At 46.0% G+C, this 104,629-nt stretch overlaps 8 protein-coding genes and 1 non-coding gene across 17 annotated transcripts; 5 read left to right on the top strand and 4 right to left on the bottom strand.

Annotated features, from left to right (window-relative positions):
* The first annotated feature begins 4,051 nt into the window (after positions 1-4,051).
* Positions 4,052-15,914, top strand: TRIM31 (tripartite motif containing 31). Its single transcript, XM_061147273.1, has 10 exons — positions 4,052-4,096; positions 4,257-4,735; positions 5,377-5,472; positions 6,268-6,498; positions 7,565-7,587; positions 8,116-8,231; positions 11,081-11,155; positions 12,313-12,378; positions 12,977-13,150; positions 14,419-15,914. Exons 2-10 carry the CDS (start codon positions 4,319-4,321, stop codon positions 14,943-14,945), a joined length of 1,725 nt encoding a protein of 574 aa, XP_061003256.1. The 5' UTR covers positions 4,052-4,096; positions 4,257-4,318; the 3' UTR covers positions 14,946-15,914.
* An 846-nt stretch (positions 15,915-16,760) lies between these two features.
* Positions 16,761-16,842, top strand: TRNAS-GGA (transfer RNA serine (anticodon GGA)). Its single transcript has one exon. It is a non-coding gene; the product is annotated as a tRNA-Ser (tRNA).
* Positions 16,843-37,135: 20,293 nt separating this feature from the next.
* Positions 37,136-42,574, top strand: RNF39 (ring finger protein 39). 2 transcript variants are annotated; one of them, XM_061147279.1, is made up of 5 exons: positions 37,136-37,693; positions 39,354-39,376; positions 39,592-39,683; positions 41,119-41,393; positions 41,610-42,574. In XM_061147279.1, exons 1-5 carry the CDS (start codon positions 37,328-37,330, stop codon positions 41,697-41,699), a joined length of 846 nt encoding a protein of 281 aa, XP_061003262.1. In that variant the 5' UTR covers positions 37,136-37,327; the 3' UTR covers positions 41,700-42,574. The 2 variants fall into 2 exon arrangements, with proteins under 2 accessions (XP_061003262.1, XP_061003260.1); XM_061147277.1 differs by having other exon boundaries at positions 41,119-42,574.
* PPP1R11 (protein phosphatase 1 regulatory inhibitor subunit 11) lies at positions 42,521-45,648 on the bottom strand. 2 transcript variants are annotated; one of them, XM_061147280.1, is made up of 3 exons: positions 45,376-45,648; positions 44,210-44,318; positions 42,521-43,772 (listed from the first exon to the last, which is right to left on the bottom strand). In XM_061147280.1, the coding sequence occupies exons 1-3, from the start codon at positions 45,442-45,444 to the stop codon at positions 43,570-43,572; spliced, it is 381 nt and encodes a 126-aa protein (XP_061003263.1). In that variant the 5' UTR covers positions 45,445-45,648; the 3' UTR covers positions 42,521-43,569. The 2 variants fall into 2 exon arrangements, with proteins under 2 accessions (XP_061003263.1, XP_061003264.1); XM_061147281.1 differs by lacking the exon at positions 45,376-45,648 and adding an exon at positions 45,141-45,312.
* A 3,002-nt stretch (positions 45,649-48,650) lies between these two features.
* On the bottom strand, positions 48,651-52,387 carry POLR1H (RNA polymerase I subunit H). The gene is made up of 5 exons (XM_061147292.1): positions 52,260-52,387; positions 51,926-52,080; positions 51,585-51,685; positions 51,084-51,193; positions 48,651-49,237 (listed from the first exon to the last, which is right to left on the bottom strand). The coding sequence occupies exons 2-5, from the start codon at positions 52,059-52,061 to the stop codon at positions 49,213-49,215; spliced, it is 372 nt and encodes a 123-aa protein (XP_061003275.1). The 5' UTR covers positions 52,062-52,080; positions 52,260-52,387; the 3' UTR covers positions 48,651-49,212.
* Positions 52,388-52,553: 166 nt separating this feature from the next.
* ZFP57 (ZFP57 zinc finger protein) lies at positions 52,554-74,635 on the top strand. Of its 6 annotated transcripts, XM_061147284.1 has the most exons (6): positions 52,554-53,106; positions 56,673-56,748; positions 70,102-70,592; positions 71,038-71,164; positions 71,827-71,931; positions 72,766-74,635. In XM_061147284.1, the coding sequence occupies exons 3-6, from the start codon at positions 70,407-70,409 to the stop codon at positions 74,046-74,048; spliced, it is 1,701 nt and encodes a 566-aa protein (XP_061003267.1). In that variant the 5' UTR covers positions 52,554-53,106; positions 56,673-56,748; positions 70,102-70,406; the 3' UTR covers positions 74,049-74,635. The 6 variants fall into 6 exon arrangements, with proteins under 6 accessions (XP_061003267.1, XP_061003268.1, XP_061003266.1 ...); XM_061147285.1 differs by lacking the exon at positions 56,673-56,748; XM_061147283.1 differs by lacking the exons at positions 52,554-53,106; positions 56,673-56,748 and adding an exon at positions 67,758-67,998.
* Positions 60,508-60,836, top strand: LOC133059099 (small ribosomal subunit protein eS27-like). The gene has a single exon (XM_061146133.1). It carries the CDS (start codon positions 60,538-60,540, stop codon positions 60,790-60,792), a length of 255 nt encoding a protein of 84 aa, XP_061002116.1. The 5' UTR covers positions 60,508-60,537; the 3' UTR covers positions 60,793-60,836.
* LOC133059742 (poly(rC)-binding protein 2-like) lies at positions 61,517-62,834 on the bottom strand. Its single transcript, XM_061147282.1, has one exon. The coding sequence runs from the start codon at positions 62,706-62,708 to the stop codon at positions 61,689-61,691; it is 1,020 nt and encodes a 339-aa protein (XP_061003265.1). The 5' UTR covers positions 62,709-62,834; the 3' UTR covers positions 61,517-61,688.
* Position 74,636: 1 nt separating the features above from the next.
* MOG (myelin oligodendrocyte glycoprotein) lies at positions 74,637-86,785 on the bottom strand. 2 transcript variants are annotated; one of them, XM_061147290.1, is made up of 8 exons: positions 84,869-86,785; positions 83,394-83,741; positions 79,112-79,225; positions 77,858-77,878; positions 77,510-77,530; positions 75,733-75,849; positions 75,414-75,434; positions 74,637-75,033 (listed from the first exon to the last, which is right to left on the bottom strand). In XM_061147290.1, exons 1-8 carry the CDS (start codon positions 84,951-84,953, stop codon positions 75,020-75,022), a joined length of 741 nt encoding a protein of 246 aa, XP_061003273.1. In that variant the 5' UTR covers positions 84,954-86,785; the 3' UTR covers positions 74,637-75,019. The 2 variants fall into 2 exon arrangements, with proteins under 2 accessions (XP_061003273.1, XP_061003272.1); XM_061147289.1 differs by lacking the exon at positions 74,637-75,033 and having other exon boundaries at positions 75,158-75,434; positions 84,869-86,782.
* Between the last annotated feature and the right edge of the window lie 17,844 nt (positions 86,786-104,629).

The raw sequence follows: 104,629 nt of genomic DNA on the forward strand, positions 1-104,629 counted from the left end.
GGTTTCTGCCGCTTAGTGATTCTCTGTGCTGTGTGTCAGTAAACTTCTCAGAGGGTGCCAACCCACCACTATCTTATATTCATGAATTCTCTCATTGACTGGTTGTAGTTTTTTACTTTTAAAAAATATTTTGTCTGTTATTAGTATGTCTTTGAAAGAGGGGAGAGTAGTGGTGGCCGCGTGAATTTACATCCTCATCTTGACGCCAAATCATTTTTCTATATTACTGCTATTAACCCTTGACATGTCATATTAATGCTAGTAAATCCTCTTTTGCTATCATTTGCCCTTTGATTTTTTATGGCATTATTTTCCATGTTGAAATTTTTGTTTTGTTTTTGGTGATCTGTCAATATTTTAATTTTATGTCTTCTGTTTTTTTTTTTTTTTTTAGTCATTCAAAACAGCTCTCTCACATTAAGGATAAATGTTATTCTAAATTTTAATATTTTCGTATTTGATCTTTAAATTACCTAGAATTTTTGTTTATGGTATACAGCACAAGTCTAACTTTGTTTCTTTCTAGATAGTCAATTATGGCAACAAGTGGGACTATATCAAGCTAAAAAGCTTCTGCATAGCAAAAGAAACAATGAACAAAATGGAAAAGCAACCTATGGGATGAGAGAAAATGTTTGCAAGTCATATATCGAATAAGAGGTTAATATCCAACGTGTTTAAGAAACTCCTACAGCTCAAAAGTAAAATCCCACAAATAATACAATTAAACAGTCTATTGAAGAGACTGGGGCTTCCCTGGTGGCTCAGGCAGTAAAGTGTCCACCTGCAACGCTGGTGACCCAGGTTCGATCCCTGGGTCGGGAAGATCCCTGGAGAAGGGAATGGCAGCCCACTCCAGTGGAGAATGGAATGGCAACCCACCCCTGTTCTTGCCTGGAGAATCCCACGGACAGAGGACCCCAGCAAGCTGCAGTCCATGGGGTTGCGGAGAGTCAAACACAACTGAGTGACTAACACTATAAGGGACTGGATAGACATTTATCCAAAGGAGACATACATATGGCCAAAAGGTACATGAAAAGGTGCTCAACATCACTAGTCATCAGGGAAATGCAAATCAAAATCACAATGACATATCACCTCACACCTGTCAGAATGGCTATCATCGAAAAGACAACAAATGCTGCCAAGAATGTGGAGAAAAGGGAACCTTGGTGCCTATTGGTGAATGTAAATTGGTGCAGCTACTATGGAAAACAGTATGGAAGATCCTCAAAAAAATTAAAACTAGAACTACCATAGCATCCAGCAATCCCACTTCTGGCTATATGTCTGAAGGAAATAAAATCCAGAATTCAGAGAGATATCTGCATTCCCATGTTAACTGCCCTTTGTTCCCAAAAGCCATCACTTGGAAACAACCTTAAGTATTCATCAACAGACGAATGGAGAAAGCAAATATTACTGTGTGCGTGTATTTTATTTATTTAAAATATTTATTCGGCTGTGTCAGGTCTTAGTTGTGGATAAAGCAAATACTGTATATAGTCAGGTCTTGAAGTGAAGTCACTCAGTTGAGTCTGACTCTTTGCGACCGTATGGACTGTAGCCCACCAGGATCCTCAGTCCATGGGATTTTCCAGGCAAGAATACTGGAGTGGGTTGCCATTTCCTTCTCCAGGGGATCTTCCTGACCCAGGGATTGAACCCGGGTCTCCCGCATTGTAGGCAGACACTTTACCATCTGAGCTACCAGGGAAGCCCTACAGTCAGGTCTTAGTTGTGGATAAAGTAAATACTGTATATAGCCAGGTCTTAGTTGTGGCCTGAAGAATCTTCATTGTGTCACATGGAATCTTTTCTTGTTGCACAGGTTCCCGAGTGCGCACGCTTTCGTAGCTGCAGCACATGGGCTTATTTCCTTTGTGGCATGTGGGATTTAGCTCCCCAGTGGATTCTTAACTACTGGATCACCAGCAAAGTCTCTCAAATGTATTTAAAGTCAGCCATAAAAAGATGGAAATCCTGACATTTGTGACAATAAGAATGGACATGGGGGCATTGGGCTAAGTAAAATGTCAGACAGTGAAAGTCATGTCTGACTCTTCGCTACAGTCCATGGAATTCTCCAGGCCAGAATACTGGAGTGGGTAGCCTTTCCCTTCTCCAGGGGGTCTTCCCAACCCAGGGATTGAAGCCAGGTCTCCCGCATTATGGGCAGATTCTTTACCAGCTGAACCATAAGGGAAGCCCAAGAATACTGGAGTGGATAGCCTATCCCTTCACCAGGGAATCTTCCCAACCCAGGAACTTAACCAGGGTCTCCTGAATTGCAGGGGAATTCTTTACCAACTGAGCTGCCAAGGAAGCCTGATATGTCAGACAAATGGCAGACAAGAGAAAGACAAATACTGTAGGATTTCACTTGTATATGGAAACTAAAAGCACCGCACTCATAGACACAGATAGAATGCTGGTTGCCAGGGTCTGAGGGGTGAGAAAAATTTGAAGGTGTGGATCAAGGGGTATAATACAAAATTTCAGTTAATAAATTTCAGGGGTGTCATGTACAGTGTGTGACTATAGTTTAATATATACTCAAAAGTTGCTACAAGAATAGATCTTTAATGCTCTCACCATAACAATGACAACAACAAAAAAGTTATTTATGTGAGGTGAAGGATGTGTTAACTAACCTTATTGTGGTAAACATCTCATAATATGTACATGTGCCAAATCATCACATCACATCACATCACATTAAGCCTTCACAATGCTGTATGTCAATTATATCAATAAAGCTGGGGAGGGGGGGGAAGGTGAGATGTCTTCAGGAGCTAGGTAGACAAGAGGCAGTAGGAAGTGGTAGGAAAAATAAAACATCCATCCTCTCTAATTATTATGTCTAAAATCACTATGTCAAGTGAAACCTACCTATAAGTTAAATTCTGCCTCCAGCAGCCAGCAGTTTAGGATGAGAATAAACTATAAAATATTATACAAATGTTAAGATGCTTTAATTTCACCTCAAAGCAAACAGAGGAAGGCCTTTTCATAACATTTCTGAAATGGAGGTATAACACTTCTGAAAGCCTTGGCTTCCAACAGTTTCTATAATTAAGGTAACCATATAACTCATCATCCAACCTGGATACTTTTGAGAATGGAAGGATGTTCTATTCATTACAGCAGGTCAAAGGTGAAACCCAGCACTCTCCCAAGGTAGACCAAAATATACAATCACTCTGATTATAATAATAAAATTACCCACAACACCTGTCTGACATAAATATTAAGACCAGATAAAAATGAAAGATGTGTTTCTCGAGGGAGACAGATGGCAGATGCTGGAGAGAGAGGAGGTAAAGGTGGCAGCTGGGATCCAGATGAAATGGGAAGAGAGAAAGGACCCTTCCCTTATCCAAGAGGGAAGGAGCAAAGGTTGCAATGCAAATGTGTTGAGCTACAGAAGGGAGTGTAGGTGATGGTGGTTGGGGGAAGGCAATCCAGAGATCAAGTAAGCACCAAGAAGCAGGAAGAAACGGAAAAAATGAAGAATGAGCATGGACGCACCAGAGTATTGAAGACGTTTGAAAAAAAAAAAAAAATCCAGAAGAGGACAGACTGATCCAGGTGCTGCAGGGAAGTAAAAAAATCAACTAGGATGGAGAACAGAGGACGACCTTTCAGCAAGGAAGTTCCTTGCTGGTCCCACTGTACTAGGCATCTCCCCAGGGGAGGAATGGTTGCCTCTCCTTTTAACTGGAAACTCCCTGAGCGGGTGATTATATTTTCTATATTTGCACAAAATACTTAAAAAGTGTGGAGCCAAATTATAAGAGGTAGAGAATTACCTGCTTCTTTTTCATATGTTCTTCCAAGGTTTGGGCTCTGCATGAAAGAGATGCTCAAATCATTACTGGTGAACTGGCTGTGACCTTTCGGGAAGTATTTTCCAGTCCCTCCACTCCTTCCCTGAACCTCTGAGGCTGGACTTTGGTGCCCTGGTCCTTCTAATCTCAGTTAACTGCCTCATAAACACCCTTAATTAGTCCAAGGTTCAGGAATACTTACCCCATTTTATAAGCACTGTATATTCATTTGCTGAATCCATTCATTCTCAAGAGGCAGTGAGGTAGCATTGCTCATCTGTTTCCCTCTTTATAATATTTCCTACCTTCTAATTTTGACTCTTTGCTACTATTGTTTTTTTCCTCTCTCCTTTTCCTCTCTCTCTGATTCTCTAATTAATAGACTCTGACTTCCATCGTCTCTGTTATTTTCTCTTTTCCTAGAACCAGTGTCCACCGCTGACTTCTAGACTTCCAACAGACTTGAAGAAGCCCTTGGCCCCATCATGGCCCATCAACAGTTTTCCGGTAAGCTTCAAGAAGAAGTGATTTGCCCCATTTGCATGGATATTCTGCAGTACCCTGCTACCATCGACTGCGGGCACAACTTCTGCCTCAGTTGCATCACTCAGAGCGGGGAAGCAGCAGACAGCATCATTAAATGTCCCCTCTGCAACAAAATTGTGAGGAGGGACACGATCACGCCCAACTGGCTCTTGGTAAATCTGGTGGAGAAAATCCAAGCTATGGATCCCTCGGAGATGCAGCCAGAAAAGGAAGAGCTGAGATGTCTAAGGCACGGAGAGAAATGTCATTACTTCTGTGATGTCGATGGCAAGTTCCTCTGCGTGGTGTGTTGTCAGTCCAAGGACCACAAAACCCACAACGCAACTCTGATAGAAGAAGCTGCCCAGAGTTATCAGGTAGATATTTGGGGGTCCCTTCTCTGTTCCCCCATCAGTCCAGGAGTTCAGTGAGGACCTGGAAACTATCATCTCCTCCCTCTGGGTTTGTACCCATTGCCCCCATCTGAGTAGAAAATTTGCAGTCAGGCCCAGTAGTTTCAAAAGTCTAAGACTGGAGAACTGATGCTTGTTGTGACCAAGGTATAATGGAGAATGGAAAGAACACGGAATTTCAAGTCAGTGGTGTAAGTTCAGGTTCAGACTCCTGAACTTTCTATAGATCCTTCAAGGAGTCACTTTACCTCTCTGAGCTTTAGGTGCCTCCTCTTTAAATGGGGCAAATAAATTGTACTTCTTAAGAGTCGTAGGTATGACAAATGAAAGAAGGTTTGTGGAAGTCCTTTGATAACCCCCAAAGCACATCCAAATATTAGTCATAATTTATTAGTTGTAACTTATTACCACATTCCTTTCTTGTAGGTCACTTAGGCTCCAGAGTTCTTCCTCCCCCATCACACCCCAGCCCCCAGCTTGAACAGGAAAGGGGGATCTATTAATAATGACACAAGGACTCGCCCACCATCCCAAGAGATCAGGAGGGCATCACGAGGTCAGGAGGGCTCCAGGCACAACTTGCCAAGACAACTCTCTCCCAACAGGAGCAGATCCAATCACAAATTGAGGTCTTGCAGCAAAAGGAGAGGGAGATAATTCAGACAAAGTCACAAGGTGAACACAAGATCAATGTCTTCATGGTAAGAAAAAACTCAGGTGTGGGTCTCTCTGTCCATGAGCTCAAAAGCAGAAACACTATCTCTGCAAAACTAGAATTCCTTATTACACTGACCACTCAAAAAGACCTCATTGACAAAGAAACAGATACAGAATGGGATGGAGGGTAGGAGGGACAGAAAGAATTGTGGCATCAGGGGTAAGGGTGTGTTCCAGCCTTCTCCTCTTCTACAGCACTTGGATTGCCAGTGCTAGCACCTTCCACGTCCAGCCTCGTGTTGTTGGAGTAGGTTGGCTGCTTTGGTCTCCTCCACCTGGGGACAGGTAGTGTAAGGAAAGCTGGTGCTGGTCTTAGAATTGGAAATACCAGTTTTAAGACCCATCTCTGCCCCTCACAGTCCCTTACTTACCTAGAAACTGACTTCTCAAGTTAGAAAATGAAGACACTATGAACCCACTCAAATATTTGTACCTGTTTTGTGTGTGGGTGTGTGTAAAAAGGAAAAAAAAAAAATCTATGTGAAAGCAGATTATAAACTGAAAAGACTTCTGGAAATATGAGAACTTAATACTTAGGTATTAAGTATTAGCTACCTGTCCTTGAAGGCAAAAAATGTAAATAAATAACCTAAAATGAAAACAAGGCACATAGTAAGGGCTTTCAAAAGTTTGTTCTCCTTCCATTTCCTTTCCTCCATGTCTGCCACTGCACGTTGCTCAGAATAAACTTAATAAAATGATAACTTTGAATAAAATGAGATAGAAGGAACTTTGAGGCCATCCTCTCATCTTCTGAATGTCCACTTTCTTGCCCCCAGACCCAGGTGGAATTAGAGAAGCAGAAGGTCATCACAGCCTTCAACCAGCTGCATCAGGTGCTAAAGGAGGAGAAGAGCTTCCTCTTGTCCCGGATCAACTGGCTGGGTCAGGAGATCTCCAAGGGGGAGAAATTCTATGTCGTTTCTACCAAGACGCAGCTGAATAATCTCAGGAAGCTTAAGGATTCCCTGAAGTCCAGGCAGTGTCTGCCGCCAGGCCAGCTGCTCCAGGTGTGTCCCTTGGGGGCCAAGTTGTAAAAACATAGGAACCCCTCCCCAGTTACAGATCAGAGCACTGGTCACGTGGCAGGATACCAGAGTTGCCTCCATCTTCCTTCCCCCAGCTGAGTGCTGTCCAATAGAAACATTGTGTGAGCCATAATTTACAAATATATTTCACACTATGTATATAATTTAGAAGTACAATGTGAGCTATATGTGTAATTTAGAATTCTTTTGCAAGCCACAAATATGACTTAAACTTTTTTCTTGTAGCCACATTAAAAAGATAAAAAAACACAGGTAAAATTAAGTGAAATATTTTATTTTACCCAATATATCCAAAGTATTATAATTTCAATCATTAACCAATATTTTTAAAGTATTAATGAAATATTTTATGAACTTCTTCCTTTAAAAAATTGAGTCTTTAAAGTCTGGTATATGTTTGGCAGATCTCAGTTCAGACATCATATTTTGAATGGTTGAATTAAATGACTCTGACCAAATCAATATAGTTGTGGTCAATGGAAAAAGTATTTTACACTATTTCAGTTTTTTTTTTAATTTAAATTTGAATTGGTGACTCTAATAAAATTTAAAAATTTGGTTCCTTGTCATACTAGCCATGTTTCAAAGTGTTCAATAGCCACGTGTGACTGGTGGCTGTCATACTGGACAGTGCGGGTCTAGGTGATGCACAAGATAAGTTGAGCTCCCTCCTGAATCTGTCTCTCACTCCCACTAGTTCAGAAATCCATTTCTTTTTTTTTTAAGAAAGACCACACAAAGCCATTCCAGCCCTTTTCCTGTCTGTCTTCTCCCTTCTCCGGTTTAGTCTCAGAGACAAAACTTATTTTCAAACAACTCAGTTAGTTCCTCTTGAGGTCTGATCATTTTCCTGCCTACTGACATATTGGACACTTCCTGGAGGAACCTTTATGGAGATGTTCGTATGGGAAGAGAGATGTTCTCATTCCACCTGCTCTACCCCATGCCCTGCATGGTCGGTACTTCCTCCTTGGCTCCCATGAATCAGCCAAGTGCTAAGACTGTGCTGTTTTTCTTTCTCTTCTAGGACATCAAAATTGCCTTGTGCAGGTATGATGGGCCACCCCAAGTGCATTTTGCCCACTGATTCATTCATCTTACAATGCTCAACATACATTCAAATACTCAACATTCTTCCCTCCCAAGTTCCTGTCTACTCTGTCTAACTGCAGTCAGGTACTTAGGCTGCAGCTTAAGCTGAGTTGGTTACTAAAGAGAAGAGCTGTTTCTCTTTACTTTCCTATTTCTTCATCACAGATTCTCCTATTTGCTTGCACTTCCTGCATGACCCCTTGCTCAACTAGATGGCTCCTGGTTCTCCTACCCCGTCTCTCTGCCCCCTTCCTCTCTGTTTCTTTCTGGCTTATCTCCCATCTGCATTTCCATATCACACTAGGCCCCACCGCACCCTGTCCCCATATCCCTAGCCCTGGCCTGCTGACTCTCAGCTCACTATCCTCTGATTTCCTTCCCCACCCCCAAGGCTCCATCACCTCATCCCCACCTCTTTGTCACAGCTCTTCCTCCCCTGCACCCCATCCCTTGATCTCACCATCCAGTTCAGCCATATCTTCCTAGGAGTGAAGGATTTCGCTTTCTCAACCCAACCCCTGTTGCAATGGGCCTGGAGAAAAAACTCAGTGACATCAAATCACGGCATGATTCCCTCACAGAGAGCCTGAAGAGATTCAAAGGTAAGGAAGAGGCTGTCACTAACTCAGTTCACCTCCCTTTGGGGGATTCTTCCTCCATCACCCCGAGGAAATGGAACTGTAGCTCATCCATGCCGATAGTAATTATATAGGACATTTCCAATGCCAGGCTCTCTGCCGGGCACTTTCCAGGCATCTGGATCTTTCTTTTCAGGCATCTCTTGCACTCTGTCTTCATGTTTCACCTGTTTGCCTCCCTGACTCTTCTTGTGAAAGCTGTGAGAGGTTCCCATGCCTGGCACAGTGACTGGCAGGAAGGTGGTAGACCAGTTGTCTGGTGGGCCAGAACTGGGTTTCAATCTATTTCTGACTACAGAACACAAGAAAATAGATTCAAAGTCAATGACATTTTAGGGAAACCCTTCTTGCAGCCTTGCAGGGAAACAGAAGTCAGACAGAAGTAGATGACTTGGGCTTTAGATATTTGGTCAGATATTTTTCAAAAACATGTCTGGGATTACAACTAGGAAGACAGCTGTGTATTTATAAGGACTCCCTTCACAGCAAAGGTTGTGCTTGTCTAAACCAGGAGTAGAGAGAGCTGGATGGAGTTTTCTCCCAGGAAATATCACAAGAGTCTCCCAACCCCAGACCCTTTCCATATGCCTCTGGAAAAAGAGGACCAGGACAAAGCCCCCAAGAATACCACTCGTTCAGCTAAGAATCTCCACTCCCCAGACACAGAGTTTTTGTTCTTAATTTTGTTGTTTTGAACTTTTCTTCTCCCTAGTAACTGCTTTGCTTTGTCCAGTTCTCCCATCCCACGTGGTGTAATCTCATGTAATCCAACAATTTCATAGTCATTTCAGGTTTTCATAGTCATTCCAATTTGGTTCTGAAGTTCCCTGGTGGCCTAGTGGTTAGGATGCTGGCCTTTCACTGCCATGGCCTGGGTTCAATCTCACATAGAAGAACTACAATCTAAAAAATAAAATTAAATAGTTTTGCTTCAGTTTAGAATTTCAATAAAGGGATTTATTACCTTTTCACTTTGGCACAGGCTGGATTTGGGCATGGAGAAGGGGGCTACAAATACACTCTCTACCTTTTGGCACAGATGAAGGTGGTCTGCTGTATTTTCTCCCCCCTACCCCCACACACAGTCCCCTAACTCCCACCCGGCCCTCTTAAAGTCCACTGGATGGAGGGGTGCTGGGGGCCTACTTACAACACTGGTCTAATCTCCATAGCTGCCTAGTCTGAGGATGGTTGCCTCCTGTTGGGGAATGACTGGGTCTGGGAAACCAGAGGTGGAGGGGGTTGGTGGCTGGACCCTGAAGGCCTTTGAAGCATGGCATTCCTGGCCAGTGTTTGCTCTGGCTCCAGGTGTGTGGACCCCTCATAAGAGGGTCGCTGAGCATTCCCTATGGCTGGGCTGGTGGCCCTCAGATGAGATCCCCTGTGTCTCCCTCCACCTATACCCAGGGCTGGCTCTCTCCTGTCCTGGAGCTACAGGGCACTAGAAGGGTACAGAGGCCCAGAGGAAGCCCCTCATCTAGGAGTCCCACTCTGTAGCTCTTCCCTTAGTCCAGCACCCCTACAGCAAGTAGAGGCCGGACACAGGCCACCATCCCTGAGTTATGGGCTCATTCTCCAACCACACAGTCTTTTGTCCTCTGCCCCTATTTCCATGAGGGTACACAGACGTTGACAGCCCTCCATGTCTGGGAGACGGGGGCACAGAACTCCCTCCTGGGGGAGAACCAGGACAGAAGGGCACTGAGCGCCTTGGTCTGGGGCTCCCTTGCCTTTCCTCTCTCGAGTCTTCTCTTATCGGGAGGAGAGGGATTGCCACCCAGGCTTTAAGTAGGTGGGACCATCCTTTACCACAGCCTGTGCCTGAGTGGCGGGCACCACAGCAGACCTTCTTCTGAAGCCAAAGCGTGAGGCCAAACAGCACCTTTTGTCCCTCAGCCCTTTCTCCTCAGTTCTCCTCACTAGGAAGGGCCTAGATTTGTGCTGCCCGATATGTTGGTTACTAGCCACACAGGCACTTGGGCATTTGAAATGTGGCTGGTCCAAAGTCAGGTGTGCTGCTAGTGAAGGAAACATGTCAGATTTCACAAGACTTAGTGTGAAAATAGAGTGTAAAATATAGTAATAACTTTTTATAGGTTGAAAGGCAATATTTTTTAAATTATGGATTTTTTTTTAATTAAAAAAAATTTTTTTTATTCTTTAATTTTTTCATTTATTTTTATTAGTTGGAGGCTAATTACTTTACAATATTGTAGTGGTTTTTGCCATACATTGACATGAATCAGCCATGGATTTACATGTTAAATAATGGTTTAAATAGAAGATATAATTAAAAATTAATTTTATCAGTTTCTTTTTACTTTACTTTTTGTAATGTGACTACTAAGAAAGTAAGTAAATGTTAGTCACTCAGTCGTACCCAACTCTTTGCGACCCTGTGGACTGCAGCCCACCAGGCTCGTGTGTCCATGAGATTTTCCAGGCAAGGATACTGGAGTGGGTTGCCATTTCCTTTTCCAGGGGATCTTCCCGACCCAGGGATTGAACCCAGGTCTCCTGTACTGCAGGCAGATTCTTTACTGACTGAGCTACAAGGGAAGCCCTTCCCTGGTGACTACTAGAAAATTTAATATGTTATTTGCGACTTGAGGGTATTTCTATTGGACAGTGCTGGGCTAGAGAGCCACTCCAGGATAACAGAAAGAGCATCTCTCAGAGTTTTACACCTTGGTCCACTAGGAATATGAGAGTCAAGTTCAAGGCATTTGAAATTTGGTGCCCGCTGTGTGATCATGGGTTCCTGGTTCAAACTCTCTGAATTTACTCCATCTCATTCTTTTCTCTCTCCACAGACAATCTCCAGGCTGACAGCAAGAAAGATAAAAGCAAATTCCTCAGAGGCATGACTGAGGAAGACAGAAAGAGCTGTAAGTGATGACTGCTCCTGCCGTTTGGGGAAAGTGAAAAAAGCAAAGGGGAAGAATTCTCTCTCTGGTTACACGGAGGCCAAATATAGGTGAATCCCCATTCCTCATCAAGGCAGAAGCACAGGCATATGGATATATTTTATTATTTTAAACTCAGGTAACTCACAAAACAGAGACTAATCCCAAAATTTTGAAATATTTAAAAGTAACAGAAAATTCTGGGACTTCCCTGATTGTCCAGTGGGTAAGACTCCACGCTTCTAATTCAGGGGGCATGGGTTTGATCCCTGGTTGGGGAACTAAGATCCCACATGTTGCATGACATGCCTCCCCCTCCACCCGCCCCCGCAAAAAAGTAACAGAAAGTTGCAAATTTATTCCTCCATTCCTCAGAGTAAGGGAGGAAAAGATAAGACAAGGAGAAGACAAAAAGCAGCTCAGTCTCTGCAGTATAGTAGCTGCCATCAGCCATAGGCTGGGTCTCTGGTTGTAAGTCAGGTCATGACAGCCCAGGGGAGGGAGACCTCCTGTAACCGCAGCCTATGCCCAAGCCATCAGAGATGGCCCTGCTATCTGAGATGGTAACACCAGAAGTACCATTTCTTCAAGAGCCACCATGTGCTAAGCAGTCCACATCTAGAAGTTCAAAATCTCACTACCATCCTCCTAGACAGGTGTTATTATTGGCAATTTGCAATCAATAAGGCCCCTGCAACTTCAGAGAGGTGAAGTAAATTACCCAAGTCACATGACTATTAAGTGGAAAAGACAGCATTAGAAATCATTTTGCCAAAGCCAGAAACTACACAATGCCTTCCAAAGCCAAGAGCAGAACTTAAGATTCTGTTCCACCAATGTTTCTCCACCAGAGGAGCTATTGGTGTTTGCACATGGTAAGTCTCCACTGTGCTCTATGCCTTGCGGTCTGCTGAATCACATCCCAGGCCTCAGGAAACATTCTAGGCCAGTAGAGTACCCCCTCCTTTGCAGGCATTGGGACAACCTGAAAGGCTTCTATACTTCCTCATGACCTGGTGTGCAGCCCTTACTGAGAATCACCAATTCTTGAACTTATTGATGGTGGCAGGCTGTTTGGTTTTTAGTTAGCAGCTTCCAGTTATCGAGACCAACACTGGTTTTCTCTCACCAATTCCTAGGGTACCTGTCAGAGAAAAACTATCCTATAGTGAACAAAACCTCGGAGCCTGAGTCGACCCCTCCAGGTAAGAGTCCTGCCCCTGAATGCTGGTGGCTTCTAATGGTGAAGTCAAGGAACCTCCAAGTCTACAGGGGGTCAAATGCTGTCCCCACCCAAGCACCTGGAGGGTATGCAGTTAATGGTCAAGAATCTGCCTGCAATGCGGGAGATTGGGTTCTATCCCTGGGTCGAGAAGATCCCCTGGAGAAAGGAATGGCTACCCACTCCAGTATTCTTGCATGGAGAATTCCATGGACAGAGGAGCCTGGTGGGCTACAGTCCATGGAGTCACAAAGAGTCTGATATGACTGAGTGACTAGTGCACACACATACAATTAAAAGGAAAAATTACAATTAGAGGGAAAAAATAACTAAAGTAAGCTTAACCAGTGAAGACAGCTTACAATTAGAGGGGTTTTAATAAACTGTTCCCTTATCTATCATTCAGTAAGGCAAGCCCAAGAATTTCTGTTGATCCCCAGCTACTGGAACCACGTGGGCAGTTTCACTTTCCTGAGTCTACCCCTGATTCCTCCTGCTGTGTCTAGAGCCTGGTAGCACTTTCTGACATTGCTGCTTTGCCCCCACTGACCTCTCTTCTCTCCTCTCCTTCTCCCTCAAAGTTGACAGAACAACTAAATCAGTGCTGCCAAATCCCAAACTCTCAGTTTCACTCGGCCCACTCTTCCGGAGCCGAAACACGCCCTCTTTTGTTTCTTATTCATCAAACCTGGACAGCTCTGAGAACCTGGGGAGCCCTGGAGTTACGAATATTGAAGAGCTCAAGACGGTGATTGGTGAGTGGCTGAGAATAGTGAAAGGTCCCTGAGGGAGTGGAGATGGGGATGGAGGTGAGAACTTGGAGAAGGGAGCAGGTGTTCTCAAGCAAAAGGAGGAAGACGACCCAGAACTAGGCTTCTGTTTACTGCTTTGGCTGTGGTGCCCCCTGGTGGATAAAGGAAGTCACTATAGTTGGCTGCTCTGGTCCACTTTTTTTTTTCAACTACCAAGGCATCAGCTTAGCCAGGGTGGAATCTAGAGACCAGTAAGAACTACCTGGGCCCCAATCCACCTAACTCATCCTCATGATTCTGACCACTCTTCTTCCTTTTCCCCACATTCCCACATCCTCCATTTCTCCTACACGCCCCATCCAGTAAGTAAACATTAAATCATACTAGAGTAAGAGGAGGACTTCCCTGTAGCTCAAACGGTCAAGAATCTGCCTGCAATGCAGGACACCAGGGTTCAATCCCTGGGTTGGGAAGATCCTCTGGAGAAAGCAATGGCAAGCCACTCCAGTATTCTTGCCTGGAGAATCCCATAGACAGAGGAGCCTGTTGGGCTACAGTCTGTGGGGCTGCAAAGAGTCGGACACGACTGAGCAACTAAGACACAGACAGGAGTAAGAGGATGAGGCCCCCATTCCTAAGTCTTTGGCAAGGACTGGAACCACAGCTTCTCAAGCCATTGTAGAGGGAGGGTGGGGGCCTTCTACCTTTGACAAGCTATAACTTAATATCCAAATCCAGACTTCCCCAGTGGTTAAGACTCCATGCTTCCACTTCAGGGGCGGTGGGTTCCAACCCTGGTGGGGGAACCAAGATACTGCATGCTGCGCGCCCACCGCCCCGCCCCGCCCCCCAAAGTGTGCATATGTGGTGAGAAGGGGGCTGACAGTTCCTCCTTCTGCACTCCACCACTCCACTGAACCCTGTTTTTGAGGGGTTGTACTTTAGAAAATTACTCGAGCTCAGACCATCTGAACCTCGACATCTCTTATACAAGCCTCAAATCTTGTTCTAGATATGAGGACCACAGGAAACGGGGAAGGAAGAGGAGATAGTCTCAGTTCTGAGTGTTGAAATGACACCTCCCCACCACCAATGGAGACCACCCTCAGAGCTGCATATGGTGAAATTTAGGGATTAACGCCAAAGAGGGGGCGGGGGGCTAGGACGTCTCTGGGGGCAAAAGTGACTGTGACTATGTAGAGAAAGCCATCCTAAAGGGGGCCGGATGGCTTGACCTGGGATTGCCCCTCTTTCTCCTCATCTTTCCGCAGACCCACTGATCCTGGATGCGGCCTCGGCTCACCCAGATCTCATCATTTCCCAGGATCTGAAGACAGTGACGCTGACGCCGGTTCTTCAGAGCGTCTGCGCTGAGCCCACCGACCCCGAGCGCTTCTATCCGTTCCGCTGTGTCCTGGGCTTGCCAGGCCTCTGCTCCGGCTGCCAGACCTGGGAGGCGGAGCTCCAAGGGCCCGGGGGCGGGGGCTGCGTGGTGGGCGTGGCCTCTGAGCCAGTACCTAGGAAGGGCATGCTGCAGATAGAGCCCTTGAGTGGCTTTTGGGCACTGCGCATCGCGGGCTCCGAGTGCCAGGCGCTCACCGGGGCCGGCACCCGCGAGGATCTCTCGGTCTGTCCCAGGAAAGTGGGCGTCTGCGTGAATCACGAGTGCGGCGAGGTCGTGTTCTGCGACGCCACCACGAGCAACCACCTCTACACCTTCCACGCCTCGTTTCCAGGGCAGATCTTCCCCTTTTTCCAGCTCCTGTTTCCCGGCACCCAGATCACCCTGAGTCCCTAGAGTTGTTCCTTTGCTTTCCTCTGCGTCTCCTCTCCGTTACCCCCTCGCTTTGGGATGTGTGGGATGTGTGCGGTAGGGTTGAAGCTAGACTTCCAGGAACACTTTAGGAAAGTTACACTTTTTTGGCTTCTTGATGGAGGCCTGATATCTCTGAAATTCCCCCCACGGCCCCCACCCCACCCTTTACTTTTACCTTCTTTCTTTCAGTCCCCCTTTCTCCCCAGTGTACCTAGGTTGAAAAGGAAGCTTCAAATACACAAGGCTATTTATTGTCGCATTATAAATCAATAGGTAACAGTGAAGATTCTGCAATGAGAATGTTGGTTGAGATGCAGATTTCAGGGGACCACACACTGATTTGAGGCTGTGGCTTTTATCCTCGATGCCCCTGAGAGTGTGTGCAGGCTTGGCCCATCTAGACCTCTTGCTTTTGAGGGACCTGAAAAACATGACGCTGGATCGCTGGTGGTTGTCTCCCCAGAGACTCAGTCAGGTCTAGACCTTTTGCAAGTGAGGACTATCTGTCTATTATTTTAGGATGACCTCCAGGATATATTAAGTGAAAAAAAGCCAAGATGGAGAATAGTGCACACAGCATGTTACACGTTACCTAAGAAAAGGGGAAATGTAAATATACATTTTTTTAGCTTGTATTTATTTTTTAAGTGGAAGGATAAACCAAAACCTAACAAAAACACTTACCTTTGGGAGGAGGGAAAACCAAGTGGAAGACATGGAAATTAGGCTTTGGAATTATGTAAATGTTTTACATCATTATAAAACAAACCTAAATTAAAACAAGAGGAACCTAACTGTGTATGTAGTTGGTAGCTTAAATTCTCTGTAGTTGGTAACTTCTTAGGAGTTATTTTAGGTGACTTTAAAACACAGTAATTTAGCTGTATCTCCTTAGTGGAATATAGCCTAATGACAAAAAGAACTGAAAATAAAACTTAAAATTTTCAGTTATCATCTTGGTAATAATATTTTTGTTGTTATTCTGAATTTATTATGTATTATGTTGTTTAGTCCCTAAGTCATATCTGACTCTTTTGTGACTCTATGGCTTCTCTGTCCATGGGATTTTCCAGGCAAGAATACTGGAGTGGGTTGCCATTTCCTTCTCCAGAAGATATTCCTGATCCAGGGATTCAACCTATGTCTCCTGCGTTAGCAGGCAGATTCTTTACCGCTGAGCCACCTGGGTAGCCCATATATTATGTACATGTACATATATACACATATATAATAAGATAAAGAAAATAAGCAATTATGTTAACATTACCAGGAACCAAGATTTTCAACCTGAAAGATAAGTTTTCTCTTATGATTATGACATAAAAGAAGAGAAATAAAAGCATGGTGATCCCAAATTTGAATTGGAACATCATAATGTGATAAACTCATGATGCATTTTCCTTAAAAAAATAATAAAATGTATTTCTTAGCTTCCTTCACAAAGAAGCCCTATTATTAATAATAATAGCCTCACTGGATACACTGAGCAAGCCCTGCTTACACCCAGATGAAAATCTTATTATTTCCTGCCAAAATGGCTCCTTGAAGAACTGGCTAATTCTAGGTCTGGGAGAAGAAATACACAAGATGACCCTGGAGCATTTTGTCACATCAGATTGTGAGAAAGCTACTGGAGCCATATCTGGTTAAATATGGGACACTTTTAAGCATGAATGAGAATAATAATAACTACAATTAATTAATATATGTCAACTATGCAAAAGACAAAAAATTTCTACCAGTTCATCATGACAACTAAAAACTCACTGGTCACTTTTGGAAGATGCTAGAAACTGAGCTGTGATGGCGGAATGGTTAAGGCACTGGACTGGAAATCCAGTGGGGTTTGCCCAGGCACGTTCAAATCCTGCTCACAGCATTCTTATTTGGGCTTCCCTTGTGGCTCAGTTGGTAAAGAATCCACTTGCGGGAGACCTGGGTTCAATCCCTGGGCTGGGAAGATCCTCTGGAGAAGGGAAAGGCTTACCCACTCCAGTATTCTGGCCTGGGATTACCGAGAGTCAGACATCACTGTGCAACTTTCACTTTTCTTTCAGAAACCTTTACTTCTTCCTGAACACTGGTAAATAAAGACACAGTTTTTATGCCACCATTCTTGTAGAAATATATCTAAGATCACCAAATGGCTGAGGGATAGTTCTTTATTACAAACTCCAGCTTAAGAAATGAAGACAAGGTGGAAGACTATCATCCTTTTTAACACCTAATGAAATAAAGGACCGATGCAATAATTATCAACAGCTGCTAGAAACATAGGTGAAAAGCTTACAGGGAATCTTACAATGATGAATCATTCTGACAACACTTGAACCCACTGATCAATCCTAGCATCATAAAAAGAGAGACAATTCAACATTATGTGCCGTCCAATGTAATACAATAGGAAGTAATGACTTGATGTATACTTGCGAAAAATGTTGAACCTAAAACCCATCTATCAGAATCATTTTGACAATGCTAACAGAAATGCAGTCGGCAAATCCCAGTTTGGGAAAATTCACAGGACAGAGAATCGGTTATCTTCATCAGATAATTTCCAGAAGAAAAGGGTTTTGGGTGCAGGTGGGGGAGATAAGAGAAAGGGAACTTAACGATTGAAAGAGATATCAAGCAAACGCTGTGGTGGACTTGTTTGCATCCTGCTTTGAATGAATTAATTGTAATCTAATTTTATTTTTTTTTTGTAATCTAATTTTAAAACATAAGACAAAATTTAACAGACAGTACATTTATATTAAGGAATTGTGCACTTTTAAGGTGTGATAATTGTACTCTTTAAAGTGAGGTTTTGGTATATTGAAGTTTTATTAATAAAATATGCCTGGAATTTGCTTAAAAACAACACACTGGGGAAAGGGGGAGGATGAGTGGGAGGCAATTGATGAAACAAAATTGGTCATGAGGTGATCATTGTCCAAGGCGGTGATAGTTGCACAAGAGCCCATCATATTAATTTCTCCACTTCATGTGTGTTTTAATTTTTCCATAATGAAAAAGTTGACACACAAAAAATTTAAGACATCCTGTAAGTGTGGCCTCCCATGGTCAATATTTGGGAGTGAATCTAACTCAATCCAAAAATCCTTTCATAGGTGTGAAAAGATTTTAATTTTTAGAAAGACTAGTTTAAGCTGGAGTATGAGAGGATGTCGTTTCACTTTCAAGGCAAATCGTCTGCCTTTTTTTCTTCCTTAATTTCCTCCAAATTAATCTCAGGACCAGGTGCATCCTCCTAACTACCCACCTCCCCACACCACCACCACCACCAGCATCACGCGCAGCAAAGGCCTTCCTATAGTGTTGCCACGTGAGGGATCGAAGTTAAACTCAAAGAAGGACTGCCCCTGTTTCCAGGATGATCCCGTAAAAATAAGAGGTGAGAGGCTTGGAAACCTAAGCCAAGAGGATGACAAGATGACGGAGAGCAAGACTCAGGATTTGCGCCAGAGTTCCAGATTATTACAGGTTTCTTCCTCTTCGACTCCCTTCAACCGGGTGGAGAACGGGGTAGGCGGATGGGGCGGGCTTCCCGGGCATTTACAGCCATCCGGTTCCAGTTGGGAAACGGCTGGATTACAAAGGCGTGGGGAGCCGCCCGCGGATCTCCATGTGGCCGCGCGCGCGTCTCCGCAGGGGCAGGGCGCATCCAGGTGTCCGGCCCGGCAGAGGCAACTCCTCCAGCGCAGATTCCAGGAGCGCGCAGTCAGCCCCGGCCGGGCTCCCCCATCCTGTTTCCCGCGTCGCCCTCAAGGCACCGTCGATTACAGAAGCAGCCTTCCTCTGCCTGTTAGGCGACGACGGGGGGACAAGGTGACCAGGACCCACATCCCCGCCCCCGCCCTCCCCTCGCCCCCTGCATTCTTTCAGAAATCTTCCCGGGGCAGAGTTCACAGTCACTATATCCGGTATTAAAAGTCCGAGTGGTTGATGTCACTCTCTTTATCTCATAGTTTCCTTTTCTTGTATGCACGTTTAGCTTCCTTACAAGAACAGGAGAGCCTCCCGGACTGCAGATTTCATACTTTCTTCCTCCCCTGACGCTTAGCACAGATCCTGGAATGAGGTGGTTGCTAACATTCACTAGTGGAAACCATCTCCTAATTCCTCTTTCTCGGGAAGGACTGGTATCTTGGCAACCCCACTCAACTGTTTTGGAGCAGCTTCACCTCACCTCCTCCAGGACGTCCTCCAGGACGACTTCCCCAGTCGGGGTTCCTGGCTCTTCCTGTAGGAAGGTCCACACTCCCAAGCCATTGCACTCACCTCGGTAGACTGTGAAGTCCTTGCGGGCAGAAGCTGCCTCTTACTCATCTTGGCTTCCCTCTCCCACCCTTCTCGCGCAGTTCTTAGTGAATGAAGGGACATATTGTGACATGGTTTAAATCTGGGAAGGTCTTCCTTCCTTGCCAGGGGGGGAACCTGTAACCTGTCCCTCTTCTGTCCTGTACAGCGAGAAGCACTTTTGAATCTTTCAGAAGCTGAAAACTTGAAGAGGGTCCTGGCCACTCACACAGTGCTATGTTTGGAAAGTGAAGCAGTCACTGAGGCCAAGGCCTAGATTTCCCTTCTCTAGTTCAAGGTGTTTTCGACTCCTCCACACGCTGATAACAGTACTAACACCTTCTTTAGAGAGTTTAACAGTTTATCAAATAGTTTTATACACCGTATTCCATTTGTTCCTCACAGCCTCTTGAATTAGGTATTGGCATTGATGCTCAAACTCAGGTCTTTTAACTGAAAGCAAACACAAAAGCCATACTGAAAAGGTAAAATATGATAAAAATATGTGACAGTATGGTATAACAAATAATAATCTTTCCATGGTAGTGCCTTCTACCTTGACATCCTCAACTCCTGTATTAATTTCCTAAGTCTGCTCTAACCAATTGCCTCAAACTGGGTGGATTAAAACAAGAGAAACTATTCTGTCACTGTTCTGGAAGCTGAATGTCTGAAATCAAGGTATCAACAGGACCATACTTTCTCAGAAGTATCTAGGGAAGAACCTTCCTTGCCCCTTCAAATTCCTGTGTTTGCTGGTAACATTTGTCGTTTGTCCTTCCTTGGCTTGTAGATGCATCAGTCAAGTCTCCCTGCCTCTAGACTTCACCCTGCTCAATCCATCCTTCATGACAGAGGCCAACATAACCCCCTCTCCAAAGTTTATTACAAACATTTTCAAACAGAAGAGTTAGAATATTTTATATAATCTATATAAATCTAAGATTTATGTAATCTACCACTTAGATTATATCATTAGTAATTTACTACAATTGCTTTATCAAGTGCTTTTCCCATCTATCCTCCCCTTTATCCATCCATCAGTCCATCTTATAATTTTATGCCTTTTTAAGTAAATTGCTTAGGAGCTGCAGGTTCGATCCCTGGTTGAGGAAATAAGATCCCACATGCCGCTCGGTCAGAAAAAACCAAACCAAAACACACAAAACCCCCACAAAACCAGAGAAAATCAAGTAAGTTGCAGACTTTCAAATGATGTTTAAAAACATAATCTCTTCATGTCAGGACTTGCTGAACATTCAATGGACATTCCATGATGCCCTCTTTGGGGCAAGCATAAAGCCCAAACCTGTTTTTAAGTGCCTCCAGCCTAATCCCTCCCAGACACTGCTTCTTACTTTCCATTCTAGTGAGATCAATTGCAAGTAAAATTCCCCACTCATCATGCTATTTGTCACCTCCCTGACCTGCTCGTCTTGTCCCTTCTCATGAGATGGTCCTCAACCTCCAGGGCCTCAAGGATCCCCTTCCCCAGAAAGCCTTTCTTGGTACCCACCTGCCTCACCACATGAGGGTCGATGCACCTCTTCTTGAGCCGGCAGCAGCCCCCAGGGCATTCTTCCCTCGATTACTGCACTTAGCTCTATAGATCTTAATGATCTGTTTATGTGTCTTTCCCACCTTATGTGTGTGCTCAGTTGCTCAATTGAGTCCAACTCTTTTCAACCCCGTGGACTGTAGCCCACCAGGCTCCTCTGTCCTTGAGAGTATCCTGGCAAGAATACTGGAGTGGGTTACCATTTCCTTTTCCAGGAGATCTTCCCAACCCAGAGGTCGAACCTGTGTCTCCTGTGGCTCCCACATTGGCAGGCGGATTCTCTACCACTGAGCCAGCTGGGAAGCCTCTTTCCCACCTCTCAAGCCCCCAGATGAAAGCTTCCTGAAAAATCATGGATCCTGCTTTATTTGTCTATTGTCCTTCACACCTAGATCTCTGTGTGGCCTGTGTGGGTGCCCAGTAAATATTTGTCGAGTGAATACATGTCTTGTTTTGTCCCTTCTGACAGCACCTCCTGCCTTTGTACCATCTTCTCCCATACAGCCTGGCTCCGGATCCCTAAGGTAGAACTCAGAGGCTAAGAATGAAGAAAAGAAACACTGAATGTTATCAATGTCCTCCAACCATCAGCCCCCAGAAACACACCTATAGTTGAACACGTTGGGCTTATTACTCTTTGCATCAAAAGAGTAGGGAACTGTGGACATCTCAGAAAGAAAGTGTTAGAATAAAAACCTGTGACAGTATGTGGGCTTTGGTTAGGCGATTTGGGGGCAGGTCTAAAAAAATAGGGTCTTCCCAGGTGGCTCAGTAGAATCAGCCTGCCACTGCAGAAGACCTGCGTTCAATCCCTGGGTTGGGAAGATCCCATGGAGGAGGAAATGACAACCCACTCCAGTATTCCTGCCTGGGAAATCCCATGGACAGAGGAGCCTGGCGGATTATAGTCCATGAGGTCGCAAAGAGTCAGACATGACTGCACACACAAAGAAAGTAGGGATTTTTCTCAGATAGAATGCTGTCAGAAAGCAGGATAAATTTTATAACTATCTTAATCAGTTCTTTCTACAGTTCTTTCCCTGGTGGTCCAGTGGTTAAGAATCTGCCTTCCAATTCAGGGGATGTGGGTTCACATACTGCAACTAAGACCCCATACAGCCATAAATAAATAAATATTAAAAAAAAAATCCTCTCTACTGACAGAGGAGATTAGAATGAGGGTAAAGAAATAATAGCATTTTTTTTTTTTTGGCTATGGGAAGGAGTGTTTGATATTTTGTGTGTGGCACAGTGACTGTTTTTTTTGTTTGTGCTCAGAATTATGAGCTGGCCTTGCTTTGTCTCATGTGATTTCAGAGTGAACTCGTCTGAGGTCATTGTTTTGTAAGATAGTTTATGCCTAATAGGAGAGTAACGTGGTTTGCCTGTGAGTGTCAAGCCTGCTTCTGAAAGTTAGAGCCTCCTGTTTCGTCAGAGGCTTCTCCGTGTTTAGGTGGGGAACTGGCTGAAGCATGAATTAGTGGGGTTGGGGCACATATGTTTACCTGTGTAGAATCCAGTTCAATGCCAGAAACTTTCAAACAGAGTAAGTCTTGAGTTTATCTCCACTGTCCAACCCCCAGCTCAGCCATGTAATTCCAGGTCACCGGGCAGACACATTCACCCTCATGGTCATCACCCGCATGGCCATGGGAGGGGACTGGTGACCCGGGCACTGGTGAAGCTGAGTCATGAGGAGGGAGAGGCCAGCTGTCTTCGGTGGCCTTGGCTGCGACCTCTCCCAGACTCCTGCTCCCCAGACATCCCGCATTCTCTCAGGACAGAGACTCTGCAGCCTGACTCCTTGGTCTGGCTGTTTTTGTTTGTCCTCCTGCCTGGTATCACAGCCTCACAGTGACTCTCTTACCTACTCATGTGAGCCCTGAGGAAAACCTATTAGATATGAATTCTTTGTTGGTTTTATGACTGTGGCCTCTAACCAGACTGGTTGAGCTCCCTGGACCCCAAGGGCCTTGTTGTCTCTGCTCCCTGCCTTTTGATGATCTCACTCTAGCCATCAGTTTCTGGATTCCAGTGACTCACTGCAGATGCCTGGCTCCTGAGTTCTCCAGGGATGCTCTCTGAGGACAGGCAGGAGAGAGGCCATGACCTTGCCTCCTTCAGTCCAGGGTGTCTGTCTAACGATCTAGTGAGTCCCCTTCTTCCGTAGAGCCCTGAACGTCTCCTCCCAAACCGCAGCTCTCACGTGACTGCCTCCCAACTCCTGCCTTCGTGATCCTTTTCTGCCAAAGATGGCACCTCTCCTGTTAGAGTTCCTGGCTTTCAACTTGACGTCCTGTCCTGCCCCAGCACTGGTCCCTTCTCTTCCTTCAGGCACAAGTCTGGTTTTTACCAGTTCCACTTGCTTGCTGTAAGACTTTGAACAAATTAATTAAGTCTCTGGGCTTCAGTTTTTGCATCTGTAAACTGTGGATAGTGATAATTACCTTTTACTATTGCTGTGTGGATTAGTGTTTTTTTTTTTTTTACTACACACATAATAATTAACGTAAGGCTCCCCAGGTGACTCAGTGGTAAAGAATCCACCTGCTAATGCAGGAGCTGCTGGAAATGTGGATCGATCCGTGGGTTGGGAGGATCCCCTAGAGGAGGAAATGGCAACCCAGTATTCTTGCTTGGAGAATCCCTTGGAGAAAGGAGGCTGATGGGCTGCAGTTCATGGGTCGCAAAAAGTAGGACATGACTGAGCAACTAAACAACAACATGAGCCCCACATCCTGCCCAGTGAGCTCAGGAAGTTAATGATTCCTAGGACATGCTCTCTGCACACATAAAAAACAATAATTTGTGGAACAGCTGGACCATGAAGGGACAAGAAAACTCCTCTGCCTAACCTGGAGTAGGAGCTGATGATGGAAGTATGACATCTACTCAAGAAAGACAAAGAAGTTCTTCTCCCCCTCCCCACTTTTGTTTATAAAACCCTAGTCCATTAAGCACTCAGCATGGCATTTCTTGCCTGCCTGCTTGTAAGCCTCACAGGCATCCTATTCTAATAAGTCACTTCTTATCTATCCAAAAAAAAAAAAAAAAAAAATTTAAACCAGACAGGTAGAATGAAAGTCTCCTTTAGTGAGTGTCCCCCTGGATCCTAGTTTGATGTGGTCCTTCAGGACGTTTTTCTGTGCATTTATATACATATTTATGTACACATGGAAATATATATGTGAATTGTGTGTACATAGTTTAAAAACATCTATAAAGTGAAGATAGTGGGGATGATGAAGCTATCTGTTTGTGGACCAAGTAGGTTGGTGGTTTTTTTTTAAAGCTGTTTCTTTTGTGAAAACAAATCAATAAGATAATACCTAAAATGAAAAAGCATGCAGTAATAATATAATCCTGTTTACAGATATGGAGACAAATACCAAAAAGTAAATCAGCTAAAAGAGTTGAAAGTGGTGGAGATGGGTGGGGCTGCTGGTTTTTCTCATTAACTCATTATTTGCCTTTTCATGTGCAGTTATAACTCCGGTCACACTCCCCAAAATAATCTGTGCTTTGTGTTTCTTTTTATCCCTCATCAGCAGTGTGGAGATCTGCTGCCCACTCATGCCCTCAGACCAGTTTCACATACTTCCTTCCTCCTCCTCCTCTCCATTCCCACGGTCCAGCCTGTGCAGCCCTCTAGTCCATTCTCCACCTGCAGCCAGAACCCTGCCTCATCAAGTGTGTCTGATGCAACATGCTTCATCAGAGTGTGTTTCTCCCCACTTAAAAACTCTCTCAGGGGACTTCCCTGATGGTCCAGTGGTTAAGAATCCATCTTCCAAATCAGGGGGCACGGGTTCGGCCCCTGGTAGGGGAACTAAGACCCTACATGCCAAAGGGCAACTAAAACCACATGCTGTAAATAGAGAGGCCAACTGGAGAAGCCTGCACATCGCAAGGAAGACCCAGCACAGCCAAAAATCAAAGCAAAACTCTCTGAGAACGAACTAGTGGTTACTAGTGGGGAGACAATATAGGGGTAGGGAGTTAAGAGGTACAAACTATTACGCATAAAATAAGCTACAAGGATATATTGTACAGGGAATATAGCCAATATTTTATAACTATGTGCTGTGTGCTGCGCCAGGTTGCCTTGGTCCTGTCAACTCTTTGCAACCCTATAGACTTTAGCCCGCCAGGCTCCTCTGTCCATGGGATTCTCCAGGCAAGAATACTGGAGGCTTGCCATGCCCTCCTCCAGGGGATCTTCCCAACCCAGGGATGGAACCCAGATCTCCCACATTGCAGGTGGATTCTTTACCATCTTAAAAGTAAAGGATAAAGTCTCTGAGACTTACCTAGGAGAACAGGGTTAATATTAAGCCTTTTGCATGGCAAGCCCCGCATCTCTCTCAGCTCCAGCCCCAGGCATGAGCATCCTTACCAAACACGTCATCTTCACCAAGGTCAACCACCTGCCATTCTCCAGACACACCTTGTTCTCCTGGGCTTCCCCAGCTCTGTACTCCCTGTTCCCTCTGACCAAACCGTCCCTGTGTGTCTTTAATATGGATCACAACTCATAGGGCAAAATATCTTGCACTTTTATTTTTATTTTTTTATCTTGCACTTTTAAACCATGAGTATTAGAGGTCTTCACAAATAGATCCAAAGAAGTCGTCCTCATCCTTCCTAATGGCTCCATGAATTAAATGAGATAATGTACGTGAAAGTGCCTTGCCTGCTCTTTGGCACCTAGAAATTGTCAACGAATGTTTCTTTACTTCATTTAATTTCCTATTACTCCAACATAATGGAGAAGCACTCTCACTATCCCTTAAAAGTATAGTTGTAAGATGCCTCCTCAACCCTGACTAGAGCTAGGCAATGGTTTTAAATCCATCATGAATTAAATGTCACTGATCTCCATCTAGTTCCCTTCACATCCCTTGTTTATTCTCTTTGAACTCACTCAACTCTTGGGAGCTCTCCCAGACTGTGTTTGCTTGCTTATGCCTCAAAGGCCTTCTCCCACCACCACCCCCACCATCCACTAGGGAAATACTTCCCTTCTTCCAAGATCAGACTGTGTCACTTCCCCCTGAAAGCTGCCCTCCCCCAGAGAGGAGCCCCAGTCATCTGGGCTGCCATGCTGTCCCGTATGTACTGTTCACATCACTCCTCAATTAGCTCAGCCTCCTGAAGACAGACTGCCTTAGCATCTTCAGGGCCTAGCACATAGCCTGACACATAACAGTGGCCCCATAAATGTTTGCTGGATGAAAACCTCCAAGTACCTAAAAGTCTCATCTCCCTTTTCTATATAATATGACATATACAGAAGCAGCTGCACTTGTAGGATAAAGGATAAAGGAGAGTGTTTAGATTCTTACTAGCTGTGTGATTTGGGGCAAGTCACTTGACCTTTCTGAGCCTTGACCTACCTCACCAGGCTGAAGTAAATTAAAATATGTATAAGAGCTCTAAAAAAAAAAAAAAAAGAGCTCTAGAAAGCAACAATTGTCATTACTGCCCCCTCTCCGAACTCATTTGCAACTTAGTTTTGACAAATCTCCCTAAATCCAGTCACTTCTGTGAAACCGCCTCTCTCCTCTCCGTCTCTGTTCCCCGTTCATCCCTGGTCCTCTGGTTTCACCCTCCCGTCCCCTTCATCTGATCTGGTGGGCCCTGTTCTCCGCCAATTCCTCCTGTGACGTCTCTGCAGCCTTTGCCTTTCTCCGCTTACGTGTGGAAGAATCTTCACAGCTTCCGCGGAGCCACCCCAGGAGCCTTGGTGGGGGGCCTTTCCTCCACTTCCTTGAAGCCCCTCCCTGTCCTCCCGGCCACACACACCACCCCTGGGGGCGGGGGCGCCGGGCGTGGCCGGTTGATGCCTCCAGCAAGCACTGGTTTCGAGACGCTCGCAAAGGCGCACAGAGGTGGCGGATAAAAGGATGCGCGAGGCCACGCTCTGCGCCGGGAGGGGCTTGACCCCTGGAGGGAGCCGCAGAGACCGCAGGTCCCTCGAAGCCAGTTTGCCTCCCAAAGATGAAGGGCGGGGCAGGACTGGGCTGGAGGGGAGTGTTGGGGGTAGGGGAGGAAGTAGGCGCACATCTGAAGCTCTGGAGGAAGTCAAAGGGAGAGGCTCCTGAGCTAATTGGCAGGCCGGATGCCAGCAACATGCCAGTGATGTTTTGGCGACACGTCACCTGGGAAGGGGAAGGAAGGGAGGGAGGGAGAGTCTGTCATGTGGGCCAAGACCTGAGAGGCACGTGGGGCTCCTCTCAACTGCTCTCCAGCTCATTAGGCTTTTCTAGGTCATTCTCTGTATTACTGTCTCCCTCAAGGGTGCCCCTGCTCTGCCTCACGCTTGCTTTCATGTTTCTGACTTGGTCTCTCTGACTCACTGGCCATGTCTCTGACTCTCATTGTGTCTCCCTTGGTGTCTCTGCCCCTGGGAGTCAGGAGTCAGGTTGGGAGAAGAGACACTTGAACCCTAGCCCTCCCGGACTCTGCCTTCTGCAGCTTTGACCTTGGGCAAGCAAGCCTGGGCCTTGGTTTCTTCCCTGTGGCTGAATGTTACCAACTCCCCTGGAGCGGTTAGTGAAATTTTAAAAAGAAAAATAATATGAAACTTTGAAGATTATAAATTTCTATATAACCATGAACTATTCTTTTTGGTGCTGTCACGGCTCATAATGTCACATGCTTACCTGGGCCTTGTTGAGGTATGGGGAAGTCATTCTGACTTAATGTATGATTTGCTTGAGCTCATGTTAACTAGAATACCCTGTCTTACAGCCTATTGAGCATGCATCTGCTTTAACCATTAAAGAAAGAAATGTATTTAAAAAACAAAATGGAATAATTGTGGTTCAAGCATTCAAAATGGAACCAGGTGGCCGATATGGCTGTTGTTTCAAACAGGTTTCTGCATTATTGAGAACTTGAATTTTCTGAACTGTATCAAAGTCAAGGACATCAGCCATTTTCAAAATAGTATCTGCTAGCAGCTGTTGGGTATAACCTTGTGGTCTGAAGGTCTCCCCTTGCAACTATGCAACCATTTTGGACACCAACCAATCCTTCTTGTCAGTTTCAGTCCTAATTCTTGACAAATATCTTATGTGACCTTGGAGGTTTTGCCTTTATAAGCCTCTGCCATTTGTTATCCACGCTTTTGAGTCTGTGTTTCCCACACTGTAGTCCTCAATCTGGCGCAAATAAAAACTCTCTTCTATTTTTATGATAGATTGATTATTGATTATTTCTATGGACATTGTGCAGTTCACAAAGCAATTGGGGACTTCCCTAGTGGTCAAGTGGTTGAGAGTTCATCTGCCAATGCAGGGGACATGGGTTCCATCCCTGTTTTGGGAAGATTCCACATGCCACGGGGCAGCTGGGTCCATGAGACCCAACTACTGAAGCCTAGAGCCTGTGCTCTGCATTGAGAGAAGCCACTGCAATGAGAAGCCCGTGCACCACAATGAAGAGTAGCCCCCTCCCCACGCCCCCTCTCACCACTTACTACAACTAGAGAAAGCCCATGCAGCAACGAAGACCCAGTGCAGCCATAAATAAAAAATTAAAACAAAACAAAAAAACCTCTGAAGCAACTGAATATCTGACAGGCAGCTCAGCTTCACATGCCCACCATTTAACTCCTGACTTTGCACCCAAACTGGCCCCTCACGGTCTTCCCTACCTCTGTCCCAGGCAGTTCCATCCTCCCATGGTGCTTGAGCCAAATCTCTTGGAGATTCCTGACTCCTGTTTTGCTCTCATACCTCAAATGCAACTAAGCTGCAACCTTATCAGCTCTCCATCAGCTTATATCCAGAAGTCAGCCCCTTCTCATCACCTTCATTCCCTACCAGGCTCACCTCACTCAGTACCAAAGAAAGTCCTCACAGTGGCCTCAAGACCACATACAGTCAGCCCATCACCTCTCTACCTACCTACCACTCTCCCCACTGCTCTGCCTGCCCCAGCCACATGGCCTTCATGCTATGTCTCACATATCATAGGCTTTTGCACCTGACTCTCCCTGTCTGGACCACGTTCCCTCCAGATAAGCAATTGACTCATTCTTTCACCCATTTCAAATCCTCGCTTCAGTATTATTTATTACAGTTATAACCCTGCTCACTCTATCTAACACCTCTATCTTCCTTCCAAGCTTTATGTTGTTTTATGATACCTATCTACAATGCGGGAGACCCGGGTTCGATCGCTGGGTCAGGAAGATCCCCTGGAGAAGGAAATGGCAACCCATTCCAGTACTATTGCCTGGAAAAATCCCATGGATGGAGGAGCCTGGTAGGCTACAGTCCATGGGGTCACAAGAGTCGGACACAACCAAGTGACTTCACTAATCATGTTTTTCACTTATTTATTTGTTATGTATCTGTTTTCCTTATTAGAATGTAATTTCCATAGGGGCAGATTCCTGTCTGCTTTATTCTCTGCTGAGTCCCCACCTCCCACTGGTACCTGGCACATAGTAGGTGCTTAATAGCCTTTTGTTGAATACATGAATATAAATTATTTCCTTGGATCCTTAAAAGAATTTTTGAGATAAGTATGGTTGTTCCTGCTTTATAGTCACAAAAAGAACAAGACTTGAATCCAATCTTGAATACCCCACTGTTTCCAAATGGGGTGGGTGTGTTCCTTCAGTTTCTGCAGGTTCTTACCTAGTTTAGTCAGAAGAAGCAGAGGTCTCAGATTTCTCAGTTCAAAATGAGGGATTTAAGACTTCCCTAGCAGTCTAGTGGTTAAGAATCCATCTTCCAAGCAGGGGACATGAGTTTGATCCCTGGTTGGGGAACTAAGATCCTATGTGCCACACAGCACAGTTCCCCTCCCCCTCAAAAATGTACAAAATGAGAGGTTTAGACCAGTTAGTTTTCCATCTGCTAGAGAATGATGCCTCCTTAGCTGCTTCAGTCCAAGTTCTTCTCCCTCTTCCCAGCCTCACCCCTTCCTGGGCCCAGGGTAGTGAGGCTAAATGGTTTGCCAGGTCCACTGGGAAACTGTGGCCCACAGAGTCATGAGAAACCTTTTCATTTCTTGCTTCCTACACTCCACACATCTCACTGGTTGAGTCTCTGATTCTGTCCAGGAAATAGGATGACTACAAAGAAAAAAAGAGTGAGAGAGTAAGAAAGAGAAAATGATGGAGGCGAAGGCAGGGACTGAAGGAGATGGAGTAGGCAGGTAAGTGGATGTTAGGAAACAGTCTGCAGAGAGAGGCAGTGGTTGTGAACTGTTGTCCCACTGAAACAAGGTATTTCATCACTTGGTCATTCCTTCCTCCCCTGTGATCCCATCACAACTCCCACAGCTCCTGAAGAGCTTTTCCCGTTTCCCGAAATAGTTCTTGCATCAACCCAGTTGCCCATTGCAGGAACTAGAAGTTCACCCCTGATTTTCCTCTCCCTTACCCTCCAATGACCACTCCAACACTTTCTTCAGTTCTGTCTACAAAATATATTTCAAATTGGCCTGCTCATCTCCCAATCCACTAGCTACCATCTAACTGAAGCCATCATCACCTCTCACCTAAAATACTGGAATAGTTTTCTCTCTTCAAATGACCATCTCTCATAGCTCCAGGGGATGTCACTAGCATGTAGTGGCCTTGGGTCTCTCCCATTCCACTCTTGCCTTAATCCACTGCTCACAACTTAAGACTCTGCACAGCTCATCTTTGCCTAAGTTTTTATCTACCCTGTAACATCTTCACTCCCCTGCTCCCCAGGCACCAGGTTTGTTTTGTTTGCTTCTGTTTGTTTGTTTAGGATTTTTTTAAATTTTTATTTATTTTTTGGCTGAGCTGTGCAGCTTGCCAGATCTTAACTCCTGGACCAGAGATCAAACCTACATCCTAGACAGTAAAAGTGCTGAGCTCTAACCCCTGGTAAGCTTTGTTTAAATTAGCCTCAATTGCTCTTGTCTTAGAGTCTTTGCAAAATTGTTCCCTCTGCCTGGAAAACCCTTCCCTCTATTCTGTGCTTAATGAACTCTTATTCATCTCTCAGTTACCCTCTTAAATGTCACCTCCTCAGAGAGCGCTTCCTCAGCCCCTCATCTAAACTATAGCCCCCTGCTATCAGTCTCTGTGCTGGATCCTTAAAGAGTTGCCAGATTTAGCAAGTACAAATACAAGACACCTACTTGAAATCTGAATTCCAGATAAATAATGAATCAATTTTTTTTAGTATAAGTATGCCCCCAAACATATTTGGAAGATACTTAAATACTTTTTAAAAATTCATCATTTATCTGAAATTCAAATTTGCTTGTATTTTACTTGGCAACTCTAGATATGTGGATTGACTTTATTTCCATTCTGTTTGGTTGGGAAGTAAAAAACTTTCTCAGAAATTTTTGCAGCTGGGTTCTGAACCAGAATTAAGGTTGGCTAATTAGATGTATTTGTATGATATTTGAAAGGCAGAAGTGAGGGGGAAGCCACTTTCCTGTAACAGATGGTCAGGTGGACAAGCTCCAATAAACATGAGAAGTTCGTGGCAGTAGGACACTTGGGGGAGTGACTGCAGCATTTCTGATCTCTGGTGATTGGCCTTGAAGTCAACGGCCCAGTTAGGACCTCTTGATTCTTAATTCTCCAGGTTTTTCAACGATTTTCTTGTCAACTGGTTCCCTGAATTAAATCCCTTGCTTAAAATACCCAGAGAGGTTTCTTCTGCCTGAACAGAGGCCTTCCTGGTACAGTTCCCATCACCCTGTTCTTTCCCTTCATATCACAGTTTGTGTCCATTGTGTGATTGGTCAGTATTCCTCTCACCCACAGACTCTAAGCTGCCTAAAGATAGGCCCCTTTCCACTCTAAGGTCCTACAGATCTCTGTAGTAGAGGAAGCAATCAGAATCGAGTTAGCTACACTTGGTGCACTGCGCAGGTTAATACATTGTTAGTTTGGAACACTCATTCTTCAATGAGATGCTCAATTTTTTTTTGTTTTGTTTTGGTTGTGCCAAGCAGCAGGTGGCATCTTGTTTCCCCTACGAGGGATCAAACCCACGCCCACTGCAGTGAAAGCATGGAGTCCTAACCACTGGACATCCAGGGAAGTTCCAGGATGTTTATCTTGAATACGTTGAAGGAGGACAAGAGTTAAAAAAGGAAATGAAAAGAAAAGATGACTAGGCCAAAGGGAATGTCTAAATACATAAATTGGACCCTATAAACCCCCCCACTTAAAGCCCTTCAGTGGCACCGCACTTTGTAGAACCAAACCCAACTTCTAATCTGGTCCCTAAGGCCCTGCACGACTTGGTTCTTATCTCCAGTGTCTCTTTATACCATTCTTGTCACACCTCATAGCATGCCATCTTCATCAAGATCTTTCCTTCTGCAGGGCCTTTGCACCTACTGTGCCCGCTGCCTAGAAAGCTCTCCCCCAACTTTTTATTCTGGCTCCCTCTCATCAGTCAGAGTTCAGCTTAAATGTCACCTCCTCAGAGAAGCTTTTTCTAACAGCCTATTAAAAGCAGTGCACATCTCCTCCAGTTAATTCCTCTTATATTACCCACTATATTCTCCAAAGAACTTATGACATCTATAATTATCTTGTTAATTTATTTGTTTACTTGCTTATTATTGGTCTTTCCCAACAAGATCTAAATTGCCAGAGGATAAGGGACCATGGCTGACTTGTTCACCAGTGTATCCTCACTAGGATACACTAGGAGTGAGGAGTGAGGAGTGAGGATACACTCCTAGAACAGTGTTTGACATATAGAATGTTGTGTTAGTCACTCAGTCATGTACGATTGTTTGTGACCCCATGAACTGTAGCCCATCAGGCTCCTCTGTCCATGGGATTCTCTAGGCAAGAATACTGGAGTGGGTAGCCATTCCCTTCTCCAGGGGATCTTCCCGACTGCTTCGTAAATAGTTGCTGAATGATTAAATCAATGGGTGAATGAATGCTCAGCTCTTAAAGCCCAGCTGCTTAATGAAAGCAGCTCTTAAGGCCTAGGGGACACTAAGAGAAAAATGATTAGTGAATGTCTAAGGGGGAATTTAAAGGATGGATAAATAAATGTCAGTGATATTAACGGAGGGTTATCAGAAGGAAAGAGAATAAAAGGGCATCCCAAATGAACTTGAAGGAGAGGCAACATCTGGGAGAAACCGTTAGCCTTAAGCTTGGATTTAAAGGGAGAGGGACAAAGGAGGCTTCCAGGAGGAAAAACAAAGTCTCACAAGAGAGGAAGTAATGCTTAAGGGAAAGAGCTTAGAATTCGGAAGTGGGAAATCTGAATTTCAGTCCCACTTCTGCCTCTAACCTGCTGTTTGAACCCAGGCAAATCTCTTACCACGATGGAATCCAAGTTGTCACTGTAAAATATCTGGATTCTCAACCCTACAGCTGATAAATGGCTAAACAAGAGATCAGGCAATATGAATGACAGTCCTTTACAACCCTGGTCACATTTTTGAGCATCAAGATTTCTCATTTAATCTGACCTAATCTTTGTCCTTTATGTCAGTCTTAAATTCATACTTCCTGAGGCTGCCCTGAGCCTCAGAGGATGTTTTACCCAGAGTTCTTGGAGCCATTGAATAGGAAAGCCACCATGCTCTATTAGGATCTGTCATGTTAAAGCCCACTGTAAACAGCAGTCTTAAAAAAAAAAAAAGTGTTTCTGGAAGCAATCGAGGTTGAAGATACTCTTTGGGAAGGAGTATAGTGAGTGGGAATTGAGAAAGAGTAATGGTTTCCTTCATCAATGCTCCTTATCCCTGGCCCTCTTCTCCCACTTTCAGTTTTTTCCCCCAAGATGCTTCACATGCTTTGTTCAGGCTTTTTCATTTCTCTCCAACTCAACCCAACCCATCCTTCATTTACAAGCCACCTCCTCCAGGAAGCCTTCCTGAAATAGTTTTCACTCATTCTCTGACCTGTAAACAAAACCCTCCACTCACTCTTCTCTCTTTAGCACACCTTTACAATTTGGTAATGAAAGATCTTGGTCGATGATGGAGATACCTTATTTGTTTCATCACACTCCCTGATTCAGTAATGGCAGATTTCGGATGATGATGGATATACTTTACCCGCCTTATCATACTTCCTAAGGGCAAGGGCCATGGCTGGCTTGTCATCAGTCTCCCAAACACCTTTTCTTACCTGCCTTTCCCCCTCCAAGGCTCCTAAAGACTTGTAGGCTCTTTAAAAACATGGGGATGTTGGAGACACATAGTTTTTCAAGGCAGAAGCCTGGTGTATCTCCCTTTGCCTGGCAAAGCAATAAAGCTATTCTTAAAAAAAAAAAAAAAAGATGGGGATGTTACGGATATGGGGAAGAGATAGACTGAAAAATAAAAGAAGAAAAAAAGGAAGAGATGGAAAAGAAATGAGGGAATTATGCAAGGCCTTCCCACCTCTAGCATCTCCATTGCCACCCACGGATGTCTGACTACAACAGTCCACAGCATCACAAGCAGATATCCTGAATGGAGTTGGAAAGGGGTGGGGACAGTTATGTTGGAGACACCTGTATTAAGAAGATGTGGTGCTAATTGAGAGGCAGGATGCAGTCATGATCAACTAGAGCAAGCCAAGCCAAGCCAACACACCAAAAATCAGCTCTGCCCATCTGGTTCTCTGAAGATAGAATAAACCCAAGGGAGAATTAGAGAATCAAGTGTAGCATTGTTGGAGATTCTGGCAAGGAAGGGAGAAAGTCTTAAAAACTGAGACAGTGAAACTACTGAACCACTGAAACTCCTATGGTCTAGAGCCCATGCTCTGCAATAAGAGAGTAACCCCTGCTCACCAGCAACTAGAGAAAGCTAGTGTGCAGCAATGAAGACCTAGTGCAACCAAAAAATAAATTAATTTAATTAAATTAAAAAGACAAATTATCACGAACTTTTGTTTGAAATCTGTGAAACAACACACATTTGTTATCTTATAGTTTTGTAGCTCAGAAGCCTAAAATGGGTCTTTCAGGGTGTCAGTGTGCTGGACTCCATCTGGAATCCATCTCCTTGCCTTCTCCAGCTTCTGGTGGCCACCTACGTCCTTTGCTCATGGCTCCCCATCCTCAGTCTTCAAAGCCAGCAGTGTCAGGCTGAGTACTCTTGTGACTCTTTAATCCAAAGAGGAAGATTGTCTTCTTCTGCTTCTGTCCTCCACATTTTTGGGCCGCACCACAATGCATACCAATCAATTCTTAGTTCCCTGACCAGGTATCCAACCGGCACTCGCAGCAGTGGACGTGTGGAGTCTTAATCACTGGACTGCCAGGGAAGGCCCTGTCCTCCACTTTTAAAGACCCTTGGATAATCTAGAATAATTTCCTTACTTAAAACTCAACTGATTAGCAACCTTAATTCCATCTGCAAGCTTAATTCTGCCATGTAAGGTAACATGTTCACAGGATCCATGCCACAGGTAACATGTTCACAGGAATTAGAACAAGGGCGTCTCTAGGGATTCGTTATTCTTCCTATCATAACATGGAAGTCCATTTCACAACATAGATTTTGGTCATATCTGTAGCCATTTGCTTGGGTAGCTGTGCATTTTATGAGCAGGGAGCTGGGAGGTTTGTTTCAAGATGAGTGTACTTTGTTTATCAGAGTGTCATGTTTGAGTGTCTCCCTGAAGTAAAGGGGGAGAAGGATGCCTGGAGGGGTTGCCTAATAACCTGCTTCTGCTCCATAAAGATTTACTGCTGTTGTATTGTTGTTTTTGTTGACAATAAAACTAATGACAGAGTGTCTTTGCATGTTTTCTTCCAGTATGTCTATCTGTCTCTAAAAAATCCGGGTGTCCATCCCAGTGATACAGTGTGTATGAGACTACCTGTGGCATATGTGTGGTTTTGTATTATATGAGTGTATCTGCCCATTAGGTCTGCATTTGGGGGCATTTAGACATTGCTGTATGCACACGCATGTTTGTGCAACAGTGTGTGATTGCAGTTGTAGACATCTGAATGTTTACTTATTCACAACCCCCCAGGAGTACCCAGACAGAACGGCCTAGCATGAGAAAGGCAGAGGAACTAGGAAGAGGAGGAGAGAAGAGGAGGGCGGAGGAGGAAAGAGACAGAGACGGAGATAATGACACAGCATGAGGAAAAATCTGAAAAAAAAAAAAAAAAAAAATCAGAAAGTAGCTTTCCTGGTGGTCCAGTGATTAAGAATTCTGTCAATGCAGGGGACATAGGTGCGATCCCTGGCCTGGGAAGATTCCACATGCCAGGAGACAACTAAGCCTCTTGTGCCACAACTACTGAGACTGTGCTCTAGAGCCCAGAGACCACAGCTACTGAGGCCTGCGCGCCTAGAGCCTGGGCCCCACAACAAAAGAAGACACTGCAATGAGAAGCCTGCTCACTGAAGCTAGAGATGGACTGTGTGCAATAACGAAGACCCAGCGCAGTCAAAAATTAATAAATAAATGAAATTTTAAAATATATAGAAGGGAGTTCTAGGGATCTGAAATTAAAGAGGGGCAGGGTGGAGTCACAGCAAGGCCATAAATCAGAAGATCTGGGGATGGCTTCACTTCAGGTCATTGCCTGGCTGTGTGACCTTCACAATGCCAGCTGTCTGGGCCTCAGTTGACCAAAAGAGTGAAAATAGATAACCTTTGGGCACATGCCAAAGAAGGAGAGGAGAGAAAAGTAGAAATAAAAACATACACAGGGAAAAGAGAGAGAAACAACTAGAAACAGAGAAATAGGAAGAAACAAGAGAGGCGTGGGAGCCAGCCAAAGGTAGAGCGGAGAGAACCCGACCAGGACTCCTTGAGGCAGGAGTGTGGGCGCCTGCTCCCCACCCCTTACCCCCAAACTTCGGTGTCCTTAAGCCCTTAATAGGTAAGGCAGGAAGATGGAGAGAGGCGCCTGGAATGACAGCCACACGCCAGCGCTCAGAGGCCCGCCAAAGCCACACAAACCAGATCTGTCTTCAGTGCCCCCAGCCCCCCAGATGTAGGTGTGCCAGCCACCTGGAATGACTCATACCCTGGCGATGTGGGCACACATGCCAAAAGCGAGCCTGGGCACCCTGCCCACCTGCACACTGCAGGCCAAGGGGAAGGCGAGATTCCGGCTCTTAAGGGAGGTGGGGGCGGGGAGGGGGTGTTGGTGATACGGGCTACCCACACACACCTTGCTACTTTGCTACCTTGCCCCCAGAGCGCCTCCTAGCGACCACCTGCTCGGCTCGAGACCTAAGTGTCCCTTCCACCCTCCTCCCCCGAACCTTACTGGGAAGCGGGAGAACCAGATGGGGTGTTACGCAAGGCCTGATGTTTACCTCCCGCGGGGGCCTCCTCCCTCCCTATAAAGCCTGACGTGGTGGGGAGATTGGCGGAGACAGGCTGGTCGAAGACCGAGGCGATCCCAGGAGAGCGCCAGGAAAGCGTCAGAAAGTTAATGCGGGAGGCGGAGAGCGGGGCAGAGACGCAGCCAGCAGCCGAGGCGCACCGCCATCTGCGCAGCCGAAGGCGGTCGCGGTGGTCGCGGAGGGGACGGCGCCCGGGCGCTGGCTCCCCATGGAGGCGTCCGAGCTTCTGGGACCGGGGCTGGTGGAGCGTCTGGAGCAGCTGGCGACGTGCCCACTGTGCGGGGGCCCCTTCGAGGACCCGGTGCTCCTGGCGTGTGAGCACAGCTTCTGCCGCGCGTGTCTGGCCCGCCGCTGGGGGACCCCGCCGGCAACCGGCCCCGAGACGCCCCCCACCGCCTGTCCGTGCTGCGGCCTGCCGTGCCCCCGCCGCAGCCTGAGGTCTAACGTGCGGCTGGCGGTGGAGGTGCGCATCAGCCGCGGGCTGCGGGAGAAGCTGGCCGAGCCCGGGGCGCGCGCGGGGAAACGCCGAGGCGGGCGCATCCCTACCATGGGCTGCCTGGACCCGCAGGGAGAGGTGAGGCGGGGTGCGCTTCGCGAGTCCGCAGCTGTCCGCGGAAGGGGCGATCGGCTGGGGGGAACGGCAAGTCCCGATCCGAGGCCCTTCTAGAAGTTTAGGCAAAAGAAGGAGTTGGGAGGAGACCGGCTGAGGACGAGGGGGCGGCGGCTGTCAACTGAGAGGTGCCGGGACGCACGGCGGGGAGTTGACGCTGCGCCCAGAGCCAAGGGGGCTGGACGGATGCCTGGCTCTTGTTAGAGGGGCTGGAGGGAAGGGGCTGGGGCACTAGACCGAACGCAGGGAGACCCCCGAGGCCCTGCGAAGAGCGCGCGAACTGGGAAGCTGGGAAAGACGCCACTGGGCGCCCGTGAGGCGAAGGCCTGGCGGGGAGGAAAGGGGAGGAAGCAGACCGGGGCGGGAGCGAGCTGGGGGCCTGGGAGGTTGGTGAGGGAGGTCGGAACTCGCCCTAGGGAGGAGGAGCAGGAGGGAGGGCGGAGAAAAAGCGGGAGTGGAGGAGAGAAGGAGGGGGGCTGTCAAAAGGAGGGAAGAAGAGAGGCAGGTCCAAACTTTTCTGCAGCGTCCTGGGGTAGGTCCCCGCGCTCCGGTCTAGACCTTGCTGTATTGTTTGTTATTGTTGTTCTCAGCTCCTCCCAGGGCCCCAGGCAGAGGCGGTCACGGGTGGAGGCAAGGTCCGGGAGAACAGCCTGGGGACCCCTGGCTCCTCTCCACTTCCCACCCTGATCACCCACCCTCCCACTCTCCCTCCTGGGCCTCTGACTCCTTGGCGGTCAACCATCCTCGTTCCCTTGCCCGACCCCCAGGCGCCCCGGATTCCCTACTGGCTTCTTGCCAGCAGGCGAGCCGGTCTAGAGTCTTGTTTCCACCCTTTGAAGTCTACACATACCTAATTAGTCTAGGTGTAATTGGCATAACTAGACAAGTTGTCTTTCCTCTCTCCCCTTCACCATCCCTCTGGTCTGCCCCAGTCTTCCCCACTGGACAGAGAAATGGAAAGAGGGAATCCTAGACTTTGGAAAGGGAGCACCCCGCGCCCTCTCCTGGCTCCCAGGGTGCCCTGCAGGTCGGCGGGGCCTTCTGGGACACATCCAAGTGCAGCTGCCTCCTTGGTCAGGGTAGAGAGACACAGAACAAAAGGCCCAGTAAACGCCACTGGGCTTTTATGGCAAGAGGGGAAGCGGTTTTATTATAAGACTTCTGTAAACGAACTCTTAGCCTAAGGACTCGAGGTATGTGTTTGGTCTCTGTGATGGATAAAGCGGGATGTTTATCTGGGATACACCCTCAGGAAGGTGGATGAAGATAGGGGCCACTGACATAGAGAAGGGAGGTGGGGAGGAAGTAGGGAAAGGCGAGGACTCTGGGGGCAGGAAAAGGCCGGGATGAGACTAGGGAAGGGGAACTGAGTGGCTCTGCGGGGAGGGAGGCGGATGGTGGGGGGTGGGGTTCGGGGGATGAGAAAGTGGTGACCGACAGGAAAGAAAGGTCAGGCAAGAAGGGGAGTGAGAGGAATAAGGAGCACATGGGGCTAAAGACGTGAGATCACTCTGAGATGTGGAGAGGGCCTTCACCAGAACAGACCCAGCCACCTGAGGGCGGGGGAGCTTCCCTCAGGATGAAGCCCGGAGCTCACATCCATGTTTTTTTCTGTCCACTCCAGGATACGAAGATGACATGGAGAAGGTGAGTTCCATTTTTACTGTTTCTTCCTTTCCACTACCAGCGGCCACATCCATCACCTTGTCACGGGAACCACATCTTTGTCCCCACTCCCAGACAGGTTTCCTGGGTTGGCCTCACCCTTTTCTGCCCCAGAGATGTGAGTGGGGGAGGGGTGCAGGCATCAGAGGGCAGAGAGTGTCTACCAATTTCTTGACCCTTCTCCCTCATCCCTCCAGGTTTGATGCCCCAACATCTAAGGCATCTAATTCAGAGGACGAGCTCCCTGAAGATTACCCAGTAGTCAAAAACATGCTTCACAGGCTGACGGGTAAGGAGGGCAGAAGAGAGGCAACTAAATGAGAGGCTTTTCAGTTTGTTCCCTTTTCTCAAATATGATCCAGTCCTTTTTGATGTCTCTGTTAATTTCCTAGGGCTGCCGTAACCAAGCATCTCACACTAAGTGGCTTAACAGAAATTTAGTGTCTCATGATTCTGCAAATAGAAGTCAGGTGTCAACAGCATTGGTTCTTTCTGATCCCTGAAAGGGAGACTCTGTTCCAGGACTTCTCTCTTAGCTTCCCTCAGCCTCAGGTGTTCCTTGGCCTGTGGATGGCATTCTCCCTGTGTCTTCCCTCTAGACACACTTCCCTCTATACAAACTTTTTGGGTCCAAACTTTCCCTTTGTATAAGGACATGGGTTATATTGGATTAGGGTCCACCCTAATGACCTCATTTTGATTACCTTTATAAAGATTCTATTTCCAAATACAGTCAAATTCTGAGGTCTTGGGGGGACTTCTTATCTTTGGGGGCGGGAAGAACACGATTTAACCCATAACAAGGTCAATCCTTAACCCTCATGTTCCAGCCATTCTCCCCTCTTTCCTGTTAACTCACACAACAGACCCCTGGAGGTCAGGTGCTTCTGACCTGCTGTCACCACCTCTCATCACTCCCTTCCAGAAGTGTCCCAGAACTCGCGTGTCTCCTTGCCCCTGGGGCTCTGGGCCTTCTCTGCAGCTTCTGGGGAGTTCCTTCCATCACTCCCACGGCTGCCCTCTGCCCCTCTTTAAACTGCCTAGAGAAGTTGCTCCACCCTCCTGGACACCCACCATCCCACCGACCCAGATGGCTTCTAGTACCCCTAGTCCAGAAATCTTTTTTCAAAGCACCCCATACCCACAAGGCCAAGGACTACTTCTTTCTGGTCCCTTGGCTATCACCGCCTTCTCTTTCCTCTGCCCCACCCTCCCTCTAGAACTAGGCCTGTCTACTCCCACCTATTCCCGTGGGTGGTGGGCTGGTTTCTCAGGATACTTCGGATTCCTCCCTCTGCCCTCCCCCCCCCCCCCCCAACTTGGGGTGCTGGTTTCTGGTATCAGTCCTCCTCTTTAGCTCCACCTTTCCCATCCTGTTGACCCAGCTCCCACGCCCTGCCCCAGATGCTGCAGATTGAGGTATCGATCCTCCCGCTCCCAAGAAGTCAGTCCAGCTTCACTCTCCCCAAGTCCACAAACCAGGAAACCCCTCCCCTATGCTCCTGCCCTGGGCCGGCAAGGTCCTTCTCCAGGCCCAACTCTCCGGAAGGAAGTGGCCCATCAGCGCAGGCGGGGTCTCGCCCAGCCTCCTCTTCATTCGCCTTCACCCTCGGTGGTCCTATGGCCGCCTTCGTAGAGAGCTGTTGTGAGCCTCTGGCGTCCGACCCCGCCTCCGCCTGGAAAAGCCCTCTCACACGGTCTTCCTCGCGCCTTCCTCTCTCCAGCCGACCTGACCTTGGATCCTGGCACGGCACACCGCCGCCTGCTCGTCTCTGAGGACCGCCGCAGCGTCCGCCTGGCCCCACCGGGGACACCGGCGCCCCCCGACGGCCCGGCGCGCTTCGATCAGCTTCCGGCGGTGCTGGGCGCCCAAGGCTTCGCGGCTGGCCGCCACTGCTGGGAGGTGGAGACCGCGGACGCCGCCTCCCGCGGAGACTGTTCCGGAGAGGATGAGGACGACGGGGAGAGCCTCTACGCTCTGGGCGCGGCCGGGGAGTCGGTGCGACGCAAGGGCCGAGTAGGGCTATGCCCCGCGGGGTCCGTGTGGGCCGTGGAGGGTCGCGGCGGCCGGTTGTGGGCGCTCACCGCCCCGGAGCCCATCCCGCTGGGCGGCGCCAGGCCCCCGCCGCGGCGCATCCGCGTGGACTTGGACTGGGAGCGGGGCCGCGTGGCCTTCTACGACGGCCGCTCCCTCGACTTGCTCTTCGCCTTCCAGGCGCCGGGTCCCCTCGGGGAGCGCGTCTTCCCGCTGCTGTGCACCCGCGACGCCCGCGCCCAGCTCCGCATCGTGCCCGCGGAAGGCTGAGAAGCTCTCCCACAACCCTCGTTCTGGCCTGGCCCAAATGAGGCAGCTTCCTCTTGAGCACGGACATCCTTACTCATTACAGGGATCCTGTCCGCGCCCACCGGGCAAGTGTATTGATAAGCACCCCGGACCTCCCCCCCTCCATTTTCTCCAAATAGGACCTCCACTGGCCTCCAATTTCCACATCCATGCCCAAAGCTGAATTCCTGAACCCCCTTCCCCCGATCTTGGGATGCTCCTCCCCCTCGGTTATCTCAGTACTTCCCCCAGGGATCCCTCCCCTTCTATATTTCCCAGGCTGATTGGGGAAGAGGTCCTGCCCCACCAGTACTGGTAAATGGCCCATTTTAATACACAGAGGGCCAGCTGGTCAAATATTTACCTCCCACCCCTGCCGCTCCTCCTGGCAAAGAAGAGCACGGTGCCCTCTCCACAGCTCTGAGGTTTGGGCTTCCCTGCCTCGTCCACTCTGAGGTTTCTCTTCAAGACCCTCCTCCCCTAAAACAAGAGGCTTAACTGTGGCCTGGGCCTTAGGGCTCTCTGTTTTTGGGAGATGGGGGGCAGGACAGTTCTATTCCACCCTGACAACCTTCCATGTTTACAGCTATTTCTTGTTAAGAATCTTCTTAACCAATATCCCGTTTCCCCCGCTAGCCCCACAACCAGCTCCTTGTGAGTATGGCACATACTTGTAACATGGAACCAATGGTGCTACCTCTCCATTTCTCAACCTGGGAACGACCCAGACACCCCAAATTTGCCCTTGTATATATAGCCTCACTTCTTTCCCCATATGTATAAATGGGTCCATATTTAACACATTTTTATGTTGGGTTATTTATTTTGTGCATCTGTGGCAATAAATGAGATCTCAGTGGTGGTATGGATTTGACTGATCTCTGCAACCGTGCACTGCAAAAGGCCTGGAAAATGATATCCAGATCCCAGTAAGGAGTGGGGAGGGCTGGGAGGGCTGGGCATCTGGGCTGGGAGAGACATCAAGGCCTTGGAAGGAAGGGGTAAGATTGCATCTCTTGGCTCCCTCCCTTTTCCATCCCCTCCCAGGGACCCAGGCCCCTAGGGCCGGGTTGGATCTGTCTCCTAAGTTGGAAGACCAAAGGCTGAGGAGATAGTGGGCTCTAAGTGACTAGTCTTGGAGCCAGTTTTGTCAGAAACCCTAGTCACATGAGAACGGTGAGGAGAGAGGACATGCCTATTTTTTCCCCCCCATTTCTCATTAAAGGTGAGAATGGCAAAGACCTCCCTCTCTCCTAACTCCTCTTAAGGGCTTGAGGGAAGTGGGCAGGAGAGGAGGGAAAGGGCTAGGAGCCCTGAGGTCTCACAGAAGACCTCACATCCCACAGGCAAGGACTAAGAGTTAGGATGACATAAATACATTAGTGGAAGAGCTCTAAGCCAGGATTAACAAGCATAGCTGGAGCAAGATTGCCTGGAATCTGACTAGGACCCTGGCAGTGAAAGCTGGGGCTGCTGGAAACCCATATTAACTGTTTGGAACTCAAGTAGAGAGTGCAAGGGGCCAAGGTAACTGGATCCCAGGACAGGCAGTTTGGCAGTGAGAACAAAGGAAAAAGATTGGGATCAAGATGGCTGGATCCCTGGAGAGAGAAGGCTGGGTATTGTAAGGAGAAATGAGGGCTGGGGGAACCCAGAAGCCTGGGTTCTGGAATAGCAGCAAGTCAGAATTCCAGGATCTCTGTCCACCTTCCTCTCCCTCTTCCCTTTGTCAGGCAGAGGAGAGGGGAGGAGGGGGCTGGAGAAGGGATCAAATCATGGGTTTAGTCCCCGAGTAGCCACATGAATACATTCAGGGCCAGACAGACACAGGAATGGTGGGGGAGCGAGGAATTTAGTGCTGCATGGGCCCTGGAGGGGGCTGGGAGGGGTCAGGAGGCTGGGGAGGGGTGGTGGGGCTTGGTCCCGGGGTTGCATGACGCCGTCCTTTGCGGTGGCCCCGAACACAGTGTGTATGACCACAGCCCTCCTCTTCCTCGTCATCACTCTCCGTGGAGCTCTCGCCAAAGGCCCGAGGTTTCTCATAAATACAGCAGCCTGGATTTGGATGCAGGAGCCCAGTGAAAAAGGAGGAAGAGTTCAGATGTAGTGTCAGTTCCATTCCCATCGGATCTCAGTCAAAATTCCTACTTCCCACCATTTTCTCCTTCTACCTTCCAGATCCAGCTTCCCCAGGCCTACACCCTGGGACTCTGTCACCCACCCACCTTGCCTTGCCAGCCGGGAATCCAAAGCTCCTCTTCTCCCACCTCAAATACCTCTTGACTTTAGGCCTTGGCACATAGAAATTCAAGCCCCTCCCTACCTCTTTCCCTCTAATTTAACCTCCTCTCCCTGGTAACAGAGAACCACCAAGGCAGCCACAGGACTGTGAGCATCTGGGGGCTTCGCTAAGGCTAGTGAATGCCAGAAGGCAAAAGATATGCTGAGGGGAGCCAGGACTCCAGCGTTACTGTGGGGCAACAATTACTCACATTTTGATGAGCGGCGGCCCATGTGTTCATTGTCCACAGTATCACTCGTCCATTCCACCTTTTTCTCTGGCTTCCGTTTACGAAGTTTGATGGTTAGGCTCCGGTTTTCCTGGAAGGTTAGGAAGGATAGACATACCTAGCTAGTCCCCTCCTACTAACTCTTCCCGCTTCCTCCCTGGGGCCTCCTTTCTTCCCTTCCCCAGTTCAATCAGGATCACAAACACAGCAACAGAGGAGCTGATGCTGGGAGAAGATAGAACAGGTTTTTGACCTCAAGGAGTTCCTTGAGGAATTCTGTTCTTAGTAACTACTGGTATACAGAGAAGATACAATTCCTAACCTAGGGAGAGTCCCAGCAAATCTTCAAAGGAAAATATAATCCTTGCTGTTCCTCCGTCTTCCTCCCCAAAACATCCTTGGTGGTATTAATACATGGAAATTATTTTCTCAGTCACCAACACCTAAACTTTGATCTCCCTTTCTTTTCCCAGAACCCCTATTCTTTTTCCCATTAAAGAAATAACTCTGTTCTCACATCTCTCATCCTCAAGCCCAGCCCTCCCAACCTGTTTTCCACCTATTCTCCAGCATCCTGGCATCTCTAGTAACTATTACTCTAAACTCCCTTAATCCAAGGGTTATTAAGTCCGACAGGAACTTCTCCCTTTGAAAGAAATGTTTTTGCAAAAATGCTATTTTTCTCTACATGTCTGATTTTTCAAAATACTCTCATCATATCCCTTTTCTTGTACCCTCATTCCCTCTGCTTCCGTTTTCAATAATCCCTTCAAGAAATATTTATTGATAAGCATGCTTCGTGTTAAATTTCCCTACAATGAGTTTCCAACCATGCGTTCTTACACAACCCTTCATTTCCCCCAGCACATCCCTTGCTCATTAATCGCCAAGTTCGCGGTCTTTCAGTACTTACACACACCACCATCCCAAGCAGCATCACCTACATCTTAACTCTATTGCATGTCACTTGACCAGCCTTCTGCACCAACTCTGACACACCAAAAAATCCCGAATGCCCTGCGATTCTCCCAAACCCACTTTCTCCCATATCCCCAGGCCCAGCCCATCCAGCAACTCTCCAAAGCTCTATCCCTTCCCTCCCGGTATCTCCCAGACCCCTAAACAGCACCGCCCCCCGCCTTTCTCACGGGCTCGGTTGTCACGGTAACCGTTGTCTCAGTGACGGTCTCACTCAGCCCGGCCCCTGCCTCCGCCATGGCTAAGGCTGAGGAGAGAAGCGGAGGAAAGGGGATGGGGCACCCTTCTGTCTTTTCTGTGTCTCTGAGGTCTAAGAGAATCGGTATCGATTCAGATTAGCAGCCAGGATCCTCCACCTTCTTTTTTCCCCCTCCTCCTGGGCCTCCGCTGCCCCACCCCTGGGGATAACCTGTCCAACCCCACTTCCGGCTCCCTACTTCCGGGTGTGACGCGTTCTGTGGTCCCCCTTTTCCCTTCCTGGCACTAAATGCGTCAAAGCCCCGGGTCGCCAGATTAGTTCCGCCGTAATGTGACAGTGCGCAGGCGCCGCAAGGAGGTGACACAACTTTGTCGGAACAGGCGTCACTTCGGTACGGGAGCCGGAGGCGGGGCGAGCAATGACTGCCTGATCCTGCAAACGCAGAGCTTGAGCAGGAATCCGCGGTGGAGGTTAGAGCTGGGCCTGTTCCTGAAGACTGGGTACCGCACCCGGTTCAGACGTCCCGTAGCTGAGTCCATCCCATTGCCATCCCTTGTGTGTGTGTGTGTGTGTGTGTGTGTGTACTGAGTCCATCCCATTGCCATCCCTTGTGTGTGTGTGTGTGTGTGTGTACTGAGTCCATCCCATTGCCATCCCTTGTGTGTGTGTGTGTGTGTGTGTGTGTGTGTGTGTAGCTGAGTCCATCCCATTGCCATCCCGTGTGTGTGTGTGTGTGTGTGTGTATGTATGTATGTGTGTGTGTAAAAAACTACGGGGCAATAGCAATGATCCTACCACATTCTTCCTACCACATAACTTCATTTCCTTTGTCTGGGAATTAGGCAGTTGGGACCTGGGAGCAGCTGGAAACACACTTGATTCAGAGTTTGAATCCTCCTTCTGTGCCCGTAGGGGTTGGAGCAGGACATTTAATGCGCCTTCAACATGGATTCTTTCCTGTCACTGGTACATGAAACACTCTAGAGTCTGCATTTTAGCTCCAAGTCTACAACAGCTAATGGGGAAGACTGGCAAAAATACTAGCAAAAATATAAGACATTAGAATATTAACGTAGATGTTAAGACTCATCTGTGAAACTGAATTTAGTCACGTACTGCCTACACATGCTCTGGGGTGGAGATGAGAAAGCTTAAACACAGAAATGGTCATCAGTTCAGTTCAGTCACTCAGTCGTGTCCAACTCTTTGCAATCCCATGGACTGCAGCATGCCAGGCTTCCCTGTCCATCACCAACTCCCAGAGCTTACTCAAACTCATGTCCATTGAGGCAGTGATGCCATCCAACCATCTCATCCTCTGTCATCCCCTTCTCCTCTTGCCTTCAGTCTTTCCCAGCATCATGGTCTTTTCAAATGAGTCAGTTCCTCGCATCAGGTGGCCAAAGTATTGGAGTTTCAGCTTCAGCATCAGTCCTACCAATGAATATTCAGGACTGATTTTGTTTAGGATGGACTGGTTGGATCTTTTTGCTGTCCAAGGGACTCTCAAGAGTCTTCTCCAACACCACAGTTCAAAAGCATCAGTTCTTCAGTGCTCAGCTTTCTTTATAGTCCAACTCTCACATCCATACATGACTTGGATGTATGGAAAAGCCATAGCTTTGACTAGATGGACCTTTGTTGACAAAGTAATGTCTGTGCTTTTTAATAAGCTGTCTAGGTTGGTCATAACTTTTCTTCCAAGGAGCAAGCATCTTTTAATTTCATGGCTGCAATCACCATCTGCAGTGACTTTGGAGCCCCCCAAAATAAAGTCTGTCACTGTTCCCCTATCTATTTGCCATGAAGTGATGGGACCGGATCTTAGTTTTCTGAATGTTGAGCTTTAAGCCAACTTTTTCACTCTCGTCTTTCACTTTCATCAAGAAGCTCTTTAGTTCTTGTTCACTTTCTGCCATAAGGTTGGTGTCATCTGCATATCTGAGGTTATTGATATTTCGCCCAGCAATCTTGATTCCAGGTTGTGCTTCATCCAGTCCAGTATTTCTCATGATGTACTCTGCATATAAGTTTTAAGCAGGGTGACAATATACATACTCCTTTCCTGATTTGGAACCATGTGTTGTTCCATGTCCAGTTCTAACTGTTGCTTCTTAACCTGCATTGATTTCTCAGGAGGCAAGTCAGGTGGTCTGGTAGTCTCATGTCTTTAAGAATTTTCCACAGTTTGCTGTGATCCACACAGTCAAAGGCTTTGGCATAGCCAATAAAGCAGATGTTTTTCCTGGAACTCTATTGCTTTTTCGATGATCCAGTGGATGTTGGCTGTTTGATCTCTGGTTTCCCTGCCTTTTCTAAAACCAGCTTGAACATCTGGAAGTTCATAAATTACAATATAAGCCAGTTTGTAAGATAAAAATACGTGTGTGTTTCTCAAGGAGCAAAAGAGTAGTAAAGAACAGGCAAGCAGACGAATGACTTTTTTAGATAAAGAAAGCAGCTTATAAAGTACTTGTGTGTACTGAAGAAAATGGATTCCTGTATTGCAGGGATGTAAGGAGTTTCAGTTGACTGACAGGTAGACATGGTTATGAGGCCCTGTAAACTTTGCAAGAAACTTGGACTTTATCCAGTCAGTGAAAGGCTTAAAGTAGAGCAGAGACATGAACAGATTTTATTAGATATCAGGAGTGTGGCAATAAAGTCAATTATCAGAAATGTTCAAACATACAGTGGAGGAAACTGTCTTGCCCATGTGTCTAAGTTGCCATGGATAGCATATCAGTTCAGTTCAGTTGCTCAGTCGTATCCAACTCTTTGTGACCCATTGGACTGCAGCAAGTCAGGCTTCCATGTCCATCAACTCCTGGAGCTTGCTCAAACTCATGAGAACTCCCAAAATAGAAAGGGCCACACAACTGTAAGATAATCATGACTGCCATCTTCTAGTCACTAAACCAAAGAATGCAGGAATACTAATTCCCAGGCTGAAATTTGAATATGCTGATTGTGCCTGGTCTAAATATTTGTTTGCCTTTAAAGTTTTTGGCTCAAACTGAAAAAAATAAGCTATGACTCAGCATGTAGAGTAAAGCCCGTTAAAATAAAAAATCATTGTGGAGTGGGATTCCTGTTGATTTTTTTTCTACTTTTCTCTATATAAATCTGTTACAGTGTAAAAAAACGTGTGTGTGTGTATATATATATATATATATATATATATATATATATAATATATATAAAACATTGTCTCAAGAGCAATAAAAAAATTTCCAGAATGTCCACTTGTGTCTTTGAGTGTAGATTTTATTGTTCAAACTTACATATCAAATGAATGTGATTCAGAGCTTTCTGTTGAAGTTCACTATCCAAACTCCCACTTTTTGTTTCCCTAAACTCAGGAACCAAATAAGATTTAGCTAACGAGGGAATACTTATAATTGCCTTTTTATGTTATTAGCCTCATTCCTGGCTCCATTTTTTATCCTAGTTTTTTATTTTTTTTCCCCCTTTTTCTTTCTGCTGTACTAATTTATATTCCTTTTTTGTCACTGATACATTTGTTGAGAGAATGACTATATCTCTCTAAGCTAATATAAATTTCTTTTGGAACAAGATAGATTATAAATAACATACGTATATCTGGCTCTTATAGAAAAATATAACTTTAATAAGGACACTCAACTAGGGTAGGAGTACTCTGGGGACAATGCTAATCCACACATGACGATCTGCTTTTCCTCTGAGAGCAGAACACTGCAATCGGGAGATGGACAAAGGACCTAAGAACACAATATCCTTCAGCTTCCAAGTAAGAAAAGGATTGTTGAGTCGCTCAGGAAAAAAATCAAGAATCTTCCTTCTCTTGGAACCTATAGAGAAAGAAAGGACTTGTTATATTTGACCAAAGGAAGAGGTACTAGCAGTGTAAGATGAAAGAAATAATCAAGGAAGGACTTTCATTTATGACCATAGAGGACTAGCTCCCCTAAAAACCCTCCACAAATTCAAGACAATTAGAAATGCTGGGATTAAAAATGTATCTTGCAAATTATGAATTAAGTCAAGATTTCTTAGGAAAACAAAAAGCACTAGCCATAAAAGAAGAACAAATAAACTAGACCTCATAGAAATGAAAAACTGGTCACTTAAAAAAAATGTTAAGAAAATAAATAGGCCAGGCTGAGAAATACTCCCCAAAGGCATTTCTAACTATAAATATTTTTAATCCATTGATGAGAAGACAAGAAAGTAAAGGCAATCTTCACACTGAGTGAAACTATATAAAACCAGGAATCTAGACAGGTACATTAAAACTGAAGCCCCTGGTAAGCTGGTGCCCTTGCTGTTTTGATAGCCACATGAATGAACCAGAGACAAGCCTACAATATCTGATAGGAGATACTTTGAATAAGTTTGAAACCCCCAAAGGGCTACACCTGTGTATAAAAGTGAACAAGAAAAAAAAAAAAATCCAACTCTGCAGAAGAGGAATTTGACTGTCTCACTAGGTAGAGGGAGAAAAAATTAAAAATTTCCCTCTAGAATTTCTAATCAAAAGCTGGCCTTACATTGGATTTGCAGCCCAAACACATGAAGCTGAGAATTTATTTAAAGTCATTCCAGCTTGGTAGTGCTTCAAGGCACCTGAAGAGGAACACACATGCCAAGAATATAGTTTTCACTGCAGGCCTCAAAGAATTCCATAGTCCAAATTCTAAAAAATCTGAGCTTATATTAAAAAATACAAAACAAAAAAAGCACCATGAGAAAAGTCTGCAGGAATAATGGCAGCATCAGACCCGTAAAAACTATGGGTATGAGAATTAGGAGACACAGAATATAAATATCATGCTTTATATATTTAAATAAAATATATGTAAGAATTAAAAATAATTTTAGGATTAAAGAATCATGAATTATTAAAAGTGATTGAGGAGACTTGAAAAATAAGCAGAACTCAAAAAAAATTTTTTTTAAGTAACAATAACTCACATAAACTGAAGACAGAATTAGTGAAGTGGAAGAAAGACCAGAAGAATTTACCCAGAAGCAATATAAAGAGAAAATAGATGGAAAATTATGAAAGGGTGAGAGAAATGGAGTAGTGGGTAAAGTTTAATAAGCAATTAGTTAATTAGAACTCCAAAATGTGAGAACATAGGTAAAGGCAATATTCAATGAGATATGGCAGATAATTTTCCAAGGTTGATGGAAAAGAAAAAAAAAATCAATCTTTACTTTCAGAAAGCCCAACAAATCCTAAACATGATAAACAAAAGAAAGCCACATCCAGATATACTGTAGTGAAACCACAGAACACCAAAGACAAAGGGGAGTTCTCAAAACTATTCAGAAAATCATGTTCTTTAAATCACCCATGACTAATTCTCACCAAAGTAAAACTACCTTGAGTACAGTGGAAGATGCAACAGTAAGTAATACCCAGATCATCAAGCAACATTTGCCTTTTGTATTTTTTTTCTTTCTTTTTAAATATCTTAAAAGGTTTAATTCACTAAGTATAAAAAGGATAAGAAAAGTGTAATTTTCTAAAATAAAAAACGACTACAAGTTTCCCTATTATTTCAATTGTACAGAAGAGAGGGATGGGACCAAAGAACACAACTGTTTATTCAGTACAAAAAGCAAATCACTGGATTTATTTAGGTCGCAAACAGACCGAGAAAGGGCAGAGAGGAGAGAAAGGATACGCACTTGCAGTTGGTACAGGTGTAGAAGACGGTCTGCCCTTCATCCGCTGATCGCATCTGCCTAGTGTGGTACGCCATCCCCTCGTGCCCACATCGAGAGCAGCGCCTGTCAACCTGGGAAGCAACTGGTGGGATTAATAATTCCCCTTTCCGCTCACAGACATCGGGCTGTCACAGTCTCCAGACTCTGATGTTTTAAAGACCCCTCTTCCCTCTTAGAGGCGCCTGCCAATGCTGGAGACGCGGGTTCCATCCCTGGCTCGGGAAGATCCCCTGGAGGAGGAAATGGCAATCCGCTCCAGTATTCTTACCTGGAAAATTTCATGGATAGAGGAGCCTGGCAGGCTACAGTCCTCGGGGTCGCAAAGAGTCAGACACGACTCAGCATAGCACACACCCTTCCCTCTTGGAATTGGGTACAAAACTCTCCAGATTTGAGCAATCGCCCCTCCATTTCTTTCCCACCCTCCTTTGATGGGCCCAGTCCTCGATGCCATTCACTCACCACGGGTCCCTGGAACTCAGGTCCTTCCTCCATCGACAAAGGCATGGCTGTCCCCAGTTTGTTAAACACAACTGAGGTCTTCACAACCTTCCCCTCAAAGTCTGCGCAAGCAGTAAGAACTGGTTGTGGAGACAGTCAGGAGGGCTGACACCCATAACCCCCTCTCGGTTAGGACAGGGGGGCCTTATATTCTTCCCTTCAGGTTTCGACCCAAGGCCAAAAGTGCCTGATTCTCGGCTTCAGGGTCCCCCCTCTTCAATCCAACCGATATTAGGGTCCTCAAGCCACTGACTCTTTCACGCTGGGCCCCCGGCCGGGGTCGCTGCGTACAAGCCCCTTACCTCGCACGTTGATGGAGAAGCCACAGCGGATACAGGCGACCGCATCCTGAGCCCCGGGCAGAGGCAGGACCGAGCCGCAATCTGGGCAGAAATCCAAGTCCGACTGAAAGCTGGAGCAGATGCCGGCGAGGTCCATGACGGAGGGTGGTCGAGGGCTGGGAAGGAGAGATTGCTAACAAAAGAGAGTCGCTCCCTCTCCTCCCCTATTCTGTCCTTGGACCTACGCACACAGAACTCGAGTCCTTCTCCCACGTACGCCTGTGCCTCTAAGACCAAGAAGCCCATATATCCAGAATTTCAAGCCGGGGTCCGGTACTTCGACTTGGGGGCTTACCTAGGACAGGCGAGAAGAGGAAGCCAACTCCGCGAGCTAGAACGCCGGCTCTACGCTGCAGCGAAGTAGCGAGAGGAGGGCGAGCTAGAGCGTCCTGTCGTCCGGCCTGTCGATTGGCTGTTACGTCATAATTAATCGCAATCTTGGTCCCGGGAGGGAGAGGAACCTCTCTGAAGGAAGGTTGTAGCGCTACCTTCAGGCTGGTTTTGTGGCGTTGGATAAGACAACAGGTGATTGAAGCTGAGCCACCGGTTGTTTTCCCCCTCAGTACCCAGTTCTAGGAACTACAACTTCCTCTGTTCCTGAGTTGTTGTTGTTTAAAATAAAAAAAAAAAAAAAAAAAAACGAAACATTCTGGGAGTTACAGTTCTAGCGCTCCTCGGACCTCGCGATGCAAGCAAGGGCGCTCTGCAGAGCACCGCCTGGCTCGAGTGCTGGGCCCTTGGCGACGAAGAATTGATGCTTTTGAACCGTGGTGTTGGAGAAGACTCTTGAGAGTCCCTTGGACTGCAAGGAGATCAAACCAGTCAAGCCTAAAGGAAATCAGTCCTGAATATTCACTGGAAGTACTGATGCTAAAGCTGAAACTCCAATATTCTGGCCACCTGATGCGAAGAACTGACTTATTGGAAAAGAGCCTCATGCTGGGAAAGATTGAAGGCAGGAGGAGAAGGGGAGGACAGAGGATGAGGTGGTTAGATGGCATCACCGACTCGATGGACGTGAGTTTGAGCAAGCTCCGGGAGTTGGTGATGGACAGGGAAGCCTGGCGTGCTGCAGTCCATGGGGTCGCAAAAAGGAGTACGACACGACTGAGCGACTGAACTGAACTGGGCCTTTGGAAGGGGTGAGTCGACCTCTTACGGGGCATGAAGTAGAGAGAGTGAAGGCGGAGGAGGAATGCCTAGTCACTAGGAACGAAAGGAAGCAGGGATGAAGTAGGACATTTAGGAAGGGGCTCAAGACTTTGGAGGTAGTGAAGCAGAAGAGATTGGGACTCCTTCCTCTATATATGCCTGTCAGATGAGGGAGGTTAGCATTAGTCAAGGGAGCAGCCTTGCGATGACGACTATCAAGGTTTGCTTTCAGTTGCAGACCCCTTCCACCTTGTCCCCCGCCTCCCATCCGGCCAGCTCTACATCATCATTGCATTCATTAGATGGAGAGTTGACATATCCCTGATCTTTTATAAAACATGAGGACAAGTGTCTTAAAAGTCTTGCTATTTTAATTCATCTGGAACCTACAATCTAAAGTGTAGAATCTTGTCCTGAAGGGACAGCTTCTAGATGAGTTTCTTAGTTCTCTCCCAGTCCACCCACCCCCTCTCAACCTCATAGCTGTGCTAAGCTTCTTATGTGTGAAAGTTCTGGAGCCATTACTATTTTCTCCTGTTTGAAAGAGAACCAGCTGTTGTCACTCCTAGAGAGGTTTTGATCCGCTACTCTCTGCAATAATGGAAACACACAAACTAGTGAGAGGGTTAAAACTGATCAATCTACTAGAAAGTGACAAGCCCCATAATAATTTGTTGAGATCTGCTGAGCCCATGATGGTTGGCAAGTTTTTATTCTCTTTTCTCTGTGTGTCTGTCTCCTTTGAAAATAGAAATTGAAATTAGTCCAACTTTCCCTTTCAGTATCAGTTCAGCTGCTCAGTTGTGTCTGACTCTCTGCGACCCCATGAACCGCAGCACGCCAGGCCTCCCTGTCCATCACCAACTCCCGGAGTTTACCCAAACTCATGTCCATTGAGTCAGTGATGCCATCCAACCATCTCATCCTCTGTTGTCCCCTTCTCCTCCTGCCCCCAATCTTTCCCAGCATCAGGGTCTTTTCAAATGAGTCAGCTCTTCGCATCAGGTGGCCAAAATATTGGAGTCTCAGCTTCAACATCAGTCCTCCCTTCCAATGAACACCCAGGATTGATCTCCTTTAGGATGGTCTGGTTGGATCTCCTTGCAGTCCAAGGGACTCTCAAGAGTCTTCTCCAACACCACAGTTCAAAAGCATCAGTTCTTTGGTGTTCAGCTTTCTTTATAGTCCAACTCTCACATCCATACATGACTACTGGAAAAACCATAGCCTTGACTAGACAGACCTTTGTTGGCAAAGTAATGTCTCTGCTTTTATTATGCTGTCTAGGTTGGTCATAACTTTCCTTCCAAGGAGTAAGCGTCTTTTAATTTCATGGCTGCATTGACAAAACTCAGTGAAGATCCACAATGAGTTGAATACTGTCCTAATGCAGCAAAGTAACTAAGCATTATAAGGCATGACTCTTTCCCAACACAAGCTCAACAGTCTGTTCTGTTCGTATTTATTAAGCACATATGCCAGTCTTTGAGCTGAAGCTGTGGCTGTCAAGCTAAAAACTGTGTCTCTGACCTTAAGGAATACAAATGAATAATTAGAATGCAATGAAAGTACACTTACAGGACAAAATGAGAGCCCAGGAAAGGCATAAACAACAGATATGCCTGTATACTTCAAGGAGGACTATTTATTAAATGTTTCAATAAAAAATTGAAATGTAAGAGAAGATGCTCATTCTGTGGTGAGGATAATCACCAATCAACAAATCATTAATTTTGAGAACTTGGAATTACAGACTCTAATGTTAGGTACTGTGCTAGGTACTGTGTACACAGAAATAAAAGTAAGGTGGTCATATTTTTAAAATCTCAAAATAAGTATATGTAGTCAGGCAAGAGGTTAATGCCCAAGAGGTTAATGTGATCCAATATTTGATATCAGATCCTTTCTAATATGATAGATAGATTTCTGTATTTGTAGATAAAAAAAATTATAGCTCCTACTCTATGAGTCTGAATTTCAGCATCAAAATGTTAAAAGTGATATATGGGTACAGATATCACAGTGGAAACCAGGATTGATTTTCAAATGAGTTGAAGTAAAAAAATATTATGTTCATAGGGAGGCAAAAATTGCTGTTACATAGAGAAAACTGGGCAGATTTTATGGTCAAGTCTTGACCTGAGGAGGATGGATAACTGCCATTTATTGATAACTTACCATATATAAAGCATTGTGCCAGGATCTTTAATTCTCATTTGTTCTTTATAACTCCAAGAGGCAAATTTTTGTCTTATAGTTCCATTTTATAGATGAGGAAACTGATTTAGAGAGAGACTGAGTTACCTACCCTGAGTCACACACCTGGGAAATGGTGGAATTAGGATTCAGGCATAGCCCTATAAGGCTTCAAAGTCCATGCTGTGTAAACCATAAACAGTATAAATAAAGGCACAGAGAAGAGATGCCAGGCATCATTAGTGGCTTAAATATGACCTCACAGTAAACTCAGATTAGACCAGAGATGACACACAGAGAGTTGGTAGTCTTCACTTGTGTTGCCATCAGCTTGTCCTGTAAATAAACCCAGAGTGACCCTAGATTCTCATCCCTAGTGGATCAACAGGGAATAGTCTCAATGGATTTAGGTTGAAGAATGACTGGCAGAATAAGGCAGGCAAGCAGAGAGTGAACAAATAAGAATAGAATTTCAGAACAAAAGATTATAGGGCAGAGATGCTGTATGTGGTGATAGAGGCAGAGAGGGCCCGGCTCAAGAAACTGTACAAAGAGAATGAACCGATAACACCGAAGTCTAAACTTATCCCAGAAGACAAAGGAGGAAACCGGACTGAGCAGTATGTCGTAAATGTGCTTGGGCAACACTTCACCAAGGAGCCCGTCTCTTCCCATGCCCAGTCCCTGGTGCAAGATTCAGAATGGTTCATGTTGAGTCCACAGGAGAAGTATGCTTTTAAGTTTATATGAGAGGATTACACTTGGCCCTCTATATTGGAGGTTTCCCTACCCACAGATTCAATTGTGGATGGAAAATACTCAGGGAAAACAGAATTATGGAAAGTTCCCAAAAGCTAAACTTGAACTTGCCACTTAGTGGCAACTGTTACATAGTATTTACATTGTATTTACAACTATTTACATTGTAGTAGGTATTATAAGTAATTGAGAGATAATTTGAGGTATATGGGAGGATGTGCCAAGGTTATATGCAGATATGATATCATTTTATATAAGGGATTAGCACATGGATTTTGGTATCTGGAGGAAGCAGGTCCTGGAACCAAGGGACATTGGTGGGGAGAGTGGTCCACAAATACTGAGGGATGACTGTATGCTCTTATTTATATGTCCTTATTTTTAAAAGAGTTTTCATTATTTGTCACCATAGGAATGTCATGGTTTCTCATCAGAAAATGGCCCTGTTGTAGTCCTACCTATTCCCAGGTGTTTTCTTTCTGAGGGAAATATCCTTGGCCTTGGCCAAAATAATTGGATTCTTTTGATTCAGTTGATATGAGAGCAAATTTGTTCTGACATCTCCCACCTTATGTTTTACCTTTGCTTTTTTAACTTACAGATTGGCCTGGGCTAAAGTATCAAAAGACCCTAGGATTGCAGAAGGTCAACAGTCTCCACTGGAGAAAAAAATATTGGTAAATAAATCATCCTAACATCATACTGTTTGAAAAGACTAGAAGAAGGAAAGTTAGGTTTAAAATCCTACTGGCACCCAAGTGACACTTTGCGGTAATGTGTCCACACTGGCAAATATTTTCCAGCTAAATCTTTACTTGCAAAACAAAGTATTATTTTCAAAACTCCCAACACTATTTTAAAAAAACAAAACAACTAGGTATTGATTTTGGTGGTAAGAACACCAACTTTGAGAGCTTGCAGGCTCACCTAGGAGTGATGGAAGTAAAATCCCTGTTACTCCAAAGTTAATGACAGGTCCTTTCTTCCCCCACCTCCACCCCCACCATGGTCCTTTCTTGGTGTCAATAATGAGAATAGGCTCCTGTTTAAATATGTTCAAAGTAAAAAGATGGTCATATTACAAAATTCTGCACCTCACCTTGACAGAATCTAGGTGGCGTACATACATCAGAAGCAAAACAACTGATAATTCAAAAATATCAAGAGGAGTATGAAATACGCTGTAGGGAGCAAGGGCTTTCCCTTGACTACTGGCTTGCCAAAGCGGAGTCTTACTATAATAAAAGAATAATGGAAACGGTGAAAGAACAAGAGAAAGGCAGTGAAATCAAGAAGAGATTGGAGGGAAAAACAACCCAAAGCATAGAGAGACAAAAACGGTTTTATTTGCTACCCGAGAGAGAAATGAAACACATAGAAAGGCACATACATCGAGGTGGACAGATCAGAGAGTTTAACAGTAAAACATTTAAACAATCAACACCACACTCTAGTGAAATAAAATTTCCCAGAATTGTGCCGGAAGAGCATGGCATCCAGAACACACAGAGAAGAAAGCAGGTAAATGAGAGAGAAGAGATACAGATTAAAGATCACCGGGAACGCATGATTCGAGGGAGAGAACTTGTAGAGCAAAAACTCAAGGAAAGAATCTTGAGAAAAGACCAGAGCCAGCCTCCTGTTCGTAAGAAGTGTGAGAGCATAAAGAGCATAAAGAAAGAGATAAAAGAGTATGAAAGTGTTATTGCATACCCACTTTTCCAGCCATCCGGTAGCAGTCGGATTAAAGTGAATGTTCTGATGGAAAAGTCTCAGAATAGAGAAGAAAACAACACAATGATCAAGCCACTTCAAAGAAGATTCTTAACTATGCCACCCTTTTTGAGAAGTCAAATAGGAAAAATAAAAGATTCAGTGCTTTCATGATGAGATCATGTCTCTTAAATGAACCTTTATTTTTTAAATAGGAGAAATCAAACAAAAGTTTAATAACTTATATACATGAGAGAGACCCTGGAAAACTGAGTAACTCCCCCCACCACACACACTTTTTTTTTAATGCTGGTTCTGTTCCACAGGGTTCAGTGACGTGTCTCATTTATACAGAAGCGTCAGATAGTTCTGGAGTTTAAAACCAGCTTGGCTATTTTTCATTGCTTTGTGTTTGTTCAAGTTGCTTATCCTTTTGATGTTCATTACTAATATGTAAAGTTGGAAAATAATAGTTCCTAACATTTATAAGAGGACTTCATTTTTGTGAAACAGTAGCATATATCAGATATTTCATAAATATTGGGTTTTCCATTTGGAAAGACCTGGGTTGGGCAAAGATGGTGAATAAGGAATTGTTCTAATCTGCCTCTTCCATTCCTCCTACCCTCAGCCTCAAAGGTTATCTTGAGATTGCTGTAGGTCGCCATGCAGTTTTTTTGTTTTCTATTCATATCTTTATGAGGGAAGTACAAACCAGGCTATAAAAGTCTAACTTATAACATGTAATTTATTTGTATGAGAAACTTAATTTTGAGAACCTTCTATGTGCCAGGCATTGTTAGTTACTGAGATGAATTAAGAGAAATCCTTGCTCTTAGCCGGTTTACAGCTAACGGCATAGATCACTCTATGAACAGATAATAAAATAGGGTTATGACAGAGGTATGTCTAGGTGTGTACAGAGGAGGGACATCTAACCTAGGTGAGCAGAGTGAGGAAGAAGGTCAGAGTATAAAGTTGTAGTAATCTCTCATATTTCTGCCAGCTCCATATTTTGTCAGTTTCTATCACCCACTTAAACAAGACCTTCCCAATGTCTGGATTCAGGTGAGGTAACCCAACTCACCTTCTCTCAAATAGAGATCCTTCCAAAAGTTGATAAATTTGGGGTTCAGAATTGGTGAATAGAGAAGCCGAAAAATGGAAACTGGATGGCCTAAGGAATATTATACTTCAGTTGTGATTATCCTGATGCGCCTACCCTTTTGTATCAGCAGGACACCCTTTACAAAAATGCAGATGTTGCTAGATCAGTACTGTCAATAGATCTTTCTGTGCTGATGTAACTCTTCTATAGCTTTGCTCTTCAATACAGTAGTGGTTTCTCACATGTGGCTACTGAGCATTTGAAATGTGGCTAGTGCAACTGAGGGACTGAATTTTTCATTTTATTTCACTTGCATTGATTTAAAATTGCTACATGTGGCAAGTGACCACCATGTTGTACAGCATGGTGCTAGATAAATATAACTTGTGTTAGACCTCAATCCCACAGTCCGTTTCTTGCCTTTAACAATATTTGCAGGTATAATGGATCACTTACCTTAGTATCAGTTTAGTTTCCTTTATATTTGAGATGCTCCTTAATCCCACAAAGAGATTAAAAAATTACTGTAGGCAACTTCTATGTGGACATGAGGTGATTGAAGTTGCTTAAATTGGGTTCAGGAACTCGCCCTCCCCTTGTTCCTTTTGGAATGTGACCAGGACACCTACCAAAATCTTATTCCTACCCACCTGATTTGCCTTATGCAGACATTTTTTGTCCTGTTGTTCTCTAATCTTCCATCTTCATGTCACAGTTTTAGATTACATACCTTGCAAAAATGTGGATCATCAGTATGCAAGAAGCAAAAGACTTAGAAATCCAAATCACTAGGGTACTGATAAGCCATTTGAGTTGCGTGGGGTAGAAAAGTAACCTGATACATAGCTGCTGGTAATTGTTTACCAGGCAGATATTCACTGTTGGACCATCCTTTTGACCTGTAAATATACTCAAATCTCTCCCATCTAAATAAGCTTCTATGTGCAGAAATTCCCTGGCAGTTCAGTAGTTAAGACTCCGTGCTCTCACTGCTGAGGTCCTGGTCAGGGAACTAAAATCCCAAAAGCTGAGTGGCATGACCAAAAAAATTTTTTTAATTAAAAAATGTAAAAAAAGAATATATAAGCTACTTTGCTATTTATCTGCACTCCTTCATAGTAAAGTCTCTTTAGAAAGTCTATACCGGCTCCCTGCATTCTGGCTTCAGTGCCCATCCGTCCACCAAATCCCTTTCTGCTGAGTCATCAGCAAAGAGCTCCATGTGGCTATATCCAATGAACAGTTAAGGGTGGAATGAAGAGAAGAATGTGCCAACAACAGCAGAAGACCCAATAGGCATTTGGCAGCAAGAGGAGTCAAGAATTTAAGGGTAGGAATGCAGTATGTAGAAAATGAGAGGGCAGAGAAGAGCAGTCGTCCTGAGAAGCTGGAGATCAGGCAGGGCACAGTGGGACCTGTTTAAGAAACTGGAGTAAAGTACCAAAGGAACAAGATAAGCAAGCAGTCATAAGACTCAGGATAAAACACTGGAATATGAATAGAAGCACTGACACATCCAAACTATTGAATTGGTCTCCACTTAGGATCGAACAAGCTCTGAGTCTTAGGCTGAGCTGAGCTGACAATTGAGGGTTTAAGAAAGTCCAAACTACTTTTCCGGCGGTGACGACCTCCTCATGAGAACATGCCTCTCGCAAAGGATCTTCTTCATCCCTCTCCAGAAGAGGAGAAGAGGAAACACAAGAAGAAGCGCCTGGTGCAGAGCCCCAATTCCTATTTCATGGAGGTAAAATGCCCAGGATGCTATAAAATCACCACTGTCTTTAGCCATGCACAAACAGTAGTTTTGTGTGTTGGCTGCTCTACTGTCCTCTGCCAGCCTACAGGAGGAAAAGCAAGGCTTACAGAAGGATGCTCTTTCAGACGGAAGCAGCACTAAAAGCACCCTGTATCAAGATGAACAGGAAACCATCCCAATAAACAAGTTTTGGATAAAAAAAAAAAAAAGAAAGTCCAAACTAGGTACTTCCCTGGTGGTCCAGTGGCTAAGACTTCTTGCTCCCAGTGCAGGGGGCCTGAGTTCAATTCGTGGTCTGGGAACTAGATTCCACATGTTGCAACTAAAAGATCAAAGATCCTATATGCCACAACTAAGACCTGATGCAGATATATATATATATATATATATATATATATATATATTTTTTTTTAGAAAGTCCAAAATAGAAACAGTGATTATCAGGTCACAGAGCAGGAGACAAAGCAGATAATTACTATAACCCTCATACTGAGTCACTTAACATGAGATAAGATTTTAATTCATTAAAGCATGCCTGATATTATCTCTAACCATGAACGTCATAGTGGCTTGAAAAATGAGCCTCAGGATGTAAGATGTACAAGGCTGGTGTATTTTATTTTATTTATTTATTTTTTTTTTGTGGCATCCAGTTTCTATTCACAAAGAAAAAGCTCCAGTCCATCTTTTAATTTTTTTGAAAAATTCCTGACATTACAGAACTAAACTGAAATGTATTAATATTCCACTCTTACATTTCCATGACAAACAAAAAAAAAAATTCATGAGCCAAAAAAAAAAAAAAAAAACAGGGAGAAGCTTATAAAACTAAATATGGATCTCAGCATTAACAGCTGAACAGAGAAAGGAATTAAAACGCTTTAATTAAAAAATCACGAGTGGATGATAAAGTGTGTAGAAACTGAAAATTTACAAACTATTTAAAACCTGGAATCGCTGACTGTTCAGAAACTACACAGATGGATCATGGGTGGTGGTGAACAGCAGAAAGGGATTATGGATGAATCTGCATTGTTCTAGCTGCTCCCCATGCCACCCGTCTCCGAGGAAAGCCTGACATTGATTAGATATTGAGCCAGGCTAATGCTGGCAGCAGATCCAGTGATGGTAACCTGCCTATCAGTAGATCCTTCCACTGGGTTCGCAATTTTGATCTGCGCCCCAGACATCTGACGGATCTCATTGATTTTGGCGCCTTGACGCCCGATTATGCAGCCAATCAAATTGTTTGGAATGGTGAGTTCATGAGAAGTAGTCTGAGCAGATGCATCCAAACCTGCACTGAATCCGGTGTTGCCATGCGTCATGGGAAAATGAGACTGTTGCATTGCCAACTGGTGCAGCTTGGTCAACTCTAGAGGTGGTCCCTCCAGGTCAGGGTTGAGGCACATGGACGGGGTGGTGTGGGGAAAGCTTGCACTGTCGCTGCCTGTGCTGTACCTGTCCTGACCACCTGCAAAGATGACCGGAGAACTGGACGGCTTGGGCCGGTACGGGATGGTCACGCCCTTCGGGGGGGACTGGGAGAGAGTCTCCAACATAACCACGCAGATCTGTTTCACACACTCAATGATGGATTGCGGAATGCCAGCAATAGTGATGGCCCGCTCAGTTGAGTTGGGGAGCATATCCCCTGCCACTTGGACCTGAGCCCCTGTACTCTCTTGTATTTCCTTGATCTTGCAACCACCTTTCCCAATGAGAGAGCCACACTGACTAGCAGGGACCACCAGCCTCAGGGTGACTGGGGGTCTACTGGCAGCTGTGCTATTGGTCATAGAGCTGCTGATGTCCTCTTCCAGTTTGTCAATGATCATAGCAAAGGCTTTGAAGATGGCATTAGTGGGTCCAGCCAAAGTGATAATCCTTTCAGGACAATTCCCTTCTGAGATGTTTATACGTGCACCACTCTCCTCGCGCATCTTCTTAACTGATTCTCCTTTCTTTCCGATGATACTGCCAACTTCCTTTCCATGCATAAGTAGCCGGATGGTGAGAGTGACATTTAATCCACCTTCAATCACACCGGTGTCCATGTCGAGCAGTGTTCTGAGGAGCTGGACTTTGAGTGGTCAAGTCTTTGGTCACTGGTAGGGGTGAAAGCCAAAAACTGCAGGCGCGAGGCGACTGAGGGGAAAAGGGGAGCGGGCGGGAAGGGGAAGGGCGGGAGGCCGGGGGGCGGAACAATAGGGGCGGGCGGGAAGGCGAGGGGGGGCCCCGCGGGCGGGCGGAGGAGGAAGGGGGGGGTGGAGGAGGAGGAGGAGGAAGGGGGAAAGAGACCCCGGGGCGGGTGGAGGGCGGCGGGCGGGCGGGAGAGGGCGCAGGCTGCGGCTGCTCCGGCTGCTGCCTCTGCTGGTCTGGAAGGCTGGTGTATTTTAAATAGAGCTAAAGTCTTACAAACTAGAATAAGTCTGAATATGTGGCATTTTAAAATACTAATGTGGTAGGAAACATAAAAAATTGATTGATACCTTGACTATCATCCCATTGTCAAGTGGCTTTGCAATAAAAGGCACATCATGTTGTGTGAGGCCTTCCCAGGTGGCACAGTGGTAAAGAATCCACCTGCCAAAGCAAGATACACAAGAGTTGTGAGTTCAGTCACTGGGTCAGAAAGATACTGAGGAGTAGGAAATAGCAACCTGCTCCAGTATTCTTGTCTGGAAAATTCCATGGATGGAGGAGCCTGGTAGGCTACAGTTCAAGGAGTCACAAAGAGTTGGACACAACTGAGTACACACACACACACACACACACACACACACACATACATCTATCTACTTACGTGTATGAGAGAAATCAGAATCATACAGATCAAAGTTGTGTTTTCTGGAAAGCCAAAACCATGACACATTAGTTTCAATGGTATGGATGGAGGAGGGTGGACTAGAATAACAGCACTGTACCCTAAAGTGTGGGCTTCCCCAGTGTCTCTGTGGGTAAAAAAAAATCTGTCTGCAATGCTGGAGCCATAGGTGATGCAGATTTAATCCCTGGGTTTGGAAGATCCCCTGGATGAGGACATGGCAAGCCATTCCAGTATTTTTGCTTGGAGAGTCCCATGGACAGAGGAGCCTGGTAGGCTGTAGTCCATAGGGTCACATTGAGTCAAACATGACTGAAGCAACTTAGCACACACACACCCTAAAGTGTCAACACTCAGGAGACACCATTAATAGCCCTTGAGGGGCTCAAAGAGCCAATGAAGCCCATCTGCCAGGAGCAGGTGTGGACAATGCTCCATGCTGTGTGGCCTCACTTATGGTAAGACAAGTCAACCTTTGACAGTAGTCACAAGTCCAAATCAGAAACTGGGTCCTGGGACTTCCCTGGTAGTTCAGTGGCTAAGACTCCAGGCTCCCAATCTGGGGGTCCAGGGTTCAATCCCTGTCAGAGAACTAGAACCCACTTGGAGCAGCTAAGAGTTCACATGCTGCAACTAAAGATCCCGTGTGCCATGCAGCAACAAAGACCACAACTAAGACCCAGTGCAGCCAAATTAAGTAAATAAACGTTGAAAAAAAAAATCTGATTCCTTTACTTTGTGCCTAGTTGATGATGGTGAATATCTTGCCATGTCTGGTGTGATGATGGACTCAGGCAGCAGGGGAGACAGTTCACAAAACATGTTTCCATCTGCAGCTTGATTAGTCAACCCCATCAGAGACTAGACTCATTCTGTGCGGATTCACCTGAGTGACCCAGATGGTGGTAGCTTACGATGAACGATGTCGGAGTCGTGATCTCTGAAGAAGATTTAGCTTCAGGACCAGGGACCAGGCTTGATCACTCAAGAACTTTTGTGTAGCAGAGTTTTATTAAAATATAAAAAGGGACAGAGAAAGCTTCTGACATAGACATCAGAAGGGGGCGGAGAGTGCCTACGCTCACCAGTCTTTGCAAGGGAACTATATACCTTATTACAGTAAAGGTCTTACCAGAGGCATTCCCATAACATACATCTTGAGATAACAAGATTAGTCAAAAGGTTCTTGTTAAGGAGAAACTTGTCCTAGAGCAAGATACATTGTTATATTGACTAAGACAAAGCAATGTAGAAAAAAAGTTTGTCCTTTTCTCCTCCTTGAGAGCCTCAGACCCCTTTCTCCTTGAGGGCCCTGGATCCCTTCCTCCTCAAGGGCCCTGGATCCCTTCCTCCTCAAGGGCCCTGGGCTCCTTATCAACCTACCTAAGGATGAACTTTCTCAATGGTTAGATAAGCATTTATGATTTATTTCCACAGTTTCCAGCTCCAAAGAGAGATGCCTAACCAGTCTAGTTTTCAAGCGGCAGACCAAATAGGTTGGCAACAGCCCAAGGCAGTAAGACTACAGGAAGGTTGATCAAAGGGATTATTGGTGAGAGGTACGAAATGGCCTTGAGTTCTGCCCACCAAGAGGACTGACAACAGCCATTTTTGGCTCTGCATCACTGGCAATGAGACTGAATGGCTGAATCAGCCAGGGAGAGAGTTGAATTTCAGCTTAGCTGAACCACAGTGAACCAGGGCCAGACATTTAGGGAAATCTCTGTGAACTGAGAGCCACATGAACCAGCAGCTCTGCTGGCAGAGTAGGGGGTGAAGTTTTCCCCAGAGGGATATCTGCCACTTTTTCATGTAAAGTAGAGATGTTGAGGCCAGGTCAGCCACATCCTAAATATACCATTTCCAAGTGAGGATTATTAAATCCTTCCCACTTTGTCAGAAGTTGAGTCCAAGTTGTAGCATGTCTGACTCTTTGCAACCCCAGGGACAGAAGCTCGCCAGGCTGCTCTGCCCATGGGATTCTTCAGGCAAGAATACTGGAGTGGGTTGCCATATCCTACTCCAGGAGATCTTGAGTCCAAGTTGACCTACCCCCAAATGTGAATATTAAGTAAGAGTGTCCAAAGGCCTCCATGTGTTAGGTGTTTAGTTTCAATAGGAGCCCAGTAGCAAGCTGATGTGGCTTTTCAAAAAAAGAAAAGTGTAGCCAGTAACCATGTTAGGAAGGTGGCTGGTCCAAAACCCTAAGGGGTGCCACTGAACACAGGCTGCCTCCACCACCATCTCCACCAGCCTACTATATCCATCTGACTCTGTGGGTACCTCCTCAGCCTGCCCACATGCATCATCTGTCTGCAAAGGCAGATCACTGGTTCAGGTACCTTGGGAATACTCAGGTTTAAAACCTATATCTAGGGACTTCCCTGGTGGTCCAGTGGCTAAGACTCTGTGCTCTCAATGCAGGGGGACTTGGGTTCGATCCCTGATCTGGGAACTAGATCCCACATGCTACAACTATTAATGATAAAGATGATGAGTGCTGCAACTAAAAGACCTGGTACAGTCAAAACATAAATCAGTTCAGTTCAGTTCAGTTCAGTCCAATCGCTCAGTCGTGTCCAACTCTTTGCAACCCCACAAACCACAGCATGCCAGGCCTCCCTGTCCATCACCAACTCCCAGAGTCCACCCAAACCCATGTCCATCAAATTGGTGATGCCATCCAACCATCTCATCCTCTGTTGTCCCCTTCTTCTCCTGCCCTCAGTCTTTCCCAGCATCAGGGTCTATTCAAATGAGTCAGCTCTTCGCATCAGGTGGCCAAAGTATTGGAGTTTCAGCTTCAACATCAGTCCTACCAATGAATATTCAGGACTGATTTTGTTTAGGATGGACTGGTTGGATCTCCTTGCAGTCCAAGGGACTCTCAAGACTCTTCTCCAGCACTACAGTTCAAAAGCATCAATTCTTCGGCGCTCAGCTTTCTTTATACTACAACTCTCACATCCATACATGACCACTGGAAAAACCATAGCCTTGACTAGACGGATCTTTGTTGGCAAAGTAATGTCTCTGCTTTTTAATATGCTGTCTAGGTTGATCATAACTTTCCTTCCAAGGAGTAAGCGTCTTTTAATTTCATGGCTGCAATCAGCATCTGCAGTGATTTTGGAGTCCAGAAAAATAAAGTCTGACACTGTTTCCACTGTTTCCCCATCTATTTGCCATGAAGTGATGGGACCAGATGCCATGATCTTAGTTTTCTGAATGTTGAGGTTTAAACCAACTTTTTCACTCTCCTCTTTCACTTTCATCAAGAGGCTCTTTAGTTCTTCACTTTCTGCCATAAGGGTGGTGTCATCTGCACATCTGAGGTTATTGATATTTCTCCTGGCAATCTTGATTCCAGCTTGTGCTTCCTCCAGCCCTGCGTTTCTCATGATGTACTCTGCATATAAGTTAAATAAGCAGGGTGACAATATACAGCCTTGACATAGTCCTCTTCCTATTTGGAACCAGTCTGTTGTTCCATATCCAGTTCTAACTGTTGCTTCCTGACCTTCATACAGGTTTCTCAAGAGGCAGGTCAGGTGGTCCGGTATTCCCATCTTTTTCAGAATTTTCCACAGTTTATTGTGATCCACACAGTCAAAGGCTTTGGCATAGTCAATAAAGCAGAAATGGATGTTTTTCTGGAACGCTCTTGCTTTTTCGATGATTCATCCGGATGCTGGCAATTTGATCTCTGGTTCTTCTACCTTTTCTAAAACCAGTTTGAACATCTGGAAGTTTACGGTTCCTGTTAGACTCTTTAGTGACCCCATGGACTGTAGCCAGGCTCCTCCATTCATGAGATTTTCCAGGTAAGAATACTGGAGTCGGTTGCTATTTCCTTGTCTAGGGTATCTTCGCAACCCAGGGATCAAACCCAGGTCTCTTGCATTGCAGGCAGATTCTTTACCATCTCAGCTCAGTGGTAAAGAACCCACCTGCCGGTTCAGGAGAGGCGGGTTTGATCGTTGGGTCAGGAAGATCCCCTGGAGAAAGGAATGGTAACCCACTTCAGTATTCTTGCCTGGGGAATTCCATGGACAGAGAAGCCTGGTCCATGGGGTCACAAAGAGTCGGAGACGACCAAGCTACTAACATATTCTTTACCACTGAGCTACCTGGGTAGACCAATTGTGTGTTTTCATCAGAAATAATTCAATCCCTTTCCCCTCAAGAGTGAATTAAGACTGGGAATGAGATCCTAGCCCTGGGTGGAACCAGCAGCTACAATTGGTAGGAGGGACGGGCTAGTGGGGTGGGCGGTTCCTTTTTCTTTCAAGCTTCCTAGATTGTTTTGAACTCTTGACTTTGGCGGTCCCACAAGCAAAACCGGGCAGGGTACGCGGTGGGCCTGCGGAAACCGGAGAGGAGAGCGGGGCCAGGACGGGGCCCTGGCAGGGCCGGGGCGGGGTCGCGGGCGCCCGGTACACTTGCGCTGGGTTGGAGCGGCTAGCCGCTGGCCCACCGGAAGTCCTACGTCCTGGAGCCCCGGTCCTCGGCAGCGGCGGGTGAGTAGGGGCAGCGGGGAGTTGAGCTCGCGGTGGTGGAGGCTAGTGAAAGGTTTGTCCCGCGGTCTTCCGCCCCTGACCTCGGCAGGCGAGGGGAGCATCGCGTCCCGAGTCCTGGCGGAGTTTCCAAGCCCTGGGGACCCCTGGGGAAACCTGGACTACTCAGGGTGGGGCCCGGTGCAGCGACCACTCACTCCCTGGGGATTCGGCCCAGAGCACCGGCTGCTAGCACGTGTTGAAAAAGTCGGGGTCCCAGCAACGAGGTTTCGGGGCAGACGGGCATCGGCCAGTGCAGTTCCCGTCAGCGGGGCCCGTTCAGTGGGTATTGAGGAGCGGGCCACGCAATCGTGAGCGAAACTCTCCGTCCCTGCCCGCGGGAGCCTCCGAGGCTGGTGTCCGAGCCCGGCGCGCAGTGGCCGGAGGTGAGCGCCGTGGGCCCGCAATCTGACCCGGCAGAGCTAGGACCGAGCAGAGACCCGAAGACCGGATGAGAAGGGCGAAGGCCCAAGGGTCGTTCTGCCTGGCCGGAGGGCAGAAAACTCCAGTGGCTGAAGCAGCGGCGAGGGCGGACCCCCGAAGCCTGGAGGGTGTGTTGGGGGTTTCAGTGGTTCTCAGAACCGCTACGGGAAACAGTGGACGGGTTTGGGGTTAGAGATCCGGTGGACTCAGAGCACTGGAAAATGGCGACACATTCCCTCGAGGGGTTTACGTTCTTGGAAGGGCGGGGACGGGCCCTGAACTGATAAACAGGTCTGCGCCTAGAGTCAAAAGTTATCCCAGCCGCCTTGCACTAGCCGGCCAACCGGTTTGAGCTCTGGGGCGAGTGGATATAGAAAGTACTGTCGAAGTCAACGTGCCAGGGGCAGGCGGCAGCGGCCAGAAATTCAGACTCCATAGTCATGCTTTCTCCCCAAACCAGACAACCAGCCTAGAATCTGGACCGAGCGCCCCTGGCCACCACCCCCAGCAAATGCTTTTGAGAAAGACTTAACAAGGGTGGGTCTTTCCTGAGGGAAAACAAGAGAGCCAGAACTTTGAGGATACGATTATAGAGACTTTTGAAGTGTTACTTTTACTGTGTTCCACGGGCTAGTAGGAGAATAATCCAGACCTGCACCATCTCACCGCTTGATTGTGGATGGGCTTGAAGGGAAGGGAGGGAGGGACCAACTTCACCTAGGAAAAGCACCTTTCCTGTCAGCTTTCTTTTTAGCAATCCTGTTAACTTCATCGTTGAACGCCCTTTGCCTTTCTGGCATTTTCAATTCTACCACCTTTCAAAAAAGTGAAAGGAAGAACGTCAACAGGTTTAAGTCTTCATTCTTTTCATTCCATTCATTCCTTCTGGAGGGAGGCCTAGCGGGGTGAGTGGCAGTCCGCAGGAGGAGGTGGGAGTTCCGCCATGTTTGGGCAGAGCAGGAACTTCCCCGGTTGGATCGCAGCTCCATCGCTGGCTCCCTGGGAGCCCTGTGTAAGTGTTGGTTGTTGGGCTGTTACCTTTCTTTTTTCTTTTCTTTTTTTTAACTGTCGTTAAACTAACTCTGCTGCGGGGCATGCAGGATCCCCATCAGGGATCAAGCCTGGACTTTCAACCACCAGACGAACAGGGAAAGTCCCTCTCTTATCATTCTTTACAAGGATCTGTATGTATTAAAAAATCACAGAATCATCTTAGATGGGATCTTAGAGAGTCTCCTTTAATCTTATTTTCCAGTAAATCCACATCAGAATGAAGACACTTGCACAAGGCTGTTTGTGACAGAACCAGGGCTGGTTACCTCAGGCATATGCTTTCTTTCCAGAATACCATAATGCCACCTTAGAGGAGGCTTTGGGAGAGCGGGAATCTTGTCCTTGGTGATAGAGTCCAGGCTTTGAACGCTAACTCTGCTGTGGACTGGGAGCATCCCTGAGCACATTACCTAGCCTCTCTGTACTTTAGATTACTTAAAATGGGGTTATTAATCATAACCTCATGAGGCAGTACTGAGAAGTTTTAGGTACAAATCAGGGGTTCAATAACTCTTGGTGTTTCCTGACCAAATTAGGAAGCTCATTCCCCCTCTTGATAAACTGATAAGTTTTGTTTCTCTCTGACCTCAGGTTCCTGGAGGTGGGCAGCAACTAGAAGCGGGGTGAAGCAGAAGGCAGACGATCCCTGCAGAGCTGGCATTACTGAAGAGTGACTGCTGAGCCAAGGGGGACCAGGTCCCTGCACTCTGTGGAGCTTGAAGGGAATCAAAGGTGTTCTCAGTTGTGAAAGAGGAGAGTTTGGACAGCAGAACAAAAAAGGAAGATAGCCCCCTGGAGCAGATACCTTTGACACAGGAGGCCAGTTCAAACCCTTTGCAAAGGCCTTTGCCAAGTCTCTCCATCTGCTCAGTCCCTGGAAGGTAGATAGCCCCAGGATGGAGCCTAGTCAGCCTTGGGGGCCAGACCAGGCAAGGATAAAGCTAAAAACAGACAGCATGGAAGAGAAGGTGTCTGACCAGCCGAAGCCAGTGGAACCTGTACAGAAGCTGCTCCCTCAGGTGGATGAGGAGGACCTGCTGAAAGCCCAGAAGGGAGAGTGCTGGTGGAAGATGTGGGTGAAGGTGAGGAGACCAAGCCAGAGGGAGGGAGGGAGGGCCTGGGTCCTGGACTCCAGGAGCTCTTTCATCCATTATCCTGTCTGCAGACCAGATGGAATCTCAGTGAGTTCCAAGCTGAAAAGGAGAAGGGGCTTTGATTCCTTTTTTCAGATTCCACACCAGCCTGGAATCCTTCAAGGACTACTTGCTGAAATTCATCAGAGTGGCAGCCTTTCATCCTTCCTACTTATACATTCAGTACATACCCCTCCCTTCTCCCCCTGCATTGTTCTCCCTTCCTCCCCACCCTTCCTTTCCTGTTTGTACATTAAAGTTGCTGATTTTGTACTTGTCTTTTCCTATTTCTTCTCTCCTTCCATGGTTTTCCTTTTCTCTTAGTGTTCTGAACCTTTAGACTGGATGTCTGTCTGTCTGTATACAAACTCCTGAATCTTTCCTCTTCTTCCAGAAGCCAGTCACCTTTGAGGATGTGGCAGTGACCTTCACCCAGGAAGAGTGGAAATGTCTAGATGCCAGTCAGAGGGTCCTCTACCAGGATGTTATATCAGAGACTGTCAGAAACCTGATGTCTGTGGGTAAGAGGCTGGGGTTCCTCACAAGCTCTCTGTCCCAGGCCTTTGGGACATCTGGTTTCCCTGGATAGGTAGATCAGTTCACAATTATCTTCACTGATCCTTGGTTTTGGTTCTTTATGTTCCAGGTGGGAAAGATCTGGGTTACTAGGCTCAGGGTGAAAGAAGGAATGAAAGCTTGCATGAAGGCAAAGTTAACACTTGTAACATGATAACAGTGTTTTCAAAGAATGCAAATCTGCCTATTCATCCAACCAGTATTTACTGAGCCATTTGTCTTCCCTGGTGGCTCAGCTGGTAAAGAATCTGCCCTCAGTGTGGGAGACCTGGGTTCAATCCCTGGGTTGGGAAGATCCCCTGGAGAAGGGAAAGGCTACCCACTCCAGTATTTTGGCCTGGAGAATTCCATGGACTGTATAGTCCATGGGGTTGCAAAGAGTCACGACTGAGCGACTTTCACTCACTCACTCACTCACTTGTCTTATGTACCTGGCACTTTGTTGGAATCTGGAATCTGGCCTTTTGCATGTCTCCTCCTAGCACTTAAATGCCCCAGATTATGGCTCTTAAACCACAGATATGCAAGAAGGGAGCCTCTTGTCCCCATGAGGTGTGAAGGGGCTGAGCCTGGGACCTCAGCTCTTCCTCCCCTTCCCATCCCCCAGATGGAATCTTTCTGTCTAATCTAGATCTGATTGCCAAGCTTGAGCAAGAAGAGAAACAGTGGGAAGCAGATCTCTGTTCCCCGAATGGAGAAGGCTTTCATTCAGGTGAGAATTGCAAAGGAGAGAGGAGGGTGAAAAGGGCCCAGGACATGCCTCAGGAGGATGGAAATGCCTAAGAGGAACAGGGCTCTGAATACCTGGTTCTAGCTTACATGCTTCCTACCTGGACATCATCTGCTCAAGTCCCCTGGCTTCAAGAAGATGAGTATCTGAGCCATTCAGGATGAGTGAATATCTTCAGTTTCCAGAGACAGAGAGATTCCATGTCAGTTGCTTATGATAGCGATAGCCTCTTGATTAAAAAGTCCTTCCCAGGAGAAAAAGAAAGGGATGGGAGATAAGCTTGATGCTGAGTTGGACTAAGGATGACTTGTTCCTGAGAGTAGAATAAGGACTTGAGAGAAATTTAAGTCTGAGCTGACCCCACTCCTGGTTTGCCAGGACAGTTCTGGTTTATGCTTTTCACCTTAGCTTGATTCTTAATAGCACCTCTGGTCACCCAAGTATCCTAATCCTCATGATATATTATGAGGTCACCTGTGGGTATCTGGGGTGTCAGGGAGTTTGATCAATATTGAAAATGAGAGGAATTAGCACATATTGTAAATAAACTATACTTCAGTTATTGAAAAAAGAAAATGAAAAGAAATGGATTTCAAGAAATGTGGTTAAAATTTTGATCTCTGATATTGTTGGAAGATTCCAGTTAAATTTTTATTTGCTTTTAATTTGAAAACCCAAAAGTTTATTCTTATCTCTTGTTTCTGAGGTGTAAGAGTGAGGGTGAATGTCAGGTGGGAGAGGAAGCAGTGTGGACTGAGCAGAGAGCTGTGTCAGGGCTGTCATGATGAATCCCATCTTTCTTCTTGTTCCCTCCAGAAGGCAAGAAGGAAGGATGCCAAGAACAGAGTCAGAGTTTGGGAGATGAAGGGACTGTTGATGACAAGAAGGCCTCCCTTGCTCACAGAGGCTCAGGCCCAACCTCTCCTCCAGCTGGGTCCCCGGACAAGACGCCAGCATTGCCAGAATCCTGGGCTCGGCCAGCCTTTACCTGTCACACCTGTGGCAAGTGCTTCAGCAAGCGCTCCAGCCTCTACAACCACCAGCTTGTTCACAACAGCGCCCAGTGTGGGAAGTCCTTCCAGAACCCCAAGGACCTCAGCTCCGGCCGGCGCAAGCAACTCAGGGAGAGGCCCTTCCGTTGCTCGCTCTGTGGCAAGACCTACTGCGATGCTTCTGGACTGAGCCGTCACCGCCGTGTCCATCTGGGCTACCGGCCGCACGCGTGCCCCTTCTGTGGGAAATGCTTCCGGGACCAGTCTGAGCTCAAACGCCACCAGAAGACGCACCAAGGCCAGAAGCTGGGGACTGGAAACCAGAAGCATATTGTGAGGACTCCGGATACCAGAGCTGGATTACAGGGGCCAGCAACAGGGAACCATGCACCAGTGGCTGGGACCCAAGGACCCACACTTAAAACCAAGGGTCCCCAGACTGAGCCCCAGCCGTCAATAGACGGTAATCAGGCACCTGCCACCAAGAACCTGGTAACCACCGTGAGCGCTCAGGCCCCAGTTATTACGGCCCCGGAGCCTGTGACCAGAACCCCAGGCCCAGAGCCTGTGACCAGAACCCTGGCAGCCAACATGCGAGCCACCCGGCTGAATACCAAGTCCAACTCTCACCCAGAGAAGCCTTCAAGACACAAGGTCTTCTCTTGCCCTCATTGTCCCTTGACTTTTAGCAAGAAAACCCGTCTCTCCAGTCATCAGAAGGTCCATTTCACAGAGCAGTCCAACCGCTGCTTCCACTGTGGCAAGTCCTTCACTTTATTCTCCGGGCTGATCCGGCACCAGCAGACTCATTGGAAGCAGAGGATCTACTGTTGCCCTATCTGCGACGTCTGCTTTGGGGAGAAAGAGGACCTTTTGGGTCACTGGGGGGGCTACAGAAGCAAGGGGCTGTTCCTGGGCAGTCCCCACAAGTGCTGGGCCATCCTGGGTCAGTGGCTCGGCTTCTTTCCCAATGCCTCTGCTGTGACAGGCAAGGAAATGGATCTTTCTCCTGGATCTAGACCCTCAGGAAAGGGGAGGAAGGGAGAGGAAAAGGCACGCAGAAGAAAGAAAGCAGAGAAGGCAGTGAAGGTCTTGGAAGGGAAATGAATGGCCTGTCCGCCCGAGGTCTTTCTCTGTTTGGTTTTCCAGAGGAATGACCTCCAGGGTAAGGAGACTGGGATAGAGGAAGAGAGGTGAGGGGATAGTGGAGGACATACAGAAAGGAAAGGGGACAAGAAGTGGCACTTGGAAACTTGTATTGTTATTAATTAGCACCTAGCTTGTTTCTTTGTGTCTGATAGACCATCAAGTAGTAATTGTTCAAAAAGACAGTGGATCTTCAATAGGTATGAAGATGGGAGGGAAAGGATGAGAGAAGGGGAAGTCTGAGGGGCCCATCTGGAAGGGTGTGGAAGTAGAAGGGAGGTGTTTGAAAGCAGGCGTGTTGCTCCCTTCTCATCCCTTGCTCCCCTGGCTCCTCGCTGAGCCGCCCAGGCAAGATGGAGCTCTGGCCAGCACTCTATGGGTTTCTCCCCAGCTCCTCACTCTGCAGGTCACTTGGCTCTCTCTTGGATATTGTGGACTTTTCCTGCACCTTCTCTTCAACCCTTCATACTCCTCAGCTCTGCCTACCAGGGCTGAGATCTTGGAAGAAATGACCACCATTTGCAAAGCTGATGTGTTGTAATTTGCAACGAGGAGGTTCCTGGTCTCCATTTCATGGCAGAGACCCTCTTATCTGTGTTACTCTGCAGCACAGGTGTCCTCTGACAGAAGAACACCTGCCTGGCTATAGCCTGAGAGGATTTCCAGGTGGAAGACAAGCCAAGGAGCAGAACGATGTGGGCAGCAAAAAGGGGGAGAGGAAGGAAGGAGCTGGGGAAAGGGACAGACAAGGTAATGACAGAAGAGAAGTCGATCCTGTTTGGAACTCAGAGCATTCCTGAAGTGCAGATTGCAATGTCCCCGCAGCGAAGAGGGAGGCCAGTGAATGTGCAACTCAATGGATGTGACATCCCCAAGGACTGATCCTTGGACCAGCCAGGCTCTTCTGCATCTCAGCCAAGATGCAGTGTCCTTCAGAAGGGGTTTCCTAGAAGGAGGAGAAAATAACTTGAAAAAGCTGTCAACATTTTCTGTCATGAAACTGTTAAACCAGAGAGAAGACAGACCCTGAGGAGTCACCCAGCATCAGAGGTGAGGCCCGGAGCAGCTGCTGGAGGGAATGAATGAACGGATGGGAAAGGAGGCAGTAGTAGTGGGATTCTTGATAGTGGGGCTCATAGCTGGGGCAGATCAGGCAGCAGATTAGAGCGCCTTCAGCTCCCATCGCCCAGGAGACATCCCTCCACCCAGGCTTGCCAGTCCCGTCCTTTCCTCTTGGATTTTGATCCCTCAGTAGCCCCCTCTTCCCCTTGCTGCTGCTCTCTCTCTATTTTGCTCTCAGCTTATAAGAAAGTGAAGAAAACTTACTTAGCTCTTCAAGAAATTGCCCTGAAAACAAAGAGAAATAGGTGATGAGCAGAAGATGACTGGCTCCTCCCACATCCTCCCTGTGGACTTTGTAATCATGTCCTTCCCCCCTTCCACTAAGACAGCCCTCAGATCTCAATAAGTGGTTCACTTCTTGGATTCTCTGAGGAGCCTGGGGTTGGCCATGGGGACAGAGCAGGAAGGACATTCCGGCTCTGAATCTTGAACCCTGCTCCCATCCACCCTCTTTATGTTTCCCATTCAGGGCTGGCTTGGTCCCTCCAGCTCAGCGGTCCCGTCTGCGGCCCCAACACTGCACCTGCTAGTCTGCGGTGTAGCCAGTTATAGCAGATGATCAAGGCCACCAGGGGTCCGAGAACTGGCACGATGACAAATAGGGTTATCTTCCAGCAGGGCACCATCAGGAAGTGAGGATCTGAATTATTTGCCACAAAACAAACAGGATTAACATGTGTCCCCGCCTTGTATCCCACCCACCCCCTCCATTTATTATTGCCTTTCTTTGGGATTGGGGGTTCTTAACCTGGGTCCCAAAATAGTTTGGATAGAATCCAGGGAGTTCATGAATTTGCATGAGAAAAGCACTACATTTTTATTTTCACTAGCTTTGAACTGAATTTAGCTTTTTCTTCCTGAAAAAAGGACTGTAGGTAACAAATCAGTTATCAGTGGTACCTGTGACTTTATCACCAGTGGAACAGCATTCCCATCAGAGTTGTTTCTGAAGTCTCAAAATACTGTTTATCAATATTTTGAAATACCAGATTGTTAGACTTGCCACTACATTTTATTATTTAATCTATAGTTTTGTTATTTAAAGAAACATTGGTTACTTTAATCACAAATTTGTTTATATTGCAATAACTTTCAAAACAATGGTATTCTTTGTAATCATATGTGTTGTATTTTATGTGTACATTTCAAAACATTCTGGGAAGGGAACGGTTCGTGAGGCTTCACCAGACTATTGAAGAGTACAGAGTTAAGACCTTTGTTATTTGAATTCTGTAAAACAAAGATCTTGGTCCTCCCCTTTGACTGGAGACTGTGTGTTTTTTCCTACACACTGATTAAATGCCAGGGTGGAGTCAGGGACACCTCCAGCCTTCAGAAGCAAAGGCAGTTGGGGAAGGCTGCTCAGGGCAGGGACCATATTAAAATTTCTGCAACATCCACTCAACAAGTATTTGGGTGCCTTTCTGTTGTAGGCACTAGATGATCTGCAGTGAACAAAAAGGACAGAAACCATGGCCTTGGGCCAACCTTTTTTTTCTTCCCTGCTGTGTGGCATGCAGGATCTTAGTTCCCCCACCAGGGATCAAACCTGTATCCCCCTACAGTGGAAGTGCAGAGTCTTCCGCAGTGGACTGCCAGGGAAGTCCAGGCCAACATTCCAGGGGGGGTGTCTTCCCTTTCCCCACTAAGTCTTCCCCGAGGAGTCAGTTACTTATTCTGTACTCATGAAAACTCATTTTTCCTCGTGATTTGTCAATGATGTATAAGTACTTTTGTTCGCCAGTTAATTTATGTGTATGTATCACTTCCCCAACTAGACATCAAATTGATGTGCAAAGACTCTGTTTACCTCTCCTTTGTAATTCCTAAAAAAGTAAATCATGTACGTAAAGTATTTGTAATTCCTAGAATGAGTTAACATTGGGAAGCTGTTAGTTATAGTACCACAGATGAAAGTATGTGCTTGTGAGCTCAGTCATGTCCAACTCTTTCCGACCCATGGACTGTAGCCCACCTGGTCCCTCTCTGTGCGGTTTTTCAGGCAAGAATACTGAAGTGAGTTGTTATTTCCTCCTCTAATGATCTTCCCAGCCTAAAGATCGAACCCACATCTCCTGCATTGCCAGCAGATTCTTTATCACTGGGCCACCTGGGAAGCTCTAAGTGTTATTAATTAATAATGCTATTATCTAACCAATCTTAGATGCAGACAGTGACATTCAAAGAAAGAACAAGAGAAGGAGAAAACCAACCGGGAGCCGGGGGTCGTTTCGTCCCCAGGTGTCAGGAGTCTTGTAAACACCAAGCTCACCTGGGGGGCTGGGTATCCCAGAACTTACCAAAAGTCCGGTGGAGATTCTCTGAAAGAAGAAAAAATGCAAATGAACTTAGTAGTGCACTTGCAATGATCCTTTCTCCTCTGAGCCTTTGTTATTTAATCACTTTGAATTGTTTGTACTTGTAAGTGGTGCTCGATGATGGAGGAAGGGAAGCTGTAGGATTTTACTTCTGCTCTCCCTGAAGGCAGGGAAGAGGAATGAAACTGTACGACTGGCTTTAGGAGTTTTCAATAGTGAAGTTCCTGCTCCAAGGAGCACAGGGTGTCAGGGCAGAGGCAGAGATGGTCAGAGAAAATGACCATTTCAGTTATGAGGAAGGTCTGGGGAGGGAAGGTACCTGGAACTCACCTATCTCTGCCCAGAGTTTTCCTAAAATAGAAAAAGGCAACATTAATTCTACCGCAGGCAGTAGATGGGGCCCTCCACACCCACTGCCCTGGGCCTTTGTGCAGGCTCTTTTCTCAGCAGCCTAGGAGCATCCTTAGCGTGAGAACCAGATTTGAATCACGGGCTTCAGGCTCATTCTTTGGCTATTGCCTGGGTTAAAGAAAGTGGAGAACCTCGGCAGACAGCAATGTCCACCAACACCCCAAACCAACTGTTACCTCCCCCACTGCTCTCTGCTCCTTTTCCTGCTGGTTCTGGGGTCACACGGGCACTCCACCTGCTGGGCTGTCAATTTGTTAATCTAAAGCTACTTCCCATCTGGAGGAGGAAAGAAGGAACTAAACATTTAGTTGAGCAACTGCTTTTTGACCGGCTCTGTATTAGGCACTTTACATAACACTGTCCCCTACCTTCTAGGAGGGAGGGTGTTATCTCTGCCTGAAACCGACCAGGCAGCTGAGACTTGGAGGAGGGTTCTGGTCATTGAGCAGGACCCAAACCCAGGCTGCCCAATTCCACTAGTCAGGTCCTTTCTCCTCAGCCATGTGGGTGAAGAGGTTACTGAGTATCTGGGACGAGGACATGGGGAGAGAAGACCCCACCAATGTCACCCCTACATATACTCCAAACCCTCCTTGCTGCTTTAGCCTCTTAGGAAGGGGAAGGGGAAGGGGAAGGAGGCCCTATAGGCTTTGGCTTTGAGAACACTTGGTGGAGGGGAGAAGTCTTGACATGAACGCTCTTGGGCACAAGAGGCAGCTTCAGACAGCTGGACCCCAGTCCTCGGTTTGTATGGAGAAGGAGTCCCTACTACGTGCTAGGGACTTATACTTAAGGTATCTTTGCTTAAACCTAATAACACAGATCTGCCAAATTCTGAAGCTCATGCTCTCCCAGAAGGATGAGCTGCTGTGTATGGTACAGGGGCCAGAAAATAGGGGTTTCAGTTTGAGCTCTGCCACTTACAAGCTGTACCAGCTTGAGTAAATCTCTGAACCACTCCAAGCCTCAGGTACCTCCTTTGTAAAATGGGGTCATTACATATCAGCCCTACCTCTTAGCGAAACTACAGGTCCTGTTACCTAAGTGATATAAAACTTATCATTATGGAGTTCTGAACCCAGGAGTCCCTCAAAAATAGATGTCAGCTGACCAAGCTCCAAGAGGTCAGGCACTTCAGGGACGGTCCCCCGCCAGCCGCCCTCCAGCCTGTACCTCGGAGTCTGCGCTGCAGGCACAGGAAGACGAGGCCCACGGTGATCTGCAGGAGGAGCACTGGCAGGACCGCGATGAGCACCAGCACGCCGGGGTTGATCCAGTAGAAGGGATCTGAAAGGCAGAACCGGGGAGGCCCAGTGCTCATCCCCAACACCCAGCACAGCACCCAAAGGTGACTCAGAACTGACATCTGAGCTTAGGCTTAAAGGAAAAGTGGTTGTTTCCAGGCAGGGTCAGTAGTTTAGAATGACGGGAGTCTATATATTGGCCAAGTCTTGGAGAGTTTTGAGAACCACAGAAGGGACTTAGATCTGACCCTCAAGGTCACGGGGGTACCCTGAAGGATTCCATGATGAGGAGTGACAAGATCTGACACACTCACTGACTGCAGGATGGGGGGAGGGGGGTGGGGGGGGGCAGTCAATTAAGAGGCTATGAAAATAGTGAAAGTAAAAATCATGAGCCTGAACTAGGACAGTATAGGAAATCCAGGTGAACTTAAAAGGAAAAAAAAAGGTCTTTTTAGTAACTTTTAAACTAAAATGTAGTGTTTCTTTCAATTATGTTTGTAAGTAACACTCTGAAACAATATGAACAGGACCTGAGACTTTGTCATCCCTAAAAGGCACAACTATTTTCATATCACAGTTGGTGCAGAAATCTCAAAATATCACCTGTGTTCACCGTTTTGAAATGACACTCTGATTAGGGCCACCTCATATCTTATTTAAAGGTAACCTGGAGCAACACGATTTTGATAACTATTTCAGTACAGGTATATTATTTGTTTCAAATATCCTTCTGAGAAGGAGTCTGTCGACTTTACCACTCCGACAGAAGAGTACACGACACAAAGAAAAGTTCAGAATCTCTGTTCTGGAGATTTTGAGAAAGTGGAATCCATGGATTTGGTAGATGTGGACTGGAAAGGATAGAGAGGGGGTAAACTTTGCCTTTCTGGCGCCATCTAGTGCCCATTTTAGAGTCTGCCCTTCAGTGCCTCAAAGCTCTCCCCGTGTAGTCTCAGCTTGCAGAGACTGCGCTTTTCATTTTGTTCTCTGCTTTAGGGGGCTGAGGGCTTCCCTGGTGGCTCAGTTGGTAAAGAATCCGCCTGCAATGCGGGCGACCTGGGTTCGATCCTGGGTTGAAAAATCCCCTGGAGAAGGGAAACGTTACCCACTCCAGTATTCTGGCCTGGAGAACTCCATGGACTGTATAGTCCATTGGGTCGCAAAGAGTCCAACAGGACTGAGCGACTTTCACTTACTCACTTGGGCTAAATAAAGATACTGACATCAGGGTAGGCATTAAGTCACAGCAAAAAACCTCAAACTGGTTTTTGAGAAGGAGTCAAACGGACCCCTTCTCAAACTGGTTTCTTAGGTAAAAATACCACCCTTCAAGCTGCAGTTTCATGTTCTTGTCTGTTACTGTGTCCCCCAGGAGAAAACACAGTCAACTCTGCTTTCAGAGTTCTTATCAGAAGTAACCTGGAGCAACATTATTTAGCAATTACATACTTTAGTTCCTTTCTTTGTACACGTTTTATATTTTAACAAAGGGTTAGAATCACAAAATGAGAGAGAAGCAAACATTGTGAGACTTCTGATGTAAAGAGATAAGTGAAGTATATAGCATCACCTACGAAATATGGCTGACAAAACAAATCAGATCTGAATCTGATGGTGCATATTCTCATCTATGAGTTCACAGGAAATAAAGGGTATGGAACACCATGTTGAATAACATGGGAATGACGTCGTGGAAAACTCTACAGGGTGAATACTTACCTGTGGATCTTGTTTGGATTGGATTCAAGCAAACCAACTGTAAAAATGTATTTATAAAATAATCAGAAAAATGTGAACACACACTGGGTATTAATAAGAATTTCTGTTAAAGTTTAAGAGATGTCGCGGTAATATTTTGGCTATGATTTTGTTTTGTTTGATGAGTTTTTCTATTTGAGACATACATTCTTGAGGATTTAGCATGACATGATAATATTTTGGCTATAATATACATATAATATATATATAATATAATAATATAATATTTTGACGGTAATATTTTGGCTATGATTTTGTTTTGTTTGATGAGTTTTTCTATTTGAGACATACATTCTTGAGAATTTAGCATGACATGATAATGCTGTCTAGGATTTGCCTGAGTAATTCAGCTGGGGAGTAAGTTGATGAATGGGGTCGAGTGAAACAGGTTGTCAGTCCTTGGGTCATAACTGCTGCAGTCAGGTGATGGGAACTGGGAGGCTCATTATAATAATCTCTCTACTTCTGAAAGTTTTTTACAGTTTCATAATGAAGAGTTTAAGAAAGGTTTAGAGACAACTAGTAATAAAATCATAAAAGTGACAAGGAAAATATAAAGTTGGAAAGTGAGATTAGAAACTCTTTAGAGAAAAAGGGGAGGTAATTACACCTGAGAATCCCATGGACAGAGGAGCCTGACAGGCTACAGTCCATGGGATCACAAGAGTTGGACATGACTTAGCGACTAAACAACCAATTACACCTGAAATTTGGCAATCACATACTTACCGCATTTCAGTCCTAAATTTGTCTTGGCTTCCTGGAAACAGGCTAGGTGAGTGGTCCCTTATAAAATACTCTTTTTTTTTAAAAAAGACTCTTAAGCATGCAGATTATGAGACAGGAGGAAGTGGGTTGTATTATGGAAATCTACCCAAAGGAAAACTTTCTCCCCGGGGAGTTTTTTTTTTTTTTGAGGGAGTAGGGATGGGAAATGTACTGGGGGAGGCAGTTTTTGAGCAAGGAGGAAGTTATTGAACAGGAATAAGGAAAATCAGCCAACTGGAGAGGTCCTCACTCTTAGACTCCCTTGCAGGTAAAAATCCCCCAGTGAGAACAGCTGTATGAAGAACATTCAGTGCTACACAAAGCTATTTTCACATGCCTGAAATCCCTCTGTAGAAACAGGGCTTTGTTATCCCACATACAATGCCATCTTCTGGTCCCAGCACTGCGACAGTGGCCCTTGAGACACAAAAGTGATCGATTGTCCGATGTTTGTGCTGCAGGTGGGGAGGAGGGAAGGAAAATGACCTGAGGCTCTGGCCTCAGAATATTTTTGATCCTCAATTATATAGCAATTAACTTTCAAATCTCCGCCTCCTTGTACACATCCTACCTCCCCAGGGATAGATAAAACAAAACAAAATTTCAAAGTCATCCATCACACATAACATACTGCAATGAAATTCTGGAGAAAGGAAGCAATGGGGGTAAAATCTATAGGTAACATCTCTTTCTATGAATTTATTCAGACATTTTTTCTGCTTGTTTAATTCACTTGCAGCTATATTTATCAGGAATATGTTCTTCAAAAATGTACCTCATCTACAAAAACACCACAAACACATCAACCGAGGAATTCATTGTAATAGGATTTGATCAATTTGACCCCTTAGGAATAGGGCTCTTGTTTATAACAAATACACAGAAAGACAATACAAAGCAAAAGAAGAAGGGGAAAAGTCCATTTGGATACTTCGATTAACTTTTAGATAATTCATATTCCCCTCGAGTAGCACAAAATAACCACAAATTGATTATTCTGGATCTTGCTGCCTGCCTTTATCATTTTTTTTAATATTTAAAATTAAAAAATTTCCCTAAGGATACCCACAAATACATTATATATACATTTGCTTTGTATATATATGTATATATACAAATGCATTATATATACATTTTTATATAAGTGGATAAGTATGATGATATGGATAAAGTTACAGTCCTTTTTCTTTTTCAGTTGGATCACACCCTATCCTCCTTTCCTTCCCCCAAAGTGAACCATATTAACTTTCTTATGGATGTCTTTTTATATGTTTCTCTGATATAAAACATAAGGTTTTGTTCTGTTCCCTATATTCTGTAGCTTTCTTTTGTTATCCAACAATACCCTGTGAAATGCCTCCAGGCTGTCTGGTATGGCCCTAAAGCAATTTTTTATGTGGCTCCATGATTTTCAGTATATGGACAACAGTGTTTACTCAGTCACTCCCTACTCTTGGGTATGGACTCTGATTCTGGCTTCTTTCTCATGCAGAATAATGATGTAGCAGACATCGTGGGCATAGGAATTCCTATGTACTGATGTGTGTTCTCTATGGAGTTAATTCACAGGAGTGAGCTGTTTGGGTTATAGGATTTCATCTCAACTGAGAGAATGATCAGAGGCTCAGAGGAAGGTCTTGGCCATCGAACAGACAATACCTACTGATAGATGCACTACTCACCTTCCACTTTCAATTCCATGGCTGCCTCCTCTTGGTAAGAGTGATCTCGGAAGAAACAGGTAAAACCTCCTTCATCTGAGAACCTCACATTCCGGATCCTGAGGGTCACCTTCCCCTCCCCAATGGTCTCTTTCAGCAGCTGCGTGCGGCCCCGGTATTCAGGTGCCTGCTCTTCGTCTTGGTCCTTGCCATTTCGGTAGAGATGAACCACCCTGGAGAAGGGGGGCCGATACCACCCCACCTCCATGCCTGTAGCATTCTTTCCTGGAGATATGCGACAGGGCAATTCCACTTCATCCCCCACCAGCGCCCGGATGGGGTGCCCTGGTCCTATTACTCTGAACTGTCCTGTCCAAGACACCAAAGAAAAGAAACTGAGCGTCAGAGGGAACCTGGACAAACAAGTCCTTCGTGGGAAGGAAGGGCTGCTTCAAACAGGGAAAGAAGAAGGAGCTTGATTTTTAAATGGAATTCTAGAGCCAGGGAGAAGCTCAGTTTTTCTTAAAGGTCTCTGGTTGGAGAGATACCACAAGTTCCCTGCATAGACCATTCTAGCCAGTGGCCATCCCAGCCCATAGGAATGTGGCCAAACATTGCACAGTTTAATGGTCCCGTGGGCCTTCCTATTCAGACTTGGCCAGATTGATTCTTACTCTCCCCTTAGTGGTTTTGCTTTGGTCACTTCACTGCTACCACCTCTCTATCACTTCTCCGCTCTCTGTCCTTGTTCACACCCTGGTCCCAAATTCTTCTCTGAGATCACCCTAGAGGTGGCTCTATTTTCTTCTTCATTTCCTCTGTTTCTTCAGCCCTCTCTATAGCTCCTGGACCCTGCCCAGACATGCTCCCAGTCTGTTTTCATCTGTGGGATGTATCTCCTCGTCAGACTGGGAGCAACTGGGAGACGAGGCTGCTTTCTCCATTAGACCTGCAAAGATTTCCTGAAGGCATGCATAGGTCCCCTCTGTTAGGTGGTTCCTTGAGGTTGGGACTGTGTCTTCTGGGAGCAGGGCTCCTCTGTAAAAACTTATTAGTGTCTGATCAGGTGGAACAGAACTCTCAGAACAGAACTCTCAAATGTGACAAGACACTTCAACAAACATTTATCGAGGTTTACCATGGGACAAGTGTGACTAAGCATTTTATATGTTTCATCTCATTGAACCCTGACAGCAACTCCAAAAGGTTGTTGTTATGATAATCCCTGTTTGATAGGTGAGAAATCAAAGCTGGAGAGATAGGTAAGAACCAAGTTCAGGGAGAGCCCTGAGTTAAGGTCGCATGATGGAGTTGGGGTCCCTTCTGAAGGCTGTAGGTTGGCACTGAAGGCCTCTGAGGGGAACCATGTCAGCACATCTATGTTTCAGAAAGATCACTTGCAGGCAACTTGAGGATGTGTTGAAGGAGGTGAGCCCGGGGAACTAGCCTTTCTGTTCTCAGAGTCTCCCCAGGGCAGGAATAAAGAGAAATCTTACCTGCAGAGCTGGAAGTCAACTGGAGGAGGAGGAAGAGGAGGGAGGGGAGACAGCTGGGCAGAGAGGAGCTCAATAAACTGGCCATCTCCACTGTCGGTGGGGACAGAGAGCCCCTGCAGCAGGGTCAGGCCAAGGAGAGGCCCTTGGGGTGCATGTCCCCACCCCTGAAAAAGTCCTAGGGGAGGATCGGGGAGGGCAGAGCTGCCCTGGCCCTGCCTCCTCCCCAGCAGAACCACAGCTGTGCTCCCAGGCACGGCCCCATGTCATCCCTGCCAGGACTTACACAAAAGGACCACAGAGCCAGGGGATGACCAGGGTTTGCCTTCCCCACCCCCTCAGAGCTGGAGCAGAGGCTGCCTGGTACTGGGCCTTCCTCCCCCACTCCCTCCCAGGGGAGCGGCCAGCCTTCCAGGGGGCTTCTAGGATCTGACCTGTTGGGATGAATCACTCACTGGACCTCAGGCTGAAGCTTGTCCAAGTGATCTGCAAGGTCTCTTCAACCCCTCGCCTCTAGGCGCTAGCCAAGGGAGAGAGATCTGTGTTGGATTTTTTAAAAAATGAAGAAGAAACATTTAGACTTAATTTCCTATTTCTACCATCTACTGTCATCACCAGGCCATTCATTCCTCTTGATGTCTGACCTCCCTCTCTCTCACCACAAATCAATTGCCCTTCCTTATGTTCTGATGTGTTGCTTGGGTTTAGTTAGCTTCTCCCTCCCAAAGAATATTAATACAGTTTGGAAAGTCACAAGTCGAGTGTCCCAAGTTGATGGCCACCTGTGCTTGGAGAGGCAGACATGAAGAAAGTATTATAAGATCTGCAAAGTCAGTGACTGTCAATCAACACAGGCATTGAGGACAGATCAGCAACTAGGATGCATCCTCCAGCCGGCGCATCACTCTCCAGTTTCCTCCGTGTCACAAGGAAAGTGAGATCTGGGATGGAACCTGCGTGGAACAGACCACGGGGTCGCAAAGAGTCGGACACTGAGCAACCAAATAAACAAATAAGAATCCATTTTCCTTGCATTGGACGCTCAGAGCCCCAACCACCGGATGGCTAAGGAAGTCCCCACGAGCTAGGATTTGAAGTCACTTTACCTCTGAAGAGCTCACTTCCCTTGCCTCCATGCCCTTGACTGCCTCACATCTTTGAAAAGGGGGTGGGTTTCTGGAGCTGGGGTGACCAGTCCCTTGGATGACATGGTCTCTGGACAAGGGGAGAGAATGGGGAAATAGAGCCGGTGGTGTTGCCACTTACAGAAATCACTATAGGAGCCTCTGGGTTTGCTGAGCATGGGGTTGTGTCTAACAATAACCCTGTGCTGTTGGTCAGGCTGGTCGTGACAGTCAGCAGTTAATTGTTACTTTAATTTTGTGTGGCATATGTTATATGCTGTTACAAATATTCTTCAGTGGTCTCTTGCTCTCCTCAATAGTTTCCATTTGATCCACACCTCTCACCAGGTCTGATAACAGTCTGTGTACACAGTCATGTATGCAGAGTGACATGTTATAAATATGTTAATGTATATGTTAGTCAACACACTATCCGTATGTGAAATAGTGCTTACTCAATAATTGGGAGCTTACCTAGATGTTCCCTAATATCAGTACTGCGTAAGATTTTTTAGAGAATGTGTAAAATAAAGATCATGCACTGTTTGCTTCTTATGTTTACTTAATAATGCATGAAGTGAAGTGAAGTTGCTCAGTTGTGTCCGACTCTTTGCGAACCCGTGGACTGTAGCCCACCAGGCTTCTCCGTCCATGGGATTCTCCAGGCAAGAATACTGGAGTGGGTTGCCAGTTCCTTCTCCATAATAATGCATAATCCCACATTAATACATAATATAGCCCTCTTGAAGTTTTGAAAATGGATTCTTATTTGTTTATTTGGTTGTTCAGTGTCCGACTCTTGGCAACCCCATGGTCTGTCCATGAAATTCTCCAGGCAAGAATACTGAAGTGGGTTGCCATGACCTTCTCCAGAGGATTTTCCCAACCCGGGGATTGAGCCCATGTCTCCTGTATTTCAGGCAGATTCTTTACCATCTGAGCTACCAGCTACTAGGTTACATATAAATGTATTCCATTAACTTAAATTAATAAATATTTATTAGAAATCATGTGTGTCAATCCTTATATTAGGCTCTGATTGTAAAAGTTTCAGCAGGACAAAGAAAAAGTTTTTTTTTTTCTTCTTTGGCCCATATCATGAGGCTTGTGGGATCTTAGTTTCCTGATCAGGGTTGAACCTGGACCTCCTTCAGTGGAAGCCTGGAGTCCATGCCACTGGAAAGCCAGGGAATTTCCAAGAAGATTCTAGCTTTCTCTATGGTTTCACTCTTGATATGTCACAGTGGCTTTGTTTTTGTTTTTGCTATTTAATATTGCATTTCTTCAGGCATCAGGGTGAATGCAGGCCTTCCCACGTGCCTGGGGTCCTGTCCCTCCACTGGGCACAACACATGTGTATGCCTGACTCCACGTCTCTCCTGTGCCCAGGCTCCTGCTGGGGGGCACTGAGGGTGGCAGTGATTCCTGGGGGGAGTTGAAGACATCTGAAAACCAGTCCTGCGGAGATTAAGAAGCAAGATCAAGCTTGAATCTAGGCCCCAAACCCTCAGCACACGTTCTAGTACCCCATTGGACTTCACTTACAAAACACAAATGGAAAGAAAAGTGTTAAGAATTTCAAGACAGCGACACAGAGGGCAATTCCCTGGTGGCCCAGTGGATAAGACTCCATGCTCCCAATGCAGGGGGCCTGGTTTGGTCCCTGTCAGGGAACTAAATCTTGCATGCTGCAACTAAAACCAGAGCAGCAAAAAAAAAAAAAAAAAGATAGTGACACAGAGCATCACAGCCCAAACACAGTGTTCCCTCCTAATCATGGGGTCCTGTGCAGCTGCGCTGGTTGGTTGCTCATGAAGTTCACTGCCTTCTATACAGGTGCAGTTGTTCAGCTCAAAGAGCATGTACAGTTGCAGTTTTAATAAATTGCCCTGCACAAAGCTGTATACTCTGTACATGCGAACATACTATAGCTCAGCTTCCTCCTCTGCAAGTGGAGGAGAATGACATCTGTCCCATTAGGACTGTGAACAGAATTACAGGAAGGAACCCACGGGAACTGTGAATGGTACACAGTAAACTCTCTGTAAGTGCCCTTATTTGCTCTCACTTGCCGTGATTTTTTTCTTCTGGAGCTCCCCCTAGTGGTACAAATATCAGGCGGAAATTGATATTTTCCGCTTTTGTGGCCTTATTTTCATAGTACGCTGCTGCTGCTGCTAAGTCGCTTCAGTCGTGTCCGACTCGGTGCGACCCCATAGACGGCAGCCAACCAGATTCCTTCCTCCCTGGGATTCTCCAGGCAAGAATACTGGAGTGGGTTGCCATTTCCTTCTCCACACATGTGCTTAAACTGGTTTGCAAGTTCCTAGGAGATTCAATAACTGATAGACTGTAAAACGACTAATTTCTATTCATTTAGCCCAATGTTTCATGGGTCTACAGAAGAAATGAGAACACTGATCTGAGTCAAGCTGATGCAGGTATCCAGCAAGTGAGTCCTTGTAGCCAAAACTTTACGTTTTATCTATCAATATTTCTTCCATGCTTGTGTCTTCTTTGTTATTATTCTGAATTTCACCACCAATATTTTCATTTTTCAAAAAGAAAAACATTCAACTTGTTATGAATCCGGTGAGTCAAGCATTTAGGTTTGCTCCCCACCCTGCCCCCCACCCCATAAATGGGAATGAATTTGTGCTGATTTTAAGCAAAATGTAATGAGTTGTCCTATGGAAGAGGCGTTAAGCTGTTCTGAGGCTCCTCTTGGAGTAAAACAGGTGCAAGTCAGAGCTAGAGTTCAGTTCAATACAAAGGAGAATCTTCTCTCCATCAAACTGAGGGAGAGAGCTGGCATACCATTCCTGGATGCCAACTTAGAATGGCAGGTTAGGCTAGGTAACTCTAAGATGTTTTTCGTAGCTGTACGACCTTACGAGAATATACATTTTCTTCTTTCTTCCCCTCTCCTCCTCACTTCCTTCCTACCTCCCTGATGCCTTCACTTTTCGCCAACGCCCACTAAAGATGTTGCAGGTCAAGACCCAGGAGGCGCTCCCAGTCTGCCTCGCAACAGGTGACGTATATGGCTTTTGCGCCAAGAACTGGTTGCCAGGAGCCCTTGGGGGGCGGGGAATAAGGCAAAAGCGAGGCGCCCTCGGACCGAACAGTGACTTTCAGTTCCAACGGGCAAAGCTTTTCTTGCTCTTTCAGTTTAGACCCACCTCCCTTGGTTACCTAACTTCCTCCTCTGTCTCCTTCCTCTGCTTTTGTCCAGCCTGGATTAAGGAGCCCTTAAATGTTGCTGGGCCAATAGCTCAGGAGAGGGAAGATCCAGCTGGCCATTCTGGCACCTGGCCCAGTCCCTGAGAGCACCCACCTGCGAATGGCCCTTCTGTCACTACGCGGTTGCTCCTACGAAGGAAAACGCGGTGGCCATTTTGGAGCTGAGAGACTGTCTTTTTGTCCATCATCTTAGAGTCTGGCAATGACAGGTTTTTTTCTTTTTTTCACCTACCAGAGAAAACTATACGGAGAGAGAATTCTGTTCGGAATTCTTACAACTTTTTCAGAACTCCCAATATCCCTATTCCAGGATATGACAGACTCTCTCTCCCCCTCCCTCCCCCCCCCCCCCCTATATATATATGCCTAGATGCTCAAGTGCAAATTCCAGCTCCATACAGCTGATTGATAAACATGCCAGACTCCAGTTTACTACCCTGTGGGAGAATCTGTTACCTTGGACAGAAAAAGAAACCTCAGCTTCTTTAACTGTAAATGGAAGTTTTGGGGTTGATGTGAGGATTGAATGAGACAAGGTATGTAAGGTACTTAGGTCTGTGTCTGGCTCTCAAAGGCCATAATGACACCTTTCATGCAGGGCCTGCCTGGGCATAGAAAGTCTGGCCATGAGAGCAGGACTCTATCTTGTTTTCCCTTCATCCTCCTGGGCTGGAAGAATGAGGGGTACATAATAAAATATGGTTGTGTAAAGAATAAATGAAAAACTGGAATTTTCACCTTCAGATCGCCAGCATTTGTAGTCTCTCTTTCAGGCTGTGGGTTCTGCCTTCAGGCACCTTCTTGCATTGTAATCCTTTTAGATCAATATTTACACTTTTACTTGGTCTATGATCATACCAACTTGTTATCTCAGAAGTTAGTATTTTTGACTTTTGATCTTGAATCCTGGATTAAGGGTTTTGTGTGATGAGGAACTTCGGATGTCTGCTTGCCTAAGGAAGGAACTATTTTGAGGGGCAGGGATGACCCATGATAAATGGCTTTGGTTGCTTTTCAGGGGCCATATGTGGCTTACCTGGAGCCAGGATCTCCTCGCCCTTCCCCCTCACCTGTGCCATCCCTTAATATTATCCCCGGGACTTCCCTGGTCGTCTAGTAGTTAAGAATCCACCTTCCAACACAGGGGATGAGGATTTGATCTCTGGTCGGAGAAGTAAGATGCCACATGCTGTGGGGCAACTAGAGCCCAAGCTCAATAAAAAGAGAAGCCCACTTACTACAGTGAAGACCCAGTGCAGTCTGTATATATATGTTATTCCCAACCTCCACTTCCACAGCTTCCAAGACTTTCACAGGCACAGGACCCAAGTCTTTCTCTTTATGTCATCTTCCCTCCTGCTCTAGGAAAGGAAGACATTTTTTCCCACCAGTGGCAATCCATCTCTGTGTTTATCCTAGGGGACATTGATGCTGTGAACCCACAGCACCCGGCTGCTCAAGCATCCTTCAAGTGCCAGATGAGAAGACTGATATCTAGATTTGTTAATCAATCAAGTTGATTCAAACATATTCTTTCTTGTTGAATGAACGTTATGACAGGCACTTTGACTAATCAGAACAATTTGGTTCTCATTTGCCCTTGTCAGCAGCATTCTGAGTGGTTGGTGTTGCAAAGTCATGAGATATACTTTTTTCTCAGAAAAAAATGTTATGGAGACAGAAAAATATTATATTTGTATGTTTGACTGTAGGTTTTTTTTAAACCCTTTAGCCACGGACTTTATTGTTTGAATAATTGCAACTATTATTCTATATGTAAATTGTAATTTCTTACAAAACTCTATATTCCATATTGCTAGGTCACTTCATTCCCATTTTATACCAGATTTCCATCAAGAAGTAGTTTCCTAAATCACAGTCTGCCTGATTGTGTGTTGTTGTTGTTCAGTTGCTAAACGTGTCCAGCTCTTTGTGATGCCATGGACTGTAGCCTGTTAATCTCCTGTACATGAGATTTCCCAGGCAAGAATACTGGAGTGCGTTGCTATTTCCTTCTCCATGACTGTAGGATTTTTTAATATGCTTCTTGAAACCATTCTTTCAAGTTACTGACTAACTAACAACCACAGAAGTTCAATCAACTCAGTTGGTCTGTTGATGCTATTCCCTCAAAGAAGGACAAAGATTTTGAAAGGAGACACTAAACTATTAAGAGGATTGGGGCCTTAAAATTAGTGAGAGTGGAGTTGAATGTGGAGACGTGTGTCTCTATGGGTGGGGTGGAATAGACATTTGGTATAGCAGTTCTGTGTTGGTTATGGCTATTGCTTCCAGTGTGGTCTTGAAACATTACGGCTATTTCTATTTCCCCAGCACAGCTTTCTGCTTAACTGGGGTTAATCAGGGCTACATGCTATTGCATTCCAATCAAGGCTAGGAAACGAGACATTTCCTTTTTATTTCATACACTGTTTGATATAGTTTTACAGTGAACATATGGCCTTTATAATAATGATTAAAAAAAAAAAAACACCAACTTACCAAACAAACAAACCTGGAAAGGCTCCTTAGCTGGGAAAAATAGTTTCTGGAGGAACTTAAGCTTGCTTTGTAACCAGGGCCCTCTAGTGATTAAATTAAGTTATTGCTCTGAGATTGGACACATAGCAAACATGGAGGGATGCTGGGTGAGGTTCAGCCAGGGTCTGTCCCTGTGAGAGTACTTAGTGGAGGACATATTGTACCATAGCTGGTTGACAAAGTTGCACAGTTTATACTCACTGAAATATTAATGCATCAATGAACTCACATTTAAGAGCTTGGTGGTGTGTAACATACCAGCATTGAATGCAAATTGTGGAGGAAATAACTAATTTTCGTTCTTGCGAAGTTTTAACCTTCTCAAAATGTTTTCTATGATTGTATTAATATTTGTTCCTCACAATAATATGTAGCATAGGAAGATTAAATAAAAGTTTTATTCCTTTTTGTAGGTGATGAAATTGAGACCAGAGATGCTGTGAGGGGCCCCAGGTCGCCAGATGATTATTGTCAGGGTAAGACCTAGAACTCTGAATTCTAGGTTATCAGACTGGCATTCTTTTCCAGATGTTTCTGCTCCAGTTAGGGGTGGAGATATGCAGGCTTTGTTTTATATTTAGATATTTTAAGTTCAATTAGATATTGAACCTAATGGTTCACTAAGTTTTCTCTACCATTTCTGTAGCTTTTAATTCCCTTTCTATACCTTTTCATTATTTTCCTCAAATTGAACTCTGTTTGGAGACATGACTTTTAGCAACAGCATAAAATTTGTATATAGTTAATTTTTTCATATTAATCAAACCTATTTTAAATTATAACCTCCTCTAGTCTTCTAGTCATTCCTATGAGTGTATGGGTTTGAATAATTCTACCCCAGAGTAAGGAACCTTGATATTTTAATTAGTTCTCATATCAAATATATATTTGTTAGGAAAAACGCCGCGGGAGGAAAAAAGCCGCCTCTAAGGACCGGTGGTAAAGGCCTTTTATTAAGCGTCGCTCTCGGGCAGAACTCCCGGGGGCTGGTGAGTGAGGAGACAAAGGGAGTCTGCAAGGTATGAGGGGTGGGGAGGGGTTTTATAGTCCGGGCAGGCATCCAGGGCAGGTCTTTTCATATAAGGAAGAAAGCGCGGGCTACAGCGGTGGTCAGTGTCCGAGGGCTTTATGTTGGTACCTGATTGGGCCAGGCTGCAGGGGGCCAGCCCCTGGAAGTTTAGCCAGCCTCCGGAATTTGCCTTGCAGCACTTTCCCGGGGCATGCTCCGACCTTTCATCCCGGCCTTTTTGTTATAGGACAAGGGGCGCCGGTTCTCTCTGGCTTCTCCCTGCTGAACGGGGGCGGCGAGGGGTAGGGGCCAGCCGGGACGAAAGGTCAGCTTATGCAGGATTGTGAAGTGGGTCTATGTCTTTTTGATTGAGTCGAGTATAAGCTGTTAGGAGCATGGCCTGTCCGGTCGCAACCCGCGCTATTTTTTGGACCCAGCGAAGAATAAGTTGGATGAGGCAGGGGCCTGTGGTGAGGCCCAGAACCAGCAGGAGTATAGGGCCTAGAAAGGGCAAGAGGTATGGGAGTAAACCATTGAGTCCGGTCCAGAGGGGGCTTTCTTGGAGCTGTCTGCGCCTTTGTTCCAGGCCTGGCGGTTGGGGCCGATAGGGGATGTGGAGATGCCAGTCGATGTCCAGGGCCGTAGCCACCTGCTGGGAGATCTGGAGCGTTACCCTGGGCTTGGCTTGGGTTATCGGGGTTCCCGAGTCTGGGCGATGTCAGCCATCGTCGAAGCTCAGCAGCTCGAAGGCCGGAGGAGGGCAGGAGGTCTCCCTGGGGCGCTCTGGTCCCCAGCCCCTAGAGGTCGGGGCCCGAGAGGCCTGGGGACAGTCACTAGCCCAGTGTCCTCGCTGTTTGCACAACGGGCACGGCTTGGAAGGAGGCCGCGGATTGGGGCACATCTTGGCCCAGTGTCCTTCTTGGCCGCACTTGAAGCAGGCCCCCGGAGGGGGGTTTTGGGACCCCGAGCCTGCCGCCAGCCGCAGGGCCACTATTAAGGCCTGGGTTTGTTGGTTTAGGAGGCTTGCCTGAAATTCGGCCTCTTGCTTGAGCCTTGCCTTTTGGCTGGCCTCAGCAGTTTCTTCACGGGCGTTATAAACTTTAAAGGCCATTTTTACCAGGTCTCGAATAGGGGTCTGAGGGCCGTCCTCGGCCTTGGCCAGTTTTTTTCGGATGTCAGGTGCGGATTGGGAGATAAAACGATTGGCCAAGGTAGCTGCCCCAGTGGGGGACTCAGGGGACAGTCTGGTGTATTGAACAAGGGCCTCAGTCAGCCGATTAAGAAACATGGCTGGGTTTTCGTCGGGCCCCTGAGTCACCTCATCTAGTTTGAGGAGGTTTACAACCTTATGAGAGGACGTTTCCATCCCATCGAGGAGACACTCTATCATATAGCGTACCCGCAGCTGGCCGCCACCCCCTTCCTGGTAGTTCCAATCAGGGTCGGTGTCAGGAACTGCCTGAGCTCCCGGGGGGGCGCTCGGGGTAGGAGTTGGCACAGTGCCGCTGGTCGGCCTGAGCCCTGGCTGCCGTCCAAATGGCCTGCCTCTCTTCAGGGGTGGTGGTAGACCCCAGGATGACATATATGTCCTGCCATGTTAAGGCATAGGCGCGGGTCAGACCAGTAAACTGCTTAATGTACTGAGTGGGGTTGGAGGAAAAGGATCCCAGCTTGGCCTCGATCTGTGCTAAGTCCTGGAGAGAGAAGGGGACGTGGACCTGGGCTAGACCCTCAGCTCCGGCTACTTGTTGCAGAGGGAGTAGCGGGGCTGGGGGAGGGGGAGGGGAGGCCCCTGGAGGGTTGCTATGGGAGCGAGTGTGGGAGCTAACCGGAGACAAGAAGGGATTGACGGGGGGAAGGGGAGGATACAAGATAGGGTTAATGGCCGGAGAATCTGGGGCCGGCGGTGAAGCCTCAGGGGCGGGAACAGGAGCAAAAGAGGCCGGAGTAGGGTTAGAGGGGGAGAGGTTAGGAGGGGCCGGAGTGGAAGGGGAGGGAGTAGGAACCGGAGAGGAAGGGGAGGGGGCCGTGGGAGAGGTGTAGGGAGGGGGGGCCACCAGATCTTCTGGGGGAACAGAGAAAGCAGGGGACTCAGAGGCGGGAGGAGTCGGCTTAGCTCGGGAGGGTGGAGTCGGGGGGGCCATGGTGAGTAGGATCTGGCTAGGAGCACACGTAGTGCACAGGGTGGGGCGAGAGCGCAACGCCCAAAAGGCCTGAACATAGGGGACCTCAGACCATTTTCCCGTTCTCCGGCAGTAATTATCCAAATCACGGAGGACGTCAAAGTCTAGTGTCCCTGTGGCTGGCCATTGTGAGCCATTATCTAGGGAATACTGAGGCCAGGCCTGTGAGCACAGAAAAGTGAGCTGCTGGGGGCGGATATCTCTCTTTAGCCCTAGAGTCTGCAGGTTAGCCAGCAGGCACTCTAAGGGGGTGGAGTATTGGGGATCGGGTTTGGAGGCTGTCAATCCCATGACGACCACGGGGCGTGGAGGCAACCCCCGCTGTCCGAACGTCTTCGGACGAGTCAAGGGGAGCCGGAGGTCCGTGTAGTCGTGGGGAACGTCTTCCTCACGACCGCAGGGACCCGGAAAGGCCGAAGCCGGAGGTCTACTCAGCCGCTGGGGACGTCTCCCCACCAGCTGGTGACCGGAAAGGCCGAAGCCGGAGGCCGAAGCCGGAGGTCTACTCAGCTGCTGGGGACGTCTCTCCACCAGCTGGTGACCGGGAGGGCCCAGTAAGTGCGCACTCGTTACGGGGCCCTAGGAGGTGGTTGTCAGGGAGGGCAGGCCCCAAAGCCGAAGGGACTTACTCCGTATCCTGCCGTCCGGGGGGTTGGTCAGCCGCCTGGGTCCGAGGCTTCCGCGGCGGTGGAGCTCGAGGGGGCCTCAACGGCAAGTGCCGGGGGCCCTCACCTCAAGCCCCACGTTGGGCGCCAGATGTTAGGAAAAACTCCGCGGGAGGAAAAAAGCCGCCTCTAAGGACCGGTGGTAAAGGCCTTTTATTAAGCGTCGCTCTCGGGCAGAACTCCCGGGGGCTGGTGAGTGAGGAGACAAAGGGAGTCTGCAAGGTATGAGGGGTGGGGAGGGGTTTTATAGTCCGGGCAGGCATCCAGGGCAGGTCTTTTCATATAAGGAAGAAAGCGCGGGCTACAGCGGTGGTCAGTGTCCGAGGGCTTTATGTTGGTACCTGATTGGGCCAGGCTGCAGGGGGCCAGCCCCTGGAAGTTTAGCCAGCCTCCGGAATTTGCCTTGCAGCACTTTCCCGGGGCATGCTCCGACCTTTCAATATTATCTGTTTTTATTTTTTAAATTGAAAAAAAAAAAACACAGAGCCTGAAGTATGGATTTATTTTGCCATCTTTCTAGATTCCAGTTTTAAAATCACTTTTGCAGATCATAAGGACTATGAAGGCTGACACCATATCTCTCAGGTGTGTGACACCCCAGAGTGCCTGGCATTGTGCTTTGCTCCACAAATATCTGTTGAATAAATGAAGAAAAAAAAAAAAAAAAAAAAAAACCCTACAGCCAATGCGGTTTCCTTCACACACCTGTAATACTTTCAATAATAGTTATGGAACAATAATATTTTCTTATGAGGCTCTTAACCATAATGCCAATGATATAGATAAAAACATTCTAAATCCTTTATTTTTCTGAGCAGACTTCTTGGTGATATCCTCTTTTTCAGGCAAGAGTCCCCTTTTGTCTGTGTTCTGTGCTCAGTCTCTCAGTTGTGTCTGACTCTTTGCGACCCCATGGACTGTAGTCTGCCAGGCTCCTCTGTGCATGGGATTTTCCAGGCAAGAATACTGGAGTGGGTTGCTGTTTCCTTCTCCAGGGGATTTGTCCTGACCCAGGAATCAAACCAATGTCTCTTGCAGCTCCTGCATTGGCAGGCGGATTCTCTACCACTGAGCCACCTGGGAGGTCCTCCCTTTGCCAGTAGTTTGGTAGTATTTGGCAACCCCGCCCCCTAAATTCATACACGATTTACCCATTTCTACTCTTACGGAGTGATCCTGCCAATAAATCCTCACATGTGAGAATAATGCATGTACAGAATTATTCAATGCAGCTTTGTTTGTAATTGCAAAATATTATAAACTTCTTAGGGTCTATTAAAAGAGAGCTGATTGAATACATTTTCAGCCATTGAATGATGATTGTATGTAGACAGCCATCCAACAGAATATTATTCAGCTATGGTAAAGCAAGAGGAAGGCCTTTGTGTATTATTATAGAACAATCTCTCCAAACACAATCACCATTGTGTCAGGAAAGGGGAAATATATTTGTTTAAATAGCCATAATCTATCTCTGAAAGAATACAAAAGAAATCAATTCTGTCCATCATGAGGGCATGATAGAACTTCTTTTCTATACCCATTGTGAGGTGTTTGAGTTGAGACTAGGCCGGGGGGTACTTATAGGAGTGGAGGATGGGGACTCTTTTGGGGAGCCTCTGTGGGCTAGGAACTTTCACATTCAAGACTACCTCCCTTGATCACCAGGAGACATATATTATTACCTCATTTTGAGAATGAGGCAAGGCACAGAGGGCTAAGCAATTATCTGTATATCTTGGAGCTGTGGTGTCTGGGTGCTTCCTGGTGAGTCCAGGACCAGGTGCAGTAGCAGCATCCAGCGATGGAAAAGATCTAAGAATCTGAATGAGGGACTCTGAGACGAGGCCAGTGCCCTCTCAGGGTTCTGTGAAGGGAAAGGAAGCAGCTTCCCTTCGCTTGCTGCTTCAGACATCCTGGGGCTTCCCAGATGGCTATTGGTGGAGGATGGTGAGAAGGTATTCTTTCTGGGACGGGGAATCAGAAGGACTCCATGTTTCTGTTTCTAAATTAACCACAGACATTCAATGAATTGTTGCTGTTGTTGTTAAGTTGCTAAGCCATGTCAGACTCTTTGTGACCCCATGGACTAGCACAACAGGCTTCCCTGTCCTTCACTGTCTCCCAGAGCTTGCTCAAACTCATGTCCATTGAGTTGGTGATGCCGTCCAACCATCTTATCCTCTTTGCCCCTTTCTCCTCCTGCCTTCAATCTTTCCCCAAATCAAGGTTTTTCCCAGTGAGTCAGCTCTTTACATCAGGTGGCCAAAGTATTGGAGCTTCAACTTCAGCATCAGTTCTTCCAATGACTATTCAGGGTTGATTTCCTTTAGGATCGACTGGTTGATCTCCTTGCAGTTCAAGGGACTCTCAAGAGTCTTCTCCAACACCACAATTTGAGAGCATTAATTCTTCAGCACTCAGCCTTTTTGGTCCAACTCTCACATCCATACAAGACTACTGGAAAAACCAGAGCTTTGTGCAATACAGACCTTTGTCAGCAAAGTGATATCTCTGCTTTTTAATATGATGTTTAGGTTTGTCATAGCTTTTCTTCCAAGGAGCAAGGGTCTTTTAATTTTGTGGCTGCAGTCAATGTCCCCAGTGATTTTGGAGCCCAAGAGGAAAATCTGCCTCTGTTTCCATTTCCCCCCATCTATGAGTGCCTTCTACATTTGTTACTTTACAGGCAAACATTCATTTTCTTGGTCTTCCTGTCTCTTTGAGGCCTGGATCATCCTATAGTAACACTTTACATACTTACACTGTGTCAGAGTTTTCAATCACATAGAGTGCTTTCTGTTGTTTGAACCTCATGATTATTTAGCAAAGCAAATGAGTGAGGGTAGAATTTTTCTTCCATTTATAGTTAGAAACTAGGGATCAGTGATGTCAGGTCATTTGCTCATATCATGTGCTGTTTGCTAGGGTGCTATTGCTGGCCGATCTGATTCTTTGATTCCAGGTTGGTTTTTCTTTTTCCACTTCAAATTCTTTTCTCTTTTACTTATGTTTTGCTGCCTTTCCCTCATCTAAAATAATTCCCTAAATTATATCACCTGTGAAGCTGTCTCATAACTGAGAAAAGTACAGACGTGACATATCTTATATTTCAAGTCTTACTTCTTTCTCCTCCAAGCAAGGAAGCATAACACTTGACTGTCTTTTTATTCTCCTCCACCAAAAAAAACATGTAAAAAAAGATGATGTATAAATAAACAAAATACATAAGTGCACCTCACAATATGGAATAAAAATGTTCTTGTAAACTATGTTCATGTAAATTGAGCAATTCATATTTTATTAGATAAATCTGAAGTCTAAATTTATTCTATTCTAGATACTTTTGCAATAAATCAGTTCTATTTCTAACATATTTTTTTTAGCTCACCTGAAGAAAGATATATCTGCTGCCCTGTCTCCCCACAAATAAAAGTAAACCAATTTCCTGGGAAAAAAAAAAAAACACCAAAACTGACAACAACCACATGCAACCTAAGGCTGCAGTAACTCCCAGATAGACTTTAGAGATTGCATGACCCCTCAGTGCCCACAGGAGGAAATTACTCAGGAGTTAAAATCAAGAAATGGTCGGAGACTTCCTGGGTGGTTCAGTGGTTAAGACACCACCCTTCCAATGCAGACAGTGCAGGTTCAATCCCTGGTGGGGTAACTAAGATCTCACGTGCCAAGCGGGTGGCCAAAAAAAAAAAAAGGTTGTAGATGCGCAGCCTATCCTAGTTGTGCTTCTCTTTTGAGCCATTTCATCCTCCTTCCCAACCAGTACATCCACATTCCTCCCTCCACATTAATCTCCTGTTTAGCTTGTGCCCTTTCCTCATAGGCCCCTAGAGTAGCAGCTATGTCATTACCCCCAGTCTCCTCAGTAACATGTTGGTAAGACGGTAGGAAATTCAGGGATACTTGCTATTTAAAAATTTCCCCACAATGGCTTCAGTTGGTTTGGGTTTAGGGAGGGAGACTTCAAAGGGTGACTGTTCTCAGATTTAGGACAGTGAACACAAGAGGAGGATGAAACAAGACACCCTGAATTGCCTGCCGGCTGCTTGACAGCAACCAGGGGCAACAGGGTCACCAGTCCTTTTCCCAAGGTCCACTGGGTCTCCATCTTCTTTTTATTTGTCCCCTTCCCCTGTCCTACTTGTAATTAAAGAGACAGAATAGAAATGTGCTCCAGATACAGAGAGAAGATCTCTACCTTTGTGCCTATTTCACAGCAACATCCTAGAATAAAACCAAGAAGACTGATCTTTGGAAGGGCACCTTCCTTAAGAGCAGCAGAAAGGGCAGGAGGACCAGCTTTCCAGTAGCATCTTACTGTACTAGCATAGTACATGGACAACATGAGTGCTGCCATGTGGGTGAAAATTTATACACGCACTAGAACTATACCTAAAATGCCATTAGAGGAAATTTGAGGGTGATAGGAAATGAGCAGAGATCCTGCCAGGCTTAATACTGGTGAGCAAGCTTCAGTTTACTAATCCAACTAGGATGGGCCATGCAGCTAAAGGAAGGGTATGGGCATCCCAGCACCATGGACCGCATAACAACAGCATCTGCAAGTAAGGCAACTAAGGAGAGATATCGCTACAAGTCATTTAGTTGCTGAGTTGTGTGCATGGACTGTCCCATGGACAGTCCTCTGTCCCAGGCAAGAATAGTGGAGTGGGTTGCCATTTCCTTCTCCAGGGGATCTTCCTGACCCAGGGATTGAACCTTTGTCGACTGCATTGGCAGGTGGATTCTTTACTGCTGAGCCATCTAGGAAACCCATAGCTAAAAGGGGACATCTCAGAAAATACTGGAGAAGTCTTCCTGAAGAGGGACCCTGCCTGTGTTCCTGCCAATCCCCTGGCTCTATCTATGCTTGGGTGAATCTACTCCTAACAGAAATCTTACTCATGTAATGTTGCCCCAGTGGTTCCATCCACAACAGCATGGCTGATACACAGAGGACTCCCAGGGAGTCAGACCCCCGGGTGCTTTCAAAACACTTCCCACAGCTGGTCATCAGGCTGAGCAGGGTCTTTGGAGTCAGATAAACAGATGTTCTGATCTCAGCTTATTATGTGTGAGACACTGGGCAGATTATTAAATTCATTTGCTTCTCATTTTCCTAAGCTTATAAAAACAGAAATGATATCTATACCAGAGAATGTTATAAGGAGCAAGTGAGACAGTCTAAGTAAATCATACAGCCCCAAACTGTTAATAATACAATAAATGCTATTATTATGATCCTGTAACTATAGGATGGAAAGACCTACATGTATGGAGGGCATGTCACCATTACGGCCCATGGAAGAAAATACCTATTTCACCAATACCTGCAAGGTCTTTGACAAACAACAGAGGCCACAAAGAGGACTTCCCTGGTAGCTCAGCTGGTAAAGGATCACCTTCAATGCAGGAGACTCTGGCTTGATTTCTGGGACGGGAGGATCCCCTGGAGAATGGATAGGCTACGTACTCAGTGTTCTTGGGCTTCCCTCGTGACTCAGACAATAAAGAATCTGCCTGCAGTGCAGCAGACCTCGGTTCGATCCCTGGATTGGGAAAATCCCCTGGAGGAGGGCATGGCAACCACTCCAGTTTTCTTGCCTGGAGAACCCCCATGGACAGAGGAGCCTGGCGGGCTATAGCCCATGGAGTCACAAAAGTCAGACATGACTGAACGACTAAGCACACAAAAAATGCAATCAGGCCAGCTTGGTTGGAGCATGGTGAGTGAGAGAAGGAAGGACGTAAGGCCTGGGTCTGTAGCCCAGTTCTGCTATTTATTGGCTGTGTGACCTTGGGGAGTTCATTTAAACTTTCTGAGCAGCAGTTTTCTCATCTGACAATGGAGATATTACCACACTGAAGCAGTTGAAAGGATTAAGAGAAATAATGTGAGTTCTTTGTAAATGATACACCAATAAGGTATTATGTTTCCATGCTGCTCTAAGTGTAATAAATACTGAAAGCATCTGAAGGTGTGGATGAGTCATGTTAGTTTTTAGAATTTCAGAATGATGTCTTGAAGAATAGGGAAGAGTTAAAACTCAGCAGGTGTTTGTTTACTCTAGGTTGCTAAAAGCAGAGCTTGCTTCACAGTTGTTCGAGGCTTTCTTTCTGCTAGGATTTGAGTGGTATGATATGATTCTCTGGACCAGGGCAGGACCCATCTGCCCCACTGTAATAGGGTCATGGTTTCCATATAGGGCCTTTATGGAAATCCTCAATGGTGTTTTTATGGTGTAGTCATGGTGGTGGTAGTTTAGTCGTTAAGTCATGTCTGACTCTTGTGACATCATGGACTGTAGCCTGCCAAGCTACTCTGTCCATGGGAGTTCCCAGGCAAGAATCCTGGAGTGGGTTGCCATTTTCTTCTCCAGGGGATCTTCCCAACCCAGGGGTCAAACTGAGGTTTTCTGCATTGCAGGCAGATTCTTTATGGACTGATCCACCAGGGAAGCCCTGTTTCTACGGTATTTCCATAAGCAGAATTTCTAGTCTGTACGTATACACACACACACACACACATATAACTGAATCACCAGAAACTAATACAACATTGTAAATCAACTATACTTCAATAAAAATTAAAAAATAATAAAAAATTAGTTTTAGTTTGTTGCCTCAGATATGTTCATTTGACTCCTAAAAACATATATTTCTAGTTCAGATGACTTCTAAGGAAACTATTACAGCCAGTTGGAGTGCACGTATTTAAAATACATTACGTATTGTTATGCAGCCACTCATTGCTTTCCACAAAATAAAACTCTTTTAAAAACTACCTGAAAAAATAAAAAATTAAAAAATTAAAAAAATAAAAACTACCTGAACCGTGACAGGGTTCTGCCTGGCACAGTGTCTGATGCTCAATAAATATCTAATAAATGAAAAAAACAAAAACCAACCAAAAAACCCATATATTTATAAATATTTTCTCATATAATGGGTTCCACACAACCTTTTCTGTAATTCCAAAATCCACAATGCTCTGAAAACCAAAATTTTGTTTCTAAACTCGTTTGGTGGCAAAACCTGGCTTGACTTGCTTCCATTTTGTGGCAAAGCCAGAGGTAAAGCTATTTATGGTCTTTACTTGACCTAGTATTAAGAGTCATGCATTTTACTGCAGAAACATAATTGTGCTTATTATGGGCTTGAGACCTGGATATACATATCAAATAATGGAGTTTTCAACATTCTGTGATTTCTAATAGAAAAATCTGGGTGATGTCTTTTTACTCTGAATATTATTTGGTTAGTGTCCTAGAGTGCTCCAGTACTTTGGCCAGCTGATGCGAAGAGCTGACTCATTTGAAAAGACCCTGCTGGGAAAGACTGAGGGCAGGAGGAGAAGGGGATGACAGAGGATGAGATGGTTGGATGGCATCACCGACTGAATGGACATGACTTTGGGTAAACTCCAGGAGTTGGTGGTAGACAGGGAGGCCTGGCGTGCTGTGGTTCATGGGGTCACAAAGAGTTGGACACAACTGAGTGACTGAACTGAACTGAACTGAGTGTCCTAGAGTGCTTAGCACTAGTGAGAATCATGATAGATATGTGAATTGGACATTTCAGAAGAGAGAAATCTGTTACAAGAAAAAGAACAAATAGAATCTCTACCAACCAATTTCATACATGCATTCTGATGCATGTGTGTTTTGAAATGGTATGATTAACTATGCACAGTTATGCATACCTGGTGTATATACTTAATTGTATATATTTAATTAAACATGATACTTCCTTATCTTAAAATCCTTAAAAATTCAATCATCTTGTAGTTCTAGGAGTAGAAATACTTACTAGATTTGTTTGTGAGAACAGAATATTTTCTAGATCTGCTAACCTGATCTCATATACCTTTTATAAGAGAGACAAACTTACCACTGCCTTTGTTATTGCTTAGATTGACCTAGTGTTTCATTACATTGTGTTCATTCATTATTATAGAAAGGCTTATTTATGGAAATTATTTGCAGAGGTAATTCACCATGTCACCCTTATAATCTGGTTACTACTGGCCCAGAGCTCCTGAGAGACAGTGGTCCCCAAGACCTCAGAGCATCTTGTGGGTATGGGAGGTAAGTACTGGGCCAGACATTTACAATATGGTTTTTTAATTTCATTGAAGTTTTGTGAATTCCTGATTGGATTCCCCTGTATATGCCTGAATGAAGCCCAGCATGCAAATAACTCATGTTTGAATTTTTAATCTTTGTCCTATACATTTTTCTAAACAGCAAGATCTGTGCAGGACAGAAAACCCAGCCTGAAGGTGATGTAAGAGGGTACAAACATCCTCCCTTCACACACTGCTGCTGCTTCAGATGGGAAGACAGAACTGAAATGCAGTGTGATCTTTGATGAAGAATGCCTTGGGGTGAGAGTTGAATGAGAGATGTGCCTTGAAACTAAGTCTGGATGCACTGGAAAGTCTTTGGAAATGAATTCAAATATTGACTCTGTTGATTTTGTAGCGCAGTATCCTCTGATTTGCTTCTTAACTTCCCTAAATCACAGTTTACTTGGCTCCAAAATTAAAACTTCCCTTGTGGCTAAGCTGGTAAAGAATCTGCCTGCAATGCGGGAGACCTGGGTTCAATCCCTAGGTTGGGAGGATCCCCTGGAGAAAGGAAAGGCTACCCACTCCAGTATTCTGGCCTGGAGAACTTCATGGACTGTATAGTCCATGGGGTCACAAAGAGTTAGACACGACTGAGAGACTTTCACTTTCACAAAATTAAAACTTCGCCATCTACTTTGCATGGTTGTGTGAAAATTATATTAGATGCCTCATGAAAGCATCTAGCAAATTATCAATTATCTGAGCTACTTTGGTTAATATGTTTTTAGGGCTTACGAAGTGTTAAGTTCTGGGCCTTTCCCTCTCAGGGTTGGACAGAACATGAGGCAGATGAGAGTAAAGAAACTGGAAGTATGCGAAATAAAATGAACATGGAAATTGGTCAGGT

The sequence above is a fragment of the Dama dama genome, chromosome 7 (assembly GCF_033118175.1).
Source record: "Dama dama isolate Ldn47 chromosome 7, ASM3311817v1, whole genome shotgun sequence".
Classification (NCBI taxonomy): Eukaryota; Metazoa; Chordata; class Mammalia; order Artiodactyla; family Cervidae; genus Dama; species Dama dama.

Excerpts from the sequence above, each read along its gene's own strand:
- MOG (XM_061147289.1), bottom strand. The coding sequence starts at position 84,953 with ATGGCCAGTTTATTGAGCTCCTCTCTGCCCAGCTGTCTCCCCTCCCTC. Across the intron at positions 83,742-84,868 it reads GTTGACTTCCAGCTCTGCAG|GACAGTTCAGAGTAATAGGA; the intron begins GTAAGATTTCTC and ends TGTCTTGGACAG. Across the intron at positions 75,435-75,732 it reads GCTACACCGCAGACTAGCAG|GGCAATTTCTTGAAGAGCTA; the intron begins GTGCAGTGTTGG and ends CTTTGTTTTCAG.
- POLR1H (XM_061147292.1), bottom strand. The coding sequence starts at position 52,061 with ATGGACCTCGCCGGCATCTGCTCCAGCTTTCAGTCGGACTTGGATTTC. Across the intron at positions 51,686-51,925 it reads CTTCTCCATCAACGTGCGAG|ACTTTGAGGGGAAGGTTGTG; the intron begins GTAAGGGGCTTG and ends CTGCTTGCGCAG. Across the intron at positions 49,238-51,083 it reads TACACCTGTACCAACTGCAA|GTTCCAAGAGAAGGAAGATT; the intron begins GTGCGTATCCTT and ends CTTTCTCTATAG.
- ZFP57 (XM_061147284.1), top strand. The coding sequence starts at position 70,407 with ATGGAGCCTAGTCAGCCTTGGGGGCCAGACCAGGCAAGGATAAAGCTA. Across the intron at positions 70,593-71,037 it reads GGTGGAAGATGTGGGTGAAG|AAGCCAGTCACCTTTGAGGA; the intron begins GTGAGGAGACCA and ends CTCTTCTTCCAG. Across the intron at positions 71,932-72,765 it reads TGGAGAAGGCTTTCATTCAG|AAGGCAAGAAGGAAGGATGC; the intron begins GTGAGAATTGCA and ends TGTTCCCTCCAG.
- LOC133059742 (XM_061147282.1), bottom strand. The coding sequence starts at position 62,708 with ATGGACACCGGTGTGATTGAAGGTGGATTAAATGTCACTCTCACCATC.
- RNF39 (XM_061147277.1), top strand. The coding sequence starts at position 37,328 with ATGGAGGCGTCCGAGCTTCTGGGACCGGGGCTGGTGGAGCGTCTGGAG. Across the intron at positions 39,377-39,591 it reads ACGAAGATGACATGGAGAAG|GTTTGATGCCCCAACATCTA; the intron begins GTGAGTTCCATT and ends TCATCCCTCCAG. Across the intron at positions 39,684-41,118 it reads CATGCTTCACAGGCTGACGG|CCGACCTGACCTTGGATCCT; the intron begins GTAAGGAGGGCA and ends TCCTCTCTCCAG.
- TRIM31 (XM_061147273.1), top strand. The coding sequence starts at position 4,319 with ATGGCCCATCAACAGTTTTCCGGTAAGCTTCAAGAAGAAGTGATTTGC. Across the intron at positions 5,473-6,267 it reads ACAAGATCAATGTCTTCATG|ACCCAGGTGGAATTAGAGAA; the intron begins GTAAGAAAAAAC and ends TCTTGCCCCCAG. Across the intron at positions 6,499-7,564 it reads CGCCAGGCCAGCTGCTCCAG|GACATCAAAATTGCCTTGTG; the intron begins GTGTGTCCCTTG and ends TTTCTCTTCTAG.
- LOC133059099 (XM_061146133.1), top strand. The coding sequence starts at position 60,538 with ATGCCTCTCGCAAAGGATCTTCTTCATCCCTCTCCAGAAGAGGAGAAG.
- PPP1R11 (XM_061147280.1), bottom strand. The coding sequence starts at position 45,444 with ATGGCGGAGGCAGGGGCCGGGCTGAGTGAGACCGTCACTGAGACAACG. Across the intron at positions 44,319-45,375 it reads TTACCGTGACAACCGAGCCC|GAAAACCGGAGCCTAACCAT; the intron begins GTGAGAAAGGCG and ends CTAACCTTCCAG. Across the intron at positions 43,773-44,209 it reads GGGCCGCCGCTCATCAAAAT|GCTGCTGTATTTATGAGAAA; the intron begins GTGAGTAATTGT and ends ATCCAAATCCAG.